Below are 117575 nucleotides of genomic sequence, written 5' to 3' on the forward strand. Positions count from 1 at the left end.
GTGGGAAGGGACCTGGAGAATCATCTGATCCAATCTTTCCAGGTGACAGCCTGGCTGCAGTGAGCTGGCCCAGCACCCTGTAAGCTGAGTCTTGAAACCCTCCAATGGAGGGGAACCCACCACTTCCCTTGGGAGATGATTCCATGTTCTCATGGGGGAAAAAATCTTCTGGGGTCCAACTGGAATCTCCCCAGCAGTGACTTGTACCCATTGCCCCATGTGTTGTCTTATCCCACACCCTGGAGTCTCCTTCTCTGCAGACTCAAACCCCACCTGGCTGTGATACTGGGCAACTTGATCTAGTCCAGCTTGCTTTAGTATGGTTCTGTGATTGCTCCCTACTCTGCTCAGGGTCTGGGAACAATAGCTGAGTCCACCTTGGGGTAGGGGTGTTTCTGAGGTCCCACAGCCATGAGGGACTGTGGCTTTGTCTTCTCCCTTCCTCTCCCAAGCCCACCTACAGCTGCCTCTGCTCACTCCTTCCTCCCATCCCACCCTTCCCTTTTGCAGCCACAAAAATCAGGTGGCAAAGATTAACACCCCTCCTGAAACCATCCTGGGGAAGAAAGGAGCATTCAGAAGGCTAAAGCCTCCAATCCCATTATTCCAATTAGGGTCCTTTCTCTATCAGACCTGGGAGTGGTGCAAGGGGATGGCCCCAATCTGCTCTTGGTGGATAGCCACACCGTGGTCAGCTCCTCAAGGTAGGGAAGGCTCATCTGCCAGGAGCCAACCTCCACTGCACACAAGGCCTCACACACAACACATGCTGAGAAGGGGGGAAAAAAAGAATGGGGGAGGTAGAAGTTGCTGCACTCCTGCTAAGCTGATTAAAGGCTATTTTTCTTTTACGTAGGAAGGGTTTAGCCATGCAGCTCCTAGCACCATCTGACCTCAATAAAGTGCCCTGCACTGTTGCATGGGGACACAGCTGGTGCCTGAGCTCCTCGAAGGTGAGCTGCCCCTAGACAGCACCAGCAGGACTTGGGACACCATTGCTGGGTGTGTGTGGTGGATGAGGTGGTCCTCCCTCAACCTTCTTGGATATTAGGGGGGGGTGTCAAAAAAATTTCTACCCAGAAAGGGTTCTCAAGCACTGGAACAGGCTGGCCAGGGAGCTGGTGGAGTGCCCAGCCCTGGAGGTGTTTGAAAGCCACATGGATGTGGTGCTGAGGGATGTGGTTCAGTGGTAGTGGCTTGGCAGGAGTGGTGGCGTTGTGAGCTCTAGGCGAGGGGTTGGACTTGGTGTTCTCAAAGGTCTCTTCCTACCCAAACAGTTCTATGCTTCTATGATCTCTCCCTGCCCTCTTCCAGGAGTGCAGATGCACAGCCTTGGTGCTCCCTGGTGCTACCTGGCTGTGGCACTTTGCCATACATCCTGCAAACATACCACGGTGGCAAGGATCGGTTCAGCCCTCATTTGGAGTCATAGAATCCCAGGCTGGTTTGGGGGTTGGAAGGGACCTTTAACCAGCCCCCCCCTACCCCCCTGCAATCAGCAGGGACAGCCTCAACTAGAGCAGGTTGCTCAGAGCCCCCAAACAGCCTGACCTGCAATGGCTCCAGGGATGGGGCATCTGCCACCTCTCTGGGCAACCTGGGACAGAGTCCCCCCCACCCTTACTGCCAAAAATTTCTTCCCTGGGTCTAGTCTAAATCTCTCTCTCTGAGTTTCAAACCTTCACCCCTTGTCCTGTCACAAAGGGCCCTGCTCACAAGTCTGTCCCCAGCTTTCTGCTCTGCCTTTTAAAGCACTGAAAGGCCACCAGAAGGTCTTGCTGGAGCCTTCTCTTCTCCAGACTGACCCCCAGCTCCCTCAGCCTGGCCTCACAGCAGAAGGATTCCAGTTCTCTCATCACTTTTTGTGGCTTCCTCTCAACTTGCTCCAACAGGTCCATGTCTCTCCTGTACCTCGTTGTGCTGAGGAACAAGCAAGTTCCAAGCAGGAGAGAAGGCAGCAGCTTGAGTCAGACACTCCCAGCAACCCCCTGATGACTTTGTGCAGCTTGGGCTATGAGAGCTGTGCAAGGAGCACGGAGCAGATGAGGATAGCGATTTCCTTTCCCTTTGTCACTTGAGAATCAATGGCCTTGAGAGCTTTTCTCTGCCCTGATGCTGCAGGGAGATGATGAGTTGGGTCCCAGTGATTAATGGGTGATTGAATCGTGCTTTGTGCCTGCCGGCTGCGGGCGTGGGGGATCTCCACTCCCACTTTGCTTATCACACAAAAGGAGAAGGGGAAAAGCAAGGTGCAGACTCACAAAGCTCCAATCAGTTGATACTGCTAAGTGGTGATGTTTATCACTCCTGTTTCCATCCTGTCTCCTGAGGAGAATTTAATTCTAATTCTGAGAATCTGACGTGGTTTCAGGCCTGGGGATTTAGGGTTGGGCTCCAGTTTGTTCAGGTAGAGATTTCAGCCTGCAAAAAAACTTTGAGTTTCCTTCCATGGTCCTGAGTTTCCTCACCAGGGCCTCAGGAGCTGCCTTTAAGCTCAAGCCTGTGGTTGTCAGCAGAGTTGCAGCAGTGCTGGGCATGGCCACACAGTTTTCTACCCCATCATCACCTTTCCCCTCTCTGCCCCTTGCTGCCAGGCCAGCCCCAGGTTTTGCTGCAAAGTAAAGGAGGTTCCTTGATTCGTGTTCTTCCAGTCCCAAGGTTTTCCTCTCCTGTTCCTCACCCTCTGCTGCCATCATGGGGCCACCTCTTCATTGCAGCCTCTTCTGCGTGCCTCTTACCTAAACACAGTAAAGCTCTTCAATCTGAATCTCCTCTGCTCTGGTTCCAAACCATTGCCCCTTGTCCTAGTGCTACATGGTTTAGGAAACAATCCTTCATTGCAGGCTCCCCTCAGGTACTGGAAGGCTGCTCTAAGGTCTCCCCAGAGCCCTTTCTTCTTGAGGCTGAACCACCCCAGCTCTCTCAGCCTGTCTTCCCAAGAGAGAGAGTACCTAATCACAGAATGGTAGGGCTTGGAAGGGACCTCTGGAGATCATAGAGTCCAACCCCCCCACCAAGGCAGGGTCACCTAGAGAAGGTCACACAGGAACAAATCCAGGTGGGTTTGGAATGTCTCCAGAGATGGAGACTCCACCACCTCTCTGGGCAGCCTGTCCCAGCACTCCACCACCCTTAGAATAAAGTTCCTCCTCATGTTTACATGGAACTCCTTGTGCTCTAGTTTGTGGCCATTCTGTCAAGGGGCACCACTGGAAAACCAGTCTGGTTTTCTCCCTCCATTTCCATGCCTCCTTTAACAGCAGTATCTGAGAGCAGCTAGCTCCAAAGCCCAGCAAAGACTGGGGGCCATACCTGGGATGCTTTCTGGGCATGTATCAAGGTGCTGCTTTCTCTGGAGCTGTGCTGCAGCCAGCTCTCAGCAGAGCTATCCCAGGCAGGGCTGTGAAACCACAGCTTGCAAAGTGTTGTCCCCTCAGGCTGCCTGATCAGACACTATTTGCCCTAAAACTAGTGACCAGCTCACAGGTGTGCACACACAGACACACACCCCTTCCCCCCCCTCCTGGGAACTGCAAACAAAATCCAAGCCAGGACTAAAAAAACCCCACCAAGCACACCCCACCCCCCCAAAAAAAAAAGCCCTGAAGATTAAGTTCCTATCAAGAGCTAATTAAAGCCAGGAGGAGAGCTAATGATGGCAATGATAATGAATCAATTGGTACAGGGATGTTTGCCCACCAAATAACTGTCCTTAGAGGCAGAAGCAGGAATTATCAGCCCTCAGCAGAGATCACAGCCCATCAAACTGCTGCCAAGGAGCTGGTCAGGTTTAGAGGCTAATTAAAAGGACATTCCAGCCTGGTTGCAGTATTTGCTGTTAATCATGAGTACTCATGTTCATATCTTTGCCCAAATAATTGCTTCTGATAAGGGCTGCAGATTTATAGGGGCCCGTGGAGAGGAGTGGGCCAGGGAGTAGCTCATCGGAGCTGGGAGACAGTGGAGAGCCTGGAGGGGCCAGGGTTAGGTGAGTACCACTCTGCTCACATAGGCAGGCTTGGCAGGCTCTCTTCTCCCCCCCTTTCATATTTTAGGTGGTGGATTTCAAGCCTCTGTGGTGCTTTGCCATGGCCATGAGGCCATCCATCTCCTGGATGCTGGTAATACATGGGGGGTTCCTTCCCTGGAGCACCTAGAGGGCTGTTTTTTCCTTCCCTGGAGCACCTAGAGGGCTGTTTTTTCCTTCCCTGGAGCACCTAGAGGGTTGTTTTCTTCCTTCCCTGGAGCACCTAGAGGGTTGTTTTCTTCCTTCCCTGGAGCACCTAGAGGGCTGTTTTTTCCTTCCCTGGAGCACCTAGAGGGTTGTTTTTTCCTTCCCTGGAGCACCTATGAGGAGAGGCTGAGAGCCTTGGGGCTTTTCAGTCTGGAGAAGAGAAGACTGAGAGGGGATTTAATAAGTGTCTATCAATATCTGAGGGCCAGGAGGGAGGGGACAGGCTCTGCTAAGCTGCACCCTGAGATAGGACAAGGGGCAATGGATAGAAACTACAGCACAGGAGGTTCCACCTCAACAGGAGGAGGAACTTCTTCACTGTGAGGGTCCCAGAGCACTGGAGCAGGCTGCCCAGAGAGGTTGTGGAGCCTCCTCTGGAGCCTTTCAAGCCCCATCTGGATGTGTTCCTGTGTGCCCTGTGCTGGATTCTATGGTCCTGCTCTGGCAGGGGCTTGGACTGGATGATCTCCAGAGGTCCTTTCCAACCCCTAACATCCTGTGAGCTGTGAATGGAGCTGCTCCAAATGGCTTCCAGAAATATGTGGTCTTTAGTTTTAGGTAGAGCAGAAGAGATGGGTGGGAGTAAGAAGGTGTGAGAAAGGGCTGTGTGCCAGCCTTTTTGGAGGCTCTCCTAGCTGTAGTGCTCTTGCAGGCTGGTAGGAGCTTTGATTCAGCAAAGCCTTTTGGGTGCAGTCTGATGTTTGCCTGTTTCAAAGGGCTGAGATGCTCCCAGGTCCTGTGCTTGGCTTGGTGCACACTTCTTTCAGCTAAAGGTCCCAGCTAGCTGAGGAGTTTGCAATTATTGAAAGCCACCATCACTGGGGAGGGCCACAAAAGGCTCAGAAGTATCTTAAGCAGGTTAAACAGCTCTACTGTGATGACACTGAAGGTCTCTCTCCTCTCTGGGCTCTGATTCAAACCCCAATGCAAGGCATCATCATTGATACACAGGAGAAGCTCCCCAACAGTCACTACTGTTCCTAACACCTTCAGCAAGCAAATATGATCTGCACAAAGTTATGTCCAGAAAGGGGGGGGGGAAAAAACCCAATTGGGTCACTTGATTAGCAGCTTGGAAGGTTCTGAAGAGAAGGGAAACTCTGGAGCTAGGGAGAGGTTTGAAATGGGCTCTTAAACGTGGTGCTACAAGACAAATGTCAGCCCTGGGATGGCACAAGGAAGGCCAAAATGCTGGGATGAGATCCTGGCCAGGGGTAAAGGCATTTTGTGATAGGTACTGTAGAGACCAAAGGACTCAGGATCCAGGTTTCCCTTCCCTGACAGCAGTGTGCTCTGGGTCTGGGGACTCTTTTCAGCTCTTTCCCAGTGCTGGGAAGCAGCACTGTGGAGTCTGCTTTGTTTGGACTCTGATAAGAAATTGATCTTTCAAATGGCCTTCTTGTTTTGCTTATCCCATCCCCCTCAAAGCCATGCCAGGCAGGAACATGCCACACTGGAGCATCAGAAGTGTGTGTGAGATGGAGCTTAGGGCTCTTTAGTCATGCAAAACCCTCTCACCTCTCTGCCCTGCAGCCCCCATTAAATATTTGTGCTGAGGCTTAAATAGTTTTCTGCACAAATCTCCTCTCTTGTCCTTCCTCCTCTTGCCTCTTCTCCTCTTGCAGCATCTCTAGGGCAGCAAACAGTTCCAGGAGGGCAGCTGGAAAGCGCTCAGGAAACTCTGATGTTCCTTTAATGCTTTTTGTACTGTTTAGTTTCAGACTAAAATAAAACCAAAGCAGTCAGACCTTGGGTTTGGGTTAGGAAGCATTATCTGAGAGTTTCCAGGGCCCTGACTGAGAAGGCAAGGTTTGCTTCTGTGCAGGAGGAAGCAGAGAATCATTCTGGTGGGAAAAGACCTTTAAAGATTATGGATCCCAATCATTCCCTGAGTTCACCAGCTCTGGGGCTGAACCATGTCCCTCAGCACCATGTGTCTGAGGCTTTTCAACACCTCCAGGGATGGGGATTCAACCACCTCCCTGGGCAGCCTCTTCCAGTCTTTGAGAACCCTTTCAGGGAAGGATTTTCTTCTGCTGTCCAACCTAAACCTCCTCTGGTGCAACCTGAGGCCATTTCATAGAATCAATAAGGTTGGAAAAGCCCTCAGAGACCATCAAGTCCAACCTGCCACCCAACACCTCCTGATTACTAAACCATGGCACCAAGAGCCATGTTCAGTCCCTTTTGGAACACCTCTGGGGACGGTGACTCCACCACCTCCCTGGGCAGCACACTCCAATGGGCAACAACTCTCCCTGTGAACTTTCTCCTCACCTCAAGCCTAAACTTCCCCTGGCACAGCTTGAGACTGTGTCCTCTTGTTCTGGTGCTGGTTGCCTGATAAAAGAGACTAACCCCCACCTGGCTACAATCTCCTTTCAGGTAGTTATAGACAGCAAGAAGGTCTCCCCTGAGCCTCTTGTTGTCCAGGCTAAGCAACCCCAGCTCCCTCAGCCTCTCCTCACAGGGCTGTGCTCAAGGCTTCTCCCCAGCCTCACTGCCCTTCTCTGGACACATTCAAGAGCCTCAATGTCCTTCTTAAGTCTCCTCTTGTCCTCTCTCACCTGTTGCTTGGGAGAAGGGACAGGTAGGCAGATATTGTATGTGTATGTATGTATAAGTGGCAGACATGGCTCTTGTGTGATCCTTGGAGCATCCTCTTCCAAAGGCACACATCTCTGCAGGCACAGAGCTGCAAAGAGAGCCTGGAAGTAAAGAGGGAAACCAAGCAGTGGCTTGTGAGAGACCAAATATGCTTTTCTTCCTTTTATCTCCATGAGAAAACAGAAGATAAGGTTTTGCTGCTACCAAAAACTGTGTGCTGTTTCTTCTTGCTTTTTTTTCCTTTCCTCCTCCCCCTTCCCTAAAGATTAGGGAGCAGGCAGATAGCAGCACACACAAAATGCCTTCCCTTCTCCTCTGTGCAGATGTGCTTTTGGTGGGTACATGTCATTTGGTTTTGTCTGGGGGAAAAAAGTCCCCAGCACAAACCCAAACCCAGCTTCCTGTCTCCTGGGCACGCTCTGGGTACACTAACAGCTGCCCATGTGGGATGGGTTTATGAGTGCCTTGAATCCTCTCCCTGAAGGCTCAGCTTTTCAAGGCATGGAATAGAATGGAGGAGGTTCATTCCCTGGCTTTGTGCTGCTGGTGGATTGACTCACATGATGGCTCCTTGCACGTTCAAGGGGTTTGCAACTGACTCAGAGCAGCACAAGCCTCCTCTCAGCCCAGTGCTCTGGGACTGCGTGGTGGGATAACAGCTACAACCAACTTCCAGCTGACAGGCACATGGATGAGTTGAGTGGTTCACCTCTTGTGTTTTGAAGAAATACTCTCTTTGCTGGCTGGAATTTAGAGAATCATAGAGTGGTAGGGGTTGGAAGGGACCTCTGTGGAGCTCACAGAGTCCAATCGACCTCCCAAGGCAGGATCACCTAAGGCAAGAATTTGTGCCCCACTTTGGTTATGCCCTCATGGGACTAGGCTGTTGCAAACAGAATCTTCCACCTCAGTCAGGCTCTGAAGAACCTCTTGGGAAGACAGACTCAAAAGTGACTTTTTTTGCTGGAGTTTGAGCTGTTTGGGGACCTTATTTTTCCCCCTCTGAATTAAGTCATAGAATCACAGAATGGTAGGGGTTGGAAGGAACCTCTGGAGATCAAGTCCAATCCTGCTGCCAAAGCAGGACCACCTAGGGCAGGTCACACAGGAAGGCTTCCAGATGGGTCTTGAAAGCCTTCAGAGAAGGAGACTCCACAACCTCTCTGGGCAGCCTGCTCCAGGGCTCCAGCACCCTCACAACAAAGAAGTTTCTCCATGTGTTCAGATTGAGCTTCCTGTGTTCCATTTTGAGTCCCTTGTCCTAACACAGGACTCCAGAGCCTGGCCCCTTCTTCTTCACATCCACACTTCAGATGTTTAGAAACATGAATGAGATCCCCTCTCAAATTGCTCTTCTCCAGCCTGGAAAGATCCAGCTCTCCCAGATATTCCTGCAGTCCCTCAGCATCTTCAGAGCCTCCACTGGACACTGGCTCAGATAGAACCTCCTGTGTTCCAGTCTGAGCCCTCTGCCCCTTGTCCTGTCACAGGACACCACTGAAAACAGCCTGGATCCTTCCTGACACCCACCCTTCAGATACCTGTGAGCATTAACCAGGTCTCCTCTCAGCCTTCTCTTCTCCAGGCTCAGCAGCCCCAGGGCTCTCAACCTTTCCTCACCAGGCAGACGTTCCAGTCCCTTATTCATCCTCAGAGCCTCCCTTGGACACTCTCTAGCATATCCCTGTTGCTCTTGAACTGGGGGAGCCTGGAACTGGACCCAGTATTGCAGCTGTGGCCTCAGCAGGGCAGAGTCATCCCTGCCTACCTGAGCTGTAGCAGAGCCCTTTGGAGGGCCACGACTCGCGAGTGGCATCTGGACGGCGCCGAGGCCAAGGGCGCTTAGTTGTGCTGCTCCTCAGGTGGTGTGCTGTAAGTCAGGAGAGAACATGCCTGCCTTGGTGACTGCTCTCTGCCAGCTGATTATCCCCATGGTTGTCCTGCCACACTTCTCAGCATCTCTTCCCTCCCAGGAGAGGTGAGTTCTCCTGCCTCTGCTGCCTTTTGCTCTATGCTTTTTTGATGCAGAGAGCCTTTTCCCTTCCTTCCTTCTACAGCTTGTAGCTGTTGGGCTCTTGGGGGGGGGGGGGGGGGGGTTGGTTGGGGTGGGGGGGTGTTGTAGGTTGGTTTGGGGGGTTTTTGTTGGCTTTGGGTTTGGTGGGGTGGGTAGGGGTGTTTTGGTGGTTGGTTGGGGGATTTTTGGGGGGTGGGTTGGTTTGGAGGGATTTTGGATGAGTTGGTATGAGGGTGGTTTGGGTGGGTTGGTTTGGGGGGGTTTGGGTGAGTTGGTTTGGGGGGTTTTGGGTGGGATGGTTGGGGTGTTTGGGTGGGTTGGGTGGAGGTTTTTGGTGGGTTGGTTTGGGGGTTTTGGTGGGGGGGTCTTTTGGTGGGTTGGTTTGGGTGGTTTGGGGTGGGTTGGTTTGGGTGGTTTTTGGGTGGGTTGGTTTGGAGGTTTTGGTGGGGGGGGTCTTTGGGTGGGTTGTTTTGGGGGGTTTTGGGTGGGTTGGTTTGGGGGTTTTGGTGGGGGGTCTTTTGGTGGGTTGGTTTGGGGGGGGTTGGTTTGGGGGTTTGTGGGGGGGTCTTTGGGTGGGTTGGTTTGGGGGGTTTTGGGTGGGTTGGTTTGGGGGTTTTGGTGGGGGGGTCTTTGGGTGGGTTGGTTTGGGGGTTTTGGATGGGTTGGTTTGGGTGGTTTTGGGTGGGTTGGTTTGGGGGTTTTGGTGGGGGGGTCTTTTGGTGGGTTGGTTTGGGTGGTTTTGGGTGGGTGTCTTTATGTTGTTTGGTTGGGGGTCTTTATTTGGGTGGGGTTTTGGGGGTTTCCATTATTCATTTGTGTTGTTGTTGGTTTGGGGGTTTTTTCTCTTCCCTAAATTGATTTGGTTAAATGAGTGCAAAATGGGTTAAGGATTGATTGATTGATTTTATTTTTGCTTAAGAGCAGAAATGTTGATTTGACTTTGGCCAGCAGGGCAGGGCAGGTTCTTGTCCCCCTCTGCTCTGCACTGGTGAGAGCACAGCTGCAGCATTGTTCCCGGTTCAGGAGGGTCAGGGAACTGCTGGAGAGAGTCCAGGGGAGGCTCTGAAGATGCTGGGGGTCTGCAGCATCTCTGTGGGGAGGAAATGCTGGGAGAGTTGGATCTTTCCAGGCTGGAGAAGAGCAATTTGAGAGGGAATCTCATTCATGTTTCTAAACATCTGAAGTGTGGATGTGAAGAAGAAGGGGCCAGGCTCTGGTGTCCTGTGTTAGGACAAGGGGCAAGGGACACAAAATGGAACACAAGAAGCTCAATCTCAAACATGAGGAGAAACTTCTTTGTTGTGAGGGTGCTGGAGCCCTGGAGCAGGCTGCCCAGAGAGGTTGTGGAGCCTCCTTCTCTGGAGGCTTTCAAGACCCATCTGGAAGCCTTCCTGTGTGACCTGCCCTAGGTGATCCTGCTTTGGCAGCAGGATTGGACTTGATCTCCAGAGGTCTCTTCCAACCCCTACCATTCTGTGATTCTATGACTTAATTCAGAGGGGGAAAAATAAGGTCCCCAAACAGCTCAAACTCCAGCAAAAAAAAGTCACTTTTGAGTCTGTCTTCCCAAGAGGTTCTTCAGAGCCTGACTGAGGTGGAAGATTCTGTTTCCAACAGCCTAGTCCCATGAGGGCATAACCAAAATTCTTGCCCAGGGACCTTTTTTCCTTGAGGGAGTAATTTTCAATGCTTGTTCTTCTCTGCTCTTAATAAGCTGACTTTTGACCTTTGTCTTCTAACCTGCCAGGACTGAGAGGCATGCTGATGGGCTCTTCCACAGTGAGCTCAGCAAGATGAATGGCAATGCCTACGTCAGGCAGCTGGTCAAGAACCTGGTGGGCCTCAGGGAGAGGTAAGGACCAGCCAAAACCACCCCCACCCCGGGGCATGGAAGCCTTCACAGGACCTGGGATCCCATCAGTGAGGGGGATGCAGCTCCAGAGCCAGCTTAAGCACAGGCTTAAGATCACAGAATGCATGGGGTTGGAAGGGATCCTCAAGGGTCATCTTGTCCAACCCTCCTGCAGTCAGCAAGGACATCTCCAACTAGAACAGGTTACCTGGGGACCCAGCAAGTCTGACCTTGCATGTCTCCAGGGATGAAGCCTCCACCATAACCCTGGACAACCTGTTTCAGCATCTCCCCACCCTCACTGTGAAGAATTTCCACCTAATGTTCAACCTACATCTCCCCTGCTCTAGGTTCAAACCATTGCCCCCATCCTATCACCACAGTCCCTTCCCAGTAGGGAAGCCCTTCAGATATTGAAATGCAACTCTAAGGTTTCCCTGGAGTCTTCTCTTCTCCAGGCTGAGCAGCACCAACTCTTCCAGCTTTTCCCCATAGGAGAGGTGTTCCACCTCTCTGATCATCCTTGTGGACTCCTCTGCCAGGTCCAGGTCCTTCTTATGAAGGGAGAATGAAAGGAGGCAGAAGAGGAGATCAGAAGGGCTGCAGGGATCCTCGCTTGTGGGAAGAGAGAGACTCTTGTGTCTTGTGATGCATCCCAGGCCTCATGGCTGGGAGGAGCAGCTCTTGTTCTGTTTTTCCTCCTGACACAGGTCCCAGAGGCACTCTGATGGCCTGTTCACCAGTGAGTACAGCAAGATGAGAGGAAATGCTCAGGTCCAGAAATTCATTCAAAGCCTGATGGGCCGCAAGCGCAGGTCAGAGCTTGGCTTCCCGGGGCAGGGCTGCAGGGAAAGGGGGGTGGCATGGACACTGCTTGGCAAAAGACAATTGCAAGTGGCTTGGGGCTTGGTCTCTTGTCACTGGGCTGCTCCTGGAGCCGCTGTGCACGAGCAGAGGTACCCCACCAGCCTGCCCTGCCTTTCCCAGCCAAACCTCACTGAGGCCATTCCTGAGCACAAACCGACGTTATCCATCGCACCTGAATGCCAGGCTTGGGCCTTAGGACACAAGCCAGAGGAAATGCCAAAAAAGCAGGCTGTGCTGCCATCCAGCATGGCCTGGCAGGGAGAAATCTAATGGAATTCAAGAAGGGCAAGTGCAGAGTCCAGCACCTGGGGAGGAACAGCCCCATGTGTCAGTACAGGCTGGGGACGGATCTGTTGGAGAGCAGCTCTGGAGAAAAGGGCCTGGGAGTCCTGGTGGACAGCAGAATGATCCTGAGCCATCAATATGCCCTTGTGGCCAAGAAGGCTAATGGTCTCCTAGGGGACATGAAGAAGAGTGTGGCCAGCAGGTCAATGGAGGTTCTCCTGTCCCTTTATTCTGCCTTGGCGAGGCCACATGTGGAGTCCTGAGTCCAGTTCTGGGCTCCCCACTTGAAGAAGGACAGGGACTTGCTGGAGAGGGTGCAGCAAAGGGCTACAAAGATGCTGAGGGGACTGAGACATCTCTGTGGTGAGGGAAGACTGAGGGGATTGGGGCTTTTTAGCCTGGAGAAGAGCAGCCTGAGGGGGATCTCATCAATGCTGATCGATACTTCAAGGGTGGGTGTCAGGAGGCTGGGACCAGGCTTTGCTCAGTGGTGCCCAGGGACAGGACAAGGGCAGTGGGTACAAACCCATGGGGTGGGGGTAATTATTATTCATTTTCTTGATCCAAACCAGCTCTCCAGACCCAGTCAACACAGATGTGCAGGGGAGAGAGGAAGAAAACATCCATGAGGAGCTCTGCTTTCTGTGGTTGTACCAGAGCTTTCTAAACACCAGGTGGGTGGGACAGACCTGTCGCTTCAATGGCTCTGCTCACCTAAGCACTGAAGCCTAAAGGGGACTTTCAGTAACTTTTAAGTGCCCAGTTTTTGCCCCAAGCATAGGATTCTGCTGTAGCACAGCAGATCAGAAGGGCTGATAACACCAAAAAGGGTATCAGGTGATAGAACGAGGGGAAATGGCCTGGAGTTGTGCCAGGGGAGGTTTGTGTTGGAACAATTTCTATGCTGCAAGAGTGGTCAGGCACTGGAACAGGCTGCCCAGGGAGGTGGTGGAGTCCCCACCCCTGGAGGTGTTCAAGAAATGTGTGGCCATGGCACTTGGGGATGTGCTTTAATGGTCAGGGTGGTGCTGGGCTGAGAGCTGGGCTCAGCGATCTCAGAGAGCTTTCCCAACCCAAACAATTCTACCCTTCTGTGATTCCCCATCAGCATGTCTCTGGGAATGTCACTGCTGAAGGGCAGCCCTCCTTCACACACCTCTGTACCTCCTGTCACCCTGCCAGCAGCCCCAGTCCCAGGGGGTGGTTGGCAGAGCTAGAAAAGCAAAGTCTTTAGTCTAAGTGTGAGGTGTTTGTGCCTCTGGGCAATCTCCATTGATTTCTCTGCCTGCAGCCATGGTAATCTCTGTTCCTATGTGCCAAGGCCATCTGGCACTCAGGTTTGCCTTACCTAAAGCAAAGCTGGCATGGAGAATCACAGCTAAGAAGTGCCACACAAAAGCCACTTGTTTCAGATGACAGACCCCAGGGGAATGAAATGATGCCTTTTGCTAGTCAGAGAATTGCCACTTTGGACTGAAACAATTGTTCTTCCCATTCAGAAACATCTGGTCTAGGAGCTGGAACAGAAAATGTTTGCTACCCTGTCTTAGATATCGATTCAAACACGCAGGTCATGCTGGGCTGTCCCAGCATCTGGGCATAGTCACTACCAATCTGTCACAGAACCACACTGAGGCTGGAAAAAACCTTTAAGACCATTGATTTTAGCCTTTAAGCCAGCACAAACTAGTCCATTGCTAAACCACATCCCCCAGCACCATGTCTTCAGGACTTTTCTGTCCTCCCAGGGATGGAGACTCTACCACTGCCCTGGGCAGCCTGGGTCAGGCCTTGGCAACCCTCAAGGGCAAGAAATTGTTCCTCATGTCCGACCTAAACCTCCCCTGGGGCAACTTAAGGCCATTCCCTCTTGTCCTGTCACTGGTTCCTTGGGAGGAGGGGCCAACCCCCACCTGGCTCCAGCCTCCTTTCAGGGAGCCATAGAGAGCCATAAGGTCTTCCCTCAGCCTCCTTTTCTCCAGGCTGAGCAACCCCACATCCCTCAGCTGCTCCTCACCAGCCCTGTTCTGCAGATCCTTTACCAACTTCATTGCCCCTCTCTGGCCCCAGCCCAGCACCTTTCAGTGAGCTGTCTCTCCATGAAATCACACAAAACTGGAGCAATAAGCTGGCCCTTAGCACCCCTTGTCCATCTTCCCTGCCCATGGAGGTTGGGACTAGATGATCTTTAAGTTCCCATCCTATGATTCCATGAATAAACAGGGTTGATAGCACCAACATCCTCTGTGCATTAGTGGGGTGCTTGGCTGCAGGCAGCCATGGTCTGAGTCCCTCCACCATACACCTGCTCCTCGAAATCCTCTTGGGATTTCACAAGGTGACCTTGCACCCTTGCAAGGTCCTTGTCCCCAGGAATAACAAACTCTCCCTCCTTTTTTTCCCCTCCCTTCCAACAGCCACTCAGACAGTGATGCCAGGGAAGCTGCTGCAGTGACCAGCCAGTTCATCTGCCCCTTCTCTGAGCAGCTGGTTGCAGAGATGAAGGAAGACAGAGCCAGTTTTGACTGAAGCTGGAGGGCGCCAAGGAGACAGCTCTGCATGTATATAGCCTTGGGAATAAAGAGGGAAGCTACTGGATTTGCTTAGGAAAAACTCTTGAGATCAGCAAATGGTAATGATTAAAGAAAATCCTTGTGGCAAGCAGCCAGCCCCCAGCCAAACCGATTAGACTGCAGCCAGAGAGGTGCCGTGGGAGCTGCTGTCAGTAGATGGAGCCTGAAGGAAGCACTTGGCTTCCACTTCGTGCTAGCATCTGCCTGCCTGCTTCTGAAGGCCAATAAAGCTCTGCCAGCTCTGCCTCTGCTCTGCCTGCTCCTTGGGGAAGGGCGCTAAGGATGGACCATTAAGAGTGCAGGGTGGAGGGGAGGAGTATTGTGCCAGGCTTCTCCTGCCTGAGGCAGGACAAGAGGGCAGGGTGTGAAGCTGTGCCAGGGGAGGGTTAGTTTAGGTATTAGAATCACAGAATCAACCACCTTGGAAAAGACCTCAGAGATCATCAAGTCCAACCTATTACCTAACACCTCCTGACGACTAAGCCATGGCTCCAAGAACCACATCCAAGCCTTTTCTGAACACCTCCAGGGACAGTGACTCCACCACCTCCCTGGGCAGCACATCCCAGTGGCCAATCTCTCTTTCTATGGAGAATTTTCTCCTTACCTTGAGCCTAAACCTCCCCTGGCACAGCTTGAGACTGTGTCCTCTTGTTCTGGTGCTGGTTGCCTGGGGGAAGAGACCAACCCCCACCTGGCAACAACCTCCCTTCAGGGAGCTGTAGAGATCAAGAAGGTCTCCCCTGAGCCTCCTCTTCTGCAGGCTAAGCAACCCCAGCTCCCTCAGCCTCTCCTCACAGGGCTGTGCCCCAGACCCCTCCCCTGCCTCGCTGCCCTTCTCTGGACACCTTCAAGTGTCTCAATGTACTTCCTAAATCGAGGAGCCCAGAACTGGACACAGGACTCAAGGTGTGGTCTAACCAATGCTGAGCACAGGGACAGAATGACTTCCCTGCTCCTGTGGAAGCACTTCCACACAGAAAGGCTGATCAGGCACTGGGATGGACTGCTCAGGGAGGTGGTGGAGTTGCCATCACTGGGGGTCTGTCAGCAAAGATTGGATGTGGCACTTGGTGGCATGGTTTAGCTGATGTCATGGTGTTAGGCCATAGGATGGACTTCATGATCTCAAAGGTCTTTTCCAGCCTCACTAATTCCCTGATCCTTATCAATGACCTGGATGAGGGGATTCATAGAATTGCAGAATGGTAGGGGTGGAAGGGACCTCTACATCTTTTCAGGTCCAACCCCTCTGTCAAATTAGGATACACCTAGGGCAGGTCACACAGTAACACATCCAGGTAGAGCTTGGGAGTCTGCAGAGAAGGAGACTCCACAACCTCTTTGGGCAGCCTGCTCCAGGGTTCCAGCACCTTCACAGTAATGATTTGCAGATGACACCAAGTTGGCTGGGAGAGTTAATCTGCTGGAGGGTTGAAATGTCTACAGAGGGATCTGGGCAGGCTGGATTGATGGGCCCAGGGATGAGGCTGGAGATGAGCCAGCAGTGTGCCCAGATGGCCAAGAAGGCCACCAGCATCCTGGCTTGGATCAGGAGGAGTGTGGCCAGCAGGAGCAGGGCAGAGATTGTCCCTCTGGACTGGGCACTGATGAAGCTACATCTCAAATCCTGGGCTCAGTTTTGGGCCCCTCGCTCCAAGAAGGACATTGAGGAGCTGGAAGAGGTCCAGAGAAGGGCAGCAAAGCTGGGCAAGGGTCTGGAGAACAGGGCTGGGGAGGAGCAGCTGTGGGACCTGGGGTTGTTGAGCTTGGAGAAAAGGAGGCTGAGGGGAGACCTTCTGGCTCTCTGCAACTCCCTGAAGGGAGAGGTTGGTCATCAGAAATCTCTACTTGGAAGAGACCTCTTGGCGGACTTTTGGGAAGGGTGTTGGACAGCCCTCATCCTCCTTCATGCTCATCTTGGGGGGGCTTGATCCCAATGTTTCAGCTAGCTCCTTGTTGCTACAGAGAGTTTAGGACAGGAAAGGCCCAGGAACAAAGTAGAAGCAGGAACTCATGAGTCATCATGTTCCTGGTGATATCTCTTAATTAACCACCCCATGAGGCAAAGAGCCAAAGGTTGAACTGCAGCCATCCGCTCCAGCCAGCCCATGTTGGCGCCTCCACGGAGCAGTGAGCAGGGAAGACAGCCCTGGGAGAAGCTGGGAGAGAAGAGGAGAAGTGGATCAGCTTAATCAGAAACAGGGATCTTGTCGTCAGCTGGCAGCTCCCCATGGCTGCTTCTCCCTGGCTCCTCGCTGCAGCGCTCTGCCTGCTGCCCTTCACAGCACGCGTTGCAGCACAAGGTAAGCTCCTGCAGGAGGTCCAGGACCACACAGCAGTGGCCCCAACAGCAGAAGGAGATTTTTAGACTCTCCTGAAAGACAGCTTTGTTCAACAACCTTCTCTCTGATGGTAACCATTACAGGTGGGAGATATTTTTGGCCACCAGCCTTCTCTCCAATTGTTAACCACTACAGGTGGGAGATTTTTAGTCTCCTACTGAAAGACAAAAGGTTCAACAACCTTCTCTCCAAAGGTAACCATTGCAGGTGGGAGATTTTTAGACTCCTCCTGGAAGATATCTGTTCAACAGCCTTCTCTCCAATGCTAACCATTGCAGGTGGGAGATTTTTAGACTCCTCCTGGAAGATATCTGTTCAACAACCTCCTTTCCACTGGCTGCCACAGCGGGACTTCAGGTCTCACCCAGGTCTGTCACTAATTAAATCCCTGGGGGGCAATTTTTGTGTCTCACTTCTCCAGGATGCTCTGTGGATAACAGCAACCCAAGTGTTTCTGAAAATAACCCTGTTGGCCATGTGGTGACCACCATCCACACGGAACCAGGCTTCACTGCAAGGGTTGATCCAAATTCCCCCGATGCCAGCTCCTTCGCTATCCGGGGATCTGAGCTGCAGCTGGCCCGCAGTGTGGACTATGAGGTAAGGCTTTAGCTGGCAGGCTGTATGGATCAGGTGGATAATTCTCCCAAGGGAAGTAGTAGATTCCCCTACATGGGACAGATTTAAGACTCAGCCTAACGGGGTGCTGAGCCATCTCATTTCAGCTTGGCAGGGTGCTGGGCTCTCATTTCAACTGTCCTATTACCTGGAAAGCTTGGACCAGCTGGGCCCTTCCAAGCTGGCATCCTGTGGGATGCAATGAATTTCAGCCTGCAGTCTAGGACTTGTAACCTTGGCTTTGTAACCTGTTTCTAAAGGATCTAGGAAATAACATTGGGGAATGAAACTATTTCAGCTGGGTTGGAGCTCACTGCTTGGGAGGCCACCCCTGCCACAAGCAGAGAATAAGGAGGGAGGGGGGTGCCTGCTGTCACCTTCCTTCAATGAATCTGCAGCAGTCAGAGCAAGGGGAAGTATTACAACCAAATATGTGACAAGTGGAATGTTCAGAGCTCTCCAGCACTCAAGATCCCAGTTTGTCTGTGGGAAACACAGGTCTGAGCAGTGAGGTGATCTTGTGTGAAGCACAAAGGCAGCATATCACTGTCCCTGGAGGTGATCAAGAAACATGTGGATATGGCACTTAGGCTCATGGTTTAATGGCCATGGTGGTCTTAGGTTCACAGAGGGCACTGGGTTGGAAGGGACCATCAAAGGTCTTCTTGTCCAACACCCCCCTGCAGTGGGCAGGGACACATCCAACTCGATCAGGCTGCCCAGGGCCACATTGAGTCTGACTGAGGTTGATGGTTGGACTCAAACACTTCTAGGACCCAGTAAAACCTCTGTGTGGTCAGTTAGTTGTCACTAAATTATTCTACCTTCATGGGGTGCTCTGCACACAGCCACAAGCATCCCTAAGCTGCCTTCCCCTTTCTGCACCAGTTGCTTTTCTGTGGGTGAAGAAGAGCAGAGTTAACACCCTGCAGGTGACTCTGTGCATGAGTTTGTCTAACTTCCTTTAGAAGCAGTACCTTTGGACTTGTCTCTACTAAGGCTGGCTTTTGTTTTTGCATGCAGGAAGACACCTTGCTGTTGGTGAGCCTGATCTGTGAAAACAATGCTGGGGAGGTGAGTGACCTTCCAGATTCTCAGCCCTGCTACTGCAGGGCAGCATTGTACTTCCCTCTGCTCTTCCTAGTCCACCTCCAGCCTAGGAGATGTCCTTTCCTTTGTGGAGACACACACTCCTCCCAGTCACAGGGAGAACGCCCAAGGAGAGCTCCATCTGGGCCCCATCCTTACACCATCCCCTCTGCTCCCTGCAAATCAGGAGCAGCCCCCCTCAGCAGTCTTGTTCTTGTCTTTGATTCTCTCACTGTGCCCTGCCTGCAGAGTGACTCTTTGCAAATCCTTGTGACCATTCTCAACGAGAACGACAACAGCCCGGAGTTCAAGCAAACAAACTTCACTGAAGTTGTTCCTGAGGTGAGGATTGTGGTGGAAAGAAGGAGGGCACTGGAGCCCCCAGTGCTGTGGGGCTAAGGGAGGGTTAGCAGAGAGAAGTCTTCAGGCCATTTCACAGGGAGATTAACCAAAGCACCCCTGTTTTCAGGATACAAGAGTGAACTCAACCATCATAGCCCGGGAGGCGTTGAGTGCCAGTGATGCTGACCTGGACACCATCTATTATGAACTCACAACCACAGTGCTGGTGAGCAGCCTTGTTCTTTTGGGGGGTGGGGGGAAAGGGAATGGCAGCTCTGAAGAACTTCTTGTGATTAAGCCAGAAGAGCCTCAGCTTTAAGCCTAAAGTGACTGGATGGGGTTTAGTTCTCTGACAGCTTCTAGAAGAGGTACAGCTGCCTCAAACCCAAGAGCTGGTTTGGTTAGCAGAGCAGAGCAGCCAACACTACAGGTGTTGAATTCTTTTAGAGTCATAGAATCAATAAGGTTGGAAAAGACCTCAGAGATCATCAAGTCCAACCTATTACCTAATACCTAACACCTCCTGACAACTAAACCATGGCTCCAAGTGCCATATCCAATCCTTTTTTGAACACCTCCAGGGACAGTGACTCCACCACCTCCCTGGGCAGCACATTCCCATGGCCAATTACTCTTCTTGTGAAGAACTTTCTTCTCACCTCCAGCCTAAACTTCCCCTGGCACAGCTTGAGACTGTGTCCTCTTGTTCCGGTGCTGGTTACCCGGGGGAAGAGACCACTGCTCTCACTTTTATTCCACAGGTTAAACTTTCACCTGGAATATTCTGACCCATATGATCCAGGGAAGTCCTGCTGAGATGGTTTGTAAACATATCAGGAGAGACCTTTGTACCTCACAGAGATCAGAATGGCTCCGAGTCAGATAGGGAAAGGAGGAGATAATGTCCTGTGTGCCAGCAGTGTCCACGCAGTGTGGGGACAACAGGAGCTGCCCAAGACCACACAAAAACTCCACTTCCCCCAGGCCCCAGTTTAGTGCTTTAGTTTATTTCTATGATTCTCTGCTCTGGCAGGGGGGTTGGACTTGATGCATCATCTCTGGAGGTCCCCTCTAACCCCTAGCATCCTGTGATCCTCTGTGGTCCTCTGTGATCTTGTGATTTGTTCTCAAGGGGATTGCTTGGGAGCATGGGGAATTAACTCACAGAATTGTTTGGGTTAGAAAAGCCCTCTAACAAGTCCAACCATTGACCTTACACCACCATAGCCATTAAACCATGTCCCCAGGTGCCATGCCCCCATGTTTCTAGGACACCTCCAGGCTTGGTGAGGTTGGAGCCTGGTTGAGGTCAGTCTATTCTTGCAGGTAACAAGTGACAGGATAAGAGGAAATGTTTGCCCCAGGGGAGGTTTAGGTAGGACATGAGGAATGATTTCTTCCCCTTGAGGGTTGCCAAGGCCTGGACTCCACGGTCCCCATCCCTGGAGGGGTTTCAAAGCTGTGGAAATGTGGTGCTGAGGGACATGGTCTAGCAGTGGTCTTGGTAGTGCTAATGGTTGGACTCAGTGATGATCTTTAAGATTCTTTTTCAACCAAAAGAATTCTGTGAGAACCAGGAGAACCAAAGCAAGTGCAGAAGGTTGTAGAGTAAAATGCAATGCTTGTTATTTCAGTTTGGCTTTAGAGTTGCCCCAAAGTTCAGCTGTGCTAGGTTAAGGCAAGGGATCTTGCTGACTCTCAGAGGCTGAGCCATCCTGGATCTGTTTTGTGCATGGATGGGAGATTGCTTGGCTGTCAGGGACCCAAAATCAAGGAGTGATGGCAACCTAGTGAGTGTAGGAAATAATCAAGGCAGATTTCACCCAGTAGCTGCTGAGCAGGCAGGCAAAGCTGGGAGTCTGGGAGAATAAAACTCACAGGGGCATGAACAAACCTTTCTGACAAGCCAGGCAGCTTCAGTGTGCAACTTGCAAGACTAAACAGACCTCATGGTCTCTTACTGCTCCCCACCTCAGGTCCCCAGGATTAAAGGTCTGACTGGGATGGCAAACACGGCTGTGAGCAGTACTTTGAACATGGCTGTGACTGAGGCTTTTCTTTTCCCCCCACCAGGGCACAGATGGCTACTTTGCCATAAAAGGAGTTAATAATCCAGAGATTTATTTACACAAAGCACTGGACTATGAGAAATTTAAATGGACAACACTGATCTTGTATGCAAGGGTAAGTTCTTCAGGAGGAGCCAAATGCCCTGCTTGCCCCAGTCTCTCTTAACTGAAGGGGAAGTCTGAATGGGAGATCTTTGGGACAGTGGGAGAGAGGGTGGGGACCGAGGGGGTGAATTAGGAGCAACCTTCCACTTTCCATCATGACACAGTGGCAGGCTTGCATCAATGCACCTTTGTCAGAAGAATGAGACAATGTACTGCTTCAGCTAATCTCACATCAACTGCTGAGCCTGGGGAAATGGAGCTACAGCAGCCCCTGGGCCACTGCCTTTTGCAGATGGCTTCTTCTTTTGGCAATAACACTTGCACCTCATGAGTCTGCTTTGCCTTTGGGTACAGGACAGGCCTGTGGGGAGCACTGACCCCACCAACACAGCTAGTGCAACAATAAACATCATTATTGAACAAGCTGACACCAAAGCACCCTGGTTCCTACCCTGTACCTTCATCAATGAGGAGAAGAGCATTTGCATCAGCAGCCTCTACGCTGGGAGGGTCAACATGTCTGAGATGTTGGTAAGCAGGCACGGTCAGACAGATGCTCTTGGAGTCACAGGATCACAGACTGGATTGGGTTGAAGGGCTCTTCAATGGTCAGCTAGCCTAAAACATCCCCTAGAGAGAGCAGGGGCATCCACAACTAGAGCAGGCTGCTTAGAGCCCTGAGCTGGAATGGCTTAATCTCACCTCAAGGTGTGGTGGGTTGAAATTACCCCCCCCCCCAAACCAGAATTTTGCCAGACCAGCTCAGTTGGGAAGCCAATGAAGTTTTGTTTACAAGCAGACTGCAAGTCTAGAAACATGAAATGCAATGAATATGTACAAAATAGACAACATTTGCATGGATTTGTGATTTATAAACAGCACAAGAGCCCTGCCCTGGACAAAACCAGGGAGTTTCCAACAGCTTCCCCCTCTCCCCCTCCTGGACAAGGGAAGAAGCAGGAGGAGAAAAGCAGAGAGTAGCTTGTTAGTACTTAGCCACAACACCCAAGGTCAGCAAGGGCCAAGCAAAAGCAAGCACCTAGGATGTGCTAGAGGGGAGAAGCCAAAAAGAGCAAGAGTCAGTTCATACAACTAAGTTCATGTTAGTTATCAGACCAGTGGGATTGATTAGACCCTTATCATTCTTTTTCTTGTGGAATTTTATTTACATTCTACCACTTTGCTACTCAGTCTGTGGAAAATTTCCCAGGATTCATGTGAATAAATTTCCACAGCCACATCAGGCAATATCCAGATGCTCTTCCCAGCTGGGAGTGCCTAGGAACCTCAGTCAGCCCCTGCTGAAGTCTAGCCATAAATCACAGAATCATAGAATGCATTGGGCTGGAAAGGACCTTTAAAGGTTCCCTCTTCCAACCCCCATGCAGATGATTCAGCATGACAAGGAGTCTTCATCATGCTGGAAAGTGGAGGTTTTCCCACCCCAAGCAGCACTGCTTGTGCTTCTTCCTGCAGCACACTGCAGGAGAGGGGAGAGCTGGAGGTCCCTTTGCTCTAGGCTGTCTCAGCTCTGCCCTGCTTACAGCCACATCCCAGCAGTAAATTCCATCCTGCCCAGACAAACCCACCAGAGCCACACTGGAGGAGGATAAAGCTGTGAGTGGTAATTTGCTGCTGCAGTGTGGTCTGTGATGCTTCATCTTGTCATTGCAGACAGAACCACTCGCCCTAGAGCCAGGGCCTATCTATGCCATTGATCCTGACTACACTATCAATGAAAGAATCATCTACAGTATTGTTGGTGGTGAGTAGAAACTCTCCCCTTCCACAAACTGCATTGCTTGTGTGTCCCCAACACTACCTGCCCACAGGAGATACCCTCCATGGCACTTGAGAGGGGAGGTTCTGGGGGTCTGCTCCTCTGTTTCTGCCACAGACACATCATAGAATGCCAGGTTGGAAGTGGCCTCAAGGAGTCCAACCTTTCTAGGTAGCAGTAAAGTTGAAATGAGATGGCCCAGCACCCTGCTGAGCTTAAAACTGCCCCAAATCATCACTAGGACGTTGTGGGTTAAATAGAAGAGAAATCAGAATCACAGAATCACCAAGATTGGAAGAGACCTCAAAGATCATCAAGTCCAACCTGTCACCACAGACCTCATGACTAGACCATGGCACCAAGTGCCATGTCCAAACCCCTCTTGAACACCTCCAGGAATGGGGACTCTACCACCTCCCTGGGCAGCACATCCCAATGGCCAACAACTCTCTCTGTGAAGAACTTTCTCCTCACCTGGAGCCTAAACCTCCCCTGGTGCAGCTTGAGACTGTGTCCTCTTGTTCTGGTTGCCTGGGAGAAGAGACCAACTCCCTCCTGGCTACAACCTCCCTTCAGGTAGCTGTAGACAGCAATAAGGTCTTCCCTGAGCCTCCTCTTCTCCAGGCTAAGCAACCCCAGCTCCCTCAGCCTCTCCTCACAGGGCTGTGCTCCAGACCTCTCCCCAGCCTCGTTGCCCTTCTCTGGACACCTTCCAGTGTCTCAATGTCCTTCTTAAACTGAGACTGTACAGGCAGGGTGGGGGGAAAGTGAATCACAGCCTCACACACCCAGCTCAATGAAGGCTGTTTCAGAAGGACTTTGGTATTTTAGGGGGAGGTGAGACTTTTATCTCGAGGCTTTTGGAGCTGATTTTGCCAGTCTGGCCACAGCCACTTGAATTCAGGCTTTGAGCTGACCGTGCAGCTCCCACCTGAGCAGCATCCTTTTCATTCACTGCCAAGAGTGACATTTTTATTCCCCAGCACATTGCCACTCTCTTAACCTACCCTTTTTAGTCCTGATTTCAAAAAGATTGCCTGGATACCGTCAGTTGATTGCCCAGTGACTGCACCCTTTGCTCCTTTCAAAGAAGGATTCCTTCTTTGTCTTGTTTTGGTGGGGTTGGGTTCCTTCTGTTTGGTTGGTTGGGGTTTTCTTTCTTGTTGTTGTTTTGTTGCTGCTGTTTGCCTTGTTGCTGCTGTTTGTTTTGCTGTTGCTGCCGTTTGTTTTGCTGCTGCTGCTGTTTGTTTCCTTGCTGCTGTTGCAGTTTGGGTATCTTTGTTTGGTTTGGGGCAGGGCTTTGTTGCTGTAGTTGTTGGTTTGGTTTCGGTTCTTCTATTTCTTTACTCTATTCCCTTTCTGGTTTTCTCACCAAGAGTGAGGGTTTGAGTACCTAGCAAGACAAAGGTCAGGCAGAGTGATCATTTATTCATCTCCACCACAGCGGTGAGCAGCCTCAGGATAATAGATAGCATTAGGGAACCTTCCGTTCCACTGGGGGTTTTGGGATGTGGAGTCACCTCCCTGCCCCACACTCAAGAGGAAACCCCACACTGGGGTGGTCCTTACAGAACCACAGAAAAAGACCTTCAAGATCACAAGCCCTATGAGGAGAGGCTGAGAGAGCTGGGGTTGCTTAGCCTGGAGAAGAGGAGGCTCAGGGGAGACCTTCTTGCTCTCTACAACTACCTGAAGGGAGGTTGTAGCCAGGAGGGGGTTGTTGTCTTCTCCCAGGCAATCAGCACCAGAACAAGAGGACACAGTCTCAAGCTGTGCCAGAGGAAGTTTAGGCTGGAGGTGAGGAGAAAGTTCTTCCCAGAGAGAGTGGTTAGCTGTTAGAATGTGCTGCCCAGGGAGGTGGTGGAGTCCCCATCCCTGGAGGTGTTCAAGAGGGGATTGGATGTGGCACTTGGTGCCATGGTTTAGTAGTCATGAGGTGTTGGGTGACAGCTTGGACTTGATGAGCTCTGAGGTCTTTTCCAACCTTATTGATTCTATGATAAGTCCAACCTATCACCCAACAACCACTCCTGTCTAAAGACAGCCCACAGTGCCTCTGAGTGAGGAAGAGGACTGAAAGCTTTGCTTGTATTTTAACACACAGCCCCTGTTTTTTATGATTCAAAGGCAGATTAGAGCTGTAGGAAGCTGATTTCTACCCCTACCTCCACACAAGGTTTGTGTCTAGGCTCCTTTTGTAAGCCAGGTGATAGAAATCAGCATTTCCAGAGCAGAATGTAGCTCACAGTGAGGCCAGTGTTCACAGTAACACACTGAGATAAAACTTTACCTCTTTACAACAGGTCAGGCTTCCCTTTAGGTGCCTACAGCTATGTCAGATGAGTTCCCACCCAGCTATTCTTTGTGAATTGGTTTCTTCATTTCAGAATAGGAAAAAACCCTTCCCTTATCTCTCCTGACATGCAGTTTGGGTTCAGTTGGGTTTGGGTTAGGGAACTGAAGATCTTCAGTGCTCAAACTGCAGCAGCAGCTCTCCACTCCAGGCATTTAGAGGACTTTAAGGTGGGCCCAGGCACTGGAAATGCAGCTCTTTGCTGTGCTGTCTCATCTAGCTGGGTTCACAAACATCTCCTTGATGCTTTTTGGCTGTAGAGTGCCTCTAAATCCCTGGCCAGCACTCCTAGCCCTTGGAGCAGCCAGGCAGGCAGGGGAAAGAGCATCTTACCCTGGAAGTGCTGTCACTAGGGTGTGAATAAAAGAGCCAATGAGTTGAGGGTCACTTTGGGAAGGTATCTGATGACTGAAGGGTCTGTTTTCTTTAGGGAACATGGAAAATGTGTTCTCCATAGATGCTGACACAGGGAATCTGACTATGAACAAACCAGCAACTTCCCCAGACTCCTACCTGCTGCAAGTCATGGTAAGTCTGAGGACCTTGCAGCCACCAGCCCAGCACACTTGGCTTTCTAGGAAGCAGCACTCTTGGTGTGCCAGGAGGCAATCACATGAATAACTAAAGCTAACTCTCTCACCCCCTTTCTTCTGGAAGGGCCTAGTATTTGCCCAGTGCCTCATACCAACCCAGAAGCTCTTGTAGAAGTTGGGAGGTGGTTTCCCTTATGTGGGGGTTGCAATGCCAAAACAAATTAACTGGATGAGAACATCCTGCTGAGCTGAAAGTGTGGAGGAGCAGAACTGGAAGGCATTCTTTAGGCATGACTGGGGCTTGTGTTACTCTAGCTAGCATCACTCAAGCCAGGAGACAAGCTCCTCTTTTGGCTGCAGCTCAAGAGGACAGGAGGGACTTGAGGATGTCAGCTTGAACTGGCTCACACCCTCATGAAGATGAAAGTCTGCCTTCTGGTCCTGGAGTCTCACTGGTTTGTACTGGAGCATGACAATTTGTCCAGATGTGGCCCTTATGGAGGGACATATCTAGACTTTGGGAGCTAGACCAAGACTGAGTGGCAGGCCAACAGCAGAAGGAAGCTAAACCAGAAGGACTCCAAAGTGCGTGGTTAACATCAGGCCTGGCTCAAAGCTCACTGGCAGTGAGGGAGTTGGGGCTGTTCAGTCTAGAGAAGAGAAGGCTCTGAGGAGACCTAATTGTGGCCTTCCAGTATCTTAAGGGGGCTGCAAGAAAGCTGGGGAGGGACTCACTCTGTCAGGTAATGATAGGTCTAGGGGGGGTGGAAAATAAATAGAAATAGGTAGATTGAGATTGGATGTTAGGAAGAAGTTCTTCCCCATGAGGGTGGTGAGAGCCTGGCACAGGCTGCCCAGGGAGGTGGTGGAAACCTCATGCCTGGAGGTTTTTAAGGCCAAGCTGGAGGTAGCTGTGAGCAACCTGCTGTAGTGTGAGGTGTCCCTGCCCATGGCAGGGGGGTGGGAACTGGGTGATCCCTGAGGTCCCTTCCAACCCTAACAATTCTCTGATGGAAAGAACAATGTGGGTTGCAATGGGCTTCAGATCAAGCCTGTCCTTTTGGTCCTCACCACCAAGAGGAAAAGGCTAGCATCTCTACCTCTCTCTTCTCTCTCTCATCTCTCCAGGCCACCCAAGTCAACAACATCCAGAAATACTCCATAGCCAATGTAGAGATTAAGGTCATCAACAAAAGTAATCATGCACCATACTTTGAGAGCAGGATCTACAACGGGACAGCGTTTGTTGATCTGGCCCCAGGAAGCTTTGTCTTCCAAGCTGGACATCCTTCAAGCCCCCTGAGGATATCAGCACTGGATGATGATTTCCCTGATGTAAGTAATTGTACTGAATTCTTCTCACTGCTCCAGGCCTAAAGTGGGGTCAGAAAACAGGAGGAAGGGGAGGTGGGGAGAAGGAAACACACACACACTCTCCTCTGGTGTTCCACATTATTTCCCTGGAAACTCCACATGGATCAGAGCTGCTCATGGTGTGCTGTAACGTGGAGAAGCTGCTGGACTGCCAAAAGCCAGTCCCCCCCAGCTTTGTGGGGGTGCTCTGACCCACTGCAGAGCAGTGTGCTGAGTAAAGCTCAGGGTGAGCAAATACCCTGGCACTGAGGGACTGGGGTTGTCCAGAGAAGGGCAACGAGAATCTAGAGCACAAGTCCTGTGAGGAACAGCTGAGGGAACTGGGGAGAAAAGGAGGCTGAGGGGAGACCTTCTTGCTCTCTACAACTCCCTGACAGGTTGGAGGGAGGTGGGGGTTGGTCTCTTCTCCCTGGTATCAGGTGACAGAACTAGAGGAGATGGTCTGAAATTGTGCCAGGGGAGGGTTAGGTTGGATATTAGGAGCAATCTCTTTGCTGCAGGAGTGGTCAGGCACTGGAACAGGCTGCCCAGGGAGGTGGTGGAGTCCCCATCCCTGCAGGTGTTCAAGGAATGTGTGGCCATGGCACCTGGGGACATGGCTTAGTGGCCATGGTGGTGTTGGGCTGATGGTTGGACTGGATGATCTTGGAGGGCTTTTCCAACCCCCACAATCCTATGATTCTAGAATCTGTTTATTGCCCTGTGCCCGTGCTCCTACTTGGCAAGTCCCTGCCAATGGGCTGCTGAGAAGGTGCACACAAAGCACAGTGTGGTTTTAAACCTCCTTTCTTCTGGCTTTGCAGAAAGTCAACCCAAACATGGAGTACCACATAAGCAACAGCACTGATTTCATTGCAACCAAAGATGGACTCATCCTGACAAATGTGGTGCTGCAGTCCCCAGGAACTGTAACCCTCGAGGTAGGGCAACTTCCTTCATTGTCCTGCCAGGGTTGTGGAAGGAAGGGGTGGTTGCTGGTAAAGAAGCACCCAGGTGAGAGTCTGTTAGGTAAGGCACATCATTGAAGGACAGGCTATCTCTGGTGCTAGCTGCAAAGGTGTTTCTCCAGTCCTGTGGGGAAATCTCATTGGAGACAGGGAGAAGTCAGCTGGGGAGACTGTAGCAGCCCCCATCCCACTCTCTGGTTCTGCTTAACAAAAAGTCTCAGCTGGCTTTGGGGGTATTTTATGAGCCACACACACACTGATCCCAACCTAAAAAGGTGGGTGAGGAAGTGAACAGGAGGTTGATGTGTGAGTGTGGGCAGGGTAAGACTGCTGCCATCTGCCCCAGCTCCAAAGCCTACAGCCTCACACTTAGAAATCTCTTGGTAAATCCAGAACTTCCTTAGCTCAGAGGAAACAGTAACTCTGAACCCCTGAGAAGGTAGATCTCCACTTTCTCCAGTGACAGTGGGCTCCCCAGGACTTGCCTAGCACCATGCTGTGCCCTCTGGAGGTACCTGAGCCAGCCTGACTGTCTTAGCTACGCAGAGTGTAGGTGAGGCACCGGCAGATGCTTCTGCCTGCCCCACACTGCTCACTGCCTTTGTCCAGTGCTGTGCTGCAAAGCTGCACACAAACCATGAGCTGGGGCTGCCCCAGGGCAGGGAATCTTCAGAGCTCTTCTTCCTCTGCAACCAGATTGTCCAGCTCCAGTGCTACTGTGAGGATGTGGTGAGGATACAGGCAAGGTACTTTGTCCATAAAGGGCCCAGCAGGTGCCTTGAGAGCCAGCTGAAGATGCAGGCAGCCCTAAGCTCTCTCTTTCCTGTGTTCACACAGGCTGTTGGAATAGATATAGTGAGCCTGCAGAGAGCCAGCACTGTGATCATGGTGGAGGTTGTCCTTGCTGCAGGTGGGTTGGTGTCTTTGTTTTCTGCTTTGGGGAGATGCCAGGGGAGCCTTTTCTGCTTGTGTGGGCAAAGTGGCAATGACAGGTCACAAACTTGACCATGGGCAGAAGCCCCATCCCTGGAACCATTCCAGGTCAGGTTGTGAGGGACTCTGAGCAGAGTCTAGGGCTATCTGAGACCACCATGGCCTCAAGTGCCATGTCCATGCATTTACTGAACACCTCCAGGGACATCAACTCCACCACCTCCCAGAACTGAACTCAGTAATTGGAGTTGGTTTTATAGTCTCCTTCTGGGACACAGTGACTGTACATTGCCCTCTGCTTTCTGAGCTCCCAGTGCTGGAGCCAGCTCACTGGGCTCTCAGGGTGAATCATTCCACCAAGCCCAGCTAGCTTGCATGGCACAGAAGGAGTTAAGGGTGGTGGAGTTTCCCATCAGCTCTGTGGGCTGTGGTGTCTCTTGGGACACATGATTAGGCAGCACAGCTTCACTGACATCCCTCCCCAAGGTATTAATGATAAACTGAGGGTGCAGTCATGTGGAGGGACTACTCAAAGTCCACTCTTATGAAGAGGGCAGCAGCAGAACAAAGCTGTCTTTGATTAACCATTAAGCTTGGGAACAATTAATGCTGCAAAATGAAACAGGAAAATGTGATATCAAGAATCTCACTGACAACATCAAGCAAGGGTGATTAACCCTGAGGAAGTTACTGTTGTTCTTCTACAATGTGGACCTCTACACAAATGCTTACACTGCCCAGAGGCTGAATGCATGAGCTGCTCCTGAGCAGGCTGATGCATGTTGCTAGAGCTGGCAGAAGGCAGGGAAGGATCACAGGGAAGGGACCTCAGGAGGTCATTGAGTCCAACCCCCCTGCCAGAGCAGGACCATGGAATCCAGCACAGGTCACAGAGGAATGCATCCAGATGGGGCATGGAAGTCTCCAGAGCAGGAGCCTCCACAACCTCTCTGGGCAGCCTGCTCCAGTGCTCTGGGACCCTCACAGCGTAGAAGTTCCTCCTCGTGTTGAGGTGGAGCCTCCTGTGCTGTAGTTTCTATCCATTGCCCCTTGTCCTATCCCAGGGTGCAGCTGAGCAGAGCCTGTCCCCTCCCTCCTGACCCCCAGCCCTCAGATATTGATAGACATTGATCAGATCCCTCTCAGTCTTCTCCTCTGCAGACTGAACAGCCCCAGGGCTCTCAGCCTCTCCTCACAGGGCAGTGCTGCAGTCCCTTCAGCATCCTCGTAGCCCTCTGTTGGACTATGAGGATGATGAAAGGACCTTCCAGAGCTCTTCCTCTTTGCCATTATGCTTTTTTTTCCCCCTCCTGTGATAGGAAATATATCCTGGTCACATTCTGCAGCACAGGAGGCATCTTTTGCCTTTCAAAAGGTGGTTGGAGCTTCTCCCAGGACAAAGTGATGTGTTAAAAAGCTGCCTGCCATTGTCAGCCTTTGTAACACTGGTTTGTTTGTCTTGTAGCTGTCACCCCCTCTGATAAGCAATACAGTGCTCAGGATATGGGCATCTTAGGAGGGACGCTGGCAGCACTGCTGCTGGTTGTCTTAGTCCTCCTTGGAGTGATGATATACAAACAGTATGGGAAACGAATCAATCACCTGCTGAGGAAAAAGGTAGGTGCCTTCTTTGGAGCTGAAGTCCTTGGGAAGTGGGATTTGAGGAGGTTTTAAAGGATGGGTGGGCTGCCCAAGCACTGCACAGGTTTGGGGTGAAGGTGAAGAACCGCTCCTGAGACTATGTTTGCAAAGGCAGCAGCGCTCTGGTGGGGTTTGCTGTTGTTCTTTTCTGCCCCCTGAGGCTGGATGGCAAGGAGATGTGGTAAGGAGAGACCCACAGCTCCATGAAGCACAAATCCTAGGATGAACCTGACACAGCTGAGAGGAAGGCTCTGAAAAATGTGTCTGTGGTACAAACCACTGTTCATCATCTATAGCCAAGGGTGAGAAAGGTTCCTTCACCACCTGCCCTAAAGCCTGGGCAGTGTTCTGCACCTGAGCAAACCTGTTGGCTCTCTCAAGTCCCTGCCAGATTGGTTTCTTTGAAGGCTAGGATGTGATTCAGCTGAGCAGATGTTAGTCTCTGCCTTAGGATGGGACTGGCAGGAGCCCATTGACTGCAGGATGAGCTCAGGTGAACCACCATCCTTCCTCCCAGGGGAGGTAAATCCCAAACCAGAGAAACTCCTCAGAAGGATGGGTACAATCCAGTGCATGCTGCTGGTGCTCAGCCCTCCTGGAGAACATGCATGCACCTGTCTGAAAAATATCCAGAAGTGGAGTCAAAACCCCACAGCTGTTGTAGGGAGCCACATCTACCCCAGGCTTCAGGCAGATCAAACTGCAAAGCAAGCTGAAGCTTCCCTGAGCAGCAGCTGAGGCACTTCAGCCAACCCTTTCCCCCCCCAACTCCATTTCTTTCCCTTTCACTACACTTACAAGGAGTCTTTCCTCCTGCAGGTCTCCAAGAAACCCCCTGAGGTTTACTACAACCAATCTTACAAGCAAGATGAACAGCCAGATGTGAGCACTGAACAGCAGGAGGCCTCCGAGAACGGCAGAGTCAGGTCAGTGAGAGAGGTGCAAGAGCAGCCAGTACTTGCCTCAGCTTTTCCAGCTGCAGAAGAAACTGAGAGCCTCCCAAAAGCTTCTGTAGCTTCCACCATCGTCTTCAGCCAGGAAGAGAAAGAGGAAGAAGCAGAAGAAGAGGTTGAGCATGAGAAAGAAGTGAAATCTATCCTCAAGACAGACAGGCCGGTGGCAAATGATGGCTACAAAGCTGTGTGGTTTAGGACTGATGTGGATCCCGAAGCTGGAGAGAGCATTGAAGTGATTGAGAACAATGCAGCAGATAGTGATGATGACAGTGACCAAGATCTGCAGAGGAATGAGGAGGAGGAGGAAGAAGATGATGACAAAGATCATCTGCACAGAGGGCAAGGAGTGTCCTTTGCCTCAGAGAGCTCATCTGTGCCAGCTGCAGAAGTGAAAGTCAACTTGTCTCACACAGATGCAGGGACAGAAGATGACAGTAGCCTATAATGGAGACAGGCCTGCACTGCCCCCCAGCATGGGGGAACCCCAGCAGCTCAGGGGGGACACTGGAATGCAGGAGGACAAGGCTGCCTGTCCTGCTTGCCTGAATGCAGTGCTTAAAGCTGGAAGGCATTACAGCTAACTCAAGCTTTTTAGTGAGACCTTGAAGTATGCCCTAGGATTCTGGGGGCTGAGAAAGCCACATCTCATCTCTCCACCTTCCTAACTCTTCCTCCTCACATCTCATTTCCCAGCCTGGCTGCAGGTACAGCAGAGATGTAGCAGAACTGACCTGGAAGCAGTTTGCCCAGCTCATGGTGGCAACAAGATTGTCTTCTCCTCCTGGTAGGTAGATAAGCCAGCAGTGAGTGTTGGGCTGTGCCCTTTATGAGGGAGTCAGTTTGACAGCAGCTGCAGGGTGTAAGCCAGCACAAGTCATCCTGGCTCCAATTGCCTCTATGGCTGTATCCAGGAGCAATCTTGAGGGCTTGGCTGTGCTCTCCACTGTGCCAAACTCTGTGACCTCAGTGCAAGCAGCTGGTATGTGCCACTAAGGTCCTCATCCTGTCAGCAGCCAGGAATTTTCATATGCAGGAACTGCTTTCCCTCTGTCACTGTAAATGAGGACTGATCAGGGCTTCTTCACCCATGGACTTTGTCATCCATTTTTCTATGTCATAAAACCACTGTCATAAAACCACTAACTGTGCAGTGCTTCTGTAGGTGTCTGCCTCCTGTCTGTCAGGGTAAAAACAGAGCTCTGCCATCACCTGCCTAGAAAATGCCAGAGCTCCTTCCAGCTCTGGGGTTTTGGCAGCAAAGGCTGCAGAGGGGCAGGGTCAGCAGGCTCTTCCCCCTCCTTCCCCTTGTCCAGCTGGGATCAAGGTGTCCCTTTTGTCATTGCTGCTGAAGGTTGTGGTCAGTACTGCCTCCAGTGCCAGATGTCACCATTGTGTCATTGCTCCTCTCCTATCTCAGATGAGAATTCCTTTTCATACTATCTTTCTCCACCCTTGAGGAGCCCAGCAGGCTCATTTGATGGGGAAAAACCACCCCATGCTTTAAGGTTTAGTTAGAACTGAGATGCAGCTCAAGAGCAGAAGCGGTTCGCTGAGAGCAAGTCAGCTCTGCTGTGCTCAGCTCATGAGGTCAGGTTTGAGCTGGAAAAGCTGCTGACCTCTGGACTAACTTCATGAGCTGACAGCACCATGGTCTGTTGGCTGTCTCCACCCTCTATCCTCCCTCATCTTTCAGCACTGTTATGATCCTGCCATAAAGCCCAGCTCAGCACAGTGAGCACACCCTTTCCAGGCAGCATGCAGAGCAAAGTGGTGGTAGATGCTCTGGTTGACCTTCCAGCTCTTCCCCCCCCCCATTTGGCAACCAAAGCTGGGCTGATTTCCAATGGCTGAGAATCCAGCTGTGTCCACCTGCATCTTTCCTGACCTATCAGCACAAATGTTCTGCTGTCCCTGGTTTTGTCCTTCTGGGGCTAGCTCCAGAGCAGACAGTGGCTGTTGAGTGTGTTAACCTCAGGAGTGTCCAAGGCAGGGAGTCAGCAGCAGGAGTTTGTGTCACTGAAGTTTCCCTCACTTCCTCAGCAGAGGATTGCAACAAGCTAGAGAAGCAAACCCACAAATAATCCTGCCTTGCCCTTGCAAGCCAACCTCTACCTCCCTGTCCTTATGCCAGGTAAACCCAAGAGAGAGAGCATGGCTGCTGGGGTCTGCATGTACACCAAAGCACAAATGAGTTCCATGGAGGCTTTTAGCCTCTTGCTTGAAGGACTTGGAGCACAAGTTCTGTGAGGAGCAGGTGAGGGACCTGAGGTGGTTGAGCCTGGGGAAAAAGAGGCTGAGGGGAGACCTTCTGGCTCTCTGCCCCTCCTTGAGAGGAGGCTGGAGAGAGCTGGGGGGGGGGGTGAAAGGGGTCAGGCTGCTCTCCCAAGGAACAAGTGAGAGGACAAGAGGAAAGTGCCTGAAGTTGCACTAGGCTGAGATTGTTCCTCATGTCCTAAAGGGTTGTCAAGCCCTGGACCAGATTACCCAGGGCCAGGGTGGGGTTAGTCCATGGATTTGTTCTTTCCCAGATGCAAGACTTGTCCCTGCTGGATTTCATTCTAGTTCTTGAGCCTGTCCAGGCTCTAGGGCAGCACAGCCTTCAGGTGCCAGCCCCTCCCCTCAGTTTGGTGTTATCAGCAAAGCTGCTGACAATGCTCTCTGCTCCCTCATCCACATTGTTGATGAGTATATTGAAGAGTACTGATCCCAGTACTGACCCCTGTGGTACTGCACTAGCTAAAGGCCTCCACCTGGACTGTCAGACTTCTTTCTTTCAGCTGTTTCCTGCCCAACTCAGTACCTGATCATCCAGACCCCACTTCCTCAGCTTAGCTGCAAGGATGCTGGGGAAAGATATAAATGCTTTCCTCAGCAGACACCTGCCAGAGGAAGGAGGACTCAGTGCAAGTGACCATTTAGACAGGAGTTCATTTCTTAAGAGGCACTTTAATATACAATCATTAAAAAACCCACCACACAACCCAACATTCCCAGAGTCTTCCAAGTTGTCTTCTATGCTTGCTGAGACCACAAAAACCTGTCACACCTTTCCAACATGGTCTGAATCAGTGCTCTGCAATTGAAACAAAGAAGAGAGGGGGGAAAAAAAAAGGTCAAAGAGTGGAAAAAAGCAGCTAACAGAGAGAACAACTGAGGGTGGTGGCTTCCTAAAGAAAAGTTTGTCCAGAATGTGATTGCATTTCAGAATTAACATTGGGACATCCCAGTGCAGACCTTGTCTGGAATCACAGAATGGTCCAAGCCAGAAGGGACCTCCAAAGCTCATCCAGTCTGAACCCCCCTGCAGTCAGCAGGGACATCCCCAAATAGATCAAGCTGCCCAGGGCCTTGTTGAGCCTTACCTTGAATGCCTCCAGGGAAGGAGCCTCAACCACCTCCCTGGGCAACCTGTTCCAGTGTTCCACCACCCTCATAGTGAAGAACTACTTCCTGCTATCCAATCTAAATCTGCCCTTCTCTAGTTTGAAGCCATTGCCCCCCACCCTGTCACCACAGGCCTTTGTAAACAGTCTCTCCCCATCCTTCCTGCAGCCCCCTTCAGGTACTGGAAGGCTGCTAACAGGTCTCCCCAGAGCCCACTCTTCTCCAGGCTGAAGGGACAGGGGAGATCAGAGTCTGTGCAGGACTCCTCTCTTTCAAGTACATCTTCAATGTCTGATTTCCTGTTTCCTCCTTTCCCAGTTTTAACAGCCCATATTGCATAACCCATAGCTCTTAAATAACAAAAGCTGTCAGCTGAGTTTGCAAGGAGAGGTAAAAACATCCAGTGCTTGATCTGCTGTTAACTGCAAAGCAAGCTCAAAACCACCAAGGAGGTCCAAAAGGCGCAGCGTGGGTCTGCCGCTGCTGCTGCATCTTACCTCTGCCTTTTCTCAGCAATTCTCAGTATCTCACAGACACCAGCAAACCTCTCAGACAGCTCCAGTGTCAAGCCACACTCCTGCAAGAGAGGCAAGGCACGATTTGGGCCGATGGCCTTCGCCAGCAGCAGGGCTACGTTCTCCACAGTGATGCAGTCCGGGCAGGCCGGGCTGCCGTTGCTGACAGCGGTCCCGTTCTGAGGGCCCTGGTGGTGGGAAGCTGTGCTGTGATTCTGTGCTAGATGCAGAAGCAGCTTCCATTCTTCTGTGGTCTCTGGGAGGGAACCTAGATGTAAAAGGAGTTTGTTACACTCTGTGTAGAGCAAGGACTATTTTAAGCCTGCTGTTTTCAAGCTCGAGAGCTACCAGCGAGCAGATGGTGCCCAGAAGAGTACTGCCCCAGGGGCAAGATTCAGTGGTGGATTATGCACAAAGTTCCACAGCAGTTCAGTATCACAGAATTAACCAGGTTGGAAAAGACCTCCAAGATCATCAAGTCCAACCTGTTATCTAACACCATCCAATCAACTAAGCCATGGCACCAAGTACCCCCTCCAGTCTGGGTTTAAACACTCCCAGTGATGGTGACTCCACCACCTCCCTGGGCAGCACATTCCCATGGCCAATCACTCTTTCTATGACAATTTTTTTCCTAACACCCAGCCTAAACCTCCCCTGGTGTATGTAAGGCTTTGGATTAAGTCCAGAGACAAAGAATTGTTCCTGTCCATCTTAGGGCTACTGGGAATTATCTTCTGTGTTCTGCCATGGGAGACAACACTCCGCTTGTCCTACCTGTGGATGTGTGCTGGCAGGGAGTAGTGCTGTGCAAGGAGGATAGCTACTGCTCTAGCTAGAACACCAAATTCACCTTCATCTCCCCACTGAGGAAATGTTCAAGCATGTAGAGAACATCAAGCATTTTCTGGCACAACTGACTCCACACAGAGCACAAATGTGAAGACACAAAAGTGTCAACACCCACTGATGTGTTTCAAATATGCTGCACTACACAGTGCTGCCCAAAAGCTCAACTCAGCTCTGGACAAAGCAGGACACAGTAAAGGCAGTTCCTACATTATAGAAGTATGGTTACACAGATTAAGACTCACTAACCATCTTCTCCATTCAACAGGCTCAAATCATCCAAATGAGCAATATGAGTAAAGGCTTCTGTTCTTCTATCCAGCTCCAGGCAGAGAAAAAGGTATCCAGGCCAAAATCTTGAACAAGAGAGCAAAGGTTTCCAGGGATCACACACTCAGTCTAAACTCAAAGTCAGCAGTTATTAAGTGCTCATTTCAGTAGCAGTGAAGACAGAGGCCACTGAGCTTTCTGCATGCCAGAAATCACTACAGAGTGGGGACACAGGGAATGCCCCTTAACCAAAAGAGGTATTTGGCACATTAAATTGGACACTCAATGTTCACAGAATCATAGAATGGCTTAGTCTGGAAGGGACCTTAGATATAATCTACTCCAATCTCCCCACCATGGGCTGGGATGGCTCTCAACTAGATTCAACTGCTCAAGGCCTTCAACACCCCCAGGGAGGAGGCACCCACAAGCTCTCCAGGGAGCCTACTCCAGAGTCTCACCACCCTCATACTGAAGAACTTCTTCCTAAGATCCAGTCTAAACCTGCTCTCCCTCAGCTTAAAACCATTTCCCCTTGTCCTGTCTCTAAACACCCTTATGGGAAGTCCCCCTCCAGCCCTCCTTCCAATACCTCCTTCAGGTATTGGAAGGCAACTCTAAGGTCCCCCCACAGTCTTCTCTTCTCCAGGCTGAAGAACCCCAGCTTCCCCAGCCTACCCTCAGAGCAGAGGTGCTCCAGCCCTTGGATTATCTTTGTGGCCCTCCTCTGGACTTGCTCCAACAGCTCTGTGTCCTTCTCACGATGGGGACACCAGAACTGGATGCAGCATTCCAGGTGAGGTCTCACAAAAGCTGAGTATAAAAGCAGCAGAATCACCTCTCTTGCCCTGCTGGCCACACTTCCTCTCAATGTAGCCCAGGATATGATTTCCCCAAACAGGAAGGGTTTTAAAACAAAACCTGTCCAAGTAAGGAGCATTCAGGTTGTTTTCATTTGCACCTTTTGGGGGTTCAGAATAGCAGCCAGCCACATAGCAAGAGCTACCAAGTTCTCCTCTTACCCATGTGATTTGCAGATGTCAGCCATCCTCTCTTTTGTAACAAAGTCAGCTGGGAGTTTAATCAGCAGCAGGATGAGCTGGCTGTAGCCCCAGGTAAACAAATGTGCTCGTGGCCTAGAAGAGGAGAGATTCAGTTTTGAGATGTTCATGGTTTTCTCCAGAACATGAGAAGCAAAATGAATGCAAGACTGAGCCACCCCAGCAGAGCAGTCTGCAAAGTGTCACACACAAAGTTCCTCAATTCTTCCACGTGCAAAAATGCTCTAAGGGTTCAGTGACATCCAAAGTCTAAGCCAAAAGCCTGCAGAGCTATTAAAGCTTTTTGTTGCACTCAGGCCCCTGGGGGAACTCTGCTTTACCTGGGATTCCCCTCTGCATCCACAGTATTGGCTCTTTGTGGTGCATCGTGAGAAACTGCCAAGCACAGCCACTCCAGTCGGACAGATTCAGGCTGGAGAAGAGATCTAAGGAGAGATGACCTAGGAAAAAAGAAGAGAGGTGGAAAAAAAGCAGCCACTTACCAGCTTTAAACATGCCAGACATGGAATTGGAAAGATCATGGTGGGGGGAGGAAGGATGTAAAACTAAATCTGGAAAAGCCTAGAACGATCTCTGTCTCTAGAAACTGAGAGGAGCACTGCAAAGCAGGAAGTTTGCAGGCTGGGTTCCCTCAGGGGGGTTGTCTTGCTTTAAAAGCCAACCTAAGTATACAGGCTTGGGAAAAGGAACTGGAATCTAATGCTAAAGAACCACCAAGCAGATAGATACAGGGGGCTGCTTAGCCTGGAGAAGAGGAGGCTCAGGGGAGACCTTATTGCTGTCTACAACTACTTGAAGGGAGGTTGTAGGCAGGTGGGGGTTGGGCTCTTCTCCCAGGCAAGAGGACACAGTCTCAAGCTGTGCCAGGGGAGGTTTAGGCTGGATGTTAGGAAGAAGTTCTTCCCAGCAAGAGAGATTGGCCATTGGAATGGGCTGTCCAGGGAGGTGGTGGAGTCCCCATCCCTGGAGCTGTTTAGGAAGAGACTGGATGGGGTGCTTGGTGCCATGGTTCAGTTGATTGATAGTGTTGGGTGATAGGTTGGACTCGATGATCTCAAAGGTCTCTTCCAACCTGGTTAATTCTGTTCTCTTCTTTAGCTTACTGAGCAGCAGTACAAAGCGCCCCCAAAAGCCCAAGCCAGAAACTGCAGCTACACGAAGACAGCAGGCAGGTGAAAGAGATCCTGTATTCCTCTTACCTTTTATCCTCTGGCTTGGATTTCACCAGACTATCTAAATAGGCTAAAAAGTGAGCTGGATCATTCCTGCAAAGCTGTTTGATATCAGAAGGCAAAATGGAGGGGTAGAACTTGATCAAGGGCCGAAGAGCTGTTTCCCCAAATCTTTCATAAAGCCTGGAGAGAGAAGATAAAAGCTATGCAGTGATAGGGCTAGGGGGGAATGGAACAAAAGTGGAAGGGAGTAGATGCAGATTGGATGTTAGGAAGAAGTTCTTCCCCATGTGGGTGGTGAGACACTGGAACAGGTTGCCCAGGGAGGTGGTGGAAGCCTCATCCCTGCAGGTTTTGAAAGCCAGGCTGGAGGTGGCTGTGAGCAACCTGCTGTAGTGTGAAGTGTCCCTGCCCATGGCAGGGGGGGTTGGAACTGGGTGATCTTTGAGGTCCCTTCCAACACTAACAGTTCTATGATTCAGTACCAAAGAGCAAAATGATCACTGTTCCAAGCTCTCTTGCAAGTTCAAGATGCTTCTGAAAGGTGACCTCCTTAAAAGCATCCCAAGAAAGTTCATGAAATGTTAAGTGAACCAATTGCTGCTAGCAAGTTAGTAACAAGGAGAAGAGGAAAAGGACTTGGCTACAAACCTTTGGGCATGTACCAGTAACAGTGGGCTGTCATCCCAAGGCCCCAGGTCATGCAGCTGTTTCAGGATTTTCAGCATATCTTCATTTTCCATTGCTAAAGCCACTGGACTGTGAGAAGTGAGTTCTGCAATGGATCAGTGCCCAAGTGAGTAAGACAGGGGCAATGTTTATTTTCTTTACTTAAAGCTGTTGTTAAGCCTAAGGAGAAAAACTTAGCACTACTTGCTTGAAACTCTCCAGCTAAGAGCAAGGACAAGGGAAGAGATCCCACTTGTTCATTTCATAGGAAGCAACATCACTGACCTGCACTTCCAACAGTTCTGAACTGATACAATTTAGGCATGGAGTAGTGTTCTTGATATATTAACTGCTGAGGAGGCAGTTCCTCTCTCAGGGAGAAAACCAAAAGGACAGCCACTGCAGGCTAGATGGCTGGCTGAACATAAGGCAGATCTGCAGCAGTTTCCATAGATTACAACTGGCTCCTGCCAATAAAAGCTTCAGCCTGAATGTTGACTTCCCAGGATGCAGAATTCAACACCAGCCTCAATCCTGTGGGTATCAACCCACAGGCACAAGTGCAGCCCCACCACTGCAGACACTTCTGAGGCTCTCAGAATGCAACCAGTGAACAGATTCCCCAAAGCCCTAACACCATACACCAACCCTCAAAGGAAGATTGTGTTGTTTGACTACTCCACTGGTGCCAAACCAGTGGTGAGACTAATTCACTCAAAAGAAATGCATAAAGCAGAAGCTGAATACTGAGAACAGATGAGGTTCTGTTTCCCAGTGTCATCAGGAAGCTCTGGTTCAGGCTAAAGGGGCCTCCAAAAGACTAGAAAGGTTTTCTGTGGGAAAAGGGAGTCTGAAGTGATCACAAGCCACTCATCTGCATGGAACCATCTACTCTATTCAGCCTTGTTCCACATGAACCACATTTCTCTACAAGTCACAACTTCCATTTCCAGCATGAATACTGAAGGCCTCTGCTTCTCTGGAGGTTCTACTCCAAGATGCCTTTTTTTCTTTGAAGCACATATGTTTGTCTTAAATAGCTGTGCTCTGTAATAGCTACAGTGTGCCATCAACAAGCTCAGAACTGCAAAGTGGAGAGAAGGGAGGAAGAGACTCTGCAGGGAGCCAGCAGGCTTTTCTAAGTTAGCCTTTGGGGGGAAAGGCAACCAACCCACCCACCCCAAAATGGAATGAAAACTCCCCCCCACCAACCATTCTCCCTCTCCCACACTACATCTGCAGACACAAATGGGAACCTCAAGCTGTTCTCTCTTCTGTCTTGCTCTCAGTTTGTTGGCAATAAAAGCTTCCCCGAGTTACCTTTCAATCCTGCGACGTACGTTTCCCACACCTCAGGGCTGGCTGTGTACAGGGTTATAATGCACTGCTTCAGCCTTTTTAAATCCAAAAGAAAGAAGTAGCTTTGCATAAACCTGCAAGCCAAGGTCGACCAAGAAGCCAGTGGCAGACATCCCTCAGAGCTCTGCCCAGCAAACACTCGCAGCTCGAAACACAGCGTGGCCAACTCGGTCAGATCCTTCTGCACGTCTGGTGCAATGACACAGGGAGCAGACACCTGAAAGCACTGCTCCAAAGGGCCCTTCAAGTCAGCACTCTCTTCACACATGGTGTTGCTTACACAGTTTCCATCAGTATTTTCTTTTGCAGTGCAGTGTTCCAAGGTGTTGCTCTGTTCTTTGTCTCCTGGTTCTCCATCAGCTAGATCCAGCTGATCCAGGACTGCCCTCTGGTCTTCAACACAAGCAGACTTGATTGTCTTAACAGAGGAAGCAGAATGCTCTTTGCTGCCAAACCTTTCTTCTAGATAGACAAGCCATTCCTGTAAAACCCTTCTCAGACACTCTGGTTCCAGCAAAACCAGGGGATCCTGGAGTTTGGCTCTGCAGCATAAAAACAAGAAGTTTCACAGGTTGCTTGACAGTTCTGAGACGCCACAAGTGAAGCATTTGATGTTTTCAGTAACTCAAAGTGTGCTCCTGATCTTAACCCAGGGTTGGCTGAGACCTGGGGCTGTTTAGTCTGAAGAAGAGAAGACTGAGAAGGGACTTAATAAATGTTTATAAATATCTGAGAGCTGGGTGTCAGGAAGGAAAGGGAAGCCTCTGCTCTTTGCACCCTGTGATAGAACAAGGAGCAATGGATGTAAACTACAGCACAGGAAGCTCCACTGCACGTGAGGAAGAACTTCTGTACTGTAAGGGTCACAGAGCACTGGAACAGGCTCCCCAGAGAGGTTGTGGAATCTCCTTCTCTGGAGACTCTCAAGCCCTGTCTGGATGTGTTCCTGTGCAACCTGCACTGGATTCTATGCTCCTGTTCTGGCAGGGGGGTTGGACCTGAAGACCTCCAGAGGTCCCTTCCAACCCCTAACATCCTGTGAGTGCACCAACCAGCACTTAGGCTACTTAGACTATCAACAATTGATATTAGTACTCTGAGGTTCCCAAGACTTCTTCCAAAATGGGTTTCCATTTGTGAGGTGGTTTGGGGTTTGTCTGCTTTTGCTGGCTTTAGGGGGCTTTGTTTTGCTTTTCTTTGCTTGATTTTTAAAAACACCTTTGTACTTAGGACAAGAGGATAACACTGAGGCACCCAAATAAGCTTTCAGTGGGTTGGACTTGGTTTCAAACAGGGGAAACAATTAACCAGCCTGGATCCTTCCAGAGCATGTTAACAGAAGTTTAGAGCATGACCCTTACACACATGTAATTAATAAAACAAAATGCAAAGAATCCTTATTCTACCCAACCAAATATGCCTCCACACCAAAAAGGTTCCCCACTTACACAGCCTCTGCTGTTGCAGCCTTGAGATCTCTCAGAGGGTCCTCCTCTGCAAGCTGGCAGCTCTGTGGTTCTAGACTAGGGAGAAAAAAAACAACCCCACACAGTCATTTCAGCCTTACCTTTTTAATCATTTAAGTGAGGATTTCCTCAAATTTGAGGAAACCAACAGGAATTCCTTTATGAAAAACAATACAAGGCTTTCATGTCTAGAGAAGGAAGGAAAAGCTCAAGAGCAAGGATGGATGAATGGGGGGAACAGTTTTCTGGCTTGGGCTTTTGGCTCACTTGCTTCTGCTTGCTGGGGTTTGGGCTTTTGGCTCACTTGTTTCTGCAAGCAGGGTAAGGCAGCTATCCCAGGTTCCTGTCTCACTCTCTCCCCCTCTCCCTCAATCCCAGGTTCCTGTCTCACTCTCTCCCCCTCTCCCTCAATCCCAGGTTCCTGTCTCCCTCCCCCCCTCTCCCAGGTTCCTGTCTCACTCTCTCCCCCACTCCCTCAATCCCAGGTTCCTGTCTCCCTCTCTCCCCCTCTCCCTCAATCCCAGGTTCCTGTCTCACTCTCTCCCCCTCTCCCTCCATCCCAGGTTCCTGTCTCACTCTCTCCCCCTCTCCCTCCATCCCAGGTTCCTGTCTCCCTCTCTCCCCCTCTCTCTATCCCAGGTTCCTGTGTGTCACTTTCCCCTCACTTCTGTTGGGAAACCAGAGAGGCCAACCCCGCTGGTTGGCTTTGATTCAAACCATTACAATCCAGTAAATGCCACTGCTAGGAAAACAGGATTCTCTACTCACACTTTCTCTTCCTGGGGAGATGCTGCCAGATGAACAGCCAGCTCCTGCAGCTGCTCCTCAGCCTTTGCTTCTTGCCTCCCTCTGGTATCAGGGCTCATATGGAGCGTGCTGATCTTCTCGATCTTCTCGGTGGTTTTGCGCACAAAGCTGGAGACACTGGGAGTGGGAAGTTCAGACATTTGAAACAGGAAGTTCCAGCCCAAACAGCTTGAGCATTGCTCTTTCCATTCCAACCACGACTGCAGAAAATAACTTTACAGCCTGGAGAACTCTTGAGAACAGGATGAGAACAGAAATGACCCTGGACTCAGCACTGGTTAGGCCACACTTTGAGTACTGTGTCCAGATCAGGCCCCTCAAGGTAAGAAGGACATTGAGACACTTGAACGTGTCCAGAGAAGGGCAACAAGGCTGGGGAGGGGTCTGGAGCAGAAGCCCTATGAGGAGAGGCTGAGGGAGCTGGGGGTGTTTAGCCTGGAGAAGAGAAGGCTCAGGGGAGACCTTATTGTCTACAACTACCTGAAAGGAGGTTGTAGACAGGTGGGGGTTGGTCTCTATCAGGCAACCAGCACCAGAACAAGAGGACACAGTCTCAAGCTGTACCAGGGGAAGTTTAGGCTGGAGGTGAAGAGAAAGTTCTTCACAGAGAGAGTGATGGCCACTGGAATGTGCTGCCCAGGGAGGTGGTGGAGTCACCATCCCTGGAGGTGTTCAAAAAAGGATTGGATGTGGCACTTGCAGCCATGGTTCAGTAGTCATGAGGTGTTAGGTAACAGGTTGGACTTGATGATCTCTGAGGTCTTTTCCAACCTTACTGATTCTATGATTTTAATGTTTGTCCCCAGGCACCACAGGAAAGCTGCCCTTACTCATCCAAGTATCACAAAAGCAAAACCCCAAAACCATATTCAGTGAGTTTGCTCTGAACACAAGCCACAACCATACTCCAAAGGGTAACAGTGAACATTCTTAGCTGTTTAAAAACTGAGGCTGAAATCTTGGCTCCACTGAAGTTAGCAGCAGCTCTCTGCACCTTCCTCAGAGTCAAGAGGGAAGCTTTCCATGGCCTAGCAAACCCACCTGCATCTGCAGCACTTCAGTTCAGCCGGGTTGGATTTTTTTGGGGGGAGAACAGAGTATGACCTAAACCAGACAATGCTACAAACACAGAGGACAGAAAAAGGGGGAAAAGATGTAATGGATGAGTGAACCTGCTGCAATGCTTTACCTTTCTTTGACAGCTTGAAGAGAGACGAGAGGAGATGGGGAACGAAATGGCAAAGGAATACTGAATGGGAGGAATGTCTCATTCCGGTCAGCCTCAACCGTCACAGATGCATGAGAAACGGGCTCTAACAAATGGAAGTGAAAGAAAGAGTCATGAAACAGGGGCCTGGCAAAAACAATAATGGAACAATGAAACCAACTGCAAGTCACTGAGGCATTAATGGATAACCTGCATGGGATATTCTCCTACTTAACACTCAAGGACGTGGGGATCCAGAGTGCTCCTTGCTTCCCAGGGCTGTTTTAGTGCTGACTTTGAACCTACTAAGTCTCCTTTGCTCATAGTCTTTTGGCTCTTGGCTGCCCAAGGTTTCATCCAATCTGGCCTTAAAACACCTCCAGGGAGGGGGCATCCACAATCACTCTGAGCAAGCTTTCATGAACAAGGCAAATGAGGCTCAACAACTGAATGACAACTACCTTTAAAAAGCAGACTCCCAGTCCATTTAAGGGACAAAACCTTGATCTAACTCACTGAGAGTTATCTAAACACCTGGGAAAATGAATCCTTGTGGCATACATCAGTTCACAGTGCAGGAACACACAGAGACATGCAAGCCATGGTTAAGCTATAAATCACCTTTATTTTATTTGAATGGACTTAATAATTGAGCCCATAGCTCCCTGGCTTTTGATAACAATCAAAGGCAAGAGGGACTCCCCATTTCCCCCTCCCTGGCAAGAGGGACTCCCCATTTCCTCCTCACTCTTATACCCTTAACAGCATCCAGAATGTGTTTTGATGACTCCTTTTCCTGGCACAAACACACACTGTATCTTTAAGTGATGAAAGCAAGGAGAAAAAGATCCTTTTTAAGTAAAGATGAGACTGCACTTTGCAACAGCCAGCACTGTTGAGAGGAGAAGATGCTGCTGCTGCAGAAATTGCACCATCAGAACCCACAGCCTTTCTGGATAGTGCCTAAAGGCCACAAGTGATTTATGATTGCCTGGAAATGAGGCTCCTTTTGTTTGTTATGTAGATCAGAAACCTCAAAGCTTACAACTTCTTACGTAAGCGTGAGCAGGGAAACACTAAGTCCATTTCTCCTAAATGCCAGACCCAGCACATGTGCTTCAAGAAGCATCTGGAACTTCCCTACTTTGAAGCAATCAGCAGCAAGTTTGCTGTCTCCTGCTGAGCAGATGGAGCTTTTCTACCTCCTTAGGTTCTCAAACTACATCTCTCCATTTTAGAGCTCTGATGATACACTTCCCAAGTTTTCTCACTTTTAAAAGGGCAGTAAAGAGGCACTTGTAAACATCCTCAAGAGCTGGATGTAGGTGGAGGGACATGCAAATACAACTGCTACAACAAGCAGGTAGCTCAGCCAGCAGGAGAAGACTACTGACAATCAGAGCTGTTAAAGCCAACTTCTGTGCTCTTACTCCTCACTGTCATTTCCCCCAACAAAGCATCCAAAGTCTCTCCAACCTCAACTCCTACCCTCTGCATAAGCAGCTCACTGGAAAGCCTCTCTACCATACCTGGAACTAAAGTTTCTGCATCCCTCTCCCAGAGCAGAGAACAAGACCCATTACTGTCTCACTCTAGCTTTTGTCCAGAGACAGATATTTGCTAAGAAAACAAACAAAAGCTCCCTGGCTGGTCTAGATGTTAGTCATTAACAACTCTATCATCCCTATGCTAACCCTGTGAGAAAGTTAAGAACACATTGCAAGCCTACTGTTCTCCCTAACAAACTATAAAGCCAGAGCCAAGATTAAGAAATCCTCTCCTGGAACAAATATTACTGGACAAAACCAAACCTCACTTGAAGCTCAATGAACATGCTCATAGTCAGCTGAGAGAATCTTGGCATTAATGCTGAACTGCACATGAAGGGCAGGAAAACAACCTCAGTGAAGTTCTACCTTGGCAAAAGCCCTCTGGGCCTTTTGTTCTGAGTTTTGGGTGCTTTTAAGCTTGGATTTCTGTGGGGCCATCACTCACCCCAATATTTCAAGGAGGAGTTTGACTGGAAGGTGGAGTGACTGTTTCCATTGATCACATTAGAGGATTCTACCCTGGAGAGCCACCAGAGGATTCCACCCTGGATAGCCACCAGAGGATTCCACCCTGGAGAGCCAGCTAGTGAACTATCAGAGCACAGAGCCTACCCAATCACATGCCTGTAGAATCAATTAAAAACTGTACTCAAATCACAACTCTTCATTAAGAAACATTACCAAGTTCTACTTGTTCATCTTCCTGGTGTGCAGGAAATTCTTTAAGCCTCTCATCCTCTGAGAATGTTTGACTGTGGAGAGAACACGAGTCTTCATCTGACTGACTGCCTCTCCGACTGATAACACGATATATCCCGGAGTCCAAGACACTGAAGCTTTCCTGTCAGACAAGGGAGAGGATTTAGAGGTTGTGCAAGTTGTCCCTCTCCTTCTTAAACTTCCTGCAGTGAACTCAACCAACCAGTCATACAAATCACTTCACAGCACCTCCTAATTCACAGTCTGGGAAAGCCCTGTGGGACTGCATGTTGTGGACGTACCCAGAACGGGACACGGATGGCAGTGAGCTGCAGCCCAGGGACTTCAGAGATGTGAATGCTGCAATTGCTTTCAGGAAAGCAGCCTGTGGCACAACTGGTGTGCTTAGCACAAGACAAAAACCATCTCTGCTTTAGTCCTGCACCTGAGAGTGTCACTTCACCCCTTTGTACCTTCATAGCTGTGTCCTGATTAACCACATCCTGCTAGCACAATCACAGACCCTGCAGAACTGTTTAGTTCCAAGGCACATTCTTTTGCTCATGGTCAGATTATGCAGTTTCCATATCTGCTAATGAAAACTTGTCTGCCACAAGTGGAACTTCCATTTAGAAGTAAAGTTTAAACACCAAAAAGTAAACAATGTTGAAGTAAAAGCAGCAACTGAGGTGGGCTACAGGAAAGCTGGACAGGGACAGCCTGCAGTGACAGAACAAAGGGCAATGGTTTTAAACTAGAGCAGGGTAGATTTAGATTGGACACTAGGATAAAGTTCTTTACACTGAGGGTGGTGAGACACTGGAAGAGGTTGCCCAGAGAAGCTGTGGACACCTCATCCCTGAAGGTGTTTAAGGCCAGGCTGGATGAGGCTTTGAGCAAGCTGGTCTAGTGGGAGGCATCCCTGCCCATGGCAGGGGGGTTGGAACTAGATAGTATTTAAGGTCCCTTCCAACCCCAGCCATTCTATGAACTGGTATTAAAGTAACTATGAAGTATTTCCCCTTTCTTGAAAAGGGGCTGGGAAGCCAAGAAAACACCAAGCAGATGTATGTGTAAGAGAACACGAGAAATATACTTCATTTTTTCTCTTCCCCTTAGAGCTTTCTGCTTAAGCATCCTGGCGTGAGAGAATTGCACAGATTTTCTTTTCAACAGGGCTAGGACAGTTCTGAGCATTCAGATGTTCAGTTTTCACCACTTAAAACCAGAGTCGCAATCAAGATGACCTTTACTGAGTCACATTCAGACACTAAACTCAGCTGCAGAGAAAGCCTTCTCTGTATCAATCTTTGCTCTCATTTCAGCCATCAGCCACAAAGCAATACAGGAGAAAAAGTAGAGGCACAAGAGGTTAAACAATGCATGCAATGGGTCTCCACCCCACCTCATTTTCAAGGTGGGCAATGAGGCTACTTTAAGGCATAAAAATCTGGAAGGAAATCTGGATGCACCACCACTACACCTACATGAGATGAAATACTGCTCCTTCTACTGCTGCATGCAGAATCTAGAGGTTCCAGCTTTGAAATGAGCTCTTCCAGCTGCATAATGAGATCTTGTTGGGTTGAGGCATCCAGCTGAGACTTCAAATGCTCCAGCTTGTCTAGAGGCAAATTTTTCCTTGCCTGAAAGTACACAGTGCAACAGAAGCATTATTATTATGTCCAATGCATGTGAAAAGCAAGAGGTACCATACCTGCAGGCCAGTTTTCACCCTAAAAGCATGATGGTTAGAGCTTTGAAAAACACATGAACATGAATCTCAGAAACCTATCCTGGCAGTTTGGGCTGGGTGCTTCCTGCTGCTGCCACACAAGGAGCACCTCTGGTGCCCTGGGTGTCCAGCCCAGTGGGTGGACACAGGAAGCTGAATATTTCATTCCCATAATGTCCTCAATCTATCAGCAAGGTCTCACACTTCCCCTTTCTTCCTTTGCTGCTCCTGTGGGAGATGCTCCCTATCTGGTAATGGAAGGGGAGTTATCTCAAGGCCTCTTGGGCCTGGCTAGGCCTAATGCCAGGAGGAGAAGGGGGAAAGGCAATCTCAGATCTGGCCAGCTGAGATTAGCCTAACAGTGGAGCAGGGCGGGGAAGAAAGCCCTGGGGGTTTTGGGTGTACCCTCAGATAGGTAGAAGGGAAATGTTGGGAGGCTTTCTGGGTGTGCTGTAAGGGACTCTGTATGCTTTGGAATCCTTCCTGTCACTGTGCTTGTAGCTTCTGTAAAACACTTCACTGCTTTTCCATTTAAACTTTCCATCACTTCTGCAATCCATTTGTGTGAGTCTCATTTTTCCTTTCTGCCCCAGTGGGAGGCAAGAGAGGATCTGCCTTCAAACTGGGACATCTATGGAACTTGATGGAAGAGGAGGACCACCCTGGGAGGTGGCTGGGGCCCCATCCCTGGAGATATTCAAAGTGAGGCTCAACTGGGGTCTGGGCAACCTGATCTAGTTGAGGATGCTCCCACTGACTGCAGGGGGACTGGGCTAGATGACCTTCAGAGGTCCAACCCAGACCATTCTATGATTCTAAAGCAATGTGGAGTTGCATTGCCTGTTTAGAAAGAGGGATTTACTTACTCTGCAGGAAATAACTGAATTTTGGAAGAGACAAGAGACCCTGGCAGCAAGGGTCCAGTACCCTCTTCTCATCAGACGCTCTACGCAGCGGTCTACCAGCAGAAGGGAGAGGTGCACGACTTTGCCATTTGTGTGCAGACAGAACAGCTCATTCTTGTAAACTGCAATATCCTGAATATCTGCAAAACCAGATGCACAGAAATAGCTGAAGGACTGCATTTGTTAGTCAGCATTCCTTTCTGTCCCTGAAAGAAAGTGAAAGCATACTTCCCATCTGACTGCGAAAGCCTAAGGCGCCGTAGCAGAAGTGGCAGGAGGAAAACAAGGTCTAACGAGTCCCAGGCTGGCATCTAACAGCTATAAAGCACAGTTAAAAGCATCAAAACTTTCCAGAGTTGCATTTCTAGAAAGTACACTACAGTTACCAAAAAGCTTCCTGTTCCACTGAATGGAGATGTGATAAAGATGAGAAGTACATCGCTCTGAGCTTTGAAAGAGAAGGGAAACATCTGCTAAGAGGAAAAGTCTTTGACCTTCCAGCAGTTTGCAAATGAAACAGTTAATGCTGTATGCAAACACTCTGTGACAAAGGCAGTGGAAAGTATACCACAAGGCAGGGAGAGAAGGAGAGGGAAAAAGGGACTGGGAATGGGACTATGCCTATAAACACACAAGGCAAGTTTTGAGGGTTCATTCTTCTGCTTAGGTAACACAGGAAGGACAGGCTTGGAGTGGGTCCAAAGCAGGGCCACAAAGGTAACTGGGGGGCTGGAGCACCTCTGCTACAAGGACAGGCTGAGGGAGCTGGGGTTGCTCAGTCTGGAAAAGTGAAGTCTCTCCAGGGAGACCCAATAGTGACCTCCCAGTATCTGAAGGGGGCCTACATGAAGGCTGGAGAGGGACTGCTTACAAAGGCCTGTAGTGATAGGGCAAAGGGCAATGGTTTTAAATTAGAGTAGATTTAAGATTGGATGTGAGGAACAAGTTTTGCACCATGAGTGTGGTGGAACACTGCAACAGGTTGCCCCAGGAGATACTCAAGGTCAGGCTAGACAAGGCTCTGAGCAACCTGATCCTAGTAGAGGATGTCCCTGCTCCCTGCAGGGGGAGCTGGATTAGATGACTTTTGGAGGTCCCTTCCAACCCAAACCATTCTATGATTAACATCCAAGGATAAACCTGACAGAGGATAAGGAAAATATTTTCTAATCCTACCCTGCAATCCAGCAGCAGAAACTGAGCTTGAAAAGGCTCCACATTAGGCAAGGGCTTCAGAAGTGACAAAGCTAACAGGCAATATTACAAAGCAAAGATTCTTCACCTTTTACTTCACTCCAGAGTAAGACTTGAACACTTTGGGGAAGAAAAATATAAATTCCTTTTTCTGTCCAGGTCATCACACAGTGCTCACTGCAAGTAAAGCAGAGGTTAAGAGTAAAACAATTGTCACTGTAGTCACTGTAAAACATGCAGGGATGGCTTAAGTACAGCAAGTGAAGAGTGAGACAGTTGCTTAGGGTGGAATTAGGAGAATTTTTATGCAAAACAATGAAGCTGGTAATGTACATCAGAAAAACATGTAACTTCTGTGTTTTTAAAGTCTACTTTATCAACAAGATGCTATGCTGACAGAATGCTGCACCAGGAATGGTGGGGCCAGCAGGAGCAGGGAAGTCATTGTGCCCCTGGACTCAGCACTGGTTAGGCCACACTTTGAGTCCTGTATCCAGTTCTGGGCCCCTCAATGTAAGAAGGACATTGAGACTCTTGAACATGTCCAGAGAAGGGCAACAAGGCTGGGGAGAGGCCTCGAGCACAGCCCTGTGAGGAGAGGCTGAGGGAGCTGGGGTTGTTTAGGCTGGAGAAGAGGAGGCTCAAGGGAGACCTTATTGCTGTCTACAACTACCTGAAAGGTGGCTGTAGCCAGGAGGGGGTTGGTCTCTTCTCCCAGGCAACCAGCACCAGAACAAGAGGACACAGTCTCAAGCTGTGCCAGGGGAAGTTTAGGCTGGAGGTAAGGAGAAAGTTCTTCCCAGAGAGAGTTGTTAGCCATTGGAATGTGCTGCCCAGGGAGGTGGTGGAGTCACCACTCCTGGAGGTGCTCAAGAAGGGATTGGATGTGGCACTTGGTGCCATGGTTTAGTAGTCATGAGGTGTTGGGTGACAGGTTGGGCTTGATGATCTCTGAGGTCTTTTCCAACCTTATTGATTCTATGATACTCACGTCAAACACAGCAGCTTGGGGAAAGATAAAGACTGGGGGGAAGAGCTGGAGGTAGTGTAATGAGGATCCAGTCTGTGAAGGAAAATGATGACCTGTTACAAGCATAACCACAGCAGTACCACTTCCTCAATATTCTTAATTCTGCAAACACAAAGGCTGGCTTAAATACACACAGTCTGCTGGCAGCAGCATTCACTGTGGCAGCCACAGAGACAATCAAGGCTTTGGCATTTTTGATAACTACTGGCTTCTGTTATTAAGATGACAACTAGGATTAACACCTGGCTGTACAAGGAACTTAATTCATCTCCTCAACATGAATGCAGCAATTTTTAGCCAGCCTAGAAGCCCCAAGCAAGTTTATCACTCATGCCTCTACCTGAGAGTAACAACAGGGAGAGGTGGTGCTGAGAGCAGCTGCTTGAACTGATGAGTGCTTTGCACTTCCCCATCAAAGTTCACCTCCCACATCCTTGAGCCAGGCCGAGCACAGTATATCAGTGGCTGCTGATTCCCACTGTTTTTTCCAACAGGGAAGAAACAGGCTCCAAATTCTCCATCTCTCTCTTTGTTACCAATTTTCCAGAACTTCTCTCTAGTGGGGGAAAAAAGACAACAACAGAAGAATTAAAAAACCCCCCAACAAACCACAGCATACTTCTGAAGGCAGCATTAATAATGGCTCTGATGTTATGTTTTCCCTTGAAAAATGAAAGCATTAAGTGCTAGTTATGGTGCTTTAACAAAAGAACCCCAACAATCTATACTGACTATTCTAAAGCCTGTATGAAGTTTATGAAAGGCAGAGTAGAAATGTTTCTCAGATGTAAATCAGTGCTCAGAGCGTGAAGGTTTGATTTTTTCCCCTTTCCTGCAGAACCAGTTGGTCAACCTGGTGATGGGAAGATGATGCAAATGCTCCCACAAGCCATTTCCCATGGCATGAAAGGGAAGATGATGATCCTGAATAGTCAGCATGGATTTATGAAGGGAAATGCTGTTAATAGCTCCCCCACCAAGAGAATGATTTGACAGCAAAGAGCAGCAGAGGTTTATCTTGACTTCAGCAAGGCTTTTGACACTGCTCCTGCTCAAATCTTCACAAACTAAGTATGAGATGGATAGATAAGATAGAAAAATGCAAAGCTCTTAACTGGAGTAGGAACAATCCCAGGCACCAGTACAGCCAACTGACTGGAAAGCCCAGAAAGGGCCTGGGAGTGCTGGTGAACAACAAGCTGACCATGAGCCAGCCTGTGCCCTTTTGGCAAAGGCAATCAACAGCCTCCTGGGCTACACTGGGAAGTGCTGCAAGAAACTCAAATGAGATTATCTTTCCTCTCTTCTCAGCACTAGTGAGACATCTGGAGTACTGGGTCCAGTCCTGAGCATGAGAGACAGGGACATACTACAGCCAGTCCAGAAACAGGCCACAAGGACAACTAAGGGTTTGCAGCACTTATCCTGTAAGAAGTGGCTCAGGGAGGAACTCATCTGACCCCACATGTAAATACCTGATCAGAGTAAAGAAAGGAGTCAGTCTACTGGCAATGGCAGTGGTGCCCAAGGAAAGGACAAGAGGCAGTGGGCACAAATGGAAATACAGGAAATCCTACTTCAGTGTTAAGAAAAAGTTTTGCTGTTGTGGGGGTGGTGAAGCACCACCAAAGGCTGCCCAAAGAGCTTGTATCACAGTATCACAGTGTATTACAAGTTGGAAGGGACCTGAAGAGATCATCAGGTCTAACCCCCCATGCCAAAGCAGGATCACTTAGGGTAGTCCACACAGGAATGCGTCCAGGTGGGTTTTGAAAGTCTCCAGAGAAGGAGACTCCACAACCTCTCTGGGCAGCCTGCTCCAGGGCTCCATCACTCTCACTATAAAGAAGCTTTCTTCTCATGCTGAGGTGAAATTTTCTATGTTCAAGCTTGAACCTGTTGTTTCCTGTCTTATTACTGTGCACCACCCAAAAGAGCTTGGCCCCCTCCACTTGACACCCACCCCTCAGATATTTATACACATTGATGAGATCCTCTCCATCCTTGGAGCAGCTCAAAGCCTAAATGGACACCACCCTGAACAATCCGCTGCGACTCTGCTTTGAGGAGGAAAACTGGACTAGATGATCTCCAGAGATCACTTCAGAAACTGTGTGACTCTGCAAAGGCCAATATCTGACAAGTAAACCAGAACTTGCCTCTCAGTATCACACAGGTAGGTGCGTGTAAGTGAAGATATGAGCAGCCTTCCATCCAAATAATCAAGCTGAACAACCCGAGAATCCACAGTGGTTATAATCTGAACAGGAAACATCACAAAAGTAGCAGCAGCCTACAGGCAGGGGGGCAAAAAGAGAAAGAAAGAAAACATACTCAGTTCAGTAAGGTCTACTGCATTAAGCTAAAACTGCAAAATGCAGGAAAGATTCATGTAATGCTACGAATTCAGAGTTTAAGACAGAGCAGTTCCTTTCTCCTCCCCTTTAAGCATTGGAGCCTTGCTCTGGAAAGGCATAAAAGTCTGAATCTTTCCATTCCCAAAATCATTATTGAAGGCTTAAGGCAACAACAAAGATATTGTCCCTGTAGCATTCTGCCATTTTTTTATGAAGAGTGTGCTTGCTGTAACATGAAGAGGGGCTTCATTCTTGCTTCTGTAAGCTTTGTGCTTTTAATCAATTCTCTCAGCCCTTCCCACAGATACTTGCAGGCAGTGAACAGTTTGATAAGAACAAACTTGAGAGGTTACTTGATTAAACACAAACCAACACTTAAATTGCATTTAGGTGCTTTACATAACCTTACTTTCCCTACTACCCTGCAGCAAGCTACCCAAATGCTATTTATTATACAAGTGTCTCAGTTGGCATGAGGGGCAAAACAAAGTCACAGGCTTCTTACCCACCAGAAGCTACAAGGAACTGCACTCAAGTTTTCTAGCAGATAGTCACCATTTTTGACAGCTCAAACCTGTCTTCTTTGTCAGGAATGTGCCAAAGTGCACTACATGAGAGATTCATGGCATGAGCAGACACATTCCCTGGGCTTGCCCTTCTCACCTTTCCCCCCTCTCTTTCCACTACTGTTTTTTTATTGCCTTACATGTAGTTGCTTGCCTCTTTTAAATCAATTTTCTGTCAAAACCATTCATGAGGACTAGAAAGGACCTGGAAGTCTACCTACCATTTATTTCAACCCATCTACAGCTGTAAGAATGAGAGTATCCAGACAGAGCTAAGCAAAATCAGAGTCTGGGGCTGCCCTTTCTCAAGCTGTGCTCACTTGCTCCCTGAGACAGGACAAGGAGCAATGGATGTAAGCTGCAGCACAGGAGGTTCCACCTCAACACAAGGGGGAACTTTTTTACTGTAAGGGTCACAGAGCACTGGAACAGGCTCCTCAAGAGAGGCTGTGGAGTCTCCTTCTATGGAGACTTTCAAGGCCTGTCTGGATGTGTTCCCCTGTGACCTGAGCTAGATTGCATGGTCTGGCAGGGGGGTTGGACTCAATGATCTCCTTGGGTCCCTTCCAACCCCTGACATCCTATGATCCTGTGTGACTAAAACACACAGCTGAAGCTGTAGCTGGAACCTAAGGAATCCAATAAGCTCAGAAACACCAAGACCATAGACTTGGATAGTTGTAAGTTTCAAGAGGAGGAAGCTCAGCCAGGTTTTAATTCTGTACATTTGAAAGTGATTTTATGTTGCATTACTAAAACAGCTAGAAAAGGAGGTGAGGGACATTCACAGGTAAGGATTTCTATTGCCACTTCAAGAGCCTAGTTCTTCATCCCAACAGTCAAAGCCACCAAAACTCCACCAGCTGACAAGTCATCTTCTGCTCTGCTTCACTAAAATAGACAAAAAGATTCCACCTATCAGCCCCTGTGACCCTCTTCGTCTCAAACACAGTGTGTGACATTTTACCTTGCCTTGTTTTGATGTGTTAATCTTGATGGCTGACACTTTTCCCACATGATCTCCTACAAAAACACGCAGGGCAGCTGTGTCCCAACAGAGAGCTGTGACTTTCCTGCCCTTGTGCTCAGAGGAAACATAAATGCGTTCTGGCTTCCCGCGACGCTCCTGGTTCAGCTCCCAGACCACCACAAGACCTGAGCTACAACAGTTCAAAACAGAAAGTACAGTTTGAGGAGAAGGCTCCTGATGTTTTATCCATGACAAAAAAGATTCCAAAGTGTGGCCGTTTGACGCTGTGCCTTTAAGGAAGGGGCACACTGGCTAAATGTTTGTAAAATATTTTGGTTTTCTAAACGAATTTCATTGGTAGGATTGTGGGAGGAGAGATTGGACCCAGGGGAGTTGGGAACTTTCTCTCAGTCTTCCTTCCTTCGCTGTCCCTCTCGGCTGGATCTGCTTCTGGGATTCTGGCCAACTAAGATAAGATACTAACTCCCTGTGCAAGGCCTTTATTCCTTTCCTGCCCTGTTAACTGTCCTCGTCTCTTCTTCTACCTCTTTGGGGGAGAAGGGAGGTAGGGGGGTGAAGGGGGCACAGGGGGAAGCCCCTCTGTGGGGGGTCTGGTTTCTGGTTGAGTTCATTGGCTGTATATTCCTGTATATACTGTAAAATACCTGTATTTGTTGTGTTACATAGAATCTGTTTCCTTGTAAAATATACTCTCATTTCTCCGACTGGGTTTAGCCGTGGTCTCTTTCTCAGTGGGGGAGGGAAAGCAGAGCCTTTCCTTTCAAACCACCACACAAAGAAACAAAGAAAACCTAAGCAAAGCAGTACATCTCCGAGCTGGCTGTGCGCTTCCAAGTCAGGATGTGGGGAAACAAATAAGCATGCAAATGGATTTTAAGCAATCTAAGTGACAGTAACAACCAACTTAATGAAGGAATTGCTTCTGATGCTGAAAGGCCTCAGAGAGACATTTATCATGCTACCTTCACATGCATTAGCTCTCCCACAGATGTTCTGTTATGGAAATACTTATTCTGGAACAATTATTCCAGGAAGGGGGGGAAAGTTAAGCACACTGTGTGTACAGAGAACGACTCTGCAGGGGCCTCTACCAGTTAATTCCCTGCACTCTTCCCAGTGCTCAGCAGATGTTGAGGCCTGAATCTTAGAAGCTACTGTAAAAATACTTCTCCAGCATTCAGATTAGCAAGTACATTGCTCACCTGGTGGCAACAGCAACGTAGTCTTCGTCGTGCAAACAACAGGCAACCCGGGAAATGGCACCTTCCTGAAAGCAAGCATGGGAGTAAGTGCAGGGAAAAGCTTCTCTTGCACTGCCTTTAGCACTACATAACTCCTACTTTTAAGACATAAACCAGATTCATGTCACCACCACAGCTGCCACCACCTTGTTGTGATGTGGGTTTGGGCAGGTTTTTTTGTTGTTTGCAAACATTGTGCTCTAAAAAGATGCAGCTGACAGCATCAAGAGAAAAAAGCCATTGAAGTTCATTTTCTGATTTGAAAAGCACAGCAGCCAGTCCCTTCTCCTCAGCCCTATGGAAGCTGTTTTGCCAGGACTAAGTCAGATCTTCCCAACCTTAAAGGAAACAGCTGCATTCATGTTACAGGGGGAACAGCAGTGGCCCCCAGGGGACAGCATCTGGCTGTAGAAACAGCAATCCCTCTCTCACGACCTGCTTCAGCAAGAGCGAGCCAGCCTATCTTCTCTTTGTTTAACCAAATAGATCACAGTTTGGACATCCAAACATTGGTAGCTACCTACATGCAGGCTGCTCTGCTTTCATATTCAAAGTTTTCTTCTAATTCTTAAGTATTCAGGGGACTTTGCTGCTGCTGTTAAAAGTGAGAATTTGAAAAACCAAAGGTCTGACCCTCTCAAGTAATTTCTTTCACCTCTCATGAAATCTGTTACATCACACTCTTGGGGATGGCACTGCAGCATCACAACCTTTTTTAAGCTGAGCACTCCAAAACTTCACCTCATTTGGACCACTCAGCAAACTGAAAATGCCTCTTGACTCTTAATGAAAATGAACTTGATGTACTGTCTCTTTCCCAGACCCTTTTCCCCTGGAAACTTCTGTATAGAGTATTTTATCCTTACCTTATGGGTGAGAAAGAGTCTCTGCTTCCAGCCATCTTTCTGTATAAGGTTCAGTCCTCCTCCTGAACTGCCCAGAGCTAGCCATCGCTTTGACACGTCTATACAAGTGCACTGAAGGAATAAAGATCATAATTAGATGGCATTAGATGACTGCTAGCAAGTACTAACAACAGCATCTGTGGCAGTGTGAAGCATCCTTTTCTTCAAGGCTTCACTGTTCATCATCTCTGTGTGCCACTCCTGAAACACTGGCAGCTGTCAGTGTCTGGAGCAAGCAGGACAGCACAGCAACCATGTCAGGCTGCTTTATTTACCCCACAGCTGCATCAAGAAAACACACATACAGTGTAACAGGATCCTTTGTCTTCAAGACCTCTTCTTCCCAAAGTGTTTGTCCCCATGAGCCAGCATGCACACTCCCAAACCCAACAAGGTGAGTCCTGTGGTTTAATCAGCTAATAAACCATATAAGGTCACTATCTGAACTAAACCAAACCCCAACACCACCACAAACTCACCTTCAGACGACTAGAATCCAGCCTGAGGGCAGAAAGCAATGGATCCAAACACTCAAACTCTGCCAACACATGGTTGTAAGAGTCTGGAACTATTGGCACAGAGGCCATTGATGTGCCCAAGCAGCCCTACTCACTCATGGGTGCATCACAGATTCAGCTTTCAGTTGTACCTGCCAAAAAATAAACGAGTTCTTGATTAGTTCACTTCTTAGTATTACAACTCTTCTTCTATGTTTAAAGCAGCATTTAAAACCAAATGTCTGCTTGTTCAAGCAACATTAGGTTTGCTTGCCAAAAAAAGGCCCCAGATCTGCAAAACTAGACCCTGCTTCATCTATAAGAAGTCTTTGTTGAAGTTCACTTCAGAAAACTTAATCCATCAGCCACCTAACCGTGGAAATATTTAAGTTGTAGCTATATTTACAGCCACTTGTGAAACAAGTTCTCCCCATCCAGGGCAAAAGCCTTGCTCTGTGCTAAAATGCACACACTGCCACTACAATACACCCTTGATTTGAATCTAATTTTCTCAAGGAAAGCATTCAACCTTGGATTTTATACCTACATCATCTTCTCCCCACCTCCCAGCCTAAATTTAAGGCTTATTTTCCTCAGTTGCTACCAGATACAGAGCTATCTGCATTTGTGCATCTTTAAAGGCAAACATAAACACACACAAGCTGCCCTTTCCGTAGTGCCTCCTTTGCAGCACCCAGGGCAGATAAGGTGGCATGAAACCCCAGGCACAGGCTCGTGGTGTTTATTCCTGAGCAACACGTGCTTTAAAGGAATCTCTTGTTGAGAGCTGTATGTTACAAAACCATCACACTTCATACTCAAGCCCTGCTATTTCTAACTAACGTTTGGCATGCGATCACGTAAATTCAACAAACCCTCCCCAAAACACTGTCATGTGAAACCTCACGTTTCCGTACCAGCGACTGACTGCTCACTCTTCACCAGGGAGCAGGAAAAAGGAAGGCGGACTTTCAGCCAAAGAAACTGAAAACTGTCTCTTCGAAATCCTCAAAAAGTCTTTAAAATCTGAGATTAAGAGGTACGAGAACATCCCTACCCCAGCGATAAAGTCTGGACAGTCTCTGGTGGCTTTAAAAGCATCGTTTAAGTTCTGCATTAGAGTATGTGGCCCAGAACGCCACCCCAGTGCCCGTTTTACACGTCCTATCGCAAAGAAGGTCGCAGAAAACCCGAGATTTTAATCATTTCTCGGAAAACAGCAAGCGGCTGGCGTCCGCCCCAGCGCTGAGCACTCGCTGCCCGCCTGCCAGCTCCCGCCGGAGAGAGCACAGCCACTCCACCTGCTCCTGCGAGAGCGGCGGAGTGAAGCCAGGTACCGCTTAGAGCTCGGGAGAATCCCACCCCGCGCAGCAGCAGCTGTCCGGCCCGGGCGGGCAGGGATGCCGCTGATCCCGCCGCACCCTACGGACCGAGCCCCGAGGATTCCCGAAGGCCTGGGCGGGGCACCGAATGCCGGCACCAAGGAACGGATGCCAGGGAACCTTACCGGCGAGCAGCGGCGCACGCAGCAGCGCTACGAAAGCGGCGGCAGCAAAAGCTACCGCTGGACAGGCCTCCTGCCAGGAACTGGGACGGAGGAAGTCACGGGAACGGCGGTAACAGCGACTCTCTGGAACCCAGACGGCCTCTCCTCCCTCAGACGCACACCGTCAGCAGGTCGGTCTCCCCCAGGAAGGAGAGCGGAGGAGAGCCAAGTCCTACTGCGGGGCCGCAGACCGTGCTGCCAAGAAGCCCCGCCCGCTCGCGGTCCGCCGGCCCGAGCCCGCCTCTGCTGCCCGCGGGCCCCGCCCACTCCCCTACGCCACCAGCCGTGGCCCCGCCCCGAACCTCGCGGCACGTGATCCGCCGAGAGGCGGGGACGCTCGTGCTGCGTCATGCCGGGCGCGCCCGCGCGAGAGGAAGCTGCGTCACGTGCGCCCGCCTGCCCCGGCCACGTGACGCTGACGCGCGGCGCCCCCTCCCGCCGCGGGCCGTTGCCGAGGGGAGGCCCCTCCCCCGCAGCGCGGTGGCGGCGGCGCCGCCGACCTAGGAGAGGAGCAGCCGGGCCGCTGGGGCCGATGGCGGGGGACGAACGGGGCCTGCGTACCGCGTGGCCGGGTGACGGCGGGGCACGGGAAGGGCCGGGCGCTGCGCGGCGAGGGGGTGGGTAAGGGGGGCGGTGGCGCTGTTTACTGCCGCGTCACTCCCCCCTCCGCCGCTACTGTCATGGCGACGGGGGAGGGACTGTCACGTGAGCGCGGAGGGGGCGGGAGGGGGACCGGCCCGCGTCACGTGACCGTGCGGCCACGCGTGGCGGCTTGTTCCCTCGTCACGTGAGGCGGGCCCGGCCCCTCCCCGCCCTCCCGGCGCCCCGCGGCTTGTTCCGGTCACGTGCCCACCCCTGCCCGCCCCATGGCCCCGGCGGCGGCGGCCCGACCCCCGTAGCGCCCGCTCCCGCCCCGGGCCCCTCCTTCCGGCAGCGGCCAGCACGCCGGCCCGGAGCTGGTCTCCGCCACTGCCCGCACGGTAAGGTGCCCGCTGGCGCGGGGGACGGGGAGGTGGTGGTGCCGGGCACTCTACTCGTGGGTGTGTGGGGGCCAGCGGGGCCCGATCCGCCGTACGGCCGCGCTGCCCTCGCAGTTCCCTCCTCGGTGTGACAGGGCAGCGCCTGCTGGGGACCGCTGCGGCGGGCCCGGTCCTGCGGCGGCTCGGTGAGGCGTGCTGCGGCGGCCTTTGGCCTCCCGTTCTTCTCTACCTGCTCCCCACCGCGGCAGTGGCGGCCTGGCGGGGCCCGGGGTTCCGTGAGGAAAGGGACTGAAGCGTGGCGGCAGCTGTCTTTCCGCGGCCCCCGGGGAGGGGGCGGTGGAAAGATGGCAGCGCTACGCCGGTGGGATGGTGGCGGGGGGGGGCACCGGGTGCTTGGTTGCGGGTGCGGGCGACAGACAAAGAGGTGCCCTCGATCCGCCTTCCAGGGCAGCGGCCACCTTCTGCCGGGCACGCCAGCAGCCGAACAGAGCCCACCGAGGTCGTCCGAGATACCCTCGGGCCTATTTGTCCGCAGTCCGAAGCACCCATCCCCATATAGGCAAAGAGAGGCCGGGGATGACCCTTCAGGCGGGTTCAGGGCATTTCTCTGCTCGCTGCACTGGTCGCCAGTGTGCAGGACAAACGGCACCGCACAGGCCTCCCCGTTCTGTGAGCAGTGATCCTCTGACAGGTTGCTGCTGCCCACTCTTGTCAGCTCCCGGACCCCACCCTGGGATCCCTGGGCTGTGCAGCCGAACCGTCGGGGCCTGGCTGCCTACCCATGGCACTGCGGTTCGGGCTGGGCCATTGGCGTAGACATTCTGCTGTTCCCTGTGGGGAGTGGAAACCTAGCAGCAAGGCCTGCATCGAGTCTGCCAGAGCTCCCCTGCCACCCCGTGCCTAGCCTGCCCAAGTCGGGGTTATTGAAACGTGTAAAAGTTCTCTTCATTTCTGCTCAGAACCCCAAAAAACCACGTGGGAAGAAACTGAAGTGCTGGTAGTGAAGGGTGCTCAGGACAGGTGTTGTAAGGAACAGGGGAAAGAAGTACCTCGGTTTAGAGGTGTTTAGGAAGAGCTGCTGTGTTAGAGGAAGGGTAACTGTTGGAATTTGATGGTATTTCCTGAAGCTTTTTTCACTCTCACAGGGCTAGGAGGCTTCTGGGTGGTTAAGCAAACAGGACCCTTTTATTGTGTGTTGTATGCTCACACTTAATCTTCCTGATAGACCTTGCCAGTTGTAATTGCAGCTGAAACTGACATCCTCAAGACAGGCTTGATGACAAGTCATACCCCATGGGCTAGAACCAGTGTTCCATCCATCAACTCTTAACCATCACTTCAAAAGCTCTACCACTGAAGAGTTTAAAATAATGTGTCTGACTTCCCTGTTCTGGAAGATACTTAGAGAAAGCTCTGTCTTCCAAAATCTGCAGCTGAAGAACTCTTTTAGCAGCAGATTAAAATGATCCTGTAAAGCTGTAAACCAGCAGCTTTTCCCTGCCTGCATGTTGCAGTCATTGCCCCTTAGAGCAGCAGTGTCATCATCTGCAATACTGACTCCTGGAAACTTAAATGCAGAGGCTCTGAGTTTTGGGCAGGCATGGAGAGAGCATTGCTGGCTCTCACCCTTCTGTGTGCTAAAACCTTAAGAGTCCAAAAAGAAGAAGAGACTGGCGTGCCTGAGTGTGTTTAGCACAGACACACTCTTCCCCTCTGCAGTGAGTAGGGGACCAGCCTCATACTCTTCCAGCAGAGAGGCAAGATTTCTGTTTCAGAATTCTCCCTTTATTTCTTGTTACAAGAAGCCATTTTGTGTGCATTAGTGACAGGCAGTAACTTCCCTAAATCCTGGTTATTAGTATCTTTTATTCTTTCTCCAAGGTTTTGCCCATTTTGGGTAATGCTTACTGTGCTTGTGAGTCGTGTCATCCTGCTGCCACCCCTAAATCACTGCATGAGAAAGGAAGCACAGCAATGAGATAAAGCAAGAACAGCAGCGAGCTAGTGTGTTCACTCTCCCAGAAGGTAGGACAAGTCACTTGTGGGATAATTGTGTGCTCATGGATTGCACACTGCAGGGCACTGTGCTGGAAGCACCATGGCTGTAAAGGAGAAGTTGCTAGCTGCTGATCCTTTTCTGCCAGAGCTGAAAGACTGGTTGTAGGTGGGTGAAATAGGCATGGTAGAAAAGCAAAGCAGCTTGCATCAGAATGAGCCTGACTCTGGAAATGCTCTCCTTTTTCTTCCAGTTCAGTACCAGTTTATTTCCTTTGTATTCTGTGGCTTTGTCTCTGCTGCACTGGATAACAATGACCTTAGAGGATTGTAAAGTAACAAAGGGAGGAGGGGGGAAGTCAAAATCCTTGGTCTTGCATACCTTTTTTCCAGTCAGTTACAGTGTGTGGCCAGCTGCCCTTTTCTGGGAAGGATAAGGTGCTGATGAGCGACTCCAGGAAGCTCTACATAGAATGATAGCGTCAATAGCACTGGAAGAGAGTAACGCTGCTGGGGAGCCTGTGATGGATTTATCATAGGAAAAGGTGCTGCAGTCATGCCATGCAGTTTTCTTTGAGAAAGAAGTATTAGCAGGGCTGCTCTGGCTGTGGCACAGTGTGTGCTGTGCCTGCTGCAGTGGTGCTGATGTGAAAGCCCACGTTCAGCTCGGCATCGCCGAAGGCTTCGGCAAAGCTTTGCGTGGCTGAAATGGTGAAGGAGCAAAGCTCGAGCACAGAGCCCTTTGGCTGTTCTTTCCATTTAGTGTTTTACTTCACTCATTTTGGGGGATTTTGAAGACTTCTGCTGAAGTGAATGCTGTGCTGTGTTGCATGCAGGGCCCAGGAAATATTAGAGGTGTTCTAAAGCAGAGGAAAGAGGAGGCTCAGCATTTTAAAATACCATTTTATGTGTCAGTAGTAAAGTTTATGGTGCACAAAATACAGCAGTTGGACAGACTAAACCTTTGCAGCAAGCAGAGCAAAGATGCACATTTTTGGTAAGTGTAGGACAGTGGGTTTGTGGAGTGTGATCCTGCTGCAGTCTTCTTAATCTCCTGGGAAATGTAAGGGTGAACCTGCAGGGAGGAATGACAGTGGCTGCTGGGGAGAAGAATGCAGCAAGCCTCAAAGGGCTTGTTGATGTGAGAGACTGGTGATTAAAACCACCAGTGTGTTGATGTAGGTATGACATTAGTCCCTTGGACTTTAGGGGAGAGGAAGAGTGAACTGGCCAGCTGGAATCAAGTGTACAAAACATTGAGCTTTGGGAAGCACACAGGAGTGTGGCTGCACCTTATCACAGAGAACTGCAAATCTGTGCTGCTTTTTCACATACCTTGTATTCTTCCCTTTTCTGAAATGACTTAACATCTGCCATTCACACTGAAGAAGGGAATGGCTGCCAAATGCCAGAGGAAATGTGGAATTGATGTCAGGCTTAGCTTCAGTACCCTTCTGAACTTGGAAAAACCAGTAAAGGAACAGGAAAACTGGGTTATCAGTTTAAATGTAAGCTTTGCTGGCCTTTTATTGAAGCAAACCCAGCATCAGCAATGCCTTTGGATTCATTTTTGATGTAACTGGCAGTATTCTGTTTAAACTGCTGGTTTCACTGACAGAGGGGATGCTGTTTATGTGGCAGCACGTTTCAGATACGGTGTGGGCACGAACGAGTGAATGTGGGTTGCCTTTCTTGGGTACAGGCAGGAGTAGTGAAAGAGCTGCAGCAGAAATCATGATGCTAATTAGCTCAACTGTGTGTTCCTAATAGCTCCTGGTAGCCACAATGGCAACATCATCTGAAGAAGTCTTACTGATTGTAAAGAAGGTTCGTCAGAAGAAGCAGGATGGAGCTCTCTACCTTATGGCTGAAAGGATCGCATGGGCACCTGAAGGCAAGGACCGATTCACAGTCAGCCATATGTATGCAGACATCAAATGTAAGTCAGCTCTTTTCCTACTCCAGTGGCAGTAAGCAGTAGTTCAATAAACACTTAAATACAACCCAAACCTGAATTTGCCATGAAACACCAGCAGGTAAGTTAGGGAGGCTGTGAAGGTTTAACCAGGTTACTCTGTATAGGGGCAGAAATCAGGGGCGTGGTGAAGGATCACCAGTTCATGAGGGATGCTACTGTACAGCTTCTGTGGCCTTCAGATGCTGTACTGCATTTGCTGCTAACTTTGGATAAACTTCTACTGCAAGTTGAACTGGAAGTCATCTTTGCCACATGCTTGTGGAGAGAAGGGTGGGAGGAGGGTTGAGGAAGGGTATAGGCTTTTCTGTGTTAGAACACAGAAGCTATCTGGAATGGCATGTGGTGAACTAGCCAGCTACAGATGTTTCAGTTTTCATGTAAACCAAACCTTGCTGGCTGGTTTTCCTCCAGCAGACCATAGCTTCAGGAGTGCTAGCTTCTGGAATTTGGCCTAACAGGTGACCATCCAAATCAGCATTTCCTATTGCAGAGTACATGCAAGTGAGAACTGGACAGCAAATGCCTAGAGCATGCTGCCTTTCTGGCTTCAGTTAGTGCTCCTATGCCATGTGCTGTAATGCCAGAAGAAGGAATGGAAAGTAAGTTGCATGGAAAAGGTTTAGTGATGATGGCTGTTTAAAGGCACATACAAGCACTGCAGCATGATCAGAAGTGTGATGAATCAGAAGTAGTGCAGTGTCTCCTTAGATACAGATGTGCTAAGGAGTTTTAAAGCTCTGTTCACCTATAGTACAACTTTGTGAAGGTTTTATTTAGCTGTTTATTGAAGTCTGTTACTTGGATGAAAGGTGCTCTTTTTTGTCATCTAATATTGAGAGGTAAATTTGTAATGGAGATGATGATTTAGTGGTGACATCTGGTTCCTGTCTCCCACTTGCACTGGAGAAAGGGGCAAGATTCAGAGTTAGGTTAGTGCCATTTTTGTGCCACACTGAAGTCAGCGTAGCACAACAGCCCATAAACACAGCTGTCCTTTCCTCTGCTCCCTCTGGTTACAAGAAAGGCAGCAGGAGTTAGGTTTCTCTTGTGAGTCATGAGGGTGTAATAGCACCTTGGAGGCATGGGTGATGGACTTTGGGAATACTGGTGGCTAAAGATGCTTGTCACACCACTTGAAACCAGCCTGCTTTTGCTGCCAGCAGAAGTACTCTTACCCCACCCTGCCTCTGCCCCTCTGTGGGAATTGGTCCAGCTGGAAAAACAAAAGGAGGTTACTTTCAGTGGGTCAGTCTCATGGATTGGCTTGCTGCATGAATGCCAACATCTTACAAGTAAGGCAGCAGGAAGAAGTGGAAAGGGGAAATGAGGTTGTCACCTTTCAGCAGCAGCCTGGACTGGTACCAGGTTCAAGTGTCCAGCTGATGACCATCTGATTTGCAGCCATTTTCTAATGGAGGATGTGGGGAATGCAAAGATTAATCAGGGCTCTTGATCAGTAGCTGAAGGATATTGAGCAGTAAGCTACTGGTGTCTGTGTCTTGTGTTTTAAAGAGAGCAAGGAGCAGGGTTCAGACTAATTCAAGGGGAAGACTGACTGTTCCACTTTGACAGCTGGAATTCACACACAGGGTAACGGTATTGATTGGATGAAGAGGATAACTGATACAAGCAAATACTCTAGGGGGGAGTTTCTTGTCTAAGCTTACTGTCTGCTGCTAATTAATGCTCTCTGTTATCTAGGCCAGAAAATCAGTCCAGAAGGTAAAGCTAAAATTCAGCTCCAGCTAGTATTGCATGCAGGGGACACAACCAACTTTCACTTCTCCAATGAAAGCACAGCAGTGAAGGAGCGAGATGCAGTAAAGGATCTTCTTCAACAGCTGTTGCCCAAGTTCAAAAGGAAAGCTAACAAAGAACTTGAGGAGAAGAACAGGTAAAGAAGCCCTCAGCTTTTTGGGTGTCTTTAAATTGTTTCCTAACTACAGTGTATTTCTGCTAGCAGTTGGTACTGCAACAAAAGTGATAGGGCATTTGTTTCCCTGGTAAAAATCTCTCCACTTCCAGTTTAGAGGCAGTTCCCTGAGCCTTACATAACTGGAACATGTTGAGACTACACTTCTGTTCTCACTGACACGTTCCTGAGGTGTAGAGGCAGCCAGCCCCAGCTGCCACCCAGGCTTTGCTATCCATGGCTGTGAGATGAAAGCACCCCTCTGGCAGTCTGCCTCTTCATAGTCTCCCTAAGTATATATGTACTGCTTAGAAAAGCTGCATTTTCCTTTTCCTTTCTTTTCCAGCAACTATCTTCTGCCTTGATTTGTGATTTTAATTTGGTTTAATTGTTGTTTGGTTTTGTTTCCCCCCTCAAATCTTTCCTGGTGTTTCATATATTCTATCAAACTGCTGAGTGTTTTCCCCCTCTCAAATCTTTCCTGGTGCTTTATATACTCAACCAAACTGCTGAGTGTTCCCCCCCACCCCACTTGAGATGCAGTTTGTTTGTTATTTGACATACAGGATGTTTATTCTAAAAGTAAAAGGCTTGAGAAGGACCTGAGTCCTTTTCCCAAAAAGGCTTCTAGCATACACTTCTGTTCCTTTAAAATGTTTGTGTTAAACCAGTCCTTGTGGCCATAGAGCACCCCTCTCTGGCTCTCCCCAGATGAGCTGCACTTCGTTCCAGCATCTGCTGTGAAACCTGTAGCTACTACTTTCCATTCCCATAGACTGTTGTGGCCTGGAACTTAGGCAGGTTAAAGCTGGGGTTTCAATCACAGGAGTGCTGCCTCATTGGGCAGACTGAATCTTTACAAGGAGTTTTCCCAGCAGAAGGGCAGGAGCCCATGTGCTGGAGCTCTGACACACCCAGGCTTAACTGGTTCCAGTACTGTAGCAACCACTAGGGTCTACAGCAGTGCAGGCTGCTTTGGCACTACTTACCAGGTAGTTTCTCTAGGCTGCATGCCTTATTTGCAACAGCTTTAATGCTGAGTACAGAGCAGCCTTAGCTCTGAATCTTTGTGTGCAGCATTTTGCCACACAGCACAAAGAGCTTGCCTGAAGGGAGGTTGTAAGCCAGGTGGGCGTTGGTCTCTTCTCCCAGGCAACCAGCACCAGAACAAGAGGACACAGTCTCAAGCTGCACCAGGGGAGGTTTAGGCTGGAGGTGAGGAAGAAGTTCTTCATAGAAAGAGTGATTGGCCATTGGAATGTGCTGCCCAGGGAGGTGGTGGAGTCACCATCACTGGTGATGTTTAAGAAGAGACTGGATGGGGTGCTTGGTGCCCTGGTTTAGTTGATTAGATGGTGTTGGGTGATAGGTTGGCGTCAATGACCTCTGAGGTCTTTTCCAATCTGGTTAATTCTATTCTACTACTTTTCTACTCTATTCTATTCCTAGTTACACACAAGCCACATCTCCACTCATCAGGGTCACCTTTTGTTATACTATAGTTGGTCTATTTATCTGGAGCACAGCTTCCAGCTTTGTTGTTCTATAGATGTTCAAATCACCCTGAGCAGTGCTTCCAGGACAAGATGTAAGCTGGCAAAGACCTTTATTACTTTATACAGCAACATTATCTAGTCTGTCAGAAGGCACATGGGTCACATCTCAGTTGGTTATTTTCTACTGGCATGGGTGTAATTAAGGCATAAATAGGTCAAAATAACAAAACAGTATTTCAACACATCCAACCAAATTCTGCCTAGTTTCTCTCCTTCAGTTACAAGGTGTTTACATTCTTTTCAGTCAAAGACAAAACATAGCCCTCTCTAACTGGAGCAAAGGCAAATCTTCCCTATAGCCTTCCAAAGTTATCTGAAAACAACCTCCTCCTACACATGCTCAGTCACAATCTGTTAGAATAGAATAGAATAGACCAGGTTGGAAGAGACCTTTGAGATCATCAAGTCCAACCTATCATCCAACACCATCTAATCAACTAAACCATGGCACCAAGCACCCCATCAAGTCTCTTCCTAAACACTTCCAGTGCTGGTGACTCCACCACCTCCTTGGGCAGCACATTCCCATGGCCAATCTCTCCTTCTATGAAAAATTGCTTCCTAATATCCAGCCTAAACCTCCCCTGGCGCAGCTTGAGACTGTGTCCTCTTGTTCTGGTGCTGCTTGCCTGGGAGAAGAGACCAAGCCCCACCTGGCTACAACCTCCCTTCAGGGAGTTGGAGAGAGCAAGAAGGTCTCCCCTGAGCCTCCTCTTCTCCAGGCTAAGCAACCCCAGCTCCCTCAGCCTCTCCTCACAGGGCTGTGCTCCAGACCCCTCCCCAGCTTTGTTGCCCTTCTCTGGACACCTTCCAGCAAGTCAACATCTTTCCTAAACTGAGGGGCCCATTGGACCATTAGAAGCCCAAGTCTAGTGAGAGGGCTTCATTAGCTTTATTTGCAGTAGATGAGGCACAAAAATTTCAGTCAAGAGGGGATTGGACGTGGCACTCAGTGCCATGGTTTAGTAGTCATGAGGTGTTGGGTGACAGGTTGAGCTTGATGATCTTTGAGGTCTTTTCCAACCTTATTGATTCTATGATTCCTGAATTTTAAGATCTTAAACAAGAACTGGATAGTGCTGACACCTCCTTCCCCCACCCCCTTTCTTATGGAAGACCAAGAAAATCCATAGAGGCTTTTACAGTTCAGGAGACTCCAATCCTGGATGTGCAAAGACACGAGAGCACCACGGAGTAATTAGGACAAGACAATGAACCCCCCATTAACTTTTTCTTGGGCATTAACTGCTTTCTGTGCTACTCCTCACACATTTTTTATCTGAATGTTCTGAACCAAACAGAGCTCTTGCTGTTGGTGGTTGTGTTGAGGGCTGCACAGCGTTCTGAAAGCCAAGTTTGTGTCTGTTCCTTTTGTGAGCTCTACGTTAGCGATGGAAATCCCAGGGGCCGATTCTGCAGCGTTTCAATTCTATTCACTACATTCTTTTACCAGAATGCTGCAAGAAGATCCTGTTTTGTTTCAGCTCTATAAAGACCTTGTTGTGAGCCAAGTAATCAGTGCTGAAGAATTCTGGGCCAACCGTTTAAGCCTGAACGCAGGGGATAATTCTGCGGCACCTAGCAAGCAGGATGTGGGCATCTCTGCAGCGTTCCTGGTATGTTGAACCTCTAACTTCAAGCATTGGGGAGCAAACAAGTGGGGGAAACTCAAAGAGTTCTTCTCATGTACTTTATTGCCTATACTTTAATGCCTTTACCTGGTTCCACAACCTCTCTCCACGTGTTAGACAACTGCAAGTGTAAACAAGAGTAAAGTTTTGTGCAAATCTGCAAACCTTTAAGCTTTGTCTATTTCAAGTGCTCAGTTTGAACTTGAAACTGTTGGGAGTAGATGACCTGCAAGGCTCCTTCCAACCTCAGCCATTCTATGAACAGGCAGGTATTGTTTGTATTGCTGCACTGCCTCCCATAAAACAGGAGTAACAGGGAGCTTGCAGTCCCAAGATTACAGGGTGTATTAAAAGAGCATCTGTTGCAGCTTGACAGGCAGAAATGAAACTGCAGAGAATTTCCACACAAAAGGTTTTGCTCCCTCCCCAGTTTGGTGTTTTTTTAAACCAGTACATGCTTTCAGCTACTTGAAAAACAGCTTCTCTGTCTGAAAGCTCTTTTTAACTCTCTTTTTTCCCCAGCTTTGCTCTGTTATGCATTTGCAGAAGCCATGCTTCAGTAATCTCAGTGCAGTCTAGAAGTAATCTGGGTACAACCTTCAGATTCCTCCCACAGAGACATGTTTCTGCTTCTGCAGCAAAGGTCACACAGATTCTGACTCTTTAGCCAGAATCCCATTTCCAGCTTTGCAATTATTGTGCATACATCAAGGGTTTAGGGGGGAAAGAGGAGTTGGGGGCTATGACTTGGCTGCTGTAAAAAACAGTTGGGTTTTTCCCTCTAGAAATACCTGAATCTGTTACCAAATGAACTTGATTGCTCTGCTTTCCTGTCTCCCATTATCCTTACACCTTAACATTGAAACCAACCAACCAAAAGCCACAAACCTTCAAAAGTGAGGTTGTGCTTGTGTACTCTGCATTTGTGGAGAAGAAAGCTTCTGATGTTAAGATATCCCAGTTCAAGGTTAAGGAACTGGCTCTGCTCAGAGCGAGTCTTTCTGTAGGAAGAAGGTGGTGCAAAAGCTAGGATTCAGGTGTACAGGAGGAGGAAGAGAAGCAGGGCAGCATATGCCATCACATACACAATTTTTACTGTTACTAAGAACTGGGCTGAGCACTTGCCTGCTCCAGACCTGCTCCTGAAGAGACCACTGAGATCCAACTTGCAAGTCCTTGCTTACTTACCCTCAATTTCTAAATTCACTTTTATTTATCAAGTATATTTTCATGTATAAGGCCATAAGATGTAAGAGCCATAAATCCTCTTTTTGTCCCTTCTTTATCATCACTGATTATTCACTAGCTGAACTGTTGAATGAAGATGAGGCATGTCCAGTAAACATCCCTATTGGCACTTTGAAACAAGGATATGTTAAAACCAAGCATCCCTCCTTTTGACTGACAGTGGTCGTGGCTTTTCATCTTCCAAAGCTTGCACTCTCCCTGGGGAATTGTCCTTTAAGTAATAAGGATTTAAGCAAGGAGTAATTGATGCATCTTCTTCCAATTCCTCTGCCAAAAATACCCATTTGTGATCAAATCTCCTATGGATTATTGGAGGAAGAAGATGATCTGCAGGAGAATATGGAAGAGAAGGTTCCAAGGAGACCTTCTTGTGGCCTTCCAGGATCTGAAGAGCGCTACTAGAAAGCTGGGGAGGGACTTTTTAAGGTGTCAGGGAGTGATAGGACTGGGGGGGATGGAACAAAACTAGAAATGGGTAGATTCAGATTGGATGGTAGGAGGAAGTTCTTCCCCATGAGGGTGGTGAGAAACTGGCACAGGTTGCCCAGGGAGGTGGTGGAAACCTCATCCCTGGAGGTTTTTAAGGCCAGGCCAGGATGTGGCTGTGAGCAACCTGCTGTAGTGTGAGGTGTCCCTGCCCATGGCAGGGGGGTTTGGAACTGGCTGAGCCTTGAGGTCCCTTCCAAACCCTAACAGTTCTATGATTGCAAGATGCCAGTTCTTTCCCTTCTCCACTTACAGAAGGCCTTCAGTCAGCCATGACTGGTTTTCCTCCCTGTGTGCTTTGCTTTTAGGCTGACGTTCGGCCTCAAACCGACGGCTGCAACGGTCTGAGGTACAACTTGACTTCAGATATCATTGAATCCATATTCCGGACATACCCTGCAGGTAAGGGCAGTGCTTGACCTAACACAGACATGCACTTAACAGCTGTGTTCTACTGACTTCAGATGAAAAGGGTAGAATGTTAGTCTGAGCTGAGCCTGAGAGTACAAAGAGCCTTATCTTCAGTCCTCAGGATGATCTGCCCTGCCTCATGTGAAGGGTGGGAAGAAGCACGTGTTTAAAACATGCTTCTGAAGCAAAAACCTGGGGGGTTCTCTCTTCTTCTTAAATTAAAACAGTTGAACTTCTGTTGATCTTATAGATATATAGATATAACAAAAAAGAAAAGGTCAAGACAAGCTGAACTGTTTAAATGTTTAACAAGGAAAAACCCCAGCAACAGCTTGTGACTAGAGATCTGGTTTGCCTGATACTCCCCTCCTCAGCTTCTTAACTGTTACTTTTCTCATTAAATCACCTTTGGGAGGGAAATAATCTGATTGCCATTGTTCCCTTGCCATTCTGCTGAGCACTGCCACTGGTTCATTCTGGCCCCTACCTCAAAAGACTGAGGGTAGCTAAAACTCTGGCAAATGAGGCTTCTTGTGCTCGTGCAATTCAGATTGTTCAGACCACTGCTAGTGCATTTCTTTTTCAAAGCATTAGCCAGCCTTGCAGGGCATAAAAGAGGACCTGTTTGCTCCTGCTTAACCACTGCATGCCCTTACATTTGCTCAGCCTGAGTGAAGGCAGCACCAGGCAAAGCAAGGAAGCCAGCAAGGGAATTTTAACCTGGAATAGCGTGACAAGGAGGAATGATTTCAGGTTGAGGGAGAGTAGGTTCAGACTGGATCTTAGGAAGAAACTCTTCAGAAGAAGGGTAGTGAGACTCTGGAATAGGCTGCCCAGGGTGGTTTTAGATGCCTTCTTCCTGGGGGTGTTGAAGGCCAGGTTGGATGAGGCCTTGTGCAGCTGAGTCTAGTTGAGAGGCATCCCTGCCCATAGTGGGGAGGTTGGAGTAGGTGATCTCTAAGGTGCCTATGGTCCTAAGCCATTCTATGATTCTGTGAACATTGAGTGTCCAATTTAATGTGCCAAATACCTCTTTTGGTTAAGGGGCATTCCCTGTGTCCCCACTCTGTAGTGATTTCTGGCATGCAGAAAGCTGTGGCTTCTGTCTTCACTGGTATTGAAATGAGCATTTCACAGCTGCTGACTTTGAGTTTAGACTGAGTGTGTGATCCCTGGAAACCTTTGCTCTCTTGTTCAAGATTTTGCCCTGGATACCTTTTTCTCTGCCTGGAGCTGGGTAGAAGATTTAGAAGCCTAAAGCTCTACCACAGGGTAGATGATCTCTGAGGTCCCTTCCGACCTGAGCTGTTCCGTGGTGCTGTGATTCTGTGATGTCCAAAGATGTGTGAAACAGTTCATAACCATTGTGGGGGGTTTTGTTCACAGTCAAAATGAAATATGCAGAAAATGTTCCACATAACATGATGGAGAAGGAATTCTGGACACGATTTTTTCAGTCTCATTACTTCCACCGGGACAGGCTCAATACAGGCTCAAAAGACCTCTTTGCAGAATGTGCCAAACTGGATGAAAAAGGTAAGCTTGGTGACTTTGCCTCTGCAGCAACCTGCCATGGTCTTAACTACACCCTAGAGCACACCACCTTCCAGCAAGAGGTGTATCTAGCAAGCCAGCAAAGCTGAAGTCAGAAATGTGCTTGCTTGGTGGAGCAGCTTGTCTGTGGAACTGTCAAGCAAAAGCCACAGTTGTCATTGGAAGCTAGCTGCAGGTTTGCTGCTGTTTGTGTTTCATAGCCAGTGCAGATCTGGAAACAAATTAGACTTTGGAAAGTGGTAGCACTAGAAATAAGCTTTGTTACAACTCATGCTACAGTAACTGCCTGGAAGGGGCCTCCAAGAAGGCTGGGAAGGGACTCTTTCAAAGGGGATAGGACAAGGGGCAATGGTTTGGAATTAGGGAAGAGGACATAGAGGTTGGACATGAGGAACAAGTTCTTTGCCATGAGGGTACTGGATCACTGGAAGGGGTTGCCCAGGGAAGGAGTTGAGGCCCCATCCTTGGAGATACTCAAGGTCAGGCTTGACTAGGCTCTGACCAGCCTGATCTATTGAAGGATGTCCCTGCTTACTGCAGGGGGGTTGGACTGGATGAGCTTTGGAGGTCCCTTCCAACCCAAGCCATTCTATGTGCTGTAATGCTAGGTTGACCATGCTGTGCCATCAGTTCCTGGGATAATTTCACCTGCAGCATCATTCTGTGGTATGTGCACAACTGACAAAACCTGTAGCTTTTGTTACAGATCAGTTTGCAGTTCTAGACAAAGGTGGCTCTTGCTTAAGATTTTCCAGAGGAGCTGCCCATCCCTCTTCCCTGTCAGCCTTTTTAATGTGAAGTCTTAAAATAGCCTCAGACTTCAGATTTTCAGTGAATTCTGGGGGTAGGTTTGTGACACTAACAGAACTGAGATCTCTTAACACCATCCCTTAGTCTGGTGTTCTAGCATTCTATGAGGGATCCACAGCCCTTCACAAGTAAAATCTCTCAGCAGATACAAATGAACCATTCTACCCCAAGGCAGGCCAGCAAGAGAGTGCCAAAAGGAGAACAGGCACAATTAAGGCTTCCAACTAGTACAGCTACATCTTCAGTTTATGTCTTTTAACCAAACAGTATCCATGAGGTGTAGAAGCTGATGAAGACTGCACTAATTAGCAATCTCTTACAATGACTTTGCAGCTTTATTGCTTGTTTTAAAATGGAACTTTGAAGAGAGGGGAAGGTTTTACTCACAGTGATAGCTGGCTAGCTGCAGAACCTGTGTGTCTTCTCCTTTCAAGGTTAAGCATGATCTGATAACCTCCCCCCAATTATTTGTTTAGATAGAGTTTTTCATGGTTCTTTGGGTGTTGTTTGTTTGGTTTTTTTTCCCCATACAGGTTTAAAAACGATGGTGTCCCAAGGAGTGAAAAACCCCCTGATAGATTTAACAGCTTTGGATGATAAATCATTAGATGAAGTAAGTAGCTGGCAAAAAACACAACCCAACACACCCCTGCCCCCCTTCAGTTTCATTGCAGGAGAAACTGGCTTGCTCTTCTAACTACAAATACCACTTTGTAACTACAAATACCACATCAATTACTGGGCTGCTGCAGAGGTTGGGTAGTCAACATGCACACAGTTGTCTGTGTGTAAAGAAATTGAGGCTGTGCCCATGGACCTGTGTGCCTCAGCTGGCTGCCTGCCTTACTGTGCTGGGTCTAAAGGCAAGATTTCCCTGTTTTTATTAAGGAGTTATCCTTCCACTTGGGTGGCTTTTTCTCTTTTGTCTAAAATTGACTCCCCAGCTTCTTCCTACCTCCTGGAACCTGTAACAGTAGCACAAAGTCTCTGCATTTGTTTTCATTTTGAACATTGCTATTTGGTTAAGCTTGACTCTGAGGACACTTGACACAATGCTCTTTGTTTAGCTTGAAATCCCATAACATAGCAACTAATTTGAGCCACTGCCTGCCTCCAAGTACAACTCAAGTGTCTTAAGTGATGCACCATGATGTGAAGCAGCTGAATGATACCCACACTCCAATTCTTGAGTTTTCATTAATGGTGATGCTGCATTTCTAACTTTGGGGTTGGTTGGGGCTTTTTTTGGTTGGTTTGTTAAGAGTTGTACAAAAGGTACCAGTGTGAAAGTGGGCTGGAGCTTAGGAGGGGTGTGACTGAACCTGCAAACTGCCCTAGTTCCCCCTTTGGGGCTGGTTGCTGCACATGGAGTGAAGCGAGTTGTCTTCAGCCAGCTGGTAACTGGGGAACACTGCCAACATCAAGGCTTGAGATTGGATTCCTGGCAACATCACTTCCTCCTGACAGGTGTCATTTAGCCTGGGGGCTGCTGGTGCCCCACAAGATGCTGAAGAGAGGTCAGAAAAGCAGTTGGTAACTCTTACTTGCCATCCAAGCCTATCTGTTTTGTACAGGTGATCCTTCTTGTTTTAACTGAAGTTCTGGTTTTACCTCATGGCCTTAGAAAACTCTCTTAAGACTTGTTTTCCTCCTTCTCTCAGACACCTCTAAACTGCCAAGAATAAAATAACCCACAGAGATTTCCCCCCAAGTACCTAAGGTGGTGGTGGAGCAAGGTAGTAAAATGCTGCTTCAGGCAGCGTCACTCAGAAGAGTTCAGAGGGGGGTGGCATAAAAGCTTCCTGACTCAATGGAAGACAGAAGTGTCCTTCTGGTTTTTGGGCAGGAGGCAGCTAACACTGTTTTCTTCTTAGGGCTATGGTGTTGCTTCAGTGGCCTCTACATCAAATGCCTCCAAATCCGCTCGAGAAAGTAGCAACGCTGCCATTATCAAACGCTTTAATCATCACAGTGCCATGGTCCTTGCAGCTGGCCTCAGGAAACAGTAAGTTCCAATCCTGTGTAAAAGCCCTTTTGGTAACCAATTCTGAGGAGTTTCCCCAAACAAAAATACCTCTCCAATCACTGACCCCCAACCCTTTCTATTCATTTTTGTCACAAATGAAAATGGCCTTCAGGTTCCATTTTACTTCAGAAAAGCTTTTCATGGCTGTCTGAGATGAGCAGTGCTGTCCTTAGCTGAGTTATCACAGGAAGCAGGTGAAAAGGGAAAGGATGTTGCTGCCTTACTTCTGTAGCTCTAGTGAAGGCTGCAGAAGCAGTATTCTGTTTGCTGTGTGGCAAACAGAGGTCTGGGGCAGGGAGTTTCTGTTGCCTGCCTCCCAGGGACAGGTCTGGTGGAGCTTCCTGTAGTGGGGTGCATGGATGTAAGTAAATGAGGAAGCAAAAATCCAGTGTGGCATGGGTGGATCAGGTGAACAATTTCCCCTGTGCAATGCCCTGCCTGCCCCTGACCAAAAACCCCCAAATAACCCTGTCAGGTGGTTCCATGTGTTTACAGTCAAGTTCACAACTGGAACTTAAGAGAGGCATGAAGTGGGGTTGATGTGAAATCTGCTTCACAACTGGTTTATAAACAGCCACCAAAGGGTTACTACTCTACCCCAATCCTGCAGACCTGACCTGTAAGATACCTTAATTAAATGCTTTCTCCTGTATAGCTGTGCTCCCTCATGTCATTCTTTGTGCCTTGCACCAGCTGAACACTGTACCTTAAAGGATCTCTTCTGGGTAATGTGTGTTGCTGATTCTCAGTTCAGAAAGAGGCAAAACAGTAACTCTTACTCCAAACCAGCAGTATCTCAGGGCTCCCCTAGCTCTGCTCATACCTGGTTGGCACAGGTTTGCAGAGCATTTCTAGTTTAGTCCTGATTTTGTGTTGCATTGTTGGCATGCTGCTATTTGGGGAGAGGGAGAAGCACCCTCCCTTGCTGGTGAATGTCCTCCTTGACAAGCAGAGTTATTAGAGGAGCTGGTTCCTTCTATCTAGATCAACTGCTAGAAATGAAGACACCAGGGGAAAAAAAGACATGCAGTATGTGAACATGCCTATAAAACTTTTGAAACAGATGTATTTACTTTGTCTCTAGCTTGTATCTTAAGTTTCCTGTGAGGTGAATTCTTCTTAATGCTGTTTCTCTATTTTAAGAGAAGCACAAAATGACCATTACAGTGAGACCAGCAGTACGGATGGAAACTCCAGGGATTCAGATTTCTTTCAGCCACCAATGAAAAAGGTATAAAGTTAGCTGATGCAATTCTAATGGAATGGAACTGGAAGCTCAAAAGATTGCTGAAGGTTCCATACTTGGTTTATGATGCATCTAAAATGATCCTTTCTTAGCTTTGCTTAGAAGTGTCTAACCTAAGAACCCGAGGGCCTGGCACACGCTTGGTACCACTGTTTGAGGCAAAGAAATTACACTTGGAAGTATTGCTCTGTGCATCTCTTCAGCAGTGCCCAACACAAGTCCAGCATTCCAGCCTGCTTCTGAGTGGACCCAGAAATCTGGTTCTTCCCATTCACTGCAGTTCTATTTTTGCCTCCTCCTCCCTCCCCTGTTATTTTTTCCAAGTGCCTGACAACTTCCAGAGAACATCCCTCTGAAAGGGGTAGTGGTGTTCAAGCACCAGTATTAACCTATCAAGTGTATTGTTTGTAGAGGGGATAATTAAAGTGGCACATGGCAGCCTTCATCTTAAGGTTAGAAGCTGAAGTGAGGTTCAGCTGATAGCATAGTGACACCTGGTGCACTGAAATCCAGGGCAGCAGCCTGCTTTAGACTAACCATAGCAGCTTGCAGAGTGGAAGAGAGCATTGTAATTGCTGCAGAGCTGAACTGAATGCTCTTGCTGGAGCTGACAGCCTAAATAGCATAGTGCCAGGGCAACCCAAAACCTGTGTGTGGTGGAGGAAAGGTTGTAGCATGCACGTGGTGGTTAAATGTTGAGGAAGTCAACAGATTTGACCTCCTGAAAGCTGCAATCTTTACTGGGGAGAAAATTATACACTAAGACTAGAATAAATGTGGTGAAAAGAGGAGTGAAAGAGCAGCATGAGAGTAGGAGACTTCAAGAACAGCTGTCTGTGCAAAGTCTGCTATCACTGTGCTGTTTTTTCTCAGCACTTATGCTCTGTCACCACCTAGCTTGGGCAGTTAACAGTTTTAGTCTTACACCCCTGAACACCAGCCATTAAATCATTACTGTTTCTGCTTGATATTGAAGATGGTTGGACATAAACAGTGCAAAGAATGATCTGGAAGTGGTGGGGACTGCCAAATTTTGGCCAGAATCTGCAGGGGTGGGAAAAAAAAAAAAAGGGGTAGTGCCAAGGTTTCCAAGTGGCACACTTCAAACAGCACTGGGCACTCTGGAGAGCAGGCATGGAGCATTCCACACCTCTGTTTCCTTTAAGGTTGTAGTAACCTTTCCTCTCAAACTTGGTGAGCTGGATTAAAAAAAAAAAAAATCAAAGGACTCAACAACACATCAAACTGGGTCCTCATGAGTAATGTGTGGAATTCTTTGGCTTATTTTAGGTGAAACTGCAGGAGGCCATTGAATATGAAGATTTAACAAAGAACGATAGCGTTAAAACTATTGCACTAAACTTAAAGAAGTCTGATAGGTAAGTTAACAAAACACACACACAGCTCCTCCAGCACATTCAGTCTTCCAGGTCCCTCACTGCAGCCTGCACAGAACCAGCTGGTTTAGCCTCTGTGCCACAGCCAGGTGTGTTTAGGTTAAGTTTAGGAAGCTGGTAAGATCTCCCCAGTCAAGCAGCTTCCAAGCAATTCCCACTTCAGTTTGGATTTCATCTTGCTTTCCAGCAAGGGAAGTGTCTGGAAGCCTAGCTGAAGGGTTTTGACATGTGGGAGTCTTAACAGACCTATGTTCCCAGTTCAGCACTGTGATGCAGCTTACAGTGGAAAATGTGTTACATGTGAAAATAAAGATAGAATCACAGAATTGTTAGGGTTGGGAGGGACCTCAAGGGTCATCCAGTTCCAACCCCCCTGCCACGGGCAGGGACACCTCACACTACATCACATTGCCCAGAGCCACATTCCAGCCTGGCCTTAGAAGCCTGCAGGGATGAGGCTTCTGCCACCTGCCTGATGATGATTGCAAAGAAAAGCTACTCCCTTTTTCTAAACACTTCAGTTTAAGAGCTTTAGCTGTAACCTCAGAAAAGGAGTGATGCCATAGTGCTCACCTAACTGCACTTAGCTTAGCTTCAGCCCTGTATGGTGTGAATTCCCCCATTCGAAGGATGCTCCCAGAGCTAGGTGGCACAGGCAGCTTTTCATTAGCAAAATGCTGCTCCCAGATTCTCTTCTTTTGCTGCCATACCATCCCTAACCCTGTCTCTTCCCATGTGGCAATGTATATTACTTTATCAGTAAGATAACAAAGCAGCTGCAATTCGAAACACCTGAAGAACAGTCCTCTGAGTTTGGCCTCTCCTTTACCCCTGCTCCTATTAATGCTCTTTTTCTCTTTCCTTTTCTCACCTCACAGGTATTATCATGGTCCAACTCCAATTCAATCACAGCAATATGCAACCAGTCAGGATATAATTAATTCTTTTAATAGTATTAGGCAAGAAATGGAAGCATATGTACCCAAACTAACTCAGGTATGGAAGAACACCCCCCAAAAAATTCCTTCCTTGATTTCAGCGGCTTAGTTTTCTTTGTTATCTCCAATACTTTTTATGTTATTCAATTTATTTTACAACTTGAAGCAATACCTTTTGTGTTTAAAATCTAAACAATAGGGAACTAAGTCCTTGCTGCTACTCAGAGTTACATTCTGCTGTTACCATGGCCTTTGAGGAAATGGAAGGGCATAAAGTAGCAAAGCAGAACTGTCATGCAACATGAAGCACAGGGCAATGTTATTGATCCCACCTCCTGAAGTTTAGGATATAAAGGTCTTAGGAGGTCATAGCAAACAGGTTCATAAATGAACAGGTCTTTCACTCCTAAATAAGTAGGATGGAGATCTCACTGTGGGAAGCAGAAAAGCTCTGTCCTGGCACCTGGAGGGCACTAAAGCCTTGTAGCCAATCTCCTCCCAGCCAGTACCTGATACTCCTTTGTTAGTAAATCTAGAGTTGGCCCTAAGCAAGGCAGCCCCAGCTGTGAATGTGCCACTTTTCTGTATAGTAGTCCTCTCTCTTATTTCAGTGCAAGTGCACAGCCAGGTTTTTTTATTTACTGGGTAGATACAAGGTTTATTTGTCCATAATTGATCAGAGAGCTTTCATTGAAACCATGAGCCATGGGACTTAGAGGCACAGCGTCTAACTGTGGAGAAGAGCAGACTCTTCATCAGAGCTTCCACTGAATCTGCTCCACTGTATTTGAACTCCAGTTGGGTGATAGGTTGGACTTGATGATCTCAAAGGTCTTTTCCAGCCTGGTTAATTCTATTCTATTCTAAATATACAACTTGCTTGTAACAGTCATTGTTGCTGATCTGAAATTCTATTCTAAATAGACAACTTACTTGTCACAGTTGCTGATCTGGAGTATTTGTTCCTTTTCTCCCTTCAGGTTCTTTCAAGTAGTGATGCTGCTAGCACTATTGCAGCCCTGTCACCTGGAGGAGCACTTATGCAGGGTGGAACACAGCAAGCCATAAACCGTAAGGCTCTAGGGTGTAGGGTACTGTAATCCTGTCTGACTGCATTGTACAGCACTGGCTGGCCTGCCCTGTCATCTGCCCCTTAGACTATGTTACACTGAATCAGGAAATTGTGGAAACATGTAGCTGGAGTAATGCTGGGTCCCAGCAGCAAAAGAAAAGCAACACCACGGCCACGCACCAGGGTGGTCCTGGCTACACCAGTGCCGAGGCAAGTGAGTGAGAGAAAATTGTACAGAGCAAGTGATGCAGGATGCACTTGATGCTGAGTGCCCTTACAGATCATGAGTTTTGCTTCTTCAGCAGTTCTATTTTCTGGGTTTTGTGGTTTTTTTTTTAATTTAAATTCCCCCTGAATTTCAGAAAAGAAAGGCAAAGCCTTTGGGAAAACTCTTAAGGAGGCAGGGTCTAGGCAATTCTCTGGAATTAGCTTTTTTCTGCAGCCTGCATTTAAAATCCACAGCTTGCTATGAAAAAGGATGACTCAGTTGTAGGCTGCAAGGGCAAACCAGAAATGCCTCCTTCCCCACATCTCTCTTCAACCACCCCTTTCCCTCTTGTCACACTCCTGCCAGTTTGAGTTCCTGTCTCTGTGGTCTCACAGCAGATGAGTCCCTGTTCTCACAAGATTGGAGTTTTTTAGCAGTCTTTCAGTTTAACTTCTGTTACTTGGTTTGAAGAGCAGCAATAACTGATCCAGACAGCTGAAAAAGCCCAGTGTGGATTCTTTATGGTACTGGAAAGAAAGCAATGAGGTTTTCTCGCCCATCCCAGTTGACATATTGGGTGCTACACTACACTTCTTTGAACCTGACCACCCTGTGGGGTTTTCTTGGGGAAGGGTTGGTTGGTTGTTTTAAACAGCCTTGTCCAAGAGTTCTCTATTCACTGTTCAGCTCACCCTGCTCCTGTCATCCTCACTGACTGTTGGTGCTTTTTGTCTGGTTCTTATGAGTGTGGCTCCTTCCCTGTTCTTGAATCCAGTTACACTTTTCTTCTTTGAGTATCTGGGATACAGTTCCTTGTTCCTGCCTGGATTTTCCATCCTCCACATGCTGTGACCGTATTCTCATTGCCAATAAAACAGAGTGGGGGAAAGCTTACAGCATCCAGAACAGACTATTTAACACTGTGCTGTGAGAACAAGAAGGTACTGGTCCCACAGGCAGTACTGCCACGCTGTTAGAGCTGCTCAACTACACTGCTTCTGATCCTGGGTTAAGTTTGGTGTCCATTCTTTGCCCAGCACAGCTCTCCCTATGTAATATACAAGGTTGCAATCAGATAGCCATAAATGATCTGACTTGATCTGGTATGGCTGATAGTCCTTCTTCAGCCCTGAGGCACCTCAGTGCTCCCTCCCAGCCAAACTTTCTGTGATTCTAGCAGAAGCATAGAATGCTGAACTCCTTCCCTAGCCTGGTGTTCTCATTTCTCATGTGTTAGTTTTGAGTGATGTGACAAAACTCTTTCTCCTGTTGCAGAGATGGTGCCAAATGACATTCAGTCTGAACTGAAACACTTGTACGTGGCAGTAGGGGAGCTGCTACGACACTTCTGGTCCTGCTTTCCTGTTAACACACCATTCCTAGAAGAAAAGGTAGGGGCAGAGCTTCCAGATGTGGCCCTGGTTATGATGTGGCCCTGTGGTGGCTTGATGATGGTTTAGAGTGAGAGTCAGCTCGACAGAACTAAGATACATGCTGTAGATCAGTGCAGCACCTATCCCTAGAACTGAAGGTCACCAACCATGAAGCATTGCTGGTTTGTTCAGCAGTTCTCCTGGTGCTGTTGTTTGAAATCTCTGCATGTCTGTTAACCACCCTCAGGAGCAGTTGCTGTAGCCAGTTTCAAAACAGAATGGCCAGCTCTATTCCAGCTGTGGGTTTCTCATTGCCAGCTTAAACCACACAAACTACAGCTCCCCCTTCCCCTGCACTAAGAGGGATAATAACCTCTGCAGTCACAGCTACAAGAAAGTTTTCCTTACTCTTCTATCCACTGCAAAAACAGCTCAGCTCATAGCTTCAGAACTGCTTTCAAGGGCAGATGTCTATCTACAACCAGCTATGTGATCCTCACCTTTTCCTGTTGCCATGCTTTCTTTTGACATCATATGGATCACAAAGATAAAGAAGTGCATTCAGATATGCTGGATTTTCTTTGCTTGAAGGAAAAACCACACCAAAACCAGGGATGGTTTAGGGAGCATTTTGCCTGTAGTGCTTCCTGACAATGTAATATTGGTCACAGTGGCACACTGCACTCTCAGTCACACTGCACTTGCCTCTCAAAATTGCACACTCAAGAGCTGTTGGAGACTGAGTGTCCCCCAAAACTAGTCACAAAGTGTTGTGTTGGGAGGTTGGTTGGTTGGTTTTCAAAGGAAATGAAACCTCTGTGCAAGTGATTCTAATGCTGGTTTCTGTTTCTCTTACAGGTTGTGAAAATGAGGAGCAACTTGGAAAGATTTCAGGTTACAAAGCTCTGCCCATTCCAAGAAAAACTTCAGAAACAGTATTTAAGCACAAATGTAAGGAGAAAAATACTCTTTCATTACATGGGGGCATGTTGATCATTTGAATCACAACTATCAGAAGATGTTGGCTTTGTTACTTCTTAGCTGAGGGCAATTTGTTAACTAGGAAGTGGGCAGAGGGATTTGAGTACCCAGTTAACCATGGCTGCTCTCCCTGTCTTAGCCCTCTGAGCAACACCAGAAACTGTCAAGAACCACAATTTGAAATGACTTGTGAGACAACAAAACAGAGAAGTCCTGTTCCATTTTTCACTTCCACCAAGAAGTGGAACTTAGCAGCTTCAGAACTGTCTCCCAACCTGTCAGACTTGCAGAGGTCACAGACTAAACACTAGAACAGACGGCACAATTAAGTGGGACCTTCTCAGCCTAGTAGCTCTATGAATTACTCCCTCTTCAGATACCTTGCAGTTGAGTCTTCCATCTGGCATACCTCTGACTTCAGGGAGATTACTCTTAGTGAATAAAAGGGATCCAGCTGATGGAAGGAATGGGAGAGAAGTAGTGAATAAAAGGAATGCAACTGGAGAAGGCGGCAGGAGGTGAAGTGAAAGAAAGGGATCCAGCTGATGAAAGGGGGAAAGGGAATGAGAGGGAGTCAGAGGGGTTGGAGTGGCTGGAGAGCTCCCAAACAGAGAGGGACCTGGGGGTGCTGGTTGACAGCCACCTACACATGAGCCAGCAGTGTGCTCGGGTGGCCAAGAAGGCCAATGGCATCCTGGCCTGCATTAGGAATAGTGTGGCCAGCAGGAGCAGGGAGGTCATTGTGCCCCTGTACTCTGCATTGGGTAGGCCACACCTTGAGTCCTGTGTCCAGTTCTGGGCCCCTCAGTTTAGGAAGGACATTGAGACCCTTGAACGTGTCCAGAGAAGGGCAACAAGGCTGGGGAGAGGTCTTGAGCACAGCCCTGTGAGGAGAGGCTGAGGGAGCTGGGGTTGCTTAGCCTGGAGAAGAGGAGGCTCAGGGGTGACCTCATTGCTCTGTACAACAGCCTGAAGGGTGGTTGTAGCCAGGAAGGGGTTGGTCTCTTCTCTCTAGCAACCAGTACCAGAACAAGGGGACACAGTCTCAAGCTGCTCCAGGGGAAGTTTAGGCTGGAGGTGAGGAGAAAGTTCTTCAGCGAGAGAGTCATTCATCATTGGGATGTGCTGCCCAGGGACGTGATGGAGTCGCTGTCCCTGGAGGTGTTCAAGAGGGGATTGGACATGGCACTTGGTGCCATGGTCTAGTCATGAGGTCTGTGGTGACAGGTTGGACTCGATGATCTTTGAGGTCTCTTCCAACCTTGTTGATACTGTGGATCCAGCTGACAGGAGAGGGAAAGGGAATGAAAGGGATCCAGCTGATGCGGGAGGGAAAGGGAATGAAAGGGATCCAGCTGATGGAGGGGACAGGAGGGGACCTGTTTTCCAGTAGCTGGGACATTGTTTTTCCCCTCTTGCCGTTTCAGCTGGTAAGTCATATAGAAGAGATGCTGCAGACAGCCTACAACAAGTTCCACACGTGGCAGTCCCGGCGCCTGCTGAAGAAGACGTGAAGGTGCATGCTGTACAGGTTTGAGAGCAAACTCTGCCCTAGGGATAGCAGTACAAGCTGGCATACCCACAGATCTCGGAGCTCTTGCAGGACGCCCTGCAGAGCCGTGGACTCCTGGAAACGATGCTAACTGAACTTGCACATGATTTTCTTTCTTGTTCTTTTGGGTTTTTGGTTTTTTTTTTTGGAAAAAGAACTGAGATTAAACTTGAAAACTAGGGAGGGAAAACCAACCAACCAACCAACCAACCACCAAGGAGAGAACCAAAAGAGAAGAGCTGAGGCGCAAACCTATTTAAGAGACACTGTTTACTGCAGTTACTCAGGAACTGCTTTTGATTTGCATTAAGAGCTGCTTTCAGAATAAACCATTCAAAGAGGGTGTGTTAATAAAAACCTGGGTTTCTGTCTAATTTTCCTTTTTCAAGTGAAGTGTATGGCACAGGGTAGAACCTCCAATGTTGGTTTTTTTTCCCCCCTTCTCTTCGCTGGATTCTGGACCTTTTCTTGAGTTCCGATTGTGCTTTCCTGCAGCAGGTTTTCCCCACTGATCATTCTTAGAATGCAGCTTGAGGCTGTTTTCTGCTTCAGACACCTGGGAGAGCAAGACAAGCTTCTGCCATACGTTTCCCTCCACCCAACTGGAAGCAAGAGACGTTGCACTGAAAGCTAACAAGGGTCTGGGGGTCCCTAAAAACCACACTGGGGGGGAAGGGAGGGGAGGGGCAAACATTTGCCTCAGGTCTTGGATTTTTTAATGCAGAACTCTCTTTTTCCCAGCATGTTGGAGTGCAAGTGTGTGTGCTACTGCAATTCCTTTTTTCACCAGTGGCATTTGTTCTGAGGAGAGGCTGCCTTTTTCAAAAGGAAGTGAATAAAATTTCTTACCAAAGTCATTTCTTTTCAGTTCTTAGGCTTTTTATCATTATGATTTCTCCTGAATCTGTGTTTCCCCACCCCACCCCCTCCTCTTTTTTCCTCTTTTGACTGTTAGGACTAATTTTTGGTGGCGAATTGATAATCATTACCAAGAGAAAGGAAAAAAAAAAATGTGTTTTTTACACAGTGTCCAGAGCTACTGGGAGTCTGTGCCATACTTTGTTCCAGCTAGAACCAGTCCAGTTTCAGACCAGCTTGTCTTGTATTCAGTGTGACTTCAAATGCAAAGCAAACCCGGGTTCTAGAATATATATGCAGTTTATTGACATCCTTGGATTTTGTTGTCACTTTGACTGTACTAAAGCCCAGAAGGGGCTACTGAGCTTTTTGGTTTTGTTTTCTTCCTTTTAAACTTCTGACTAAACCTGACTGTTAGAGTACATTTACTCCAGAGACAAATGCAGAGTGACAGTGTGTACTGCCAGCGAGCACAGCAGCCTTCGGCGTGCCCGCACCACGGCTTCAGACTGGACCTTGCCACCGCTGCTGTGGTGCTAAAACACCACAGTGTGATGCTGGCTGGAGAACTCTTGCAAATTCCTACAGGAGAGATGATGTCTGTGCTTGGTTTGTGCTGCTGCTCCATTTATGCAACAGGGATTCTTTCCCCACCCCCCCTTTAACTGATGCGTGGAAGTCAGCAGCTGCTTGGGGTTTTTTTCACCCAGTGGTGTTTGGGGGTTTTTTTTGGGGGGTGGGGGGGGAGGGATGGGAGGGGTTGGATTATGCTAAGTTTTGGTTAAAATGTCACTGTCTGCACCCAAATTCTGTTTGGAAATGTATGCATATTGTTAAGCCTAGTTTCCCTGTCTGCTTCTGCAGATGGATGCATGATACCTGCTCTGTGATGTTCATGTGGTTCTGCTCCAAGAAATAGACTGGGCTCAACGAGAGGGGATGCCCCTTGGGTTTTGGCAGGCTGAAGGTGTCACTGGGAATAAAGAGATGGATGTCCAGCATTTGGGGGATGAGGTGCACATCTTGGCAAGAGTTACCTCCTGGGAGAAACTTCCTCTAAAATTTTAGGCTTAGAGTGTGGCTTTATTAAGCCTGATCCTCTTGTAAGTGCAGGCAGCCCCCAGAATGAAAGGAGAGTTTTATTCTTCCCCACTCCAAAGCATTTGATCCAGCAATTCTGTGGCAAATTTGCAACTGTTCAGTGAAAGCTGTAACACCTTTCATCAGATCAGAGGGCTAGGTTCAAGAAAATGTCTCATATTCTAACTGTGCCTGAAGCTACAAACAACATATTTGAGTATTAGACTGCACTGAGACCTCATTAGTCAAAAATAGTAAAACCAGAGACAGGAGAGTTTTGAGCATGGAACTAAGTCACCTTTGATTTGAATCAGTGTTCCTGGAAAGACCAAGCAAAACAGTGGGCAAAAAAAGCTTTGGTGCATCACAAGAGCATTTCACAGTTCAAAGGACTGTTTCTAATCATTCTGGGGGGTGGTGTTGCAATAGCTTTAAGTTATTATAGGGATATCAGGCTGTCAAAATGTACCTTAATGACCAGAACTGGGTGGGGAGGGGAGAGGACTATGATAACTAAATTCAACAGTTTTGCCTAGATGAGCAGGCAAGGCTGCTATGCACTTCATATTGCTTTTTTTTTTTCAGGTATTGTGGCAATAAGGCACAGGCCCCTCCTAAAGCAAAGGAGGTAAACTAAAAGTAGTCTTTTTCTCCTACATTGTGTTCCCCTTTCCTGTAGCATGGTCCAAGATTCATTCCTTGAGTTTTGAAACTGACTCGTCCTGCGTTATATTACTATTGGAATCTTTATACTGACTTGTATTTTTAATGAGAGTTCATAAAACTTGTATCATTGGCATTGATCTGAGATTTGTAGAATAAACCCTACTGAATTCTGAAGTCAAGTCTTCTCTAATGCTTAGCCTATGCTTCCTCCAGGTCAGGCTTACCATACAGGTCTAAATCGAGCTGTGTATAGCACTGGCTCGGCTTGTCCCTTCATGCTGGCACCAGAGGTCTGGAGCAAAAGAGTTAGCAAACACTTACTGCCAAGTTACTTCATTTTTAAGGATTGAGAAGTTCTGCCACAGGGAATCCACACCATTATTAGTGCTACCCTGGTCCTGATCATACTAAAGCCAGTTTACGTCTCTGGGGATTAGTCCTCTGCCTGTTCCATATACTGATCCAGCAGCTGTTGGTTCAGGAGAGCTGCACAAGCTGCTTTGTCAGCCCTTCACATCTAAGCTTTGCTAGTTAACAGAAAGGATCATTTAAAGCAGATATCAACACAAGTCTGGCTCCACTTGGTTGTAGGCTGTGGGTTTCAGCAGATGAAAATACTTAGATGCACCCCAAAAAAAGAGTGGGTAATTTCTCTCTCAACAAGAGCTCTAAGCCCAGTCAAGGACAGGAAGTGAGACCTTCCCATACATTTGTATCCCCACAAATGATTTCTTGCATGCTCACAGAGTAGCTCTCTAGACCTATGATCTTCATCTTCTTCATGGGACAAAGCACTGCCCAAATCCCTGTGCTTCCCCAGATGGGTGACTTTCCCCACCACCCCTTTGTCTTAGATGCTTTTTTACAGCTACAGCTATTTGTCCTTATTTGCACTGTAATTGCATCCTTACAGCTTCTATCATGATGCACTGTTATTAGCTAGAAAGCCAAAACTCCTCTCCAGCAGCTGCTTTATCCAGAAAGCCACTTGTGTAAGCAGGAACAGTGGTGACAAGAAGGCTCAAGGTCCAGACTTCCATTACCCATCCTGTTTTAAGGGCCTAACCAATCCTCTCTGCTAGCTGCAGGCAATGTGGCTTTGGAGCCTTCATGTTGCACCACAGTTCATCATGTGAGCCACAGCATCCCGAATCTGTTTCCAGGCTCTTCCTTCCTTACCTTGCAGCAAGAGCTGGAGCTCTGCCTAGGCAGAATGCAGCAGCTTCAGTTTGAATAGCAATCAGACCTCTGGTAATCTAACATTGATCCTCCATAAGCCCTCATAACACATGGCAGATGTGCTCCTGCAGTGGAATTTAAAGCCTGGGGAACCATTGCATTACCTAACCCAGATATTTTCAGGACACTGGATTTCCCCCTCAGGTATCTCTGAACACATCAGCTCCCAAGAGATATGCAGCTCCTTGTCTGTAACACAGAGCAAGAGAACTTAGCACTCTCCTCAATAACATCCTAGATAGAGGATAATGTAGCAGGGCTCTTTTGGGCTGAGACAAGACCCAGAGATGTGAGATGCAGCCACAGCAGTTGATAAGGCCACAAGAACAGTTTATAAAGCCAGAGTGCAGTGTCCACTTGAGGGCACAGACCAGAACCCCACTGTCTCTATGTAGCCAGCACCCCTGAGCAGCTCCAGCTTGCCCACCAAGAGAGGTCACTACGTTTGCACTCCCACTTCCCACCAGGCCAGGCAGTGCCTGTTCACCTTTATTCTGCCCTCCATGCAGCTTTAGGGTCACAGCCAGGTGGCAGAATGCCACAACAGTGATGTGAAAGAGGCCTTGAGGAATGCAGCTGAGGCTGGGGCTCTTTGCTGGCATTTTCCCAGCCTCCATGCCCTCAGCTGCTATGTTTCCCACACAAAGAACATCCCTATCCCCTACAAAACCTAACAACCCTCTGGTCTTCCTCCCCCAACAAAAGTCCATACACCTTTCATCCTGGTAAAGACAAATTACTCCAGCAAAAAACTCCAGCAGTTTGTCTCAGCATATCCCCAGACAGACTGTCCTCCCTGCCTGCCAAGATCCCTTTTAATGAGGTTGCTTTGTTGCTATCTCACCCACAGCCCTCACAAACCACAAATTACATCTGAAGCTTTGAAAGGCAGTCCCCTCTCTGGCCACCTACTAAACCCAGACACAGTTTTGCTCTCTGGGATGTCAGCATCCACACAGCCCCACTCCCATCCCCTTCCATCCCCAGCTCATTCCCAGGCACAACGTGACAAACATCACACTTTATTACCACTACTGCACCCAGCAGAAGCATCCTCAGGCACTGCTGACATCCTCCACTTCCACACACCATCCTCCTTGAGCAAGCTCCTGCCTTTTGCGCTCCCCCACCACTGCACATCATCTCTTTGGCACCATGCTGGCTTCACCACAGTGGCACCATGCCCAAACAGCTTGTAGCCTTGGAATCCCAGATCCCTCCTCTATAACCTCCCAGGACTTGGCTGCCAACTCAGGCTATGAGCACCCACAGCTGTACATTTCATCCCCTACACCACAGGGCAAAGCACTGTCCTGCCCTTGGCAGCACTCATATCCTCCCTTTTCTACCCAGCAACTACCACTCTGCTTCACCTCAACAGGACTCCAGCTGCAAGTTGCAGAGAAAAGAGGGAAGGATTTGAATGTAACCAGGCTTAAGCTTCTGTTAAAAAGATAAGACCCAAATGCTTTGGGAATGGGACAGAAGTGAGCAGACTTTCTGGGGCAGGAGCTGCTCTTTCCAGGTCCTGCACAAGGAACATTGGTCTCAGGTGGGGCTTCCAGCCTATCACATGAATCACAGCAGGATGTACACTTCCTCCTCACCTAACCTGCAGCCTCTCCACCAGCCAACAGGCTGATCCAGATAAAAGAGTGTTGATAACAACTGTACTGGATGTATGGCAGGTCCCATGATCAGAACTGACAGCTCAGTAGCCACGGTAGCCACTTGCCTGTAGGCACTTAGCCCAATTCCACCTTTGCCCTGCTCCTGGTGATAACGCAGTAAGGGAACAAGGTCAGGTTGGAAAGCCACCTGCTTCCTTTGTGACAAGCCCTGAGCACAGGCATCACGCTCCCCTCCCCTTCCAACCATGAGCTGATCATCAAGTGACCCAGCAGCAGCAAGGGACACTGGCATCAGGCTGGTTGGCTTTACCTGGTGTGACTCAGCAGGGGCAAAGATCACACAGACAGAACCAGCAAGCAGATATCCCAGCTGGTAAGCACCTAACACCCTGTTGTGCAAGGACAGGTCACACAAAACATTTCCCTATCAGAAAGGCTTTACAGCAGCGTGACACAGGCACCTTGGCACCCCCAACAAGCTCTGCATGGAGACACTGTCACCGAAAGCAGAATGCTTTCCTTTGCCCTGTGGCACCCCTGTGGCACTCAGGAAATTAGGCTCCCTTCAGGCAGCCCTCAAAGGCTCTCTGCCTCCCTAACCCTTCAGGCAGCCCTGAAATACGGTAGCCAACACACCAAGTACTGCAACTGGAACACAAGCTGGCTGACTGGTTGAAAATGGTGGAATTAAGATGACAGAAATGTCACTAGTAATTTCAGGAGTCACAGCAAAGGCTAACTAACAACTAAAAGACAGTTTCCCTGCCACCTGGGATGGACACAGAAGTGACCTAAAGGCACAGTGCAATCTTCACGGGTGTCAGTACCTGACTACACTCAAGAGCCCAACCAGAAACGCCTCTCACTGCTGAGAGCTGCTTCTCGGGAAGTCTACCACATCATGGCACCCGAGCGCAAAGCCAGGCCCTTCTGCCCTGCAGCTGTTTGCCGTACCCATGCAGAGAATGGCACAGGCTTATGAAGCACCGTCCCGCATTCAGGAATAGCCTGTTCCCAGGGGGCAGGCACGCAAGCAGGAGGAGCGAGCGGCGCTGACCCGACAGGCGGTGCCCTTGCCAGACATCTCTGCAGACACCGCAGGGTCCAGCTCTGCGGCGCAGCCCCTCCGGCACACAGCTCCCCCGGCACACACACACACATTCCGGCACACAGCCCTCCCCCTCCTGGGGGCTCTGCTGCACACATGGGCAGGGAGACGCCACGATGCCTTCTGCAGCCTGCTACCAGTTTGGAATTGGCTTCCGGCAAGGGCTTGGTGCCCTCCCTCCTCAGCTGCCATCAAGCAGCCAGGACCATGCTCCTCCGGCAGGCATGTGGGCTCTAACTTGTTCTGCTGTTCAAAGAAACCCGCCCAGAGCAGTGTCCGAGCTAGCAGCTTCAGCAGCAGCGAAGCTGAGCGTGACCAGGAAACCTTCCACTAGAAAAAGTTTTGGGTAGGGAAGCTGCATGTTACAGCACAGCGGCCGACTCCCTGTCAGCCTCCTTCCATCCCTGGTTAAACTGTAGCTCACAGTCTTCTAAGCAGGACTACCCAACGCAAACTCACAGAAATGGGGGGGAAACACTCCCACAAACGAGCAGAAGCAGCGGTTTTGTTTCTATCCTAGTCAAACTCCCATTTCATGCTACGGGACACAGCACAGCCATGCCCGCCCAGAAATTCTACCCTCCAAGGGTGACATTTGGAGCTGTGCCCCTGTGAGCGCCGCTCTGCCCTTCAGCCCTGACTCACAGCTGTCTGTTTCCTTTATGCAAACCCTGCACCGCCGGCGGTCGCTCGGCGCCAGCAAGAAATGCTGCCACATCGCTGCGGAGAGGCTGCTAGCAGGGCAGCTCTGCTGCTCCTGCACTCAGGCTACTGACAAAGCTCAAGTTACATTATTTCATTACTATTATCCCCCAGACATACCGCACCACCACCCCCTTTAAACAATAAATATCGAGCTATCTGAAATCAGAATCTGACAGTATAATTAGACACCCACAAAGCACCCATTGCTGTGTTACACAGCTCAGAGCTCCTGGGTACTGGGTGAGGCTCTATTAGTGTTTCATTCATGTCACAAATAAACTTCTAAAGCAAAATCTCTGAGGTGGTCTTGGTTAGGAGCTTTGGTCCAGATCATCTGAGCAGTCTGGGAGCATGAAAACAGATTGCCCTGCTCTGAAGTTAAACCAGAGGACTGCAGTCACTACTGAGTGTCAGTCCACAGGACTAGACTAGAGCGAGCCACAAGTAAAAACCTCCAGCACACATACAAAGCAGATGTCAGGTCCTTAGCACCAGCTGTTTGCTCCAGAGCTGCCTCCATGTATTGCACACAGCTTGTTAATGCACAGAGAAGTGGTTACTCCTGTGCAGATCTCAGCACCAAGCACTACTGGCAGACCAAGATACGTCTTTAATTCAGCTCAAAACAAAAGCCAGGCTCCAAACTCCAAGGCTTCGCTGCTCAGCCCCATTACTGCTTGCTTTTGCCAGCAGCAAGCTCCTGCCTGAATCTGTTCCTCCAGCAGCACCAGGAAGCACTGGGCTCACTGCAGTAACTCACATGAACAGACTGCACAAATATTCCACATTACTCATTTTCAGCTCACTACCACCATGACAGCTCTGTCCCTTTTAAAGGACTAGGTGTAAGGAAATGCCATGCTGCAGCTTTGCAGGAGTTCTGTAGGTACTGGCAGCAGCGAGAGCCATATGGCACATCCTGAGAGGAGCACTGTGGGCTAGAGCCACCAGCTCTTATGCAGCTCCCCCACCTACCTGGTACGGTTTGCAATCAAGTATTCGCACATCTAACTCCCACTGGACACTGCAGGATTAAAATACCTACTGGCTCTTTAAAAATCCAACCCTGGGGGCATCCCTCCTACTGACTTCACTTGGCAAAAGCCTAACTGGGTGGCACAGGGCCCAAACTTTGCCAGCTGCACACCCCAACCTGTTTAGGAATCCTCAACTGCCGAACAACAGCGTGAGGGGGAAAAAAACAACACTCAAACCAGGTCAACATTTAAGAGTTGATGGTAACCTTGGGAACCTCTAAAGAACATTTATGTAATCAAAGGGGCAAGTACCAGTGGTCAGAGACAGCCCTTCAGCTGTCCCTGGTCAACAGCAAACTTTCTCAAGAAGAGATACTACCTAATTCATCCTAAACCCCAAGAGCATGCTCCCAAACACAAGTTTCCTGCAAGATGGGATCTAAATAATGCAAAACTTCACTGGATCTAGGTCACTGGCAGAGCTTTGCTTTTCAGAAAGTCCCCCAGAGGGATTGGCTGGGGGGTTTGGGATATTATTTTTTGTTCCCTGGCTTCCAACATATACAACAGTGCATGATGGAGTGGATGTGATGAGAAGGAGGAAAGTTACTGCCAAAGGGTAGTTTTCAGCTTGTCCAAGCTGGGCTCCCTCTCACCCTCGTGGAAGATTGCTCCTCTACAGCCATAATTTTATGCCTGCAGCCCCTGAAGGTCCACAGGTTAATTGCAAGAGATCTGCAAGAAGTCTCAGGGGCAGCAAGTTTATCTGCTATTTGCAGTGCAAGGATACACACACACACATCTCTGTGGATCTCCAAAACCACAGTGGTTGAAAAGTCATCCAAGCAGAAGAGAAACCAACTTCAGCTCTTCCAGAGGATGAATCCTCCTCAGCTTAGGAAAGATGTTGACTTGCTGGAAAGTGTCCAGAGAAGGGCAACAAAGTTGGTGAGGGGTTTGGAGCACAGCCCTGTGGGAAGAGGCTGAGGGAGCTGGGGTTGCTTAGCCTGGAGAAGAGGAGGCTCAGAGGAGACCTTCTTGCTCTCTACAACTCCCTGAAGGGAGGTTACAGCCAGGTGGGGGTTGGTCTCTTCTCCCAGGCAAGCAGCACGAGAACAAGAGGACACAGTCTCAAGCTGCACCAGGAGAGGCTTAGGCTGGATGTTAGGAAGACGTTCTTAATAGAAAGAGTGATTGGCCATTGGAATGTGCTGCCCAGGGAGGTGGTGGAGTCACCATCACTGGAAGTGTTTAGGAAGAGACTGGATGGGGCACTTGGTGCCATGGTTTAGTTGATTACATAGTGTTGGACTCCATGATCTCAAAGGCCTTTTCCAACCTGGTTAATTCTATTCTATTCTAATCCATAGGGCAGTTTCTCTTGGCTGACTACAGGAGAAGCCATAGTGGAAATGCCTCTGATATGTGCATGGGACTCTCAGAATCTCCCAAAAGAGCCCTCAGGCTCATCATGTTTATACATTGTATAGAAGAATTGCACAGGGAAGTCTCTTTTTTTAACCCTGAAATATTTTGCTTGCTTGGCAGCCACTACATCAAGCAGTCCAGAGTCCAGGGGTTGACTTGGCTTCTGGGCATGCTGGAGTTTGGGTTTTTTTCCCCTCCTCTTTATTTATTTGCATGTAATAACAGCCAATTACACAGAGACAGGGAATGGTGTCAGCACAAGGTTCACAGCCTCCTTTCCCTACTGAAGGCCTTGCACAATCATTTTACAGCAGGTCTTTAATGACATCTTTGGCCCAGTTACAAGTCTGAGATGAAGGTGTTTCCAGGTGAGGTGGGCAGGCCATCAGCATTTGCTGGCAAGCAGGTTTTCTTTTTCACATCCATCTTTATCAAAGTAGATAGCAGTGACTATGCTCATTTCAGAGGAACTAGGGAGTGCTGTATCCTCAAAGGATACAAATCAGATGAAAAGCAGTTGGTCTCCCCTTGGCACATGAGTAATTTCTCCAAGCTGCTTCATTGCAAGCAAGTCACTAAGCAGTAGAAACACACCAATCTAATGTATCAGCCAATATTAAGCATCTACCAACTTTATCATAGACTTAGTTTCAAGATTCCATGTGAAATAAACAGCCAATTGTTCTGCTCAAGGCTTCCAGACAGATTAAGTCACAAAGCTTCAAAGAAACACTGTGCAGCAGCTGAAAAAGGCTGTACTTAGAGGAAGCACTGCCTGTGCAGACACGAAGTAGCCACCCCCCAGGAACCTCATCTCTGCAGGATACCTCAAACTGCACATCAGAACAGAGACATTACTACAGGTCACATTAAAAAATCCAACCATTATTCCTCACTCCCCAAATTCCATGTCATATGTTCAGGAGAACAGCATGGGGTATTGCAGAGTAGAATTATCCTGTTTCTATCAGGCAAGGAGCTACAGCCCTATGGGTTGCTTCACCTGGAGAAGAGGAGGCTCAGAGCAGACCTTATTGCTGTCTACAACTACCTGAAGGGAGGTTGTAGCCAGGTGGGGATTGGTCTCTTCTCCCAGGCAACCAACACCAGAACAAGAGGACACAGTCTCAAGCTGTGCCAGGGGAGGTTTAGGCTGGATGTCAGGAAGAAGTTCTTCCCAGAAAGAGAGACTGGCCATGGGAATGTGCTGCCCAGGGAGGTGGTGGAGTCACCATCACTGGAGGTGTTTAGGAAGAGACTGGATGGGGCACTTGGTGCCATGGTTTAGTTGATGAGATGGTGTTGGATGATAGGTTGGACTCCATAATTTCAAAGGTCTTTTCCAATGTGGTTAATTCTATTCTATGGATCTTGTGCAGAACTCTGTGGGCCAAATTCAGCCTGTGCTGTCATATCAGCATTGCTAAAGATGTGGTGGATTTAGGTGGTGTGGTTTTTTCAGTGCCCTGATTTTATTGGGTGTCTTGTACCAGCACTTTCTGCAGATTCAGACCTTCAACGTTTTAGATGCCAAATGCCTTAAACAGTCAAAAACTTGTCTGTTTGCAGCAGAAGTCTGTGGAGACACTGACCCTATTCAAATCACTACCAGCAATCAGAAGTGAGGCAGATACTCTCAAGACTCTTCACCTCTTAATTTCCTGTGTCTCTCTCACCTGAAACCTGATCACAGGGGCAGCATTCTGGACATGACATTTTTAGAATGCTGATTATTTTCAGTTCTTTAACAACCTGTGCTGCTGGCAAGCCTCTCCCACTGGTGAAGCAATTACCTCGTGATCTGATTGCTGTGTGCACCATGAAGCATTTATTTGTGATATGCAGCTCCCTGGCACATGCAGCCACAGCCACCAGCTACAGCAGTGCTCACACAATGGAGCTACTATTTCAGCCTTGCTTCCTGGCCCACCTTCTCAGCTAAGGATTTTGCCTCAGTGTCCTTTCAGTGCTGCTAGATCAGAGCCATTGCTGCAGCTTTCCTTAAGGCTCTGCTTTCTGGAGTCCTGGGACTTTGTTAGCAAGCAAACAAAATAGTTTCTGGCTTGGTTTAAAGCAAAAATAATAATAATGAAAAAATAGAAAAGAAGAGAGGAGAAAAAGAGGAAAACCAGAACAACAAAAAGGCAACAACAACAACAAAAAAAAAGGCAGCAATTAAGATTTTGGAAGACAAAGACAATTAGAAGTATGCCAGATGGTAAATTCAGAATTTTTAAGCCAGCCTCATAACTCTGGGAGCCTAAACCTGCTTTGAGGGAGGTAGGGACAAGGAAAGCTACGTTTGTGTCTGTGCAACTGACAGCTCTTTACCTGGCAGTATCAGGCACAGGAAAAGCCTTCTGTTAACATGCAAAAGATCTAGGAGATCTGCTCTTGGGATCATGCTGTTGCTTAGCCTACAAGTCAGACAGATTCCCCTGTGTTTGGGTGAGCCTCCAGGCCACCACATCCCACAGTGTTCTCCTCCAAAAGGCAGGGTGGATGCCCACCTCCCTGCACAGAGCTGGCAGCCTCCCAGGACCTGCTAACCATCTGCTCCAACAGCGCTCCCACACAGACCAGCAAGGCAGACTCCTACACCTTGTACAGATTTGGACCAAAGCTGCTCCTCACACAGCTCAGCTCTGTCCCCTCCCTTCACACACCATCACTGTCACTGTTGCTGGGTGTGTGTGGGGGATGCTGTGACCATCCCCTCCCACCTACTGTCATTAAACCAAACGTCAGCTCAGCCTTCCTGCTCTTTCCTGCTGCAAACAAAGGTTGCACAGAGGAGGCCCAAGCACAGTAAAGCTGCTGTAGCATGCAGCACTGGCCAGCATCTTACAGCCAGGCCATGGCAGCACACTGTGGGGGCATCAGCAAGCTCTGGGCATTCACCACAGCACCTGCTTGCCAGCAAGCACTCTGCAGTGGGAAAAGACATCCACGTGGCTTGTAGGCACCTGCAAGTCCTGGCTCTGCAACAGTCCAGGGCTGCTACACCTTGTTTTTTTTCCACAGCTCTCTCCTGCCAAGGAATGGTTTCTGGTGGTTCATTTCCTGTCTGTCTTCATTCTTGCAGGAACAGGAGCCTGTGGCCACCCAGTTAGCTCTGCTTTGCTCTGGGGAACATGCAAACTCTGCCATGGCTCCAGGGTTTGCTAGCCCAGGTCTGCATTTGCCCATGTTGATGCTTTTGGAAGCATGTCTCAGCATTCACCTGGCTTTGAACAGCAAGAACATTTTCGATCCACACAGTTAACTAAGAGGGGTGCTACAAGTCTCTTCTAATGCATGTGTCTCAACAGAACAAGGCACCATGGTCTGAGCAAGGAAGCCAGCCCCAAGCCTGAATTGGGCAATGCCTGTGTGGCTTGGCATTTCCCAGCAAAACTGAGAGGCAGGTGGAGGCTGACATTCAGCTGATCCTGAGCCAGCACCAGCACTTTGGAGGAGCAGACTCACATACAGGCTCCCTGAGGCTTAATGATTTGTCCTAGAAAGGTTCAGGTTTTAACTTCTGAATCATTCAACCCCAAATCACAGAATGCAGATGCAGACTTGTGGATCTACATCCTTCCAAATTATTTGCCATGCTCCCCAACTCACCCAAGTCATTACACTAAATCCTCTCAAGACTTGCCCCTTTCTCCTAAGCCTGCCCAGGCCCACACCTCAGAACAAGGAAGTTTTCAGGAGTGGTTTCAGCTGGAAGCTTTGGGTTTAGACACTGGTCACACAAGAGCTTCTGACTTCAGTCTCCCAGTCTGGTATTGCCCATTATGATTAGAGATAAGAGCATTTCCAAGGCATGCACCCACATGGAGACCCTCTCAAATCAACACACTCAGAGCTAAATTCAGGCTTAAGGGCAACTTGAATTTGCTGGCACTCAGTTCAGCAGTGCTGTCTGCCTGTGCTGACCCCTTGCTTCTCCTAGCTGCATTTTGCTCCAGTGGGTCCATCTGTGCTGTTTTCTGTGTCTGGCAGCCACATGACCAAGAGGAAGAGTGCAGCAAGAATTAAAGGCTGTGTGACCGCACACCAGCATGCAGCACACGCAGCTCTGGGCACGCAAGCGCACCGCTCCTCCTCGGAATTAACCGCCAAACCTTGGGCTCCCCAGGACATCAGTCACCCCCTCCTGGGGGCTCTGGGCTGAAACAGGCTGTGGAGTAGGCGTTTGAGGAGGGAGCTGTGCACCAGTGCTTCCAGGCTGAGCACAGAGAGGCAAGCTCCTTTCACTGTCCTTTGGCACATGGCCTGGGATACGAGATCATGCATGTCAGCAAGTGTGACAGCTCACAGAGACATCCCACAGCCCCGAGGCATCCTGCTGTGATCTCAGGAACCCTGCCAAAGTGGAGCTTGCATTTCTAGAGCATCCTCACCCCCACTCTTGCTTTCATGCACACCCTTCTCTTCCTCCCTCTCCTCCATTGCTAGCAGCACAGCACTGTGCTTACTCCCCGGGAGAACTAGGGCAAACATAACCTGATTAACCAAGGGGATTTGGGCAGGAAGGGGCAGCAGGGGGAGATTAGGAGGCAGAGACACACAGAGCCTTTCCCTCTCCCATTAGCTCTTGCCTATTCAATAATTAAAGCGTTCTGCGGTGACTCTGACTTTGGGATTTGCTGTAAAAGCTTCCTGCAAACTCCACCTCAGCATGCAGGCATCAAAAGAGAAGGAACATTTGGTCTGACAAGCTGAAATTTCATTCAGATTCCGGGGTCAGTCGGAAGCTCAGAGTCACTTGGATGTGAGCCCGTGGCTCCATTTTGAATCATAAGGCTCCCTCTCGCTGTTGATCCTCTATTGACAGTTTGAATCCAGCCATTATTTGGCAAGGCTGCCTTTGAAGCATGGTTTGGGAGTTAATGCAGGCTTGCTCCATTTCACATGTGGAAAAACCTCCAAGGCTGGCAGCAGCTTCTGCAGGCTTGTACGGATAAGCAGCATGTTACACAGGCTCGGGCTGCCCTCCAAGCCCACTTTGATATTCTATCTTTCCATCCATTCTTAGAATCATAAAATCACAGAATCAGTTAGGTTGGGAAAGATATTTAAGGCCATCATGTCAAAGTACTAACATAGCCATGTCAAAGTACTAACATAGCACAGCTAAGTCCTCCACCAAACCCTGTCCCTCAGCACTGTATTTCTTGCTTGCTTACCATAACACACATAGATGTTTCAGGTCAGAAATGCAAAGCTATTCACATGCAGAAAAGATGCCTGCCCTGACCTTCCAAGGAGCTATTTTTGGCTGCTCTTATAGGCCTAAGAACTCTTACAGAGGTCATGCACTGAACTAACTAGCTTTCTTCACTGAGAGAGTCGTTCGCCATTGGAATGTGCTGCCCAGGGAGGTGGTGGAGTCACCGTCCCTGGAGGGGTTCAAGAGGGGATTGGATGTGGCACTTGGTGCCATGGTTTAGTCATGGGGTCTGTGGTGACAGGTTGGACTTGATGATCTTTGAGGTCTCTTCCAACCTTGGTGATTCTGTGATTCAGTAACCTTTGCCTAAGAGATTAAAAACCCATCAAATATCTGCAACATTTCATACTATTTTCATTCCCTCCACAGCCTAACCCCCTGTTGACTTCCTGTCTCCAGATGTTGTGTTGTCCCTCCACAGCCTGATCTTAAAAACCTCCAGGGATGGGGCTTCCATAGAATCATAGAAGTTAGAATCGTGGAATATTAGGAGTTGGAAGGGACCCCCAGAGGTCATCAGGTTCAACCCTCCTGCCAAAAGCAGGATCACCTAGGGCAGGTCACACAGGAACACGTCCAAGTTGGCTTTGAAGTCTCCACAAAAGGAGGTGACAGAAATGCTGTTTAGCTCCAGAATTCTTAAGCAAAACAGATGTCTTTTCTCTGTTGTGCCACTCTAGGGGCACAAAGAGTTGAGGAGATTAGAAATGAAGGAACACTGGGTCAGCAGTCAACACACACACACAGAGTGATACCTCATTAAGTAACAGACTTAGCTCCCTCTGTCTGAACATGCAAATACACCATGTCACATCCCAGCAGACACAGACCCGTGCTCTAGGCTGTCCTATCTCTCCCAGTCTACTGCTGACATTCTTCCTCCAGACTGACACTGCTCTGTCTGCAAGCATTCCAGCCCAGAGGCCAAGAGCAAAGTCATGTGCCACTGCTCCAGCAGCCAGTCCAAAGCCTTGCTGTGTGGCAAGGAGTTAACACAGACCAAGAAGACTGCAAATCCCTCCTGTCACTACAAAAATTGTTTGCCCTTATACAGTGAGCATAAGATAAAGCATGCTGGTATCCTTTAACTTCTGGCATCTAAATAGCAATGTTCTCCCACAGACACACAATCCTTCACAGGGCATAGGTTGTATAAGGCTGAAGTGATGTGCAACTAGCCAAAAGGATATAGACAACACAGGAGAGGTGCAGCATTCAGGAGACCCAGCTTCAGAAATCCAGCTCTTGTGCACATGTGCACTGTCTCCCAGCACCTCACATTTTCATCACATTGGCATCTTTCAAAAGACTTCCTGCACTGAGATACTGTTCTTAAGGACAGAACTGCAGAGGGCCTAGGGACACAACTGAATCTGGACAAAGTTATGAGAAAAACCCCACAAGGCTGGAGACAGCCAAGGAGAAATGGTGTGCTTTACATTTTCCATCAAAGACACAGGCATGCTGCTTCTCCTATTGAGAGGCCCAAGCTAGAGAATCAACAGGAGATTCAAGTCAGGTGCTCATTCCCTTTGCTAACATTCTCCTCCTTAAACAAGACTCACCAGGGTTTGCAAAACAAGAAGGCCATGCCCTGCAAAAGTTTGCTAAACATTTGTGCTGTTTCATCCAAATACAGGATCAAAGGGCCCACAAGCCACAAACTCCACACTTAGCACAGGGCTGTGAAAATGTTCCCTTGGCAGTCCATAGGCAAGCAGCAACCGTTCTGTTTCCATTTAGAATTCGAGTGCAAATAAGGAAAGTGAATTGACAGAGATAAGGGTCAGCATTTGTATGATGTTCTTGATTGTTTGGCAATCGTTTTGCCTTACACTGCTTCCACTTTCATTTCCCTGTTGTATTCTGCCCCTTCAGTTGCTCAGCTCTTTGCTGAGGAGAACTGCTCTGTGTGTCTGCACAATGCCTGAGCTGTGAGGCCAGGCTCCCAACAGAGATGCTCTGCTTAGAACCTGCTTGAAGTGTTTTAAGGATGTCACTATGGCTGAGTCAAAAGACCACTGCACATTAGCAATGCAGGCTGCACCTCTACCTGCTTTGGAATTGCTGCCACAGCTTAGCACTCTGGTACTGAGTCATGGTGCAGCCTATCACACTTCAACTAAGAAACATGAGCACTCAGCATTTAAAAAGGCATGAAAGAAAATCGAGACCACAAACAAATATTTCTCAAAAAAGATTAGAAATCACCTCCCTTTTCCTCTCAAGCCACACACTGAAGCTCCATGTGACCTCAGGGCTCATACCTATCCTTGCTACGAGTAGGGGGAGGTCTCCATCCCCATCTCACAAGACTTAGTAAAGAGCAGACCACTGAACACTCCCAGGGACAGTTAGCATATAGCTACAGCATACAGCTACCTAGATGATGGTGTAAATCCCCAACAGGGCAAGCTAGGAGAACTTGGGTACTCAGGAAATGGTGTGTGTCTTTATTTCTCTTGGCCACCTTCTGCTTATAAAATCAAATTAAAATCAAGCAGAAGGAAAAAACCCACAAAACAGAGCTTCCCCAAAGAGAAAAGGCAACAGCTTTGCCCTGGGGAATAGCTCCATGTCCCCTCCAGCAGCATGCTCTGCTGGCAGAACAGGAGCTATGAGTGGTATGTAAAAAATCTGCCTGACCAACTCTCAGGAGAATACCTGCCCTTCACAGCCCTGTGTCCCTCCAGGGCTCTGCATTCACCCCCAGAGCTGCCAACAGCCACCACTACAGAATCAGAGATCTAAAAGAATAAGTTGAACAGAAACAGTTGACTTACCTTTTCTGTGTGAGGACAGCAGAAGAGTTCACCTCTGGAACACAAGCCAAAGCCACCCCTCAGGACTGCCGTTACAGCTAAAGCAGCCCCAGCTGCAGCTCTTTTGAGGAGCCTCAGGTGTGGCTCAAGTGCAGGGACTGAAATGAAAGCAGCTGGCTGCTGGCATCCATTCTATTGCTGACTTTGTTGAACTGCAAGTTAAACTTCATCTTCCTTCTCCAAGGAATGGATAATCATTTATTACACAGCCATCTGTAGACACACATTTTTTATATTCATTGGGCATTATCTGAAGACACCAACATGTGGGACAGACTGTGAGGCTGTTATGGCATCCAGGCTCCCACAGGAGACTGCAAAACCAGAATACAAACATCTCTTCATGTCTGACTTTCCCACTCCAGGCACAGAAGTGAGCTTTATTCACCAGGTCCCACAAAGAGCTACAGAAACTAACCAACATGTTACAAGCTCCAGAAAATATCAGGAGCTGTAAAAATTACTCTTTAAAGCACTGATGTCTTCAGTGAGAGCTTTGAAGAGAGGCATCCTGCCTGCTGAAGTGTGTCCTTCACAAACCCACAGATCGACCTATGGTCATGTCCAGGACTTCCTTGACCCTGTAACTTTATGCTGCTGAAGTGAGGGCTTCCTTTTTCAGACTCCCATCTCCTAATTGCCTCTGATGTTTTGCTGCTGAACTTCCCTGCCCTCTTGGACTGGCAAGTAGCAGTGGCAGCAATCTACAACCCTCCTCACAAATCCCTCCACCTCCTTACTGTGATTTATAGAAAGTCTCCATTTAGTGCAACTTGCCAGCACTCCACCACAAGTTAGGTGACAATAATAGTTCTGCTGCTGCAGGTTTAGAAGGCAACAGCAAAGATGCATTAATGATTGCATTCCTCCTGACAGGCAACAGGAGGCAGGTGCTGAACTAGCTGGGGTGTCTTTGTGACTTCCTTAGGTGAAGACTGAAGAGCAGCCCTGGTCCATGGGAGTGCCTTTCCATCTGTCTGCCCATGTGATTTACCTGAGCAGCCCATTTCCTGCCGGTCCTGAGTAAATAAGTCACATCAAGGGAGTGGGTTTGGCATGGAGAGCCCTGCACAGTGACTCATGCTTCCATGAGTAAACTCATTTCCTTAGAGAAGCAGGACACAAATCATGCATTCTGCTTAGTCCACCTACCTAGAGTGAGCATTTGAGGAAGCTAGTGCAGGAAATACAGTTTTCTTTAGCTTTGTATTGAGAAAATCACTGCAAGAAATACAGTTTGATCTGGCTTTACACCGAGGGCATAGCCCATTGCTGCAAACATAACCGACCTTTAGAGGGGAAACGAAAAGCTGGTGTCACTTCAAAGCTCTGCCTATCAAAACATGTCAGCTAGAAAATGGTCTGCAATCCCAACTGTACAACTGACCAAAGGGCTTTGTGGAAGTCTGGGATCTTCAGAAACTGGCCCTCCAGACCGATTGCTCTGGTGCACAGTTAAAAAGCGGGCTGCAGAAACACAGGGGTGTGGAAATCGGATTGCATCAGCTAGCTCCTCCTCCCTCCCCACAATGACAGTGCAAAGAGAAAGAGGGCGTGAGGCAGCAGAGGCACTGATCTCTGCAATACCAATGTCCTCACCACAGCATCCATGCATCAAAACAGCAGAGGAGAGGGACCTGGAGGCATGTGGACTGTGGCTAACCCGTTGTGTGCAGGGATACCTGTTAGTGTGAGTTGAGGTGAAACTCAACTTTTAGTTTCCTTAGGAGATCAGTTCAAGTGGTTTGATGTGGCTATACTGACCCAATGTGAAGAACACAAAATATGGGGGGTTATGGAGTCTGAATCAATTTCTTCTGTGTTACCCTGAAAAGCAGTTTGCAATTGCAAGAATTCTGGCTCTGGGAGCTCTTCTGATGTTGACAGTTTAACAAAGCATACCAAAGTTTAGGTGCCAAGCTGCTCCATTTTTAGGGTCCAGGCATCTCTGGTTTAGGTAAAGAACCTCCACCATTGTTATTTTGCTTTCTGAAGCTGAAGTGTTTCATAACTAACTAATCCCTACAGTACCACCATCAGGTTGTTAGATAAAGAGCCTTCCTATCTTGGAAAGGAGAAATGAAGCCATTAAAGCTGGAGGAAGTTGTTCAGGCTCTAGAAGAAATCGAAGGGAGAGTCAGGACTGGACCATGATGTGCCAGGTCCTTCCCTCACACACTGACATCATATAAAAGCAAAAGCCTTAATGATGCCATAGCAAAAGCAGGACTCATGCTGGGAACAGCACTTAGGATTTTTAGGGGGAAATTAACCTCAAATTTCAGACAGAGCAGAGAGATTCCACTGGTCAGCAGCAGTGGTGGCTTTGGGCTGCTACTAACCTCCTAGGTGAGCTGTAGCTCATACGGCCAATACGTGCAGGTGACGGTTTGGTGTCATTATTTATCCCAGCAGCACCACCACATTTGACATAGCCTCTCATGAGCAAATGGCAAGTGCAGAAATTAAGTATCACCATGTAAAATCTCTTGCATGTTAGCAAGAAGGAGAGGCATTTACTAACATTTGGCACACGTTCTATTGCAAAGAGCAAGCCACACATATTTAACTCACCTTGTGTAACTGTCTCTGGACTCCATGTCTGTGATAAAGGTTTCATTGGTATCTCACAGTTTAAAGACAATCAAAGGGTTTAATAAGAATGCTGCATCTTTTCCTTCTGTTATCAAGCAAACCCTGATCAGATGCCACTTGAGGCCAGTAGAAAGGCTCCACTTGTAACTCCTGGAAAAAACAAATGCAAATGTTTCCACATCCAGCAACTTTTGTTGCTTATTTTTTTCATGTTTAATCTGTGAAAGCTAACGTGGAAAAGGGGGCAAGCAGCCTGAGGAAGAACCAAGCTTCCTTGGAGAGACCCTGTTAGGATGCAAACATTGCCACTGCTCTGTCTGCAGCACCTCCTGAACAGGAAAAGCACAGGATGAGCAGAACTCCTTCTGCACACAAGTGAGGAAAGTCAGCCCCATCCCTACAAACAAAGCCAAGCATTTAAAAGAAATTAAACCAGACCTGGCCCCCACCTTCCAAGCACAAGGAAAATGCCCTTAATTTGCTCCCCCTGTCCTGTTTGTGTTGTTCTGAGCCCTCTGTGATTGAAGCTCTCCGAGGCAGAAAATCAATGTCAGTCACACCAGATGACTGCTTTCCTCCTGAGCATCTGCTGCTCCTACTAAGATCACAAAGGGCAAGTAAAAGGAAAAAAATGGCAGTTGGGGCCTTCTTCCCAGTTTTGTAACCCAGGTGAGTTAACACCAGCTGATTAAAAGCTGATAGTTCTTTGTTTGTTTTTTTTTTTTTCTCTTTTTAAACAAATTACAGAATTAACCAGGTTGGAAAAGACCTTCGAGATCATCCAGTCCAACCTATCACCCAACACCATCTGATCAACTAAACCATGGCACCAAGTGCCTCATCCAGGCTCTTTTTAAACACTTCCAGGGATGGGGACTCCACCACCTCCCTGGGCAGCACATTCCAATGGCCAATCTCTCTTTCTGGGAAGAATTTCTTCCTAACATCCAGCCTAAACCACCCCTGGCACAGCTTGAGACTGTGTCCTCTTGTTCTGGTGCTGATTGCCTGGGAGAAGAGACCAACCCCCTCCCTTCAGGTAGTTGTAGACAGCAATAAGGTCTCCCCTAAACCTCCTCTTCTCCAGGCTAAACAACCCCAGCTCCCTCACTTGCTTCTGTGGTAGTTTTAGGCTATGTCTATTTGCTTCTAACTGAGTTGGTCTGGCTTAAAAGTTAATGCTGGGAGGAAACTTCAGCCCACCACAGCTTCTCATCGGGCTTGTGCTCCAAACCCCTCACCAATTCTGTTGCCCCTCTCTGGACATGTTCAAGGCTTCTGATCTGTTTATCATCACTGAGGACATCTTGGGACCAGGATGGTTTTGAAACATCCTTGCTTGCTTTGGCCTGCTCCACTAAGGGTAGGGCTTCTGGTACCTGATGCCTTACATTGTAAATTACAGAGATCTGGTTGGTCTTGGATCTGTTCTCAGGAACAAGCAACACAGCCACAAGCAAGTGAAGATTTTCTTGTAACTTGCACCTTGAAAACTATGTCCAACTCTATTTTCTCTGAACCACAGGATAAGAACAATTTTATAATATCAGCATTCTTCTCTCAGGAGCTTTGGTCTCACCATGACAGTGGTGAAATGCCACTTGCTCTGCATTAGTTACATGTTTTTAAAGCACTCATTAATCTATGCAGCCTTAGAAGCTTCTTATCTTACATTTAAACTCTTCAGAAGTAACAATTTTTGTAGGAAGAAAATATTCCATCTTCATCTTCATTCCTGTCCAATGTCCATTTTCTCTCCTGCCAGACGTCTGGAACCCACACTCCGGATGAGATGTTTAGTCCCATTCACATCAAGCTACTGGAAAGACAAACTCCTGGGATGCAGAACTAAACTTCCTAATCCATCCTTGAGACTGCTGGCAGAATGAGATGCTCAGTGAACCCAGCATGATGCAGAATGACAGAACATCATTATTTGGGTTCCTTTTATTCTGCATTCCTGCAACATTAGGCCTACTCAGCATCAACCCACACTCTCCCTCCCATAGCTACTTGTCTGCTTTGCCATGACCCATCCCACAGGCATCACTCATTCCTCAAGCAGCAGCAAGGAGCAAAGCACAAGTAGCTTTGAAGAGGATTGGACACTATATTAACCTCCTTTGCTAGCAGTGCTGGTCTTTATAAGAAGAACCAAACCTTTGTATGTTTCTGGCTTGTTTCATGCAAATCTCCTTATTCTAGGTTTCAACCATTTTTTAGATGTTTTCTCACCTGTTGGTTTTGTTTGTTTGCTTGTTTTGCCAATAGACTATGAACAGCATGAGGCCTTGGGCTATCATTCCTGTCAGATCACCACAGCAGAAGGGAATTGTTACTGGGATGGTCTGTAACAAGACATCAGCATGCCTTGAACAGTATCAGAAAATACCTTCAACTGTAAAGCAGAGCTTGGTAGATGAGTACAAGCCTTAGGTGTGATGAGATCTTCACACCATCTTCTCTGATCTAGCATGGCCATGTTTTATGCTTGCATGGACTGTGAGTGGGACAAGGTGGTGGAGAGACCAGAATCTCCATGACAACCTCCTCATTTGTATATTAGCTAACTCCAGTGACTAAGAAGCAAACCACAAAAAAGTGACTTTAGGAGAGAGAGGACATCCCAGACAAAACAGAGATGGAAAAACTGGCAGGGGTAGAGGAAGACAACAGGGTTAATTAGTAATGAAGGCCTTCTGCCACAGCAAGATAAGTGCCTCAGAAAGGAAGTCAAGTACATCCTTGAAGTCTGGAATAGACATTGCCAAAAATCAGCTAGAGTCAAGAGTCCCAAAAGGAAACCCTGGCAAGTATCACAAAGGTGCTGCAGCTATTAGAAATAAAAACAAGCAAACCAACCAAACTGCAAAACAAGAAGGGAAAATAAAGGTAACCCAGCTAGTTACACAAGATGAAATGAACATTTCCCTGATTTTCATTAGGGATAAATATGTTCATCCATGAGATAAAGATGGATGTCTCAGAGGAAGAGTAGAAAGGAGACATGGGTAACAACATAGCTGGCCAGCAAAACTCAGGTTGTCTACTGTGCTCCATTTGGAAGAGCCAGACACTTGCAGACCCAGAATCCCAGTGCACACTAAACCACAAATCCAGGTGCAAAAGTTTGAAGTGAATTTACTGACTTGAAGGCATTACCACAGGACCAAAGTGCAGCAAGTATGTAAGTGAGCCATGGTGGAAGCAGTCTGGCTCTCTGCTTTCTGCAGCTCTCCAGGAAAATCTGTGAAGGAATGTTTAACTGCAGACACAAAATCAATGCCTAATGGGATAAAAGGTAGCATTGGTTTACTAAAAGACAATTTTATGGGATAACCCTGTAGCACAGTATAAAATCCAAACTTCAGGCACCCAGGAAATAATATTACTTGCTCTTTGTTAATATCCTAGCAAAAAATAAGTGAAGAGGAGGACTTGGCTTTACTAACCAACCACGGAGTGACAAAGAGCTGACAGTGTGGCATGACCATGGAAAAAAGGCTAAGTATGAGTCCAGTCATGGTATTTCCAGTAACAACAGGCAAACATTAGTGATCCTGTTTCAGGCATCACCGAGAAGACTGCCTGAAACACTCCACACGGCAGGCTCTCTCAAGAGAAAAGCGTGCAAACTGAAACAGACTTGCAGGGAAAAAACCTCCCGATGACCAGGGCACAGCTTGCACCATGCAAAACTGGAGGGGTTTAGCTTATGTAACTTAACAAAGCAACAAATGAGTGGTAATTTGGTGCGTGAATACACGGAAAGAGGATGTAAACGCCAGAGTAGGATGCATGTAACAAAGCCCTGAACACCTATAGATTTAGATGGAAACTAGAAACAAGCTCCTAGCCGCCAGACAAAAGTCTCCATTCGGAACTGCGGCCGCGGCGCGGACAGCGACAATGCGGCCGGCAGACGGAGCAGGGACGCCTTGAACTCCCCTTAACTCTCCAGAACCGGTCCGGCTGCCGGTCCGTGTCGTGGCGGCGCACACTTCCGTGCCCTCGGGAGCGGTTAATAACGGGAAATCTTCCTGGACGGCACCCGTTCGCCACGCAGCGAGGCCGGCCCCGCAGCTTGCCTCTGCCCTCAGGCAACCCCAGAGGGGCTGAAGCCGGGGGATGAGCACTTCCTCAGCTACCCTCACGGTGCCGAACTTTCCAGAGCAACCACTAACGGGGCCCAGCGTTCCCGCCTTGCCTCACTTTACCCCTCCCAGGTCCCCAGTACCGCTTCCCCCTCCTCTCCTTTGCTCTCCACCCCGACGTGTCGGCGGGCACGTCTCCACCATCGCGACCCGCCCGCCTCGCGTCAGCCGCCCGGCCCCTACTTAAGGCGGCGGCCGCCTCCCCCGCCCCGCCACTCCATCCCCAGCCGCGTTCGTGGGAGGACTCTCGGTATGTACGAGCGCCTTCGCGGGTTGGGAAGGGGGGATGCGGGCAGCGCTTAGCCCCCAGCCCGCCTTCGGGGGAATGGATTCGGTGGAGCAGGCGGTGCACCGCGTGCCCCACCGAGCACTCCCTCGGGCACAGCCCTGGACTTCAGCCCGACTCCGCCGAGCACCCTCGGGCGAGGAGCTGGCGGGCACAGTCCTGGACTTCAGCCCGGCACCGCGCCCTGGTCGGCGGCCGTGTGCAGCCGGCGTGATTTTAACATCCACCCCGCCCCCTCTTTCCTCCCCCCCTGCACCCTTCCATCTTGGGGCTGCTGTGGTCCGCCATCATCATCCTCCCCCGTAGCCTGCGGGGATTAACGTGCTTCCCCTCATCGACGGTGAAGGTGGGGGTGGCCCCAGAGACCTGTTGGGAAGGATGCTGGAGATCAAGCCGCCAAGGGCTGGGAACACGGGCTCAGGGATGCTATTAATATACTGCCTTCGCCACTGGCTTTCCCCTAACCTGCTTCTTTCAAGGGAGTCGCACTCTAAACCCGAAAATGTTGAGTACTAAATGTAACTAAATAGGTGCTTCTCACCAGCCCTGTATTAAAGTACTTATAGTACAAAGGGAGAACTTGGCACATGGGTGCACTACGCTGGGCCATGCTTCAAGAAAGTCCAAAAGAGTGACTTATCTTGGTTAACGCTAACTAAATATGGGCACTGCTGGCTTCCTGCCCGCCCCCCCCCCCCCCCCAGTCTCACAGTCTTTACTTGCTTTGCCAATGCTACCTGGCCGATCCTGCTCTGAGCAAGTTGCTGCCTGTTCAGCACGAATTTTGGGATCGTGTTGTGCCTCTACTTGCATCCATCTGAGAGGCCGCCCCTGCCTCGGGCTTTTCAGGCAAGGCAGGAGTTGTGCAGCATCACAGACGGGCATGGCGTCAGCTCCTGCAGCGACGCTGGGGTGAAAGCACAAAACTCCATCATCATCGTGCCATTGCAGCACATCTCTGGCTGTCGGATCAGAGCCCATATAACCAGGCAGCTGTACAGCTGAGAGCCAAAAGAATGGAGAGTGGGAGAGATGAAAACACCAAAGTAGACAGCTGAATTCAAAACTATCTACTTTCACTTTAAAACAAATGCCTAAGGTTCGCGTCTGACTTGGGAGGATCAGACCGTGCATAAGAGAGGATTGCCTAAGTGTTGCACAACTTCAGCTGGGGAAAGGAAATGCATCAGGGCACAGAGCACCAGTTTTTCAGGGCAGCAGAATGGGGATTGCCAGGCTACGCTATGCCTAGAAGTATTAAAATGGCTTCCTGCACTTACTAATGCTGCTGGAGTGCCACCCAGCTATGCAGTCAATGGTTCTCAGGCTGTCTGGGGGAAAGCTCCAGCAAGCTGAAATTGTACACTGCAGTAAATAATTCAGCTTTTCAATCATTTGGCTGCTCATGGGCAGCACTGCCGGGTGGTTTTGGCATGTAATTCATACACATTTTCTTACCAACTCAGAATGAAGTCCATTTTGCATGATTAGAAATATTCCGGTGTCAGTAAGAGCTCCAAGACCTAGAGAAATAATCTGTTGCTTTCCTTGCAGCAAGTACATCATGTCTCTCAAGGATCAGCTCATCCACTGTGTCCACAAGGAGGACCAGAGTCATGCCCACAATAAGATCAGCGTGGTTGGTGTGGGTGCAGTTGGAATGGCCTGTGCTATCAGCATCCTGATGAAGGTAAGTGTCAAGCTGGGGAAGAAGCAGCACAGTTGTGACTACCTGGGGCCTAAAAAAAAGGAGCAAAAAGTAATGTTTCTTATTAGACTAATTGGACCAGCACACAAAATGAACTTTCAGTTGTACACTTGTCGAATCACAGAATGGAGTGGGTTGGAAGGGACCTCTGAAGGTCATCTAGTCCAACCCCCCTGCAGGCAGCAGGGGCATCCTTAACGAGATAGGTTGCCCAGAGCCCTCTCAAGCCTCACTTTGAATATCTCCAGGGATGGGCCCCAACCACCTCCCTGGGCAATGTGTTCCAGTGTTCCATTGCCTCATAGTAAAGAACCTGCTCCTGACATCCAATCTAAATCTGCTCTTCTCTAGTTTGAAGCCATTGCCCCTTGTCCCCTGTTCCTTTGTTTGGGCCTGAAGTGAAGCAGCTATCCTCAAGTTATTGACAAAGAACAAGTATCTGTAGTTCTTGTAAACCAAATTTATCTCAGTATCAGACAGAAGATGTGTTTCATCATGACCTAACAGCTACATTTAATTTTGAATGACTTCCAGACTCCTAAGTAGGAGTCCTCTGACACTCCAAACATACCAAAAGATTTAAGAGCTGAGGAGCCACTTTCTCAGAAACAGTGTGCTGTGGAATAATTGTTGGCAGTGTGGACTGGAAAGTGATCCTATCACTGAGTAACTTGTGCTCTGCATTGCATTGTTACATTGAAAATGCTGTGACAGGTTGTTTAGGAACAGCTATTAAATTATTCTTCATTGTCCTGGTAAATTGTACAAACATTCCACACAACATGGATATAGAAAAGTACAACATTTAACTCAAAGCTGCCATCCCAGGAGAGTAATGAAAGTACTCTGGGGACAAGTAAAGTGATACAGAGGGGTAAGGTTGCTTCAATAGTTCACTGCTTTTAAAAATAACTGTAGGTTCACAGTTCACAGAGTGTGTGCTTTGCTCAAAGGGGCAGTAAACTTACTATTGATTCTTGGTCTGTTGTAGGACTTAGCTGATGAACTTGCTCTTGTTGATGTTGTGGAAGACAAGCTCAGAGGAGAGATGCTGGATCTCCAGCATGGCAGCCTCTTCCTTAGGACACCAAAGATTGTCTCTGGCAAAGGCAAGTTGTTGGATCTAATATGCTTGTTATTTCCCAATGGAGATAGCCACTTCAGATCCCAAACTGGCCACCCAAGTCTAGGACTTCACCTGCCACCTGAACTGCTGGGAGGAAAGCTAATTTAGTTTCTGTTCCTACAGAAATACTACTCAGCTGACTGTTTTACATACCCTGTTAAGACCAGTCCAACTAGGAATCCTCTTCAAGAGATTACCAGTCAGTACAGAGGTCATTTTAAGTACTCCTGTATCTCTAAGAAGTATATTTCACAGCCAGTTAGCCCTTGAATGCATTGCTGATTTCCTGGTTTGTTAAGTGTCTGATAGCCCAAGTTTAGTGGCAAGTGCTAGTAGTCTCATACCTCACTTAATGTGCAACTGCAGTGGCCATGGGTGTAAAGGGAGAGCTTTATTCCTCTTCTACACAGCACTTGCACCGGATGCCATCCCAACAGCTACCCCATACCCATCTATGCCTGAGAAGTACAGAATACCAGTGCCCACATCCTTATGGTTGCCACTTGAGCCAAATGAGCCACAGTCTTAAAATGTTAACTGTCTACAAAAGCAAGGTCTAGGACAGCAATTAGCAGAATTTCCACACCCTCCAACCTGATAATTTGAGATGCCAAAAGTAAAAGGAACTGAGAAGTCCTGTTCTGAACCATGTGTAGAAGGAGGCCACGTTTGACACAGCCTTTTGTCTGCAGATTACAGTGTGACTGCACACTCCAAGCTGGTCATTGTGACTGCTGGTGCCCGTCAGCAAGAAGGAGAGAGCCGCCTTAACTTGGTCCAGCGCAACGTGAATATCTTCAAATTCATCATTCCCAACGTTGTTAAGTACAGTCCTGACTGCAAGCTGCTTATTGTCTCCAATCCAGGTTTGTCTTGTGTGGCTTTAACAAGAGGATTCATCTTAAGAGAATAGTTTTCTTCAGCAAAGTGGCATTAAGTGTACTAATATGAGCAAACACAGGCTTTTACAACGCTTATGCCACAAAACCACATGGGAAGAAGTGTTGTCTTCCCTTTCCACACTCAGCAGGCTGGTCCTCTGGGGAATAATCCAAGCTGCCTCTAACTTGGGTCTTCAGTTGCCTTTTAAGTGATCATTGGCTTAGAACGGTAAAAGGGACTGATAATTGTATGTGTAGCATAAAGAGCCTTTAAACCAGTCATTGTTAGCCCATGGCAGGGCCTGGGGGTGGCTGTTACATTATGCTCTGTTCCATGTATCTAGTGTCCAGATAATCCTTACAGATGAACTGAAGATACCATTCTAAGTTATCAAACTGCTCAGAGTGGCACTTGTATTCCTCCCTGTTCTACTTACAGTGGATATTTTGACCTATGTGGCCTGGAAGATCAGTGGCTTTCCTAAACACCGTGTTATTGGTAGTGGCTGCAACCTGGACTCTGCCCGTTTCCGCCATCTCATGGGAGAAAGACTGGGCATCCATCCTCTGAGCTGCCATGGCTGGATTGTGGGAGAGCATGGAGATTCCAGTGGTAAGGATGAAACACAGCTGGCTGTTATCAAAGACTGAAACAGGCTCCCCAGGGAGGTGGTTGAATCACCATCTCTGGAAGTGTTTATAAGACACACAGATGTGGTGCTGAGGGACATGGTTTAGTATCAGACTTGGTAGAGTTAGAAAATGATTGGACTCAATGATCTTAAAGGTCTTTTGCAACTGAAACTGTTCTATGATACTTTGTTTGCAAGAAAAGCAAAAGCAAACATTGCTCAAAAACCTTTGCACTGCAGCACCCTATGAATGCAAGTCTTCTGGTGCACAGAGTAACCCTAGATGATCTGTACTTGACCCGAGTTACTGTGCTGGGAAAAGGTCCCTACTGTAACCTAAGGAGGCTAAAAATGTCCAGGCTAAGTTGTTCCTGTAACTCCCAAAAAAAGACCCCAAACTGATGCAGCAAGAGTAAAGGTCGCTGCAAGGGACTCACAGAGATCTTCCCTAGACCTGGGAGTTACTCAGTTGTCTTCAGTGGTATCTCTTGATGACTTCAAGAACTATATATAGGAATGGAAGTGCAGAGGCAAGTCTACAGGACAGGAGAAAGAGCAACTTTCTCCTTACTTTCTTAGCCTGTTTTTCCTGTAGCAGCTCCAGAGCAGTGCTGTGCTTCCTGACTCAGGAGCACTCATTTGGAATTGATTCTTACTTTGAGACACCTCTGCAAAACAGTTACTGGCATCTCATTTCATGTTGCCTAGGTGTTTTTGCTTTGATAAAGCTATATTCAAATCTTTTGTTATCACATATAAAGATGCTTAAACGCTCCTAGGTTTTCAGGTTGCAATTTAGGCCTTAGAGGACATACCATATTTAAAGTCATACTAAAATCATAGTGATGTGTTGCAGATTAACTAGATCTTAAGTCAACTGTTAATTTGAGGAGGACAAAACTGAGTTTTCCTGTGAGAGAATTAATCTATGTGCAACCCTTAGTACCTGTCTGGAGTGGAGTGAATGTTGCTGGCGTCTCCCTGAAGGCTCTTCATCCAGACATGGGAACTGATGCAGACAAGGAACACTGGAAGGAGGTCCATAAGCAGGTGGTGGACAGGTAAATATTGGTTGCTGGTTGGTTTGGTTTTTTTTCCAACATGAGAGCAAATGATGAAAAGCTATAGTACCTCTGAACTGCAATATCCATATCTGGTTTCATAAAGACCACAGTAGCCCAAAAAGATCAAGATGTAGACATAACAACTGGAAAAACCAAATGTTAAGTAGAAATGTAGATTTGGCAGAGTTAACTTACCATGGTTAGGGAAGTGCTGTATCCTCCAAGTGTACTCCAGCGAGGAGCAGTCTGAAATGCACAGAGTTCTTCACTGCTGAGTTGATTTCAGTCCTGTCAGCAAATCAGTCCTGTCAGCAAATCAGTCAAGCTTCAGATGGTCCCAAATGGATTAAGGCACCTCCAAAGCCCTTCTGACAAACTATTGCAGTTGATGGTACCTGTTTGTTGTCTCTGCAGTGCCTATGAGGTCATCAAACTGAAGGGGTACACATCATGGGCTATTGGCCTCTCTGTGGCAGATCTAGCTGAAACAATCATGAAGAACTTGAGAAGAGTGCACCCAGTCTCTACAATTGTTAAGGTAAGCTGAGGGGGCCTTCAGCTAAGTCTTATCTTACTAAGAACTAAAAATCTTGGGAATTCTGAAGAACAGTGATAACTTTCTAGTTTAATTTCAACTAGATTTAGTTGAGTTTTGCTTGTAGGATAACATACAGACAGGCACAAATTCTAGCCTAACTATGTCCTTCCCTACTTTTCAGGGCATGCATGGAATAAAAGATGATGTCTTCCTAAGTGTTCCTTGTGTACTGGGCAATACTGGCATCACTGATGTAGTGAAAATGATCCTAAAACCTGAGGAAGAGGACAAATTAAGGAAGAGTGCAGATACCCTCTGGGGAATCCAGAAGGAACTACAGTTTTAAATCTGCCCCAGCAGTTCAGTCTTTGCAGCTTAACGGGTTTAGTGGTTTGTCTTACATTGCACTTTCCAAGTAGGTCAAATCTTTCAATGTACTTATCTCAACTAGAACACACACACACAAAGCTCAAATCTGAACAAATGGGTTTCCTGAAGATAGCATTAGGAAACTATTCTAAGGTTCTCCCTGTTCAGACACCCCTGTTCTTAGCCAGAGCTAGATAAAACCTAGTCAGTCTTGTCCAGTGAAGTGGTATGACAAATCCAGCACTCCAAGCAGCACTGCCTAGGAAACCCTTTGCCTTTTCCTCATGTTGGTTCAGAACAGTTAACTATCACACAATGTGAAACCAAAGACTATTTCTTGCAGTTAAAGGATTGTCAAGCCAATTGACCAACTTTCTCTGCCAGCTGAACAGCTTAAATATTTCACTGTTGGTAGGTCCAAATGTATTTTCCTAACACTGCTTTGGAATTTTTGTGTATACTTTTTTTTTAGAGAACCTTATTTTTGTGTACTGTATCAGCCTAGTGGCAAGTGTCTCCTGAGCATGTCTGAAAACCAGTGACTGTCCAACTGTAGTACCAACACCAAATAAACCACAAACTTATTTTTGTCTCCTTGTTTTTCTTTGTAAGTCTTTGTAAACAAAATGCAGCTCCACTTGCACACAAATCAAGCAACACTCTCTCTTCACTAACTCAAACTTCCCCTGTGTAATCATCTGTTATAAGCTCCTGCTGTTTATGTAGTGAACTTCAGGAGTCTCCAAATAGGAATGGAAAAACAGTAACAGAGGTATTTAAATACTCAGAACTTAAACTTGAGTCCCATCTTAATGCAAAGAAACAGGCTCAAATGCCTGTGTTAGGGGAGTGGAGAAAGAGTGCAACAGAGGAAGCAGCATCTTTACCTGTCCACAAACTCACCAAGGAAGAAATGTGTCCATACAAACTATTGGGCATCTATAATAAGTCACAAAAAAGCATCTTCCCTGGAAGAGCAGCTATAGAGAGAAACAATGACAAAAGTTACTCCTCAAAGCCAATAGTAAAATTGGCAGGGGGGTTGGACTAGATCTTTTGAGGTCCTTTCCAACCCCTAACATTTCTGTGATAAGGAAAATTAATTGTGCCATTAATACTTTGAAACACTACACCTCATTACAATGAAGACGGAAAGGCCTTATTCTTTTCCTAGCATTAGGACAGAGCATGCAGCTTCAGAATGCAAACACAGCACCTGATTAAGACATGGGTAGATATTTAATATGGACTGCAGCTGGTGATACTTCTCAAAATAAAGCAATTTTGAGATCTTTGAGGTCTCTTCCAACCTTGGTGATACTGTGATACTGCTGTAAGCTTAAAGTGCTCATGAAGAAACATCAGTAATAAAGGAAAGGGTGTAGCTACCGGGAGCTGGGATTGTTTAGCCTGGAGGAGGCTCAGGGGTGACCTCATTGCTCTCTACAGCTACCTGAAAGGTGGTTGTAGCCAGGAAGGGGTTGGTCTCTTCTCCCAGGCAACCAGCACCAGAACAAGGGGACACAGTCTCAAGCTGCACCAGGGGAAGTTTAGGCTCAAGGTGAGGAGAAAGTTCTTCATCGAGTGAGTCGTTCATCATTGGAATGTGCTGCCCAGGGAGGTGGTGGAGTCACTGTC

The 117575-nt window shown here is 48.5% G+C and overlaps 5 protein-coding genes across 6 annotated transcripts; 4 read left to right on the forward strand and 1 right to left on the reverse strand.

Moving 5' to 3' along the window:
• The first annotated feature begins 8730 nt into the window (after nt 1–8730).
• Nucleotides 8731–14388, forward strand: SCT (secretin). Its single transcript, XM_009900021.2, has 5 exons — nt 8731–8819; nt 10603–10707; nt 11418–11522; nt 12432–12533; nt 14277–14388. The coding sequence occupies exons 1-5, from the start codon at nt 8731–8733 to the stop codon at nt 14386–14388; spliced, it is 513 nt and encodes a 170-aa protein (XP_009898323.2).
• A 2277-nt stretch (nt 14389–16665) lies between these two features.
• Nucleotides 16666–31977, forward strand: CDHR5 (cadherin related family member 5). Its single transcript, XM_009900022.2, has 14 exons — nt 16666–16738; nt 17199–17377; nt 18419–18469; nt 18734–18826; nt 18954–19052; nt 20900–21010; nt 21355–21531; nt 22675–22765; nt 25564–25661; nt 26795–27001; nt 27844–27960; nt 28825–28897; nt 30386–30537; nt 31381–31977. The coding sequence occupies exons 1-14, from the start codon at nt 16666–16668 to the stop codon at nt 31960–31962; spliced, it is 2103 nt and encodes a 700-aa protein (XP_009898324.2). The 3' UTR covers nt 31963–31977.
• Nucleotides 31978–34495: 2518 nt separating this feature from the next.
• Nucleotides 34496–58096, reverse strand: HPS5 (HPS5 biogenesis of lysosomal organelles complex 2 subunit 2). The gene is made up of 22 exons (XM_054171821.1): nt 57929–58096; nt 57411–57521; nt 56506–56570; nt 55280–55472; nt 53549–53682; nt 51730–51945; nt 51351–51422; nt 50448–50536; nt 49127–49305; nt 48013–48171; nt 46508–46667; nt 44259–44382; nt 43031–43186; nt 42245–42319; nt 40758–41338; nt 39420–39543; nt 38796–38951; nt 37917–38036; nt 37558–37671; nt 36515–36621; nt 35399–35684; nt 34496–34590 (listed from the first exon to the last, which is right to left on the reverse strand). The coding sequence occupies exons 1-22, from the start codon at nt 58034–58036 to the stop codon at nt 34530–34532; spliced, it is 3390 nt and encodes a 1129-aa protein (XP_054027796.1). The 5' UTR covers nt 58037–58096; the 3' UTR covers nt 34496–34529.
• Nucleotides 58097–59862: 1766 nt separating this feature from the next.
• On the forward strand, nt 59863–84969 carry GTF2H1 (general transcription factor IIH subunit 1). Of its 2 annotated transcripts, XM_054171684.1 has the most exons (16): nt 59863–60472; nt 62354–62497; nt 64238–64406; nt 66147–66339; nt 69367–69529; nt 71587–71680; nt 73076–73225; nt 74587–74666; nt 75928–76058; nt 77223–77310; nt 78616–78704; nt 79601–79718; nt 80641–80731; nt 82216–82331; nt 83172–83264; nt 84722–84969. In XM_054171684.1, the coding sequence occupies exons 3-16, from the start codon at nt 64253–64255 to the stop codon at nt 84806–84808; spliced, it is 1647 nt and encodes a 548-aa protein (XP_054027659.1). In that variant the 5' UTR covers nt 59863–60472; nt 62354–62497; nt 64238–64252; the 3' UTR covers nt 84809–84969. The 2 variants fall into 2 exon arrangements, with proteins under 2 accessions (XP_054027659.1, XP_054027658.1); XM_054171683.1 differs by lacking the exon at nt 62354–62497.
• A 24480-nt stretch (nt 84970–109449) lies between these two features.
• LOC104299773 (L-lactate dehydrogenase A chain) lies at nt 109450–116035 on the forward strand. Its single transcript, XM_009899964.2, has 8 exons — nt 109450–109583; nt 111174–111309; nt 112319–112436; nt 113146–113319; nt 113774–113947; nt 114910–115027; nt 115445–115568; nt 115750–116035. Exons 2-8 carry the CDS (start codon nt 111184–111186, stop codon nt 115912–115914), a joined length of 999 nt encoding a protein of 332 aa, XP_009898266.1. The 5' UTR covers nt 109450–109583; nt 111174–111183; the 3' UTR covers nt 115915–116035.
• The last annotated feature ends 1540 nt before the right edge of the window (nt 116036–117575 follow it).

Source organism: Dryobates pubescens, chromosome 22 (genome assembly GCF_014839835.1).
Source record: "Dryobates pubescens isolate bDryPub1 chromosome 22, bDryPub1.pri, whole genome shotgun sequence".
Classification (NCBI taxonomy): Eukaryota; Metazoa; Chordata; class Aves; order Piciformes; family Picidae; genus Dryobates; species Dryobates pubescens.

Coding starts and splice junctions, on each gene's coding strand:
- SCT (XM_009900021.2), top strand. CDS start 8,731: ATGCCTGCCTTGGTGACTGCTCTCTGCCAGCTGATTATCCCCATGGTT. Junction 11,523..12,431: donor CTGATGGGCCGCAAGCGCAG/GTCAGAGCTTGG, acceptor GATCCAAACCAG/CTCTCCAGACCCAGTCAACA. Junction 12,534..14,276: donor CAGAGCTTTCTAAACACCAG/GTGGGTGGGACA, acceptor CCCTTCCAACAG/CCACTCAGACAGTGATGCCA.
- LOC104299773 (XM_009899964.2), top strand. CDS start 111,184: ATGTCTCTCAAGGATCAGCTCATCCACTGTGTCCACAAGGAGGACCAG. Junction 112,437..113,145: donor AAAGATTGTCTCTGGCAAAG/GCAAGTTGTTGG, acceptor TTTTGTCTGCAG/ATTACAGTGTGACTGCACAC. Junction 115,569..115,749: donor CAGTCTCTACAATTGTTAAG/GTAAGCTGAGGG, acceptor CCTACTTTTCAG/GGCATGCATGGAATAAAAGA.
- GTF2H1 (XM_054171684.1), top strand. CDS start 64,253: ATGGCAACATCATCTGAAGAAGTCTTACTGATTGTAAAGAAGGTTCGT. Junction 71,681..73,075: donor ATTCCGGACATACCCTGCAG/GTAAGGGCAGTG, acceptor TTTTGTTCACAG/TCAAAATGAAATATGCAGAA. Junction 83,265..84,721: donor AACAGTATTTAAGCACAAAT/GTAAGGAGAAAA, acceptor TTGCCGTTTCAG/CTGGTAAGTCATATAGAAGA.
- HPS5 (XM_054171821.1), bottom strand. CDS start 58,036: ATGGCCTCTGTGCCAATAGTTCCAGACTCTTACAACCATGTGTTGGCA. Junction 50,537..51,350: donor CCCAAGCTGCTGTGTTTGAC/GTGAGTATCATA, acceptor CTTTACTTGCAG/TGAGCACTGTGTGATGACCT. Junction 41,339..42,244: donor GCTGCAACAGCAGAGGCTGT/GTAAGTGGGGAA, acceptor TTTATGCTGCAG/AGCCAAACTCCAGGATCCCC.
- CDHR5 (XM_009900022.2), top strand. CDS start 16,666: ATGGCTGCTTCTCCCTGGCTCCTCGCTGCAGCGCTCTGCCTGCTGCCC. Junction 16,739..17,198: donor AGCACGCGTTGCAGCACAAG/GTAAGCTCCTGC, acceptor TCACTTCTCCAG/GATGCTCTGTGGATAACAGC. Junction 18,827..18,953: donor TCACTGAAGTTGTTCCTGAG/GTGAGGATTGTG, acceptor CCCTGTTTTCAG/GATACAAGAGTGAACTCAAC.